The following is a 144,179-nucleotide window of genomic DNA, read 5'->3' on the forward strand; positions in this document are numbered from 1 at the left end:
GCTTTTGCAATTGCATTTGCTGCTTGCCATTCCCAATGCTTAATGGCACTTATTGTTCACTCCCTTTGAAAAATGAAATGCAAAAAATAAACAGTACCAACATTTTAGATGGCATAAGAGTTTGCTAGACTAATTCAAAATGCAGAGCTCAGTGTTTGAGAAATGTGTCTCTTTTATTAGAAAGGAAGAAAATAAACAGCAGAAGGATGAGTTAAGAAAAAGTCTGCCAGACATCAAAATAGAGATTAGGATGAATAGTGCTGTGAAATGACCAGCACAAACAGAGAAATTTGACAGCTGCTTGGCTGAAGCCAACATAACTAGTAGCATTACCACCTGCATTGAAAAGTACACATCATAAAAGGTGCACATCATTCTAAATCACTTAGGGAATTCTATGAAAGACAAAGTATCCTAAGAGGTATCTTCAGATGCTTCATTCAGTGAGTCTATCGCATTTACCCTTCCACCAATCCTATCGCAAAGTGAAGGTTTTTTCCAAATACCTCTCAACACACTGCACTAAATGAAATAAAAATATGGGTCTTTTTAGAGCTCTCTATAGGCTAAATCCTGCACTGGCAAGAACTCGGGGGAGTTGGGCATGCATTGAAGACAAGGAATGACCACCTCTACACACCCCTCTCATGCTACCATTAATGAAAAGCAGGATTACAGTAACAATTTTGTCCAACAGAGCTGCTGTGTTTTGGATCTTGGAGGCATCATTTGGACACAAGAAGGATGTCAATAGCCAACCCCCATTCCTACGCACACCACATCCCTTTTAGGCAATATAGGTTATAGCAGTGGTCCCCAACGTGGTGCCTGTGGGTGCCATGGCGCCCGCCAGGGCATTTATGTGCACCTGCCTAGTGCCCAGCAGGGGAGAGAAGCCTCGGCCTTGCGCCTGCCGGGGACTGAGAACTCCATGGCTCGCAGGCTGCGGGCGCCGGTGTTCTCTGTCTCTGGCAGGCGCGGGGCTGCGGCTTCTCTCCAGCTTCTCCGAGGCTGCAGGCTGCGGGTGCCGGTGTTCTCGGTCCCCGGCAGGCACGGGGCCATGGCTTAAGCCGGAGAGAAGCTGCAGCCCTGCGCCTGCTGGGGACAGAGAACTCCAGGGCTGCAGGCTTCATTCTATGTTAAAGTAAGAATAATAAATATATTTGGCCCAGTAGTTCAACTGTGTTTTACTTTTTAAAAATAAATAAGATGAAAAATTTATGATATTTTTTTTGTAAAAACTCCTTAATTTTTCTTACAGGTAGATAAAAAAGAGCAAATTCACTTGGTAAGGTGAAAGAGTAATTGCTGAATAATTTAATTAATACCTTTTACATGTAAAATTACCCTTTTTATCTTATGGATCCATATATTATATAATTAATATAATTTTTTTGGTATTATTTCACGTACAAATACAATATAAGCCTTGAAAAATTATTGGCGTCCACCACACTCTTCTGAAAACATGAATGTGCTACTGGCCGCAAAAAGGTTGGGGACCACCGGGTTATAGCATAAACCTACAAATTGGAAGAATTATGCTGTGAAGACTTATGCAGGATTTGGACTGGCACATTTACACTTTTAGTGTTTTTGCTCAGTTACTGTGATGTGCAAAACTCTTCTGCTCCTTCAAAGGCTGTTACTGGATTGGCACATGCGCACGCACGCACGCGCACACACACACACACACAATATAAATGTTTTATCAGCATGACTTTGGAATTGTCACATTATCTATGAAAGATGGAGATGCATGAGGTCCACCCCAGCAAGTTCTGATCAGGGCTGCCCAGAAGGGGGGGGGGGCAAGTGGGGCAATTTGCCCCAGGCCCCAGGCTCCCCAGCCCTGGCCTGACCCCGCCCCCACCCCTCTCCCGGAGCCTCAGCGCATCCAGGAGCGTCCCTGGACAGTGGCGCAGTGTGGCTCCGGCGGGGCCCCTGAGCTCCGCCCCACTCAGAGCCATGTGGTAAGGGGGAGGGGCTGCGACCTCCAGGCCGAGCAGAAGGAACTCAGGTCCCGCTGGAGCTCACAGCCCACGGCCCCCTACCACGCGGCTCTGAGCAGGGACGTCAGGAGCCCCGCTGGAGCCACGCTGAAGCTGTCGAGGGAAGCTACTGGATGCGCTGAATCTCTGGGTGAGGGGGGAGCTGGGGGTAAGGGGCTGGGGGGGTTAGATAAGGGGCAGGGAGTCCCAGGGACAGTCAGGGGACAGGGAGGGGGCAGAGGTTGTGGGGGAGTTGGCTTGTTGGCATTCCGGGGGTCTGTCAGGACTCAGCAGGGGGGTGGATAGGGGTCGGGGCAGTCAGGGGACAGGGAGCAGGGATGGGGTCCAGGGGTGGTGGTGGGGGTGTCTGGGGGACAGTGAGGGGGGAAGGAGCAGGATGGGTCGGGGATTCTGAGGGGGGGTGGGCAGTTGGGGGGCAGGAAGTGGAGAGGTCAGATAGGGGGCAGGGCCAGGCTGTTTGGGAGGCACAGCCTTCCCTACCCTAAAGCTCATTCAGCAGTTTGAGGCTTGCAGAAGAGCCAAGCTGTTAGCTTTTCCATTAGGGCTACCATTCCTTTCATGTCTCAAATGCCAAATTATAGTCTATATTTAATTTCAGTGCCATAGGGAGATTCATGTCAGGGGAGGGTAGCTTCATTTAAAATTAGCCACTGGGGGGGAGGGAATCACATGAGAAGAGCAATATCCTTCCCAATCCTACCAAGGGAGAGCCCCCGCCCCTGCATTCCCTAAGGCTTCAGAGGGGTTAATTCAGTGATTCTCAAACTTTTGTCCTGGTGACCCCTTTCACATAGCAAACCTCTGAGTGAACCCCTCCCCCCATATAAATTGAAAACACTTTTTTATATATTTAACACTATTATAAATGCTGGAGGCAAAGCGGGGTTTGAGGTGGAGGCTGACAGCTCATGACCCCCAGTAATAACCTTGTGACTCCCTGAGGGGTCCCAACCCCCAGTTTGAGAATCCCTGGGTTAATTTAATGTTAACACCCTGTGTCCATTCACATGCATGTGCTATTTTGAGCATGTCAGTTTTCACAACATAGGCTCATCCCAGATTCTGGAACAAGCTCAAATGCTCAGTTCATGGAGTATGTACATAGTCTATACTAAAGACAAGCCCACAGTAACTGTCTCCAGTTTGTGAGGGACCCCATGGAGCCAGTCTCTAGGAAACAGATAAATGCATGGAGGTTAAGTCCATTAATGGCTGTTAGCCAGGATGGGTAACGAATGGTGTCCCTAGCCTCTGTTTGTCAGATGGTGGAGATGGATGGTGGAGATGGGGAGAGATCACTTGATCATTACCTGTTAGACACTTGGCATTGGCCATTGTCGGAAGACAGGATACTGGGCTGGATGGACCTTTGGTTTGACCCAGTATGGCTTGTCTTATGTTCTAACCTAAATGAACCCTAAGTTATAGAGACAGATATGAGTCAAGGAAGCCAGCAGAGTATCAGAAACCTGGAAAAATCTCTGACTGGATGGGCTCAGGCGTTTGGTCACAAGCTGAGGTGGTTCAAAAGTTTTGGATTTTTTTTAAGCAGAATTTTTTTATTGTTTCTTTAAACAATCAAACACAGCAAGCAGTAAATATTTGGCCACACACTTCTGAAACCCCAAACCATATTCAGGTTTTGGCAGACTAATTTCAGCTTTTCAATTAAAAAAACCACAACAAATTTTGAAGGAAAGCAGACGTTGTCCGTGATTTTTTTCTGCTTTTTAAAAACCCCTAGTTTTCGATCAAAAAAAAGTTTTGACGGAAAATATTTGTCCAACCCTTTTAATGAGCTTTAGTGCCTTTTAGCACTAGCTGATTCTGAGAACCTTGTAAAGAAGTTTTCTCAAAACTGGGTTTGTGCCGAGATGCAGAAGGTTTATTTTTCCCAGGGCTGCCCGTGGGGGTGGGGAGCAAGTGGGGCAATTTGCCCGGGCCCCGGAGGGACCCCCACGAGAATATAGTATTACTTTTTTTTTATGGAAGGGGCCCCCAAAATTGCTTTGCCCCAGGCCCCCTGAATCCTCTGGGCAGCCCTGGTTCTGATAAAATCTTTATACCAGCACACATACCAAATTATAGAGAAGCAAAACAAAACCGTAGTTGTGTTTGAGAGCAGATTTCAATTGTTTTATTGCACTTATTTCCAGGCCCCTCCATTGGTAGGTTCAAGCTTCCTTAGAACCACGTATCCTGCTATCCACGTGTCAAGAGAAGGTAAAGTTCTAACCAATATTTTAAAAGTCTGACCCAAAATGGCTAACCACTGAAAGTCACATACACTGGGACTTTCCATGGCTAAAAAACTGTATATTGAGGGGCTAGAAAGCCTCCCCTTCCAATGAAAAAATGGTTTTCTTTCTAGCATTGTTAATAAGTGTGATACTGGACCTTAAGCTTGTCCTGAATATTGCCCATTCTACATCAGACAATAGAAATTCCAAACATTTGCTGCGCTTCTTTTTCAATTTTTAATTTGTAGGCATTTGATAGCAAGCTGCTGAGAGCATTGGAATCCTAAAAGTTGTTCTGATAGACATCAACAGAGACCAGGTGAGGTAGACATAACCAAACAATATAACCCTGCGTGTATTATTTAATATATTGCATCTGGCATAGTTGTAGCTATGGGAGTGGAAGAGATTTAGCTGACTGAGTATCCACATTCAGTCTTCTTGGTTTATTTTCCGCCTACTTAATTTTTTTAATCAGTTTTGCCAGCACTGATGATAGGAGCTAGGCAACATAAAACATATTTGTTCTCATTAAGATATTTATTTCATATACACATTTCACACAAAAATATATATCAATTTTGAATTATAGCATACACACTTACAATTTTAAATTAACACAAATGCAGTGAAGTTAACTTTGCATTTTGTCTGCTTTCTGATTGTAACCTGTTGTACTGTTGTTAATTTCTAATCAATTTTTAGAAAAGCAGTTCTTCACTATTTTTGCTTTATATTGTTTAACCAGTGAATTTAGGACAGGACTGGAAACCGGGAATTTGCCAATGCCATTCCTGGCTCCAAGACTTACTTTCTCTGTTGCCTTAGGCAACTCCTCTTTTCTTCCCTCTTTTCACCACTGTTAGAATGCAACCTGAAAGGACTGTTGTGAGGATTAATATTTTTACAGTGTCTTGAGAATACATGCTAAATAACAGCAGTGCATTATTAATAAAACAGACAAGGGAGGAATGCTTGTTCCTCATGAAAACTCATAATTCATACATTTATATCAGGTAATTTCAGTCTGATGCATCTAAAAGCACCAAAACAGAAACAAAGATATTGACCACTCTTAACTTGAGGATAATTTTAAAGCTGAGACTAGCAGGCTTTATGTACTCTAAGCTACCATTCTTCATATTAAATGCTGAGTTCTTTTTGACTTAGACCATTCTTAGGTAAACTGGAACTGAAATCTATGGGATAACACTTAGCATTTATATGAATTTAATACAAAACAAAGTTAAGTGAAGACCTCAAGATTTGGTCCTTACTCTTTATGGGCCAAATTTTTGGAGGGCCTTCAGAACATGTGTCCCTATTTCCTAGTGAAAACGCAGCACACAGAGTACATCTACATGACCTGCATAAGCAACATTTAGAGGACTTCCTGAAAATTTTGCACTATGGCTAAAAGTTTCTAGAAACTCTAAAGGAATCAGGCACTCAACTCCAGCTCAATTTCCATGGTGTTTGGGCATCTAACTTAGGCTGTTCTGAAAATTCCATTAACTGTTTAATTTAATTTTTGTGAATATTCATTTGCTTTGTTGAGTCTCCTTTTTTTTTTTTTTTTTTAGGATTTACATTACCTGTGGAATGGGGGTGGTGCGTGTGTGTGTCTTACCTACTAGCAACAGGATCACTTAGCTACATCAATGTCAGTATTATAGCCGGATGAGATTTCATGTAAAGTCCTCCTTCACTACTTTCATATATCTGCCTTCATTTAGAATAAAAACAGAGATGGTGTTCCTAAAAATCTCTTATAGATTAATATAAATAGAAGTTAAATTTGCAGATGGAGAGAGTAATTGACTCATTTAAATCCTCCTTTCAGTACACTTATCTCCAAATTCAGGTTTTTCTATGCATCTGATTTTGAGTCCAGTTACAACAGCAATTTAAGCTGTCTCTTGATATTCCACTTATTTCACCCATCTGCAGTCCCCCACTATTATCCAAAAGGATGAACTTGTATTACAGAAAAAAATGTGCCTGTCTGTTATTTCCCTCTCAGACCATTTATTCTCTCATCAATTTACTTTACCACAGGATGAACATATTGTTTAGAGCTATTTGTGATGCTGTGCCATTGCAGTATCTGCTTCTGAAAGTATAAGAAAATTGTCTGTCCTGTCCCCTCAGTGTCAAGGCATGCCTTTCAAGAAGGATTTTCTGAGATTCGGGGCAGTTACATTTGACTTCTTTGAGATTGCAGAACAGAAGATGGTCATGCGAACTCTTGCTCCTAATTAACCGGAGGTGGTGGGCTATTTCAAATGCAACACATATGGTCAAGTCCATTTATTTGTAGTGTCGCACTCCACTTTTTAAAAAGAATTCCAGTGGCTGTTCTTGCTCTGGGCCTATAAAATATTCCATCATTTAACCTAAGGGGAAAAAATTGCATTCTCAGCAGACAATCTGTATACTGCAGTGTTCAAATTGAGACACTATGTCGTCGTTTGGTTTGTGTTGTAATTTTGCTCTGAATAATTGTACAGCAACTGCCATATTACCAGCGATCCTAGGCAGGACCTTTGAGAATATAATGCACATAGTTCTATTCACAACACAGTTCAGTCGCACGGATTTACCACCAGCACTAACTTATCTCAGATGAAAATTTGACTAGCAGTCTACAGACAGACACAGAGCCCTTGCTGTAATTATTTCTACTTTTGTGAACATTCTCCCCTCAAACATAGGCATCTGAAATGCTAGAGTGGGTGTCCAAAGCTTCTCTACTTCTGTCTGTCTGTCTTTATGTCTAGTCATATTTGGACACTTGCCCTAAAAGAACTGCCCTTTTGTTCCAGGTTTCCACAGTACCTAGCATAATAAGGTCCTGATCTATGAGGAGGTCTCCTAGGTGCTGCAGCAATACAATAATAATACATAGTAATAATACACTAGGGAGTGGACATCTGCTGTGATAGGCAGATACATCACCTGTTAGCAAATGCCACCTTTTCTTAGAGTGCCTTCTGTTAACAAAGGCTGGAGAACACAAAACTGCTCTGCAGTTTTACCATATTTCCTGCCTAAGATAAGAGAGATACACGAACAATAAAGGGAAAAAGTAGCAATAAATAAGCTGAAATAAAAGCCTAATTCTATTGAAGAGGGTACCTAATAAGGTTGTGGAGACCCTTTAGTGTTTAAGGATGTGGGTAATGGGAAGAACACTTGTCAGCACTCTGAACACAGTTACATGACCGAAACTGGTGAAATAAAGGGAGGGTGGGGGGAGGTGAAATAGAGGAACAGTGACAGTCAACTTCAATGAAGTTTAACTTTCACAGGTTGAAAGTAACAGGGAAATGGCGTAACCTCTTCTAGTCGTGCACAAGGTGCACAACCAGTCATAACTTACAGCTGTTATCCACAGAGAGCAAAGGAAAGAGAGGGGAACAATAGCTCATACATTTTGGTTCTCTTAGTAACACACCCTGACTGATGCAGCTGTTTGACACAGTAAGAAGTCAAGTTGCCAGATCCTCAGTTGATGTTTATCAATATACTTCTAATGACTTCAGCCTGTTTACCTGAGTGGAGGATCTGGCTTACAGTATGAAAATACCTACCAATGGAGCCGAGGCAGGCATAAAGAAGGAAACAAATCTTTGCAAGGAGAATTGGAAGAGGCTATCATTGCCAGACAATCTTTGTTCAGGAGTTGCTCACCGTGTTTTCTGCCGGTACACTCAATAAAATGCCTGGGGGAGACGTAGCTTCTTATTCAATGCTCGTGAAGGAGCATCTAAGGAGCAGTGTGGAAAGACGTTTTGGCTTCAGAATCTGATTAAGATTCATAGCTGTCATGGACATTCTTTCTTAACAGGATTTGTCTCTATCGAGGCCTGTTACTAAGAGGGTGATTATTAAAAGATTATGCTGCCACCATCATCTCATTGAGTTTGTATTAATTATTCAATACAGAAAGGATACTCGTTGGTCTCTGTTCTATCATTGGAAAAACATATGATGATATCAAGGGCAGATCATATTAGGCTCATCAGTCTCTATTTACATTTACTCATAAGAAAATGATACTGTAGCAAGCTCAAGATCATGGTGACAAAGTACACATTAACAATAACCACCAAGCTAAGGGAAAAAGCTAACATGTTCTCCCTATAGAACTTGACCCTCGTTACATGCTTTGGAATCCTTCAAGATACATTAATACTACACCTCTTGCACGGGGAAGGGTCTGCATGTGTAGCAGCGTCTCTTTCCAGTTGACATATTAAATATCAAATAAGGAGTGGGGGGAGAGAAAACCTTTATTATCCATGTTATCACCTGAAAGCTAATACAAGGGGTAGTTGTTTTTTTATATTGTTGTACACACACAGAAATTTGTCCCTGTGGATACTGGCCTCATTTTTAATCTTTACTCAAATGTACTTATCTGATCTCTGAAGCACTTGAAGCCAAGATAAACAAGTAAAAAAAAATAAGGAGAAAGCTGAAGAATGAAAGTGTGGGTATAAGGCTGGAAGGGATAGAGAAATTCCAAAACGGTGGGGAGGGACACAGCTTTTTAATGGTACCATTTACCCAGTACTGTAAAATACCCTCTGATTTTAAAAGTAGATAGAAAGGGAGGAAAGACCGTCTTTTGAGTAAGGCACCAGACTGGAGCTCAGCAACCTGCGAGTGCTCAGCATCTCTGAAAAAAAATCTATTCTATACCACCCTCGGCACCACAGCATATGAGCTACTTCCAGTAGTGCATTAAGAATTTAAACAACCTCTCTCTGTCACATGTATTTCATGCTTTCTCTCTCATTCTCTCCCCATTGGGAGAACCATGTGTGTATTGTTTTGGGATTTTGTTTGTTTGTTTTCAGGTGTACATGCAGCTATGTGTTGTAGAGAAAGCGAGGTTAGTTCAAGAAGTGTACATTGAATTAAGTGTGGAAGGTGCTGAAGTTTGTGATGATGCTTAGTTCCCATGGAAATTTATTCCACAGTCTAGGACAAGCCACCAATAATAATAAAATTATTGTTAATAATCAGAATACCCCCATAGCTCTGAAAGTGTTTTACAAATGAGATAGACTTTGTTATCATCATTTTACAGGTGGCAAAAATGAGGCACAAAGAGGTGGAATGACTTGCCCCTGGTCACACCCCTTGTCTCCTACACCCCCGTTTAGTGCTCTGTCTCAACAGTGCACTACCCAAGTTCCATTTTACCCCATGAGTGGAGTTCTCAACCACAGGCTTCATCCCAGGGAATCTTTTAAATGTGCCGGTTCAAGCCATTAAGCAATTAAAGAAAGGGCAGACAATGAGCTTGTCTGGTCCCTTGATTCTTGAGACTTTCCACAACTCGATTGCCCATCTGTAGAGTCAGGATAATAACACTTCCTTGCCTCAGAGGCTTATTGTGAGGATAGATTCATTATTGTCTGTGATGCCCTTGGGTATTACAGTGATAAGATCATATAAGTATCTAAAAAGACAGAAAATAATTTTGAAACCAAATATAAAAGCCTTTAGAGCTTTGAGTCTCACAATAGTGAAAATTCACGTAGGCTTGTAGCTCTGCTCCTCTCTGAAATTTAAGTACATTTAATTTGCAAGATGGCCCCTAAATGAACTGTTATCATAAATCAAATGCTACTCCATTAGAATAGCATTTCATTTCTTGCCAAAAGGAATCTTATCTGTGATGTCCTACCACTTTTTTATAATAGCCTTTGTTCTGTCTCTGCTTCTTATTTAAAATCTGAAAAAGTAAAACTTACCTGAGATTGTGTTGAGGCGATCCAGGGAGATATATATATTGCCATATATATATATATATGTATGTGTGTGTGTATGTGTGTGTGTTGGAATTGTGGCAAAGTGTACAACAGAGGCGGCTATAGGTTAAAAGATTTAAAAGAAATTAATCTTTGATGCAGAAAATACTCAAATTGATTTATATATCTGAATACTTAAAATGTACAGATTCTATTCATGTCCTTTGTGAACATACACAGGGGCGGCTCCAGGCCCCAGCACACCAAGCACGTGTTTGGGGCGGTAAGCAGCAGGGGGCGCTCTGCCAACGCCGCGAGGGTGGCAGGCTGGCTGCCTTCGGCCTGCAGAGGGTCCACTGGTCCCGTGGCTTCGGTGGACCTCCCGCAGGCGCCGCCGAAGCCGCGGGACCAGCAGATCCTCTTCAGGCAAACCGCTGGAGGCAGCCTGTCCGCCGTGCTTGGGGCGGCAAAATCCCTAGAGCCACTCCTGAACATACAAAACACAGATTTGGCAGGTGGAGGGTACTGTGTTGAGAAATTCAGGATAATTTGGGAATATTACTACTAACACAGAACAGTTACATTATCTTCACCATTTTCATAGAGGGAGAGGACTACATTGGAATCAGCAGCAAAGGAGGAGACACACTGGCTCTGACTCCTCATTATTCCTGTAAGTCTTCAGCTGATAAGTTAAAGATAAGCCTGGTAGCAATATATTGTTTTTGTCTCCTGACTGGATGAGCTTAACTTGACAATACTGAGATCTGTATCACTGAAGTGTTCAGAAATCCTGTGTAAGGCCCCCAGAATCTTGAGCGTGACTTAAAAATCATGATATTTTTTAAAAATAGATTTGGGGTTCTTTTCCTTTATGTTCTAGTTTGCTTTAATGGTCATGTTTTCCATCTTTTCTCTGCAACCCCGAGGGCTAGAAACTTGTTAAAAATAAATAAAGGTAGAGATTCTTTAAGGAAAAAAACCCACAAAATTTCATGATACTTGTGATAAAATCTTGAAACTGAATAACACTGAAGCCTCTTTCTGATTATAAGCCTCTATTGGGGCTTTTGGCTCTGAAAGGAAGCAGCTAAGGTAGAGGGAGAAAACACATGATATTAAATAATTTTAAGTAATCTGAGACCCTTTTCTTTCCTGGCCACACAGGTACTTTCTAGTCAGAGTAAGACCAAGTCATTGTGTGAGCCCATAGACTTTGTTCCTTGCCTGGTCTAATCGTCTCCGTGCCAAAGCTCTGTAGAGGGACTCCCGTTCCATTTCTGAACTGAAGCATTCTGTTTGAGATCTTAACATTTTCCACTGACAAGTAGTTATGCAAGTAAATCTCAACCGCTCAACCATCTGTGGGAAATGAGCACAAAAGGGCCATGAGCATGGCCAAAGCAAATTCTAATAAATATCTCATGGAATAATTTTGCTGTGGTTTTCACCCATCTCTCTCTAGGAATGTCACAGCAGCTGTAAAAAAAACCAAAACAACTGAACTATGTCATTCACACAGAATAGTAGTCCGTACAACATACTACAGCACACCTGTATGTGAAGACATCTTGAAGGTCCCAAATATCTTGACTAACTTTGGTATCAAGTGTCACTTCATCCTCCACTGGGGTAGAGACAGACATTGTGGAGTATTCGGTAGAACTTTATGAAGAGCTAAGATTATCATTATTTTTAAGTGATTGTGGACTTTAGCTACTTCTGTCTTCTTAGTCTGGGAAGAAGACATAGCTGATTTGGGTCTGTTAATTGACACTGCTGCTCAGAATTGTTGACAGTGTTAGAAAATACATTTTCTCTGGTGAACCAATTGAACAGCAGAGATAGTCAAGCAGCATGACTATGAGAGGCAAATGTAAGTTCTTTAATACAGGGTCTCAGGAGAATCATCCTTAAAAAGAAATTTACGGTAGGATCTTTCCAAACTTACCAAACTTGGTAGATACAAGAAACCCATGGATCATCTACCTTCAAAGATCCAATAATTACCCCAAACACAGCAAGAAATCTGTTATTCATAGCCAGGCACTCAGATACCACAGAATATGCTCTGAAGAGAAAGTCCAGGATATATACCTTAACACACACAAAACTGTCTTCACAAACAAGAACACTCCACCAACAGAGAAGTAGATTGCATCAAAAGTTTCCCAATGGAACAGTTTTCTTTTGCAAAACACTGATTAAACAAAACTATACGTTACATAGGAACTTATAGATGTCAATATTTCTGTTGAAAGCTATCGAAATATTGTTTCTACTTTATCGTTTTGACTTATGGTACATTGTTATACATATTATATCATAGCAAAAGTCAAAACAAAACAAGAAAGAAACAAAACATGTTCAGAATAATTCATCTGGGGAAAAATTCTGGTATTTTGACTTTTTGTCCCAATTTGGAACAAACCCAACATTTTAAAATCTCAAAATTTCCTACAGGACAGAAATTACCCAATTTCAACTGGCTCTAGTTATACAGCTGTAATAATGCCGGTACACTTCCATGTAAACAAGCTCTTAGTGTTGCTTGAGGAACTATTTTAGGAGTTCAGTTCCACTCTGAGTTACACAGTACACAGGTGTACATCTGGAATACTGTTACTGGCTTCAACTAAGTGAGAATATTTGACACATATCAAGTGACTTGGGTTCTATTTCCAGCACTGCTATTGCCTCAATGTTATCTTAGACAAATTGCTAAATATTTGTCTCAGTTTCCCATCTGTAAGATGGGGGAAAACAATGCTTAACCTTTGGTGAAAAGCATTTCAAGGTCAATAGAAGGAAAGTGCTGTTTAAGTGCAAGATATATTAGTGCTCTGAATTTAGAGAAATGTAAATAAAAGCAAGATTTTGGCACGAAAGCTTTTTGGACTTAGATTTACTTTTTCTTTAAAAGCAAAGATAACACAGGAAATAAACACACTCTGGAGTCTGATCCTGCAGACCCTACACAGGCCACTTATAACTTCAAAGGCAGCTGGCTTTTCCTGTATGACTCAAGAATTTGGCCTTATGTTGTCCATATTATTCATTTTTTTCAACGTCTAGCTCCTAAAACAATGGTATCAAGTGCTTCCCAAACGTTTTCATGTACAAAATCTGTGTCTTCAGATGGACCAAAAAACCCCCAACCAACACCAGTATCCTGCAGTGATGGAGAATTCACCCGCTCTTAATGTTTGTGAAACCCTCACATCACACTTGACATTTTTTTTCCTCAAATGCCCATTCGGCCAAAAAATACTTCCCAAGTGATTTGAGGCTTTACAAACTAACTCTGACTGGCCATCAGGAAACATGTTCTAAAGTTGGAAAAATCAGTTGCTGACATGTTATTGCTGGTCATGGAAATGCAAATTCCAGGCATCAATAGCATATGTGCCCTCCTGAACAAAGCTCAGCTGTCATGAATGGGCATAAAAGAGATCATGAAGTGCTTTGAAGAGTCTCATCAGTACCCTGACCAGCATGTAAAATCTGATGTTGGAGGGTGCATAGCTCAGATGTTGGATGCTCTCAGCAACTCATCCCACAAATAAAACTGCCATGTTCTGGAGTTGGACTTTCCAGTGGCCCATCCAGAGCAACACCACGCAATCACATTACAAGAGTCCAGCCCGGAAAGGATATAAGCAAGGAGGAATGTGACATTGTGTGCATCTGAAGGGGTCAGCATCTTATGCTCAGATGTGAATGGGAAGAGCTATTTCAATATCTAGATATAGCAAAGGGCCCAGTAGGACTTCCAAGGCTCCCTAGATAGCTATAGAAATTCCAAATTTAGAAAAAGAAGCCAGCATGGAAGGTCCCAAAGCTACTTCTGTAGAGGTAATTTAAATATCATTAGTCCTTCAACTTAAGTATTAGGCTGAAATCAATTTATGGGAAATAACAATGTAACAGAAAAAGAAATACTTATTATAATCGTCTCAAAAACTGAACTAAAATCATTTCCAAGGAGGAATTAAAGACTAAAATAGCTCAGCTCAGGAGGAGCCAAAAGGTCCAAACCTTCTTCAAGCTGCTCATGCCTCCTGCGAGAAGTAGAGCGCCCTCCGCTCCCATTGACTTCACCTACTGTTGAGAGTAGACCCAAGGCCAGCTACGTGCTCACTCCTGAAGCCACAAGTGAAGTCAATCAGCATTCAGGAAGTGGAAACAGCAGAAAGGAACCAAGTCAAGTGGACTGTAGGATGAAGAAACAGCAGGGACTAAAAGCAAATCAGCATTGGGAAAAAAAAACTAACTCTGAGCTGGATTTTGTCAGCCCCAGACCGGTGTATAAGGGGCTCACACATAGGGGGCTTTTCCCCGTGTGACTCATTTTCAGAGGCCAGTGACAACTCCAGTCCTTGAGAAATGAGTGCCAGGACTGCTTCCTGCTAGCACTCTCTGAGGAGCCAGGCACACAAAGTGGAGCAAGAAGAGGGAAAAACCATTGCTTCCAGCCCCCCTGCCCCCATGTCTAATGGGAGAGGAGCATACCTCACCTTCAAAGGAGATGACAACGCATCAGCCATACCGTGCAAGAATCCAGTAGGTATTGTGCCTCTATGGGGTACAAATTCCCCATCCTCACCCCCCAACTCTCCAAAGGGCAGTACAACTCCACTCCACCTTAAGGCACAAGCTGGCACTTTTCCTTGAGTTTTTTAATTAGTTTTCAGCTTTTCAGAGCCATGTGTGTTTTTATTCTTAAACACAAAAATTGCAGAAGTGAGGAAATAAAATTTCAGAAATAAGACACAGTTCTTTGGAAAAGCAGCCTTGTAATTAAATGCACCAGTGCATGGTGCCTTCTGTTACAGTATCACATTTGCTTACAAAAAATGCAGCCCACAGAAAGTGTGTGTTACAACAACAAGATTATACTTTTATTTCTCGATAAAAGAGTACTTTCATGTTGTTCAGTAGCATTTCTGTGCTCAGCTTGTTTCTTTTTTCCCTCTTCTACTTAAATGAAGGAAGAATGAGGCTTTTCCAGTTTTATTGCGATGATTACTGCTGAAATGAGTATTAAATTAGAGATTTGCCAATGCCAGACTTTTTGACAATAACTCAAACAGCTGTGGTACTACCATAGACACTGAAGTCTCTTCTCTCTACATAACATTTGCTTCAATAAATCTGAATCAGACACAGTCTACCCAAATCACCAGTGAACATCTGAGCTTAAAGCAAGTACCTTTTTGAAACCCTCTTCTTATAGAGGACATAGATACTCAAAACAAGAACACACTTTCCAAATTAAATAGTAGCCTCTACAGAGCTCTATTTACCTATGGTATCGTGCATTTTCTGTGTACCAGGTTTTTTCAGTCTACTGAAAAATGTTGATGACTAAAGACATCAAATAAGTGAGATATGTATGTAGAAGTAACATGGCTAAGTGCTAGCCATGTGTATTCTTTACATTTCAATTTTTATTTGTAGGACCTGCATATTTTCCCCCTCACATATCCACCTTAGAACAGAAAGTTACTAATCTTCCTAGAAGTACGGGGAAGAGAAAAAAAGTTACTCAAAAATGTCAAGAGATGCTTAAATTTAGTTTAATGTTTGCAATTGAATTGTAGATACATACTTTGCACATTACTCATCAGTTGAAGACCTGTCAGCTGTTGTTTCTGTCTATCTGACTCAAACCATAATGGAGAGAAAGGGCCTGAGGCTACACATGTAGGCAGGGGCGGCTCTAGGAATTGCGCCGTCCCAAGCAGGGCGGCACGCCGCGGGGGGCGCTCTGGCGGTCGCCGGTCCCGCGGCTCCGGTGGACCTCCTGCAGATGTGCCTGCGGAGGGTCCGCTGGTCCCGCGGCTTTGGTGGACCTCCCGCAGGCATGCCTGTGGATGCTCCACCGGAGCAGCGGAACCAGTGGATCCTCCACAGGCATGCCTGCGGGAGGTCCACCGGAGCCGCCTGCCGCCCTCCCGCGGCACGCCGCCCGGCGCATTGGGGTCTGGAGCCAGCCCTGCATGTAGGAGAAATCCATGCAGAAAGTCTGCCAAAGGATGGTGAGAAGTGTGACAACTTCCCCTTCCCCCCCTCACCTTCGGGGTGCCACCTGCAACTGGTGTCCACTGAGTCCACCTGACCAACCCATCTGGATTCCCTTTACACTGCATTGCTGTGCATACCTGCCAAGCCCTCCCTCAGGCTTCAGGCTGCACTTTACCAGCACACATACAGGTAGGAACACACCCAGCTGCAGAAACACACAGATACTGACATCAGCTATGCATGGAAGGCTCAGCTAAGGAATTGCCCAATACTAAAGTGCACCCCCCCCCACAAGGATAAACCCAAAATTGTACCATCTCGCACTGCACAGAGAACTGTATAGCATAAGCCCATGAAATGTGCCCCCACTGAATGCAGAGAGGGATATATACAGCTTTCTGCCCCAAGTTATGATTTACACAGACACTGGTTTTAGACAAAACAAAACAAGTTTATTAACTATAAAAGATTTTAAGTGATTATAAGGGATAGCAAACCGATCAAAGCAGATTACCTAGCAAATAAAACAAACACACAATCTAAGCTTAATATACTAATGAAATTGGATATGAGCAGCATATTCTCACCCTAAATGTTCTAGGCAGTTTGCAGAGAGTCTTGAAAGCAAGCTACACTTGCTTGCAGCTTAAAACTCCAAACTTTCACAGGCAAGACAACACTCTTGCCTGTATTCAGCCTTCCCCCAGTCAGTCTTTTTTTTTCCTCAGGTGTTTCCAGCAGTCTTCTTTCTTGGGCAGGGAGACGGTGAAGAACCAACCACAATGATGATGTCACTTCCCTGCCTTAAATAGTCTTTGCATCTGGTGGGAATCCTTTGTCTCCAAATTTGATTCCCACCCTTGGTCAGTGAAAAAACACTAGTATTATCATGGAGTCCAGTACAAGGTGACTTGATCACATGTCCCTGCAGCCATAATTCAGAGGCTGTTTGCATTGTCCCCAGGAAGGCTTTCCGGTGGGTGATTAGCATCTTCTAAGACCTATTGTTCTCCTTACCAGCCATCCAGACTGATTGCATTCTGTCTAGTGGGCATTCCCCAACTGTAAACACATTTGTAATAAATCCATAGACAATATTCCTAACTTCAGATACAAACATGATACACGCATGCAAGTAGCATAATCATAGTCAGTGAATCATAACCTTTCCAATCATATCTCACATGACCTATCTTGTATAAAATACATCATAGTTAGGTTATAATCATATCATAACACTTCTATGAAGAATATGGGGCATAATGCCAAAACAAGAACAAGTTAAGACCTATCCAAAAGGTCAACCATGCACCAGAGAGTGGACTGGTTAGGGTTAACAATGAGCCACACACAGAGGCACCGCCGTACATGTCAACATACTAGTGAGTCAGCAACATTATGTTTCTTCCCCAGCATAGACTCTGTCATAAAGGACCAGCCTGCTACAGCTGGGGAGATGACATTCCCCAGTGTTATGGGAGAATAAGAGCAGAAACTTAGTATTCTGCACCTGGATATAGTGAGTGTTACATGTTGCTGAACCCAAATATGTTTGTGGCCAATACATTGTTTATGGAACTATCTTCCTGATCATCCCCAAAATGTTCCTATGGAAAGGATATATATTGAACATCACTGTTCAATTGTCTGCTTTTTGTTGTTTGACATTCCTGTCTATCTATACATGATCTAATTAGGACAAAATCCAAATGTCTTAAGTACATTTTGTTTCAGTCTTTGCTCAGGAAAACCCATTTGTTTCAAGGCAAGTTTACTAAGAATTTAGCCCTGAGACAAATCCTTTGGAGTGGGGACCTTGTACATTTAACAGTTTAAATGACTAACATTTTTGGTGGTGTATCAGTACAAAACAAAGTATTTGGGGTCTGATTCTCCACCTGCCCCTGGTCCAGTCATTTATAATGCTGCAAGGTAGATTTAAAAAGCTACCATTTTAATTGATATTTTAAACCTTCTTTGTATGCTCATTGCACCAGTGTGAACAACTACACAAGGTGCTGGGCATGGAGACCAGGTGGTACAACTCCCGTGTACAAGAGCCTCTCCCTCATTTTCCTCCACACAAAATACCTCAATAAATCCTATGCAGGTTTTGATGGAGATGGGTTAAAAAACCCAATTGTTACCTCAGTTTCCCTAGAAACCAACCCAGGGTTACGCTTGTATTGGTTTTATTAAATGCCGCTATTGGATCAAACAGAAAAGGGATGGAGCTTATATTCATGCACCCCCACATTCATCACATTCATACCCTCATGCATCCACACACTCACACAGGCGGAGAGTTACCAGAGACAGAAGAGGAAGCTGAGAAGCTGAAGCATAGTAGATCTGGTGTGTCCGTCTGCAGTCATGGATCAGGGCCGGCGAGCAGGTCAAGAAGCAGCAGCCTTGTGTGAATGCCTTCTTCCTTTTTGGCACTGCGTGGCTCCTGTCATGTACACTGTGTTTCCCTTCTGTGTGCGTCACCGAGAAGCATTTCCAGCCCTCATTCCTTTCATGCATACCAAGTTCTTCTTTTCTTTACAGCACCTCATGACTGCCATCTCAGGGCAGATTACAGCAGACACACCTGGCTCCAGGCTCTTTTCTCCTTGCAGTTCCGCTCTGTCCAGTCCCACACACTCCGTTATCTCCCCCCCCACACACACACTCCCCTGTTCACACTCTCTCTGATTGCGTGATGGAATATTGGAGGTTTATACAAGTGGTAACTGAAAAGGTTACAAAGCTTGCAAAAGTTACAAAACTGAAAAGGCTACGCTAACAATAACTAAAGATACAAAGTTTGCAAAAGGTTACAGAACTTAATGATCATACTAGCAATGACTGAAAAGTTACAAATCTTACAATCACATTCTACTGGATTGAGCAAAGGCTTTACATAACACCAATGACTCCACAACTGCCCTTCATTCAGTCACAAATTTCCACAAAAGTGACCCAAAGTTTACAACCTCTGAAAGATGGGAGATCAAACCACTTTAGTTCCCCTTCAAAATGTTTATACAGTAATCAATTGCACATATATTTTGTCCTTTAACTTGACTTCAAAGGGAGGTGTGAATGCTCATCATCTCTGAAAGTCAGGACACTTCTTTAGTTGCCTAAATATAGATATACATGCTTAATTTTACTTGGAAAGTTTTGATCCAACTAAATGGGAAACAAGTCCTAATCCAGGGCGAGAAACAGTAGGCATGCATGATAGCCAGGTCTGAGCTGTTCTCCTGATCAGTGCTGGGATATGTTAGATAAAACTAACTAGTCTCACACTAGCACTCAGAAGGCTTCAGAGCCAGCTGGAAGGGCCCAATTTACCAAAATAATCTACAGCCATTCATGAATTCAGGGGGTAAAGACCATAACAACGGAACTTCCTTTGACAGATGACACAAAGGGGAAGTTACTTAGTAGGCAGAGCTCATGTTATTTGGTTCAGTGTTCTTACAGGAAGTTAGTACTGAAGGCCAAAATCAAACCTCTGTGGATTAAATAAAGCTTCTCTTTATGGTAGTTGCTTAAATGAAGGAGAGACTCCTTGCCTCAATGTGGTGGCCAGACAGCATAGCCATACACCAGTTAGCAGTGTCCATATCTGGAGGCTTGACTTGCATTGCGAGTACCACCATCAGCAGTCAATGATGGGACCCTTATGAGCTGTTAGCAGTATCCCAGAAAAGCAAGTCAAAATGCACCCCCCCCCCTCGCTCCATCTGAGCTGGCAGGAGCTCTGCTTAGCTTGTCTCAGCTGGCAACTGCAGAGGCTAATTATGGCTAAATTATGCCAATAAATAATAACTACCTCATAAGAAACAAGGATTTTACTAGACTGAGAATCTTAAAAAATCCACAGTAATTTGAATTTAGACATTTTCCCCTCCCTGGATAATTCACTATGCACACACATTTCTAATTAAAGTGTCACATATTAATGCGCACATTGACAAACTGACCATAATACTTTGCAAGTGTCAGCAACTGATTTATCCCCATTTTATGTGTTTTATGCATGAAACCCTTTTAACGGCTGATGGCAAATTGCTGTAGTTAGAAAAATATGCTGCTATAAATTTTTACAACAGTTAGTGGCAATTCTGTGGTGCTGTAAACATCTAGTTTTACCTGCTTTGAATATTACAGAAGAGCAGAGCAAGTCATCCCCATCCAGGGAAAGATTTATGCTAACTTGGATCTCTCATGCTTCAGCATGTTGTTTCACAGGTCTGCCTAGGATGATTGTCTAATGCTCAGGCCTTAGTGTTCTCAGTAACAACTTCATCAGCTATTTTGTTGGCTGTTCTTAAAGAAACAGTTTTACCTCCCCGCCCCCTTTTCTTTTCTTTTTCCTTTGGTTGGTTAACTCTCCTGAGGACCAAATTCAGCCACAAACAGAAACCAAATGCCTCTGAACCATGTGATAGATTAGCAATGTGACAGAGCAAGCTGCCACAGAGTGTGTGAACATCTCTGGAAGGCCTAATAAAACACTGTATATTGAATTGCACAAAATCCCCTTACTGAGTGATATTTAAAGTCTCAAGAAAAGAGAATGAAGGATAACTCCAGTGCAACAGACAGAGCAGGCTTCTTCCTTTCTTCTTCCAGTTGCCCTTATCTGAAGAAACAGGGACTTGGACATTCATATCCCAGGCAAGTCTTTTTATCAAAGTTCTATCTGGAATCAAGGAAGACTACAGCATTTTATTTTAGGTCATGCAGGGTGGTGGTATAGTAAGTGTCATTATTTATATCCTTCCATAGCACCATGCGGTGTTGGGAATATGGTATTGCAATGAGGGCAGCACAGGAGGTATAGGACACTGCTAAATATTAGTTGTTGGCTGTGTGGTTGTAGCTGTGTCGGACCCATGATATGAAAGAGACAAGGTAGGTGAGGTAATATATTTTACTGGACCAACTTCTGCTGGTTGAATAGGTACACTTTTGAGCTTACACAGAGATCTAGCTCAGTTGCTATTTGGTTCCTTTGTTTTCATTTGTGTGATCCCCAACTGCAAAATGGGGATATTCATTGTTACCTACTCCCATAAGACCTAGCACTGTTTTGAGGACTAGTCATGGAATTGTTGAGAAACTTTAAGTAATATGATTATTATAACATTACAGCATATGTATCTTCAAAAGAGACAGATATGAGCTCCAAACACAAATGAAGTGAAGAGCTGCGGGGATTTCTTTCAAACAAATAACAGTCATCATGCACTGTACTTAATCATCAGGACATTTTGAATCGGTTCTTCTGGGTGGAACCAAGACACAGGAAGCTTGTGCTATGTCAAGATTCCTTATTTGTTATGGAACTCTTTTCAGCTGCCTCTCAACACAGCCTGCAGTTGCACTGTTAGAAGGAAACCTAATTCTCTCTCCGCCTCTCTGCTGTAAGAGAATAACTGAAAATTTCAACCATTCTTCCCAGAACATCATTTTCAATGTTCAAATGAACACCTCTGAAAACCGTAAAATAAAATATCCTCCCCTCCCAATTTCAGACTGAGGAAGAGTGTGCAGTTTTAAGAATTTTTGGGAGGTTAGAGGAATTTTTCTCTAAATGACAACAACATGGCTTCCACAAGAATACGATTATGAGAACAAATATCCAGTGGACTTTGGCTGCATGGATATTTGGATGGCTTCAATTTTCCACCTGATATACTAAGTAAAAAAATGCTACTTGATATTCTTCCATTTGCACCACTTAATTGCACGGCCTTTAAGACATCTTAGAGCACAAGGGATCACATTTAAGTTGGACCTGATCAATTGACATATGCCCTCTGATCCCATCTCGGTCATTAAACAGTTCCTGTCACTGCGTTGTGCTATCTAATTTCCAGTTAAGTAGGTATAATGTTATATTGTCAAGTATATAGTTGACTTTCCACTGCCAGGACACAATAAGGACTTGATCCTGCTCTCATTCATGGAAATGGAAAAATACGCACTGACTTGAAGGCTGCAGGATCAAGCACGAAGAGCTCACGTTCAGCTACTCGTCTCAGCTTCTTGAATGAGTTCAATCTGTATATAACTAAACTAGTGGTCTCTCTACTACAGGCAGTCTTTAAATATTTTTTACTAAAAAGAGACGGCTCAGCACAACCACAGGTTACTGGGATTAATGCAGGAATTAATGGGACAAATTCTATGAGTTTTGAGGCAGAAGATGAGTCTAAAATAGTCATAACGGCTTTAAAATCTATCAGATATGAACTCCAGTAGATAGACTCCAGTGGTTGGAGTTGAGCCTAATATCTGCCTTTTTAATGTTGTACTGGCTAGTTCAAATAAGCAGTTGTTATTTTGGAGGTTTCTTGAGGGGGAAAAAAATATTTCTCAGTGAGTGATAACTGGCTATTTGAGCTGGAATTTGGACAAGCTCCTGTGAAATGGGTTAAACGTACAGTTGATACAAAATTGTAGCATCAAAATATTATTTGAGCAAGAATCAGAGTTCATTGAAACTTAATAGAGTGCTCCCAACTTGGGTGGGTGATTGCCTAATTCAGTTTACGCTACTATGCTTGAGTCTATGAAATGCCAGCTACGCTGTACATGGGAAGTACCTAACTTTACAGTATCCTCCACTAGGAGCTGAGCCAGATTAGCTAGCTTTGATTAAATGGGCAACATCTCTGTAGTTATCCTATGTCAACACTAAAGTATTTTGACCTAGTGTGCACAGTTTACTGTGTATAAAGCCATCTTTTTTATTGCATGGACCATGTTTGAATCCTGACTATGGGGCATCCTACAGTGATGCAGGAGTCTGAAGGATAAGCTACTCTAAAATGATGCTGTGATCTTGCAATTGTCAGACAGCAAGGTTATTTTCTTATTCCATGAGTACAGCATGCTGGCTGATGATATGTATAAAACATTTGGGAAAGGCAGGGCTGCCAGACTGCAGTATTTTGTTACTGTGCCATGACTGATAAGCATTGCAATCAGTCATTTGGCCATTGGCACAAATAACTCTGGTATTGTGAACATGACTCTTCTGCCCCTCTTTCCTAGCTTTCTTTAGCTAGTGAATTATATGGCTTCATGAAACTGCAGAATAGCCTTCTCCCCCCCCACACAAGATCTGAGAATCCACACAGTAGCGTGAGACAGCTGAAGTTATAAATTATATGAACTGTTGATTGGAAATTACTTTAATATGCCATTAAAAGTACACAGATGAGTGCTCCACTGTGATTCCAACCCTACACAACTGGAGGATAGTGTGTGAAGCAAAGTTCACGCATCCGCCTCTTACCCCAACCTAACAACCATACTTGCATTCACGCCCAGTCTGCCCTAGGGGCCGGGGTCACTGTTTGATGGTGATCATTTATCCATTCAGATGGTGGAATTGAGAAAAGAAAAAAGTAATCCATGACTTAAAACAGTACCAGTTGTGACCTCTGCTATTAAATGCCCAGATCGCTGTTCCCATGGCTTTCTGCCTGAATAATTGTTTCCACTCTAAATAAAAGACCAATTACCCAGGTGGCCCACCTCCTTTCACTCAGCTAAAACTTGTGCTGCACATGGTGCCAACTGATACAGATAGCTAGAAAAAAGCTGCCAAACACAACAGATAATTCAGGCTTCAGGTACACTGGCAGAGTTCTGTGCAGTAGCTTGCCGCTCTGTGCTAAGCCTAGCTTTAGACAGTGCTATTAGCCCCTCATTTTCATGGACACTGAATGTACCCGTCTCTTGATTTCATTACCTAAGCAACCTTTAGAATCAATGCTAGGCACATAGTGTGAAAAACAGATTACACCTCTCCAGGTGGAGATTTGGGAATGCAGTCTGAAGCAGGTTTTAATTTTAAGTATCAGAGCCACTGTTCCTGAATAAAGGTATATTCAGACACAATCATCGAATGAACATGCCAACCACCATCTCATTTCCACTAGTCAGGAAGTCATTCCCTCAATCATTTTCTGTCCTTTGCTTGAGCGATTGTTAAAATTCTCCAAGGCAGGGAATCTTAGTACTAGGATAAGTGTAAGTGGGTGTAATACATAGTGCATATCCATGAAGCACACCTGTCAAGTTCCTTACTTCTGGTTATCTTTAGAAAAAGGCATGCACTAAACTGTATTTTTAAGATTGAACCCACAGCTGATGGCACTGCAAAGGCGCACTGTACTCTAATGGAAGCTCTTAGAGCAATTGCCCTTCTGACAGTCACGCAGCTTCCTGGAACACCCTCTTCAGGGTGCACTCACAGAACCTGTGTGAGATCATCTCTTCTGGCTGATACAAAGAGGGATGGGGTTGTATCACCTGTTCTTCCTCCTTCCCAACTATCTGCAGTGAAAACCTGACTTCAGTGGAGCCAGGATTTCACTATTAAAGTCTAACGCTCAAGAGGCTAACCCGAAGCGGTCATTGCTCACAATGGTTTACAATTCCTGAGACTGCAGGGAAGGGAATTAAATAAAAAAGAGGAAGGTTTCTTGGTACCTCTCTACTTCCTGCTGCATGCACAGAGGTGGCTCCTTGATCTTGTCTGTCTTCAGTAAACTGAAAGTAGAACATAACATGAAGTTGGGCGCTGGATAACAGAAGGGACAGATTAGGGCAGGATCCTGGACATTACAACACAAAAAATGGAGGGAACCGAAGAAAGCAATTAGGCAGTAAACCACAAATCCCTTCAGAGAAGAGATATAATGGGTATGGAAAAACGCTAAGTGTCTACCTGTGGGGAAGGGAACTAAGCGAGATGTGTGGGAGAAGACAAAATGAACAGAAAGGAGACTGAAACGATGTAGCTGTTGTGCTGGCAGTTTGCATTGCCCTATTGTACTGGGAGGTAGTCAGGATAAATTGACGCTCCAGGTTTCTGGGTTGAACTCAAAACCCAAGTATTTTACCCGTCACTTTGGGGTAAAGCTGTCATAGGATTTTGTGACATCACAATGAATAACTGTCAGTGCATCCCTGAATCTACTGAACTACACCTATTACTGAGGGAGGCTGTGTCTTGTGCTAAAAGCAAAAAAAATGAGTAAGAATACTTTGTTCTATTCCCCTCTGCTACTTACACACTATGAAGCTTTGGGCAAGTCATTTAAACTCTATTTTCCAGCATCCTTATCTGTACAACTGAGATATTATTTATGAAGTGTTTCATAAAGATGCAAGATGCTGCAATGAAAAGATAGCATAAGGGTGAAATTCACCCCACTGCAAAGAGGCTAATAAAAAGCCTAAGAACTACATAAGACTCCCTTCAAGTCCTATTTTGAGGACGAAAGTGACACAAAGGCTGTTTGCTAGTCCTCCCCACAGGGGTGAATTTCTCACTGTGTGAGAATATGCACTGTGCACAAAAACTATTCTCTGCCTCTGAGCCTTTGAGGCGCAACATTTCCACTTCAAAATCCCCATCTTGTAATCCCTTCCGTGGTTTCATTTAACGCACAAATGTTTTTAGCACAATTCAGATAAGAACACGGTATCATTAAGATGCTTACATGGATTTCTGTACATCTGCCAAATTAACATCTATATTTAATGAAATCCTGTGGGCTGAATGTTGGTTTCATTTCAACAAAGTCTGATCAGTTTGTTTTTATTATTGAAGCAAAAGTAGTCTTATGAGCAGTCCAATTTGAGCAGCGAGACAGCTGTGGAACAGCCTCCGTATGGGCAACAATACTGTGCATGCTAAATTCATTACATTTATAGTATTTAAGTATGAGCAATATGTTGAGTAACAACAAACAGATTCAATTTTAACTGATAAAACAGAGATAAAGCCACTCTGTCAAATTAAGCTTTTAAAAATGACACTATTGGTCCTTTAAAATGCATCTGGAGAAGGTGAAAGTCCATGTTCCAGATGACCCAGAAACAATCTATCAGTACAACTGTGATTTAACACCACAAGTCAGTTCAGACATGGCTACAAACAAGCTACTGGGATTATTTATTGTTATTATTGTAGCACCAAGGAGCCCCAATCATGGACCAAGCCCCCATTGTGCTAGGTGCTAGTTTCTTCCCTCCAAAATTTGACACTCTCTGTGAGAGAGCCAGATTTGAGATGAAGGCAGCCTTTTGGGAAACAGTGGACATTATGAATTCAAATAATTGTTAACTAAACTCGTTAACAGTCACCTTCAGTGTGAGTATTAATAGTGGGAATTTTGGGGGCAGTTAGGCCAAAATATTCAAAAAAGTCATCGGTGATTTTAGGTACATCAAGTTCTTGGCCCTCAATTTAAGACACTTTAAAGAGGCCCACTTCTCTGCAAAGCACTGAGGACCTATCATATGAAAAATAATATTCCTGAAGATGACTCAAGTTGAGCATCCAAAAACTGAGGCACTCAGAAACAGTCATTTTTGAAAATCTTGACCTGGAAATCTTATAAGATGTGATACCAAAATCTTTTTCTGAAGAGAACTGAAAAGCAAGGAGGAGATCTTCTATTAAAGGCATCTTGTGAGCAGGGCAAATAACTAATCAGAGAGTAGGATAAGCAAACCTATTGAGGCTAAGACTGGCCCCAAATTACAAAACCGCCCCTCTCTGTGACCACATACACTTCCCTTCCTGGTGTTCCTTACTAAGGGAAGCACTAATCGCTCTCTTTTTCTCTCAAAGAAAGGTTAGTCTTAGTTTTTCTGACCATATCAAAACCTTGAATTGGAATTTCTTTTATTATTTATGTCTATTACAGTAACAAACAGAGGTCCCACCACAGAGGAAGAAATAGTTCATGCCTGAGTTTTCCATTCAGGCATAATAAAATTGAGCAGCCCAGGCAATATCAAATCTAGTTGCCAGTGGACTGAGGTCCACATTACAAAAGCCACCAAATTCAGCTAAGGTCAGGTCCACCTGTTTTTTATTTCATCTAAAGCAGTTTAACGAGGGTTGGTATTTGCTTACTTCATTTGTATGTGCCCCGTGTGGACATGATGACAAGAAACATAATTAGTAAATAGGAATAGACAGAAATACAGGCCATTAGATTTCATGTTTCAAAGTGGAAGCTGATCACTTCCAATGAGGACAAAGGAAATGTTTCCTGCTCAACGTAAATGAGTGACTAGGTGTATTATTTGAATTTTATCCAATCCTATCCAAATCCAATTATGAGGATTTTTCTCTGAACTATCAGGTGCTGGGCACCATCAGAGGCACAGTGGTGGAATAGATGTTTCTGTATTTCATAGACAGTCCTTGGAAAGGTTTAGCTGCTAAAAATATAAAGGCAGCTGGGCTGGAGAGTGCATTCTTATCAATCCACAATACCCAAACCAGCTGTTTCATGTAGAGGACTGGATGTAGAGGATGGAGATCAGAAAATGAATATTAAAAAAAAATTAAGATAACTCCCTTCCCCAAATATATGGCTTTTGAATAGCAGTTATCAGTACACTGAAAAATAATGTTGTAATATTTTGAGAAATGCTCATGTAAAGGCCTGTCAGGAAAGTAAAAGAAATAAAACACTTTTTTGGGGGGGAGGGAAGAGATGAAAGCAGCACTCCTAAGGGAAAGTGGGGCAGAAAGTGAAACAGTCTGGAAAAAGAATCCTCTAAAATACACGTCAAAAAGAGGAGAGCAGAAGACATTAAATATCTTCAAGCAAGGAACTGCATGTTGACAAAGATTCATCTCTCTAAAGGCAGACCTTAGGGAGCCATTTGAGAAATTCAAGCACAGTAAATCACCAGATTGGATAGTATTCATGCATGCAATGGTTCTGAACAAAGCAAGGTGTTAAATAGCAGAGATACAGACAAAGGCTGACACAGACCACAACTATTTCTGTATATTTTAAAGTCTCTAAATGTAATGTTTGTTTTTTAATCAAGGAGCCAAAGACAGATCAATAATTAAACAGGTGAGAGAGTCTTACCACAGATGCTAATGGGAGGTCTAAGAACAGGCTAGAAAAGCACAGAGATAAATATAACTTGATCAGATCAAACCAACCTGGTTTCTGTTTGGGATCACAGTAAAGGAAAAGGAAATCAAACCTCATAAAATGCTGGATTTAAGGGGAAAAAAGTAAGTGACTCATTAGTCATAATTTACTTAGATATTATAAAAGCTTGTTGGGGTAAGAGATTATAAATGGCAGTCAACAGCGACAGAGTAAAAGGCCAAAAAGTCTTCCTGTGGATTAAAAATGGATTAACTAGGAAACAAAATGATAGTGAACAGATGAGTCAGTACTCAGAAAGGTTAATAGGAAGAGCCCAAGGGGTCTGTACTTCATCCAGGGTATTTAATATACTAATGACTTAGAAGAGGATGGGACAAGCAATTTGGGGAAATTTGTTGACTCTAAATTGTTAGTTAGCAAAAACCACAGAGAACTGTGAACACTTCAGATCATTTTCAATGTACTGAAAGAGACAGGCAGCATAATGGCAAATGAAATTCAAACTAGCTAAGAAACACAGATCTGGCAGGTGAGGGCCACATTTTGACTGCTGTTAATGGGGAAAGGTGGAGTGAAGAGGATCCTCAAGCCAGGGCTCCAGCACAAGCTCTAACATTACACCACAATTAAACAGCCCCTTAGCTCAAGCTCCACAAGTCCCTGTCAGCTAGCACGGGCCAGCTGTGGGTTTTTAATTGCAGTGTAGACATATCCCAGAAGGCTACTGTGTACTGCAGAAGGTAAAATAGAATCCTGAGGCTTTCTTTCCTTAAGTGCAAGGGAATCATGACACCAATGCAGCTGGATGTCCCAGAGAATCATAGAATCACAGACTTTAAGGTCAGAAGGGACCATTATGATCATCTAGTCTGACCTCCTGCACAATGCAGGCCACAGAATCTCACCCACCCACTCCTGTATCAAACCTGTGTCTGAGCCACTGAAGTCTTCAAATCATGGTTTAAAGACTTCAAGCTGCAGAGAATCTTCCAGCAAGTGACCTGTGCCCCACGCTGCAGAGGAAGGCAAAAAAACCCTAGGGCTTCTGCCAATCTGCCCTGGAGGAAAATTCCTTCCCGACCCCAAATATGGCGATCAGCTAAACTCTGAGCCTGTGGGCAAGACTCATCAGCCAAACACCCAGGAAAGAATTCTCTGTAGTAACTCAGATCCCACCCCATATAACATCCCATCACAAGCCATTGGGCATATTTACTGCTAGTAGTCAAAGACAAATTAATTGCCAAAATGTGTCTGGTTAGAGTGGTATGTATCATGATAAATGCCTGAGATACATAACATGGTTACATTTATGGATGGATAGAAAATAGCCAAACTTATTATATTTTAAGTATTTTGAATAATAGTATTTTATGCTGTCATTAGGATTGCCATGATAGATTTTGGAAAGACAGCTCATAAAAGGACAAAAGATAGTTAAGTGTAGATAAACAGGGCTAGCAATGTGATAAGAAATGTTAAAAAACCTAGAATTATTTCTCCTGGAAAGAAGAGGAGTCAGAGGGGACTTATGTGAGGTAAGAGAATTTACCCTTCAGAATCTCAGTCCCCCCTATTTTACCCATAATATGAAAACAAGGGTCATGCAATGAAATTAATGGTGGGTGAATTTAAAACCAAGAAAAGAAAAAAAAATCTACTTCATGTCATATATAGTGGCAGCCCATGAAATTCAATGACAGAAGGGTCAGAGAGTTAAAATTAGCAAGCCCCTTTTTAAATCCAGCTGCAGCATTTATGACCAATACAAATGACTTTCATTCCTCACGTTACAGCAGTGGTAATCAAATCTTGTGCATAAAAGTGTTAATGATCCATTAACAATGCACGACTGGCTCATATTTTTTAGCTTTCTTCTGGAATTACAGGAGGTTGGCCATTGAAAGGAGCAGGGCTGATGGAACAACTGTCTCATTTTTCCTGGCAAATCTTCCCATACATTTTTCTTTCCTTTTTTGGATAATTGCATAACATTTAATCTCATATATTACCACTCCCGGGGTGGTACGAGCAGGTGGTGGTGTTTATATATTAGACTATTTTCAAAATAATGGCTGGACATATGGTCAAAAAACAGGTACATTTCTCAGCAGAACTTTTGCCCCTTTTTTGGTCAAAATGCAAATTTTGAAGTGTTTTGATTGGCTCTGAACATAAATAAAATACCGCTCAAAAGACTCCAAAGCACTCGCCAAACTCATCTAGTGAGGTCACTTCACATGCCACTGAATGGTGGCACTTTTTGTGTGGAAGGGAGCTGCTTTTGAACAATACCCATTCAACTGTTCATAACAAAAACAGAATAATATATCCTACTGCAGTGGCAGAGAGGAATTTTAGGCAGGCATAACCCGATTACTACAGTTGGTTGGAAAAATTGTGATGCAACATTTTTGGGTTGGAGTTTGCTGATTCCTCAAATCTAAACATTTCTCAGACATTGTTCAATTTTGACAAAGTTCTGACTGAACCCAGTCTGCCAATCAAAGTTCTATTAAAAAGCTGCCTGGTTTTCCAACCACTTGCCCGCTTGGTTCTTTGGCAGCCCACCTGGTGGGCTGATGGGGAGCCAAGAGCCTGGAAGTCCTGGCTTCTAGGCTCCTCAGCTGCCAGAGCTTCCAAAGTCCATAGCTCTGAGACAACCTACTACTGCTCTGGCGCTGGTGCTCCATGCCCTTTCATGAAAAAGTTTTGGTATCATTCTGAACTGAACCAAATTTTGAAAGACTAAAATCCTCCACAAAATGGAATGACCTTTCCCCTCCCTGTTCTCCTGATTACAACAGGATTTGGCCAAGTTCAAAACAGCCTTGCTCCTCATTGGACACCCTTCAAGTGGTCATACATGTTTTCTGGATGGCTACAGGAATTTACTAGCACTTATACATTTACAGGATGGGGCACATATGCATTCAATACTCTTGTCTTCCCTCTCCCACGTAATACAGTTTCTGCCCTGAGAGCAGGGAAACAATGTCCGTGCTGTGTTCCCTGTGTGTCTGAACCACTGACACTATACACTTTATAGTGATTTCTCAAATACAATTTATATTAATCTAATTAACTGTGAAAGAGTTAGCTACCACACAAGAGTAGTATTCTAAAAAGGAAGCTTTATTATTGACTGTGAAATTGTGGTTCAGATATTAGAAATTTTGTTTTAGTATTAAGATATTTAACCATTCAAATAACAGATTTGATTGATTTTGATTGTAAATCCCAAATAAAATATTTTACCAAACTGACAGCCACCTTTTCAGACTCCTTAGAATTTATAAGAATAAATTATTTTAGCATTAATTTGATTATTTAATTCCATTCCCATACTGAGATTACACTTGATGATTTGATTTGAATTTGATTGTTGCAATGATGATTTTTTTTAGTTTAGGTTTGTATTAGTAGAAGCTTAGGGGATATGTTTTGTTATTTTTTAAATGTTTTAATACAATTTATAAAATATCCAGGCACATTTCTTTTGCTACACAATGCTGATCAAGAACCTTCAAGATCTGGGTGGATATCAGACTGTCAACCTAAAAGCATGACCAGATCCCCCTACTTAGGGTATGTCTACACTACAAGATTAGTTCGATTCAACTTAAGTCGAATTTGTGTATCCACACTAAGGACACTAATTCGACTTTGTGAGTCCACACTAATGGGGCAAGCGTCGACATTGGAAGCGGTGCACTGTGGGCAGCTATCCCACAGTTCCCGCAGTCCCCGCTGACCATTGGAATGCTAATGTGTTGAGGGTGCTTTTGGGTAACTGTCATCATTGAACCGTCACTCCCGCCCTCCCTCCCTGAAAGCGCCTGCGGGCAATCTGTTCGCGCACTTTTCTGGTCAGTGACAGCGCGGACACCACAGCACTGTGAGCATGGAGCCTGCTGCAGTTATGGCCATTGTCAACTCCTCGCACCTTATCATCCACCTCTTCCACAGTCAGCTGCTGAGAAATCGGGCTACTTTTCAATGGTGCTGCAAGCACTGGTGGACCATAGGGGACGTTTTACCAACATCAACGTCGGGTGGCCAGGCAAGGTTCATGACGCGCGTGTGTTCAGGAACTCTGGTCTGTTTAGACGCCTGCAGGAAGGTACTTTCTTCCCGGACCATAAAATAACTGTTGGGGATGTGCAGATGCCTATAGTGATCCTCGGGGACCCAGCCTACCCGCTAATGCCCTGGCTCATGAAGCCCTATACATGCGCCTTGGACAGTGACAAGGAACTCTTCAACTACCGGCTGAGCAAGTGCAGAATGGTGGTGGAGTGTGCTTTCGGACATCTCAAGGGGAGATGGCGAAGCTTACTGACTCGCTCGGATCTCAGCGAAACCAATATCCCCATTGTTATTGCAGCTTGCTGTGTGTTCCACAATCTCTGTGAGAGCAAGGGGGTGACCTTTATGGCGGGATGGGAGGGTGAGGCAAATCGCCTGGCTGCTGATTACGCTCAGCCTGACAGCCGTGCGATTACAAGAGCCCAGCAGGAAGCGCTGTGCATCCGGGAGGCTTTGAAACCTAGGTTCCTCAGCGAGCAGCGGGACCTGTCACTGTTCAGTTTCTTTACAGAGAAGCTGAACCTGCCCCTGTTTCTTTACCCAGTTACTGTTGACTATCCTCTGCAGTTATATACCCCGTTCACCCCGTTTCCCCCCTTCCATCACACGTGTAAAAATAAAATCCATGTTTCATTGTTACTTAACAAAGGTTTCTTTATTAATGACTTTGCGTTAAAGGGTTGAAACTGGGACGCAGACTGTGCTGGGTAGGGTGTGCGGTGATGTAAAGACCGCCTCTAAACTCGAGGAATGACAGGCTCCTGCTCCTAGAGCGGTCCGCAGTGCCGGACTGGTTGTTTTAACGGAGCCTGCCATCCCTCCTTTTTGGGACTCTGTGTGCAGGGGCTATGTGACCTTGTTGCAGAGGAGGACGGATACAGATTCCCCTGCTGCGTGGCTCTGTGGTCCAGGACAAGGACCGCTGCATAAGATCTGTAACTGCCCTCCCCCACTACAAAGTCATGTACCCCCCCACCCACACAGAACATGGAAACCACCTCTCATACCGACCAGGGTGCCTACTGACTGCACTGTGTGTGTGACCTGCTGCTGATCCTGCCCCCGTGTCTGTACCCTGGTAAAGGTGACCGTCCTATGCAATTACCAACCCCCTCCCCCCCCCCTTCAAACACAGTCTTCTGTACAAAAACATGACGGAAACAGTAATTAACAGCAAAGTATTTTTAATAATCAACTAGACAGTTGGGGGATGAAACTGGGATTGGGGCTTGGGTGAGTCTGGAAGGGAAGGACTTCTCAAAATTTAGGGAATGGGAGCTTTTGGGTAATTGAGCACTCTGCTGGGGTGCGGTGACAGTTTTCACGGCCCCTGGCACCCCTCCTTCTGGTTATTTTGGGTGAGGGGGGTATGGGACTTTGTGGCGGGGGAGGGCGGTTGCAGATACACTGCAGGGGGGCTCTGTCCTCCTGGCTGCGGTCCTGCAGAACATCCACAAGGCGCCAGAGCGTGTCCGTTTGCTCCCTCATTAGTCCAAGCAGCGTTTGAGTCACCTGCTTGTCTTCCTCACGCCACCTCGCCTCCCGTTCGCTGTGTGAGCGCTGGTACTGAGAGAGGTTCTCCCTCCACTGGCTCTGCTGGGCCGCCTCGGCTCGGGAGCAGCCCATAAGTTCAGCGAACATCTCGTCCCGTGTCTTTTTCTTTCTCCACCTAATCTTTGCCAGCCTCTGTGAGGGGGATGCTGGGGCAGGTCTGGAGACAGTCGAAGCTGTGTGATGGGAAAAAGGGAGTGAATTCCTTGCAAAGATACATTTCTGTGAACAATGAACACCGTCTAGTCTGTGTCTGTGAACAAGACCATGCACAGCACCTATCTCGTGCGCACTCCTGCTGCAGGCAATCCGGAAAGCATAAGCTCTGTCCCTGTTCCACCCCATCGCAGTGTCCCCCGACCCTTGGAAATCTGGGTTGAGATCCCAGTGCCTGATGGGGCAAAAATCATTGTCGCGGGTGGTTCTGGGTAAATGTCGTCAGTCATTCCTTCCTCTGGGAAAGCAACGGCAGACAATCATTTTGAGCCCTTTTTCCCTGGATTACCCTGGCAGATGCCATAGCGTGGCAACCATGGAGCCTTTTTTGCCTTTTGTCACTGTCACCATATGTGTACTAGATGCCGCGGACAGAGGCGATTCAGCAGCGCTACACAGCAGCATTCATTTGCTTTTGCATGACAGCAGAGATGGTTAGCAGCCGTTCTGTACCGTCTACCATGCCATTGTAAATTAGCAATGTGATGACGGTTACCAGTCCTACTGCACTATACCTTCTGCTGCTGTCATAGGTGCCCCTGGCCGAGATCAGCCGGGGGTGCAAAAGACAAAACTGGGAATGACTCCCCGAGTCAATCCCTCCTTTATGGTATCTAAAAATAGAATCAGTCCTGCCTAGAGTATGGGGCAAGTGTACTAGGGTTCCAGTGTATCAGAGAACTAGAGAGCACAGCTGCTCCGTGTCAGATCATGCAGGAATGATGAGCCGCATGCCATTCACAGGGGGTGCCCCTGCAACAACCCCACCTGTTGCTTCCCTCCTCCCCCAGCCTTCCTGGGCTACCGTTGCAGTGTCCCCCCATTTGTGTGCTGAAGTAATAAAGAATGCAGGAATAAGAAACAGTGACTTGTTAGTGAAATGAAATGAGGGGAAGGCAGCCTCCAGCTGCTATGATAGTCCAGACAGGACATTAAGCAGTGTGGGGGAGAGGAGACCAGCATCCTGCTGCTATGATAGTCCAGGCAGTACAGAATCTTTTCTTTACACATGAAGGGCGGGGGCTGATGGAGCTCAGCCCCCTGTTGCTATGATGAAGACGGTTACCAGCCATTCTGTACCGTCTACTGGGAATGACCAGGAGGCCAGTCAGGAGCACTCATGGGCTGATGACGAGGATGGATAGCAGTCGTTTTGCACTACACCATCTGCCACAAGGCTGATGATGACGACAGATATCAGCCATATTGCACCATCAGCCACCAAGGAAGGGGGGCGAGGATGCTACAGTACAGTGCCGCAGCATCGCGTCTACCAGCAGCATTCAGTACACATAGGGTGACATTTAAAAGAGTCAAGAGACGATTTTTTTCCCTTTTCCTTCTGGAGGTGGGGGTACACTGACGAGCTATGCCCTGAACCACCGCGGACAATGTGTTTGACCGTACAGGTATTGGGAGCTCAGCCAAGAATGCAAATGCTTTTCGGAGACTGCAGGAACTGTGGGATAGCTTGCATCCTCAGTCCCCCCCTCCCTCCCTCCATGAGCGTTCATTTGATTCTTTGGCTTTCCGTTACGCTTGTCACGCAGCAGCGTGCTGAGTCTCTGCTATGCCGTCTGTCTGGAGATTTTTTTAAAATACTTTGGACCAGGCGTGACATTACAGTAATTCCCCTAATTAGGTGCAGGAGTCACCGAGCGAGATCACCCTGAGGAGGTCACTGAAGGAGGTAGAGAGCGCATGCTGCGTGAAAGCCAGCACAAACCAGGGGCCTATGCTGCCATGCTCGTGGAGGCAATGCTCCCAGAATACCTCATAAGAGCCTGGCGCGGAAAAGTGTGCTACCACGGAGCACCCAATAAGGCAGCTCTCCCCAGGAACCTCCTGCGGAGGCTTTTCGATTACCTCCAGGAGAGCTTCGTGTAGATCTCCCAGGAGGATTTCTGTTCTATCCCCATATATATAGACCTCCTTTTCACATAGTTCAGATTCCTGTTACATTAATAATAAAAGTTTACATGTCTAAAGCACTTACCGACTGATCCTTCCCCTGATTCAGGGTCCGGGTTAATGGCCGGGGAGGGTTGGTAGGGGATTTCCGTGAGGGTGATGAAGAGATCCTGGCTGTCGGGGAAACCAGCGTTGTAAGCGCTGTTGACTGCCTCCTCCTCCTCATCTCCTTCCTCATCTTCCCCGTCCGCGAACATCGCCGAGGAACTGGCCATCGACACTATCCCATCGTCAGAGTCCACGGTCACTGGTGGGGCAGTTGTGGCAGACCCACCGAGAATGGCATGCAGTGCCTCGTAGAAGCGGCATGTCTGGGGCTGGGCTCCGGAGCGTCCGTTTGCCGCTTTGGTCTTCTGGTAGCCTTGTCTCGGGTCCTTGATTTTCACGCGGCACTGCGTTGCATCCCGGCTGTATCCTCTGTATCTCATGGCTTTGGAGACCTTCTCGTAGGTCTTTGCATTCTGTTTTTTGGAGCGCAGCTCCAAAAGCACAGACTCCTCGCCCCACACACCGATCAGATCCAAGACTTCCTGGTCAGTCCATGCTGGGGCCCTCTTTCTATTCAGAGATTGCCTGGACTCCTCTGCTGGAGAGCTCTGCATCATTGCCGGTGCTGCTGAGCTCGCCCCGATGTCCAACCAGGAAATGAGATTCAAACTGGCCAGACAGGAAAAGGAATTCAAATTTTACCGGGGCTTTTCCTGTGTGGCTCGTCAGAACATCCAAGCTCGGACTGCTGTCCAGAGCGTCAACAGAGTGGTGCACTGTGGGATAGCTCCCGGAGCTACTAAGGTCGATTTCCGTCCACACCTAGCCTAATTCGACATAGCCATGTCGAATTTGGCGCTACTCCCCTCGTCGGGGAGGAGTACAGAATTCGAACTAAAGAGCCCTCTATGTCGAACTAATTAGCTTCCTGGTGTGGACGGGTGCACGGTTAAGTTGAATTAACGCTGCTAAATTCGACAAACTCCTAGTGTAGACCAGGCCTTAGTCTTGGTTCTCACAGTGTAAAACACAAAGGGCCAAATTTATCAGACCTATAATTGTCCTGAAATTAATGACGTTCCATCATGAATAAATCTGACCTAATTCTCATGAATGAAGAAGATTAGTATAAGAGATATATAGTTTTGATTCAAGGCTTCGAAAGTTTAACTGCATTTACCAGCTGTTTCAAGGTTATTCTGTCCTATTGAGTAACACTTGGCAAAATCGCCTGGTTTAAGAAATTGCACAATTAGGAAAAATATTTTAAAATGGTGCCAATTGTTGTTTTTTAACCAATGTCTAGAGTACTGTCAGCAATGACTTCTTCAATTAGTAAAGAGAGAAATTCAAGGCAGAGATGGCTCTTGTTAGAGTGGTCTTCCATTCTCTACTTTTTTTTTTTTCCTACAGGTGGGCTACTCTAACACTGTCAGCACTGCCAGTGATTTAGTAACTGATAGTAAGGGCTCCTTATCAGTTATGATAATGCATCCAGCTCACTGTTTTAATCCTTTGACAGGTTCCACTCATCCTAGGAAAGGTTCAGAAGGCCATGGTAGGTGAATATTGAAGTACGTGAAGATTATTACATGGAAAGAAAAAAATATTTCCTTCTCTTAGAATGACTGATTAGATGGTCAGTATGGATCTTTATCTATTAATAAAGTAAGATGTAGGAACTATTATCGGGCAGCAATCACACAAAGCAATATTGAAGGGAAGTGGCATGTGTAACCTTTCTGTCATTTCAGACTTCTACAGTGTTAAAAAAGCTCCCACAGAAAGCAGCAGAAGTGGGAATATTTGATGAAAAATAACCCCTCTCAGTCCTTTTGATTTTAAATATCATCCGATGAAGTGGGTATTCACCCACGAAAGCTCATGCTCCAAAACGTCTGTTAGTCTATAAGGTGCCACAGAACTCTTTGCTGCTTTTGATTTTAAGGGAATTCTACCACTAACTTTAATTGCAGCATGATTGGGCCCATATATAATGTGAGACAAGGGGCATAAAAAACATTAACCAAGTGAAATGATTTGTCAAACTCTTGAGTACCGCTGGAAGAATAATTTAGAACTAGTTGATTTGTTCACCTCCTGTACGCCTGCAAGAGTATTATAATTTTCTCCATCTTATTCATTACTGGAAGTTGTTTGCCAAATAATTTCTGTGAATTTCCAAGCCTAGTCTAGCTTGATTGAAAGCATTCAAAATACAAGCAGCTTGACACCTATGTCAGATGGAACATTTCTGCTTCAGGATATACTTTAGCCTATGAACTGGAATAGCAGACCCATTACTCCTTTACAACTCCATGTAGAGATTTTAGTCCAGGCAATGCAACTACATGCAAACCTCCTACCCGGTCTTTCACTGTTAGGTATCTTAGATTTTCCAGCCTGTATCAGAAATTTGTCAGTCACTATCCTCCTTACAGTTCTTAACCACCATCTTCCTCATCCTCACCAGCCTAAAACAAAGGCGAATATAATCTGCTAAAAAACTAGCACCATTTGGGCAAAGGGATTCCATTGGCAATTGTGACCGTGTATGTAGATGTGGAGCATGATGGGAAGTAAGGAGCAGAGGGAAGGCAGGAGTCACAAAAAACTGAGACACAACTGGAAGGAGCATCTAAAAGCACAGTGTCTGACCCTGGAAGAAACCTGGGAAGCAGTTTTTGAGTCAGGCATGCAGGTGGAAAAATGTTTTTTTGCTGTGAGCATAAGAAACTATTTCCTGCTGTTTGATTCCTTCTGCATTCAGAGACAAGGGACTTTGTACATTCTTTGTAAATAAACACCACTGCATAAAAGAAATACCTTACTATCATCAATCTCTACTCCCAGCTGGCACATCCCCAGGGCCTCAAACTTTGATTAGCTGCTCAGCTCAAAAGGAGGTTGTTGTTTGTGGGATTTTTGTTTTAAAAACAACAAAACAAAACAAAAGCCTAACAATGGAATCTCTCATGATATGAACAAACTAGGGGATCCTAGCAATTTCTGCTGTCATAGTCACAATGACTACTCGGATCTCCTAACATTGGAAAATCCCATTTCCTATTGAAGTTCTCCATTTCCAATAATCTTGCCATTTTTTACTAACTAGTAACCTTGGCATATTTATACACATCTCCACATGCACAAATATCTTACACAGGCAAAAGAATAACTGTCTACCACATGTAAAAACCTGCAACTGCACTCTTGTTGAGAGTCATCTGTGGATATTTGAGATTCTATTGTTTGTTGTGACACTTTGCAGCTTCTTTGTGAAACTCATAAGCAGCCTGGAAGAGTTTCTTTGCTGACTGCTTCTGTATTCTGGATATAACTCTTGTCCTTGTGAGGGTTCTCTTTTACAGATAATTATAACAATTTTAATGTAAAAGAGACCGTTGACTGGATTCCATGTTATAGAAAGAGAATAGTAGGGAAATACAAACAGACTCCTTTAAAATACTTCAGGATTCATTGGTAGTTTATAATGCTGTAGAGTTCAATCCGGGGTCTATGAGTAAGAGGAGTCTGGCAGGGAGCAGCATCACAAGAATGGAGATTTGCTACAGCTCTAATTTGAAGTGGTTGTTGACAAAGGAACCTTCATGAATTGTAATTGTGCTGCTCAGAAGGAACTAAGGAATGTGGAACTCAGAAGGAAACTGCAACAGTTTTGTTCCTTAATGGCCAGTGGCTATAAATTCTACTGCTTAACACATTCAGGAGGGATTTACCTCAGAAGCTTGGGGCTTGATACTGAAAGGTGCTGAGCACCACCTGAGGTGTACTAAGCACCTGCAAACTCCCATGGTGATTATTTGCTTTGCACGGCACAAGGTGTAATAACTAAGGAGTGACCAGAGTAAATTCAGAAGAATATTAAGACTAAATATCAGAATCTAAATTAATGACAGTGCAATTTAGTTTCACAATCTAATATCTCCCAGGGGAAGAGATGGAAACAGGGATATTTACTACTCAACTGAACAAGAGACCGGGGAGCTGTAGAGATTTATAGTGAACTGCTTTCAGGATGGACTACATGACGTAACTGGTAATCAAAAATATCTGTTCCTATGATTTACTGCTTCAAGTTTCTTCATAATAGAGTTTTCCAGATGCTCAAACTATTGCAATCCAGTGTAGGTGGAATAGGTAACTTTATAGACCACTACACAAAAAGAGCCAGGGTATTATCCTGTAAGAAGTGCTTTCAAGTATGTGGACTTCAGAAAACAAAAAGCAACGTTTTTGCTAGAGGAACAGTATAGGTGCCTATCATTGGGATAATCTCCAAATATAAACCGAGTTCTTTGCAACCCTAGTTTAAAGACACTTTCTTCCTTAATAAAGCTGAGTCAGTTGGCAAGTCGACTGATTTTTTTTATAGTCCTGGAAGTGGCCTGCAAGGCACTGGCTCTTTTGCAGGCAGATTTTATGGTTTTAATTTAAAGCATTTTTGTAAGTTCCTCAGCAGGGCAAAAAAATCTTCAGAACATAAATCTATCCTGAGTATGCTTGCTTACAAATTGTTGCATTATTTATTGCTATGGAATTGAAGAACAGATATAAGAAAAGAAATGTATGGTTGCAATTCTGCCTTTCACTATTCATTACTCGTATAGTATATTCAACTTGCATGATATCTCAAGTGACCTAATGCATATGATTTCAAACCACAGGACACTGAAAGAAATCCAAATACCAATCAGCAATATTGAGAAAGAACTACATTGTTTCAGCACTGTTGCATATGGCCAAGATTTATAAAGTAAGGATCTAAAGTTTAGGTCCTAGATCAGGGGTGGGCAAACTGTTTGGCCTGAGGGCCACATCTGGGTATGGAAATTGTATGGAGGGTCATGAATACTCACACAATTGGGGGTTGAGGTGTGGGAGGGGGTGAGGGTTCCAGCTGGGCATGTGGGCTCTGGGGTGGGGCTGGGCATGAGGGGTTAGGGATGCAGGAGGGTGCTCGGGGCTGGGACCGAGGGGTTCAGAGGGCGGGAGGGAGATCAGGGGGGTTGGGGCATGGGGGGGGGTCAAGGGTGCAGGCTCCGGACGGCGCTTACCTTAAGCAGCTCCCGGAAGCAGCGGCATGTCCCCTCTCCAGCTCCTACACAGAGGCATGGCCAGGTGGCTCTGTGCGCTGCCCCATCTGCAGGCACTGCCCCTGCAGCTCCCATTGACCGCTGTTCCTGGCCAATGGGAGCTGTGGGGCGTCGTTTGGGGTAGGGGCAGCATGCGAAGCCCCCTGGTTGCCCCTACACATAGGAGCTGGAGGAAGAACATGCCGCTGCTTCCGGCAGCCACGCGGAGCGGGGCAAGCCCTCAACACTGCTCCTTGGGTGGAGTGGGGCAAGCCCTGGACCCCGCTCCCCAGCGGTAGCTTGAGGGCCAGATTAAAACATCTGAAGGGACGGCTGTAGTCCATGGGATGTAGTTTGCCCACCCCTGTCCTAGATCCATAGTTAAGTACCTGAGTAAGTTCCTGGTCTTTACAAGTCATGAGCACCTTTTATCCTCCCTCCTTTTAGACAGCTTGTATCTGAGACATTAAACCTTAGAAGTCCCCCATCACAGCATGCTCCAATAGGTGTCATGACTTCAGCTGCCTCTGAACAGCAATCTGTTTTCTTAGTATGAGCTGGGCTGGTTTTGAGGTAGAAACCAAGAAGTGAAAGCTTTATAACCCATTATAACTTCCTTAAGACATCCATCTTCTTTGCCTCTTAAGTTGTTTACTAAGATAAATTAGCTTAATCAGACAGTGTACTGACAGTTGTTGGCAGACACACTGCTCATGTGGCTTAGCCCTACCAAACTTTAAAACAAAATAAATCTATCTGCAGAGATTTTCAGAAATAACAAGTGATTTGGGGAACAAAACTCAACATTTAAGGGACCTAATTTCCCAAAGGTGGCTGCTCAGTGCTTTCAGAAGAAATTCAGACCCTCCAACGATGTCTCAAGTTGGACACCCAAAAATTGAGGCATCCAAAAGCACTCATCATTTTTTAAAATCTTGGCCAAAGTCCGTACTGGATAAGGGGCAATAAAAGTTGAGACAAGTTGTTTGGGTTTAAAAGTTCACAGCTAGAATAATGGGAACTGGCATCTAAGGGACACAGTTCACCAACATCACTCTGCCTAATCCCACTGCCATCCCCTATGAAGTAACGGTATAGTGTCAACAATTTGTTGACATTTTTGAGGTATTTTCCATTCATGTTTGATGGCATGTAGTTATCTTTCCTATTAGTAGATGCAGGATAAGATTTTTCAAAAGTGCCTAAGCATTCAACTACCCAGCCTACCTGGGCTCATGCTACTGTGCTAAGAAATAGCTGTGTAGACATTACAGCTCAGGCTCTGAAACCCACTCCTCTCTCTTGGCTTCAGAGCCTGAGATGCAACATCTACACAGCTATTATGAGCAGAGTAGCCTGATTCCCACAACCCCAAATCTGCAGACCTGGGCTTTGAGGCTCGCTACTGCGGACTGTGTAACATGGCCTAAGTAATATAGGGTATGTCTACACTTACCGGTAGATTGGCACTGTTGCAATTGATGCACCAGGTGTCGATTGAGTGGGTCTGGTGAAGACATGCTAAATTGATGGAAGAGTGCTCTCTCATCAATTTATGTACTCCATCTCCCGGAGAGTAAGGGAAGTCAGCAGGAGAGTGTCTCCTGTCAACAGGGTGTGGTGTAGACACCGCGGTAAGTCAACCTAAGCTACGTCAACTTCAGGTACATGATTCATGTAACAAGGCGTAACTTGGGTCAACTCACTGCGGTAGCATAGACCATCCCTTAGAAGTTCAGGTCCTATTTTTCCATAATTAGTGTTTTAAGTCACTCAGGCATTTTTGAAAGTTTTATTTAGTGTATTTTTTGGTGTGCATTTAGTAGGAAATGAAACCTCTCCATGGCAATAAGGCATTAGTCTTGAACTTGCAGACTGAATTCTGCTGCACGACTGAGAGAAGGGAAATTACTCAGTATCTGGCAGGGCTAAATCCTCAATCCTGTGGTGTATCAGCTGTTTAACATAAGAAACTCCAGTTACTCCTTCCATTGGATAGAAGAAAAGGGTATTTCCTGGTTCACTACTACACATGATTGTGGGGGCCAAGATTGGGCATAAGTCAGCCCACTGCAAGCCAGCCACCTCCACTCAGCCCACAGCTTGACATGTTGCATGTTAGAATACAAGATTGGAGTGCACCAGAGCAGAAATCAAATGTTACACTGAGATTTCTGCAGGAAACTGTCCACACATAATAAGAGACCTCATGGACATCCTGCATTCCTTCTGTGACATGCAAGGGGATGAAAGATTGGGTTTTCACTACATATTTTAGCCTCCTTTCAGTCTGTTTTTAGATTTCCAAGAAGAAAGCATTAAGTTCCATCAGTCACCGTACTTTAAGAGAACATCTGGTGCTAATGAAAATAAATAAAGACTAAGACGTAGGGGGACAGGCCAATTAAAAATGTGCAAGACATTAATAACTAACTGTCATCCTTTTTAGTGAAGGAAAATTACTAGTGTTCTTACAGTCAATGGGTTAAATTACTCTGTTACAGTTATGCCATTGCAATGTTCATTGCAGTTGCATACATAAATCAGAATTTGACCCAAAGTCTTTTTAAAAGAGCACAGATATTCTAGATAAAAACAGAAAGACCACTGAAAAACTGTAATCAAAAGAGTAGCTATCAATGGTTTACTGTCAAACAAGGAGGATGTATCTAGTAGGGTCCCTCAAGGGTCTGTCCTCTGCCTCGTACTAGTTAATATTTTCATTAATGACATAGTAAATGGTGTGAAGAGCATACTTTCAAAAATTTGCAAGTGATGCCAAACTGGGAGGGGTCATTAGCACTTTGGAGGGCAAGATCAGAATTCAAAATTGGAGAACTGGTCTGAATTTAACATGATGGAATTCAATTAAGACAAGTGCAAAAAACAAATGCACCAGCTATAAAATGGGGAATGGTGAGGCAATGGTACATCTGAAGAGGCTCTGGGGGTTACAGTGGACCACAAATTAAACATGAACCAACAACATCATGCAGTTGCAAAAAAAATTAACGTCATTCTAGGAAAAAAACAAACAAAACAAAACAGGAGTACTTGTGGCACCTTAAAGACTAACAAATTTATTTTAGCATGAGCTTTCGTGAGCTAAAGCTCACTTCTTCGGATGCATAGAATGGAACACACAGACAGGAGATATTTATACATACAGAGAACATGAAAAGGTGGAAGTATGCATACCAACAGGCAGAGTCTAATCAATTGAGATGGGCTATCGTTAGCAGGAGGAAAAAAATAAATTAAAATAAATTTGTTAGTCTTTAAGGTGCCACAAGTACTCCTGTTTTTTTTTTGTTTTTTTTTTGCGGATACAGACTAACACGGCTGCTACTCTGAAACCCGTCATTCTAGGGTATATTAATAGTAGTGTCCAATGTAAGACATGGGAGGTAATTGTCCTGCTCTATTTGGCACTGGTGTGGCTTCAGCTGCAGTATTTTGTCCATTTAGGGGTTCCATATTTTAGGAAAGAGATGGACAAATTGTAGAGAATCCCAAGGAGAGCAACAAAATGATAAAAGGTTTAGAAAATCTGACCTATAAGGAGAGGTTAAAAAAAACTGGGTACATTTAGTCTTGAGAAAATACGACTGAGTGGAGACCTGATACTGGTTTTTAAATATGTTAAGGGCTGTTCTGAAGAGGACAGCAATCAATTGTTCTCCATGAGCACTGAAGGTAAGACAAAAACTAATCACTTTAATCTGTAGCAAGGGAGATTTAGGTTAGATATTAAGGAAAACTTTCTAGTTATAAGGGCAGTTAAGATTTAGAACTGTCTTCCAAGAGAGGCTGCAGACTCCCCACCAATGCAGACTTTTTAAAAACAGGTTCGGCAAACACCCATCAGGGACAGTCTAAATCTACTTGGCCCTGCCTCAGCTCAGGGAACTGGACTAGACAATCTCTGGAGGTCCCTTCCAGCCATACATTTTTAGGATTCCACGAAAATCAATATAAAGAAAAAAGTGCACAATATGCTCTACTTATAGTTGTAAAAGAAAGTCAGCCTCAAGTGCAGGTAAGTTATTTTAAAATGCTCTCATCCCATATACCCAGCTGCCCTTTTAGCAACATATTGTGACTCTCTTGACTTCAAATCTGATGTACTGTCAACTTGCCCAAATTCCACACACTCCCATCTAAGTTCCACACTCCCCTCACCAGTGGGGCCAATTCAGATTGGTGTTGGGGGGGTGGGGTATGGAGAGCAAATTCCAGGCTCCCCTGTACACCTTACAGCACCATTCTGGTCCCCATTCCTTTCCCGCTCCCACTGACAAGGACCCTTGGCAGGGGGAGTCTCACCTTTCTCTTACTCACACACTGCATGAGCCAGTGCTGCCAGGTGTCATGTTCTCGGCGGACACCCCTGCACTCTGCAATACAGGAAGAGACTCCTTAGCTCCAGGACACACCACCATTGCTAAGCCAAATTTGAGTGGTGTTGCAATCCTGTGCTCTAGGTCCCAATGCTACTCACTGAAATCTGGCCTGGCTGCCCTGCCATCTGTACAATAGGGCAACTAAGTCAAATTTCAGTGTCATTGCAACCACACAGCTGGAGTGATGCTCTGGACTGCTACGGCAGCAGTTGCACTGAGTGACTATAGTACTGCTTCTTAGAAGTGGTTAGGCCCTGGCCCCGCTGACTCTGTAGCCTATAAAACTTTGAGCAAGTGCAAAAACCTTGGAGGGACCATGCACCTCCACCCCTCAGCTAATTGGCACCATCACCCCTCCACCCCCCACTCCCTACTCCCGAGTACGGTAATCCCACTCTCAATCTCATTGTGTTCATGGATATTCTTCAGGGTTGCTAACTGAGTCATGAGATGCTCTCCACATATTGTTAGCTGGCACAATATCAAAGGGTCTATCAATCTAACCATGTAGTTATTTATATGATGTCACTGCGGTATCCAATGCTTGGTCTTGCACCAGGAACTGCTCACTGTGGAGAAGACCAAACTCCCAAACATTGTAAATCAAGTCACAATCTAATAAAGCTCTAGTAATTGTTAAAACATTGGAGTGGGTAGGTAAGGAGAGTTTTGTTCTATCCTTAGTTTTCCCACTAACTTACTACAGTACCCTGAGCCATTCATGTAGCCTCTCTGCATCTCATTCCTCCTCCTCTGTTGAAGTGGGATAGTACCTACTTCACAGGGGTGTAGTAGAAAGGTGTGTAAAAAAAGCTTGAGATGCTTCTGTGGAAGCAACTATACAAGTTCAAAGTTATATTTGCTTGCTTACTCTTCTAAATTAGAAACAGTTTCTGGATTCAGTGACAGATTGCCCATTTTTTAAAAAAAATATTGAAGTGTATCCTGTTACTTGGCATTCATATACAGTCATAACTATTGGCATTTGCAGTGATTGTGACATATTAGACAACATTTGAAGCATATAATTTGGTACAGATTGGTGGCAAAGGGTCCTCTCAGGATGCTCCTGTTAAATGAGATATTTCATCTGCCTGATTTATTGCCAGTAATAATGTTAAAGGAAATATATTTTCCTGGAATTCTAGATGCTGTGGGTCCTCCCCTCCACCAAGAGACCAGTCCTACAGTCCGGATGCCCTTAATGCTCCCACTGTTGTCAATGGAAAATTTGCCTGCAGAAGTTGTGCAAGATCAGGCTCCAAATTGTCAAGTATATTCGTTGCAGGAAAGACAAAAAAAACAGTGGAGTCCTCTACAAGCTTAATCTTGCACCGAGTTGAGGAGAGATGGTTGGAACATTTGATTAAATTAAATGTCACCAAAATACGATGTTTCACCAAATGTTTCAGTAAGACATGTTGGTTTCAACAAAGTTTTCATTGGGAAGGAAAGGGGTGGGGGGGGGGAGGAGGGAGAGAGAGACTCATACTCTACAACCTGGTGCTTAGTGCCCTGGCCTGGGATGTGAGAAACACAAGCTCAAATCCCTTCTCTGCCTCAGAGTGATCTGAGATTAAAAAACAAAACCAACTCTGCTTTAGTAATGCAATAAGTCAGTGGGAAAGGTAGGGGTAGATGAGAGCTCTCTATACCCTACTTAAGCTATTACTTAAATCCCAAGTGAGTACCCTAACCAGCTGGGGCACCTCCCGCCCTTTCTGAAATGAGCTCAACATTCCAACAATTCCATTTTTGTGAAAACATTCAAGAGATTTTGTTGTTACTGTTGTTCCAATGCTGAATGAAAATAAATTTAAAAATCCTGAAATTGCCTCAAAATAGAATTGCCATCTTGCCATCAACTCTAGTGTTGAGAGCACTCATTTCCCACTGAAGTCTGTGAGGTTTGATAGGCTCCATAGGTTACAGGTTCTGCACCCAAATAAAGTCTTGAATGTTAATTTTTTTATTACTGATTAATAAATCAGTAAGGAAGAAGCATTATACTTTCCAGTGAGATCAACACCAAGTAAACTGCTACAAGGTTTTCAGATATTGTATGCAGGGCTGGAACACTTTATTCTGAAGAACCTACATTGGTAGTTTTTGCTCATTTGAAATTTATATTACGATATTACAACAATGTAAACTCTACAGATTTTCTTAAGTAAGATCATGAAATATTTCAGATGTTTTTATTAAAAACCTAAACCTGCTTTAATTTGCCAACCAGTTGAGTAGTTTGCTTCATAAAAATATAAAAATGACATGTACAGGTAGATTGTCACTGAATATTGTTTATGGGTGATCATCATATGGGGCCAGCCATCCATGTGCACCCTAATTCAGCATCTTATTGATTCTCCCATAAATTTTGAGCCAATCCCAGGAACTGATAGCTGTAAACATTTCCTGTACTAGGAACTCCAGCCAGGGATCCAAATTTCAGGGAAAGGCAAATTCCCTGTGTTGGTCCTTAGCCCACTCCACTCATAGATGTGTGTCACCATAGATTTGAAAAGCTCTCCCCATAGGTTTGAAAAGCTCTCCCCTTTGCCATTCTGGAACCTCTAGGAGTGTAATGTCCTCAAGAATGTAGAAAGCCTAACAATATAGAGAAGGCTTATGTAGTAAGCCATGGTTCTGCCCTTGACCCCGCCCCTTACTTCCAAAAAAAAAAAAAACATAGACCAAGGAGTCTGCAATTTGTAAACAAAAACAAACAAACAAACAAACAAACAAAAAGGAGCTTACCATTATCTGTGCAGGTTTTCACTATGATTAGCTGAATTTTGTCCCAGGAGCTTCTGAGAGCTTTGCTTTGTCCCAGACTACACTGAAGCTCAGTTTACGAAGTATCATTTTTTGCCCTTGAGATCCACAAGGTACTTTTGCCTGGGGATGCACAGATGCTGTTGTGAAACTGTGAAACAATAATGCACTTTCTTATGACTGCTGTTAGGCCTTTCGATTCTGCTAGTCTTTTCACCTTGTCAGTGTGGTCCCACTCCAGCAGGTCCCTGGGAATCAGAACTGCCAGGGACTGGTCCAAGGAGGAGTGTTGCTGTGATGAACTTATGGTGGATATTGTAGACAGGGCCAGTCTGTACCAGAAAGAGAAGGATACAAGGCAAGACGATACCCAAGTGGCAAGGCACAGACAGGCTGCAGAGCAAAAGGACAAAGTTTCAGTGCACAAGAAGAGACTTTCAGCGCAAGGAGGGGCTTGCATTCTGGAGCAGGAACATCAGCTGGGGGAAGACAGACTAGCAGAAAGACCTGTTTGAAAGGCTGCTTATGCCTATGGCCCCTAGAGTACAGAGTCCTACTGCACCCACACCACATCCCCTCCAAGGCTCCATGTGTTGCAGGCCAGGAACATTTTGGATAATTCTGTTGTTGGGTGGCCCAGGCAATTGGGACTTGACTTAACAACTGGACTGAGCAAATCTTCCCCATGCAGTCCTCCAACTCTGTACAGGCCCCCTCCTCCCTGCAGACCTCCACTCTCATGAAGCACTCTGTCCCGTGAAAAGCTCCACCTCCCTACAGTGGCACCAAGTGTGCAACAAACATGGAGGTAAGAGAAAGGAGAACAGAGGGGCAGGGGACACACAACAGTACGGGGGTTATTGTTTCAAACTGGATTCATTGTTTGCAGTGTTCATGCACTTTTTGTTAGTGGTTTTGCTGTTGGCTTTTCTGGCATTTTGGTGTGCTAATAGCAGCTGGCCTGCCTGGCTATGGTTTAATATTGTGTTTTTCTAATATATGTTCAGAAATAAAGGTTTTTATTTTATTAAGAAATGTTATTGCCATCACCGCATCTCATCATATAATGTGCATTTCAAACAATAAGGGTAAATACATGATAAGAGACAACTGGGAGGTTGTAGTCACACACTATTTCTCAATACATTTCTCTACATCAAGCCATACTGTAAATCCACAGTTCTTGTCACTAAACCCCTATACCTACTTCATAAATGGTCATGTCATTCATAACTACACTGTCTCTCCCCTCATTTCACTGCATAATGCGACAGTACCTCACTTACTGTAAAGATGGTACAAGTCCATTCATAAACAAATTATTCTTCCTCTTTCATTGGGCCATGCAAGTCCATAACATGGGAACACAGAGCATCTGATATGTGTTGTGCGGCTGCATCCTGCCCCACTTGTGATACATGTGATCTCTGGTTGAGTGCACAAGTTTGGCAATCCATAACTGTCACAAGGTCCATTCAGGGGCAAATGGCTCACCTTTAGCTTCACAAGGAGTATGAAGAGAACAGCAAGCCACAACAATGCAGACAATACTGATGACACAGGCATCCAAACATGTCTGTAAGCAGGGTCAGCAGGATAGCAGTCAGCCATACGCATGTTCAGCCACCATTGTGCATCAGGCTCTCTGAGATCAGGATACGGTTTCATAAGCCAAGGCAGAAAGGAGTATACGGGGTCCCCAGGAAAACAGTGGGGACAGAAACTCCATTTATGACAATGTCATTTGGTGGGATTAGTGTCCCAGTCAGTCCATGAAAGTAGACCTTTGATCAGTGGAAAACATGAACTTTTCTAGTGCAGCCCACGTTGGTATCCATAAATTGGTCTCTGGGGTCCGCAAGGGCTTGCGTAGTAATGGAGTAGTAGCCTTTGTGATTTGTATGCTCATGTGCTCCTTGAGGTGGGCATACTGTGGACACGCGTCCCATCAAGGGCCTGATGCAGTTTGGAAATCTCATTCTCTCAAAATCAGCAATTACTTCCAAGGATATTGTTTATGCCCCCCTCCCCCAGCTTTGGGTAACACACACACCTGATTGGCTCAGAAACCTTCACCACCACTTTACCTGCAACTGACTTTCCAACACCTAACTGGTTAGCGACAGACCTGTAGCAGTCTGGAATAGCCAGCTTCCAGACGGTTAGCAACCCACTTCTGGACCAGTACTGCTGCCCTCATGAATGTGTCATGGTGCTGGAGAGTGGGGGCACCTTGCTCACAAGGCTCCATAAAGGTAGCTTTCTTCACGCTCCACTGCTAGTTATCCCAGGGCCGCATGACAATGTGATACCACCAGTCTGTCCTTGCGGCCCTGCTCCAAAAGTGCCAGTCTACGTACAGGGCATCAGCAGCTACCCCAAGGGCCATGAGCAATATCAGCCAGATTGATTCTTCCATGTCTGCATGGTCCTCCTCCTCCATCAGGCACTTGTGGTAAGTCAGAAACCACCACTGTCCACCAGTGGATGCTCTGCCCATTTGCTGTACCGAAATGGGCAAATAAGAGAAGCTCCTTCAAATGGTGAATCCTCCATGTTTCTGGTTCCCATTACTGGAAGCCTGGAGACACAAAATATGGCTTGGTAGAATCTACTGGGAATTTTACAGGAAGTTGTCGCTGCCTGCCAAGTAGGGGGTGGACAGTCACGTTTCCCACACTGCACCACAAACCAGGGGCTACAGGAGCCACAGCTGGGAAGGGTGCTAAGAAACCTGGGATATAGTGGTTTGACTCAGGTCTACGTACTGCATGGTGGCCCCTGGAGGCCCGAGTTTAGGGCCCGGGTCCAGAAATTCTAAACCTAGGGTCAGTATGCAGCATGGATGCTCAGGCCCAAGGCTAGTAAACCCAGGGTCTGTGGACTCAAATCCCACTTATCCTGGGCTTACATTGCAGTGTAGACATACTCACTATTGCATTAGCCCATTCCCTGGACCTAATCCTGCATTATTTGCAACCACTGGGGATTTGGATACCCAGAGAAGGCAATGCTGTCTCATTCACATCAAGATTAAGTTACAAATTGGGGACAGTGAGCTTGTCTTTGTGTTTGTAATGTACAACGCATTACATAAACAATATCTTACATATTTCCTCCAATTTTATCCAGAATTCCAATCAATTCATCCTTCTGATAGATTTTTTTAGTTAAAAAGATTATCCAATTTTTAAATGAACAAATCACAAACAGCAGGTGCAGTGTGTGAAATGACTGCTGCAACTTCCATTATGGAAATGGTATAAAAAAATCTGACATTTTCTGTGCTCTTATGCTTCCAATTTGGCAAGGTGGCATCTTCAAAAGATACGTTTTGCCTTTGGGAAGTAAGCTCACCATTGACATGTGAACCATATTAGTGAAAGACAGTTACTCGTTATAGTGTCATTCATTTTAAAGTATTATTTTCTGCCTTTCATCTTTTTCTCTCCCAGTAGTAATCCTCTTAGAATTTCATTTTTAAAGACCTTGACATCACACATCCCGCAGCCTAGAGATTCACGATCTTATATAGTTCCATTGATCTCCCTCTCCAATTCCCTCTGAACAAGGCCATGTCTCTTGCCTTGGAAGGCCATCCATTACCAAGGTGACAATTATTGATTTTAATTAAAGCAGCAGAATGAAGCTGAAATTATAAAGCTGTAAACTTTCCCATTCCAAGTATTAAAATAAATGGTGCTAAGAATTTACACTGACGTGATCACATATTTATGTTTGCATATTAGGCTACAGCCAGTCCATGGAACTGATGCCGGCAGAGCTCTCCAGCAACATAATTAGTCTAGAAAAGCTGAATGGATGGTGGGGACAGCAGATAATAGTCTAACAAATTACCCGGGTAAGGGAGTCCCCATTACAGCAAGAAGCATGATAGGCAGTGATAACCACTTAATTTTTTTTTAATAACAAAGCAAGCTATTTTTCCCTTTTTGTTTTTTCCCGCATTGCCTATTTCATGTGTACAGAGAGAGAAAATCATTTGGGTTAACATTCAGCTATTCACTATTCAGCCATTTTAGCTAGGGTTTGAAATGCCCGCTGAAAGCACAGGAAAACACCACTAACTAAGAAACACTCCACTTAGAACAAGAAGCCCAGCCATAAAAAAGTCTGAAGATGGACAGTCTGTTCATTTTATCCAGCATTCTTAATATGCTTCACAAACAATAATTAAGCCTCAGTACCCCTGTCATGAAGGCAAGGGTGATATTAAGTTTCCTGAGGAGCCAACTGCTTCAGAGAGGTCATATGACTCGCCCAAATTCACTATGACTATGGCAAAGCTAGAAGAAAAGAAAACTTGGAGTCCAACTTCACAATCCAGTTATAATCAATAACTGAGCCACATTCTTAAAGATATCACACATCTGACAGATTTCAAATATAGACTGCCATTATTATAACAAAAAGATAGCGTGGTTTCAGGTATGTGGCCCAGATGCTTTTATTTTAGCTATTAGGTCTTATTGTAAAACATAATGTGATTTTTAGAACTGAGTAGATTCAAGGGAGACACTTAAGAAAAAGTATTTGGGCCATATTCTCCACTTCTGTGCTAGCAGAGAGAGGAGGTGGTTGAAGATGCCAGCATCAGCAGAAAGTGGTCCTCCTTACTGCATTATCTTTCTAGATTCTCTATATTGATATAGAGCAATGATATTTTCCTGATGAATGTGATTTATTACCTTAGATATCAATTAGCGGTTTGTCTATTAGGGCAATTTTTCTACTGCCATCAAATAGAAGGAAGCCAATATCCACATAATTATGTATGATACTACAGGTTTGGTCCATCTGTAAATCAATCTTTTTTAATATGCGCACTTTAAATACCGATGAGTTTGGGAAAAAATTACAAATAAAAAAAGCTTGCTTTAAATATACTGTAAATCAGCTATGGATGTTTAGAATGAGCCACAGACAGAGCACTGACATACAGTGTAAATGACGCAGACCCACTGTATGTGAATGGTACATCCTCTAAAGAGATTCCTCAGTTCACCTTGTACAATGCAAAGCACATTGTGTGATGTAGCAAACCATAAAAATTCCATTGAATTTCCTGCAACAGACATTCCTGTCCTGCAGGACATATGGACTTTTATACTCCAAGTGCCCATGGGCCTTGTGTTTTGATGCTCTTTAAACAGTTGCCTCAACGAGAGGAAAACATGGTCCATCTAGCCCCATTATCCTGTCTCTTGACAGTGGCCTGTACCAGAGCTTCAGGGACAGTGTATAGAACAGGGCAATTATGGAGTGATCCACCCATTCCACTCCCAGCTTCTGATAATCAGAGATTTAGGGTCACGTCCCTGACAACCTTGGCTAATAGCCATTGATATACCTATCCTCCGTGACCTTATGTACATGTTTTTTTAACCTCGTTATACTTTTGACCATCGCAACATCTCATGACAATGAATTCCACAGGTTAGTTATGTGTTGAGTGAGAAAATATTTCCTCTTGTTTGTATTACACCTGCTGCCTATTAATTTCATTGGGTGACCCCTGGTTTTTGTATTGTGAAAAAAGGGTAAACAACACTTCCCTATTCATGTTTTCCACAGCATTCATGATTTTATAGACTTTTAGCATATCCCCCACTTGGTCATCTCTTTTCTAAAATGAGCAGCCCTAATCTTTTTAGCCTCTCCTCATATGGAAGCCAGTCCATGCTCTTCCTCATCTTTGTTGCCCTTCTCTGAACCTTTTCCAGTTGCACTACATCCTTTTTGACATGGGACAACTAGAACAGGACACAGTGTTCAAGAAAGTCTTCCCTAGAATCCAGAGAAAAGAGAAAATGGTAGTGAACTAATAAAATGGGTGACCCACTTCTGCATTAAGTAGGGAGCCCATGGGGCGTTACCCCTTTGTGAACATGGACAGGATGAGATTTTGGCTTGAGTAAGAAATTTAGAGCTTAGCCTAATGTTAACTGGTTCATCTGTATGGCTGGATAATCCTATTACATCATGTTAAGGAGGCCTTATAAGAAGAATAGGTAGTGACCCGAGACTTGCTATCCCAGCCTTGGTATTAAGAAGTAGAACTAGGTTTTCCTGTGTATAGCAATCTTTCCTGTCAAGATACTGCTCCATGTCTCACTCTAGGCTGGTAGAATTAAATCACCTTGTGGTAATATTGAACAGAAGCAGATATTGATTAGAAAAGTGTTTGCAGTTTAGGAGACCCACAAAAGAGTGACTCAGCAATCTCTTAATTGGATATGTTCAGCACTTGAAGACTGATATCTATCTCCATTTAGGAGTGCCAATATTGTGGAGGCAGCTACATAAAATGTTTGGCACAGTGTGATCCCAAACGCTTCCCCCTGCTGTTTCATATGGCTATTGAAAAGCAAAGCCTGTTCCTGTTTTGGGTCAGATCATGAGTCCAGTGGTCATTTAGCAAGTAATATAATGGTTTCATTTTCCAAGATACTGATCATCCATGGCTCTCGCTGAAGTTTTTATCAGTTGCAGGGGCTCAACACCTCCGGGGGGAAAAAATAGGCTCTCAAGTGTTACAAGTGTCCCATCTTGAATAATACAAGAGATGATGCCTCTAGCTTGTTTCTTTTCCAGAGAGTTAGCCCTGGACTATGTCTGATCAAGATGGTGATTGTTTAAAGTACTGTTGGCAGCCATACATCTCAGCTCTGGAGAAAGAAGGACTGAATATGCTGTAAGGCAGCAGTGCTCAACACTGTTGTTCAAGTTTGAAGTTTTAAACATTTTCTTGACTAATGGGGGTGAATAAGGATGAGGCCTGGCAAACTGGATGAGATGGTTGTAGTGATGACAAAAGGCTTGCAACTTTCCAGATAATTCATTTAAAGTCTCAATAACTGCTACAAATGTGAGTGTAAGCCACTATGTCCCTCCCCACAAAAGCTGATATACAGAAGAGGCAAAATAGGAAATGCAAGGCCCATGCTTTCAGAAAAAAACAACATGATTTTGATAAAGGAAAGCAATTATCCCTCTCCTTCTGTTGTGCAAATCAGAGCATTTGTACTTCCAAAACAAAAAAAAGGCTTAAGAAAGAAAGCCTTAAGTCTGGAGTCTAGTAAATCACTACTTTAAAAATAGAGGTGAGATATTTATATTAAGCAATTTCCAAAATGTATGCACTTACCCCTGTTTGTTTTATTCCTAAACATGGCCCTGAACCAAAACCCAGATTTCAGCTGAGTCCCTCAGTCCGATCTAGTCAATGTTTGAAAGAGCACTACATTAAAGCACACTAGGAACTGTTCATTCTCATCAGCAGGATCTGTACGGACCAATTAATATGCAACACCTTAGTGAGCTTTGGAAATCCCACTCCTAGAGTGCACATTGTCTATGGTGTAGACAAGCCTTAAATCCATTTGCACCAGGGTGGATTTGTCCCATAATGTTTACTGGACATAAGCAGAATTAGATTAAAGGTGTGTCATTAGTGCCATAGCAATCATTTGTTCCTCTGTATGATTTTTTGTAGAATATTAATAACCAAGCTTTACCTTTTAGCTTTCATGTTAAGGAAGCATAACAATGTTTGTCCTTTACTCAGTTTATGATAAAAAGCCACTTTAAGGTTGTATTAGCTGTTCCTTTTCCTGAGCTGTTAGTCTAAAAGTATAGGATCCTTAAAAAAAAAGGGTATGAAACACACTGGCTCAATGCAGCTATTCTTGGGCAAAGCATTCATAATTAGATATTACTTTGGAGAAAGGGCAATGCTTCATCATAAGATGAAGTGTTATCTTTGATATCTTTGTGTGCACTCAGTGGAACATTCCCACTGATTGTGCTTCTAATCTAAGAGAATTTGGCAGGTTTGCCCTTTTTCTAGTGAAATATATTCTCTTCTGGGAGACCTCTACCAACACATATAGAGAATTTTTATGTCTTATTAAGGTTGTTCGCTGATATTTGTGGTTTCTTAAATAAACACTAGATTATTATTATAGGTGAATTCTACATTTACTTAGAGGTAGACTATGCTGAAAAAGAACTCGGTAGGAAACCTAGAGGATCTAGGCATTATCTGAACAGCAGACTCACCATTGTGTGAGAATTACTGATGAACAAAATGCAGTCACTTCAAGAGCAGTGCAACCACTTGGGATTAAGTACAGGGCATTTCAAGGGCCCAGGAGAGCCTTGAAATTCCAGTTGCCATTTCAGGGTTGCTTCTCAAAAAGAACATGGAGCTCCCACAGCCATTTTAAAGTTTAGATTGCAAAGGCAGATTTGAGAATGAACAAAACTCAAAAGCAATACTTAACATTGCCCTTGTTATTTTTCCCTTCCCTCAAATGGCTACAGGAAATTGCTCCTTCTGTGGAACAAAATAAGGGAAGGGTTGGCCGTGAGTGGTATCAAGATTTCATGTCTTCTATGATTAAAGTAGATGCAAGTCTGCCTCACTTAATGGAAAGACAAATTCTCTTGACTTCAATTACATACATTTATCTTCTGTTCAGGACAAATAACTCATTGGTCTCCGGGGTGGTAGTTGTGTTCTTCTTAATGCTAAAATTTATGAAACCATCACCTCTGGAGAACAACAAAACTCAGGTCTCTTTTAGTCAGCCCTCTCGCTTGAAGTGCCCAATTTCCAACATTTTAACCTCAAGCTTTGCATTTGTAATTAAAACTTAATTTTGTGCTTTAATATCATGAGAAAATAATGCAATATTTGAAAAAATGACTTGTCCAGATAATTGATTGAACACACAAGTTAAAGTTAATTGAAAACTAAACCCAACTAATGGAACTTTGCAGATCATTCTAAAACAAGTGAAAACATAGCATGTAGCGAATGCCATTGGACCAAACAGAGAAACAATTGCCTAGCTAGAAGGAAACTAACTTATGATAACTTAGTCTTTTTTTCAGCTCTCCCCAAAATATACACCACACCTGCTCCCTTAGGCTTACACATACTTACCAATATGGGAATTACTTACTAATTTGGTCCAGAGAATTTAAGGGTAGCTATGTTGGTGTAGCTCACACACTTAAAAGCTGGAGGAGAAGTGTAGTAGGTAAAGCAACTAAAAGGAAAAAAGTTTAAATTAAACTTCTTGAAGTACCCTACTGCCTAATTTAACCAACATTTTATTTCTGGGCTCCTCAAAATGCCAGTTAGATTCTTATATTCATTCATTGGTCATTAGTAATGCTGGACAAAAACTTATCAAAATTGTTTTGACTAAACAAAAATTATCACAAAAAGTATCTGCTTTCTGTGGAAAATACTGACTTCTGATTTAAAAAAAGTATTGAAAACCAAACAGTTTCAGATTGAAACTGCACATATTGATTCAGATATGCCATTGTGGTGCCTCATGGGAGTTATACTATGGGTACTTCTTCCCCACTCACCCACATTCTTCTATGGGCCAGACTCCCCAGCCAGACTAATCTCCCATAATGCACTGCAATACAGACTACATCTCCCATGATGCAGTGCAGGGTGGGGGAGTGTGATATGCCATGGGAGATATAATCCATTTGGGGAGCCTGGGCCACACAAGAGAATGGGGAAACCCAAACTACAATTCCCATGGCAGGATTTCAAAGGTTGGTTTTCACTAGAAGTTTTCCAGTTTTGGATTTTTCATTGACAAAGTTGAAATTTTTCACAAGGTTGGGAGGGGGAGAACATTTTCCAGTAGGTTGTAGTTATTAGGTCTAAGAGTCTAATTGTGTCTCAGTGAATCTGAAGAGCTATTTTTTAACCACTTCACACATAACCTCTGAGTTTGTCCCAATAGGTTTTAATTAGCAATATATTAAATTTTAAAACAATATTAAACAAGTGTTTTATATGTATTTGCATGCATTCCAAAAGCAACCTAGCCTATCCAGTTTAAGATGACATATGGTCTAATATAATCTGCTTGTTCGTAATTTATTTTTCCTAATTGGAAATAACCAGATCATAAAGCACTGTTTTCATTCCCAATATTTGTGCCAAAAGATACAATTTTTTATTATGATTAGTGTCCCAGCTATACCTTATGGATACAAGCCAGAGTGTTAATCCTTGGTTTAAGTATTAAACATATGTATCAAGTACAGCCAAACCTCAAACAAGAATTAGAATTTGTGACCTTCAAGTACAAATTTATAATCGTGACATTTATAAATGAATCTTTAAGGTTAATTAAATGACATGCTGTTGGATACATGGTTACCCTCAGCTGAATAAGTTTTTCCTTTATATGCTGCAAGTCCTTATTTAACCTCCCCATCTCTTTAAAAGTCTCTTGCACTGCCAATTTGCATATGCCAAATGAACACCACAAGCAGAATAAATATGCACAAGTATGTGCAAACACAGGCAGTTAAACTTCACATGTCATTTCAATGTCAGACATCCTGGTGACTGAAAACTAAATTTTGTAGATGTTTCTAGTAATGCTTCTGTACCTACTGTAAAGATGCAAAGCCTAATACATATTTTTAAAACGGGAGGGGGGGGGAACGACTACATTAATGTGCCCTAGAGAACTGTTAGGGTTCACTTAGGCCAGTTAGTATGTGACACACTGGTGCAGACTAAAATTTACATCCCACTGGTGTGGACTAAAGCGTCATGTAAACAAGCCCTGATAGAAAACTATACACAGGAATCATTTGTCCCTTCGCTGCAGTGCAGCCAATTTCAGAAGTGTGGTGCTCCATTGGCTCAGCAACCAAAAGCAACATTGCCAGAGAGACTAAGGCAAGTAATTTCATACTCAAGTGAAACTGAAGCTGAAATTTTTCAGCTTATTTAAATAGGCAGAATTTAATTAGAGAAAAAAAATGGCCTGGATAACAAGATTAACAAATCTACACTTCCAAGAGTAACATTGTACAAGAACTACACAGGGAGAAGCCAAAACAGTAACAAAAAAACATGTCCCTTTCAGAAGGCCTCCAAGCCAAGCCTGGCTGACAGAGTTCCAGTTTCTTTTATTCTAGGAGGCAGGCAGACTTTCTCCCTTTGCCTTAGGTGTCAGGTCAGGGCAGGAGCCACTTAACCCAGTTCATAAAGCCCTTACCTCAGAGCTACCAAACTTATAGAGAGAAAAATAAAGTCTAGTGATCTGAAGCATGAGGGGCTTGCAACCTGTAGCAGCCAACGTGGATTCTAGTCCCATCTCTTGCTTGGCTTCCTTTTCCTGTCTACATAGCCCAACCCCAAAGGTGGGCAAAGTGCACCTTGATTGGACCCAGGCTGTCTTGGCTGTAAGCTCCAGACTGTCACATAAAGAGGTACTATGCCTCACCACAGCTATGAAACCTTTAATGACAACAAGTAATACAAATTCTTCACTTTTATATGCTATTAGCAAAAATGGAACCTTCAACAGCACTATGATCTCTGCCACCACCAGAGGGCACTGGTTCAATGGTGATTCAAAGAGAAGCAGGATACCTATATGATCACAGGCACCACTTTCTGTATCTTTACACTTTCCTCAGAGCAACTACTGAGGCTGGGTCTGGAAGCAGATTACATGTGAAGGCATGGTGGAAGACTCACACTGGCTGAGAAAGCAGTTAAATCCCCTCAGTTAGTAGAATCCAACAGGAGCAAGGCTGGATTAAGATATAAATACTACCGGCCCATATCTAGAACCTTAGTTTCTGGTGTCAGGTGAACACATCATAAATCTCAGATATTTCATTTTTAAAAGAAGTTTCTGTCCCTCGTTGCAAAGAACAGTTCGCAAATGTGAGCTGAGTTTAACTGATGCAGTGATGTCTGCTTTGGTCTGCAGAGAACCTGAAACAACCGGATGTGAGAGGTGTGACTCACCCAGTGCGTCTAAACGCATTTTTAACTCCAAGACCATGTCAGCACTGCCCCAGGTGACTCTGTGCATGACAGGAGGAGATGAGTACAGCAGGCCCAGCCCATGCAGCCAAGCTTCACAGCTAGAGATTCAGCATTTATGGAGCCATTGAGCCAGATTTACAGCTCCCTGAATCATAGAATCAGAGGGGTAGAAGGGACCACAAGAGTCAAGTGAAGAGGCAGTATGTGATGAGCACACAGGGAGAGTAGGAATCACCTGCAGCCCACATGTGACTACATCTCCCTCCCGCCCCCCACAAAAAAGACCCCAAACAAAGTCCCCCTACAAAAACCTGCCACACACACACCAGTAGCCGCCTCACCAGCACAAATCCTCCCATCATTCTCCCCATGTTCAGAGTCCCACAATCCTTTGTGGATCACGGTATATAGTAGGTTGTGAGATGATTCTTCTGCCTTTACGTACATAGCAGACCAAAATATTTGAGAAACGCTGCCTTGGAATTCTCTGGGCAAAATACTGACATGGCTGTACTACCAAGATGATAGCAGAGACTGATGGCATAATTTCTTGCATGGCCTCTTCATAGTTGAAATATTTTGTCCCACCAGAAACAAGTTTAACAAAATACTTCGTTTTCCTTTTTAAACTAGAAAAACAAGCCATCTGATTGGCTAGCTGACTTAGAAAAACGTCTTAAAATAAGAGTGAGGATATTCAGTTTACCTAACCTGCAAGAGACAGGTAGTTTATTATATAATAAATATTTGTGCCAAAAGATAAATATACACACACCCTTCAATGAGTGATCAAACGCTTGAAGTGAAGATATGTAATTATTCAAAAACCATTATAACAAAGAAAGATTTAACACAGACCTAAAATTAATGGGATATGAAGCTTGTCACTACTAGCTTATTCTGAAACAAACCCAGATCATTAATGAGCAGCTACTCAGTGACCTATGGGAAGAACTGGTGGCTTCAGTCCACTTCTTTGAGTATCTAATTGTCAGCTCTAGTAAAAAGACCAAATATTAAATAGAGTCTAGAGATTAAAATCTTCAATACAGTCAAGATGATTGCTAGTGGTCTGGTTTGAAATGCATTAGAAGAGGAAATGGACAGAGCTAGCATTGCTGCTCACTCTGATATTCTTCTTGAGTGAGTATCAGGCTTCAGTTTCAACTGATGCCTTTTTGGCATGTTCCATGAATACTGAAATTTACCAGGCAAAGAAGAAAACATTTAGCTTAACTGGTACCTCTTAAGATCAATACCTAAATAATTAACATATTTATTAATACTACAGCTGTGTATAACACCAAACACTTCCAATCCAGGTCTATAGATAGGTTATGTGGGGAGTTAAAAGATAAAGGCATTACACTTGGTGCAGTTCTCGGATGTGAAAGGGAGAGAAATGAACTGAAAACCATTGACACAATAAAACAATATAACAGAGAGTTTTATGAAAATTTACAGGCAATTGATCTACATTATAGTACATTTTTCAGCTATTTCACCAAACGAAAAGGTAATTTGAACAGAAAAAGTGTCATTTGGCCAGTGGCCTAAGCAAGAATACTGTGGTAACCCACATTTCTCTTTGTAGTTAATGACAGTTGTGAGTATTCAATACTTAAAGATCTACTTTAAAAGAATGGCTAGCACATACATGGGATTAAGTAGTGAAGTTTGCAATAGGATCTGAACAGCAAAGCATAAATAGATTTGGACTCATTGTTCCTACAAACCAATTCATAGAAAAAACTGACAGAAGCATTTCCTCATGCTATGAGCCTTTTTGGTGAGAGAGAGTTTGGTTCTCTTTCCCCCCTTCAACCATTTTCACTTCTTGTTTTACACAAACTAGAAGTACTGTAATACTATGCAACTAATAGTTTCTGGAATTTCTGATTGAAAAATTGGAAATCTCAGTCAATGAATCTGATGTCAAACCCACAGATAAATAGCTGAACTTTTGACTTCAATGGGAATGACAACATCCAGTGAATATTATATGTAGAGCTGAGCAAGTAAGTGGTTTCTCAATTTGGTATATCACCCGGAAAAGAAAAGAAAAAAAAATCAGAAAAAAATTGTTTGCTTAGAATTGAAATTGTTTGGATAGAAATGTTTTGAATGTGTCAATTCCAATCAACATCTTTCAAAACAAAACGTTAGCAATGTTCATTCAGAAAATGTTGAAATAAGCTATTTTATGACTATTACTGCTTCTCCTGCTCCAAAACTTTTGATCACTGGACATTCACTGATGCCTACAACATGTTAGCTAGCAGGCATTATCTGGGCATGTTCACCTTTGTGTGCATTCTGTTGACCAAATAAAGTAGCCCTATGAGGAATAGATGGGGCATTGCATGCAAAGCCATGCTACGTAAATCCATACATGACTATAGGATCATCTTTCTTTACACATCAATTTCGGGGCCAATTTAGCAATGTAGATGGATTACATTCTGATATAACACAATTTCCTGTAACAATCGTGTGCTTCTACCAGTATATAGAAAAATAAAAACATTGTTTCTACAGTTTACTGTGGCTATAAGAGAAATGTATACTCTCTTGTGATCCACCCAGAAGTATTACAGTTTAAGTAGCAACACAAGTGATCTGGAAAATCAGCACAGAAATTGGACAAACATTAACCAAGGGCTTTCAGGTCCCATTTCACACTGTTAAATTAAATAAATATTGAGTAAAAGAAGATAGCGTATCCAGAATATCTCTATAGAGAGAGTTCAGACTGGCCTGACTCTGAAAACAGGGGCTGCCAAAGACTGGTGTGAGATAGAGAGAGTAGTCTATAAGGTCAGCAGATGGATTTTGAACCACAGTTACAGTGTAAACAAAATGCTTACATAGCCTTTGCTGCTTCCTCCATCAGCAGAAAGCTGAGAACTACAGCACAGTTAATTAAAGTAAATTGGAAACTCAGGCTGATAACTATAAATATTTCATTTGTTTCAAAGCCCATTTAGCCAAATTGCACAATATTAATTGAGAGAGTCCATACACACACAAAGACAATTATCAATACAACTAGAAATCTGGTGTTCAGAAGAAAAACTTGAAAAGTTCACTACAGGGCAACAAGTCTTAATAGGGGTAAAAGTGGCTGCTCAGCTAGTCATTTTGCATATCTCAGTGTCTGGGTGCCCAAGCACACACCTGAAGGGAATCTGGTTTCTTGATGAGGTGCTCAGCAAATTCTGAAAATCAGAACCTTTTAATATCTTAACATTGAGGCACCCAAAATCATAAGCCATTTTTGAAAATCTTAACCACGGTGTTTTAAAGAGATAGTCGGGGCAAACATTTGCATAAATAGGTTCACCAAGACTACATGAGAGAGCATGTGGTCTGTTTAGGAAGAGGGGGACATGCTACACATCACAAATTGGGGCAAAGTTGGCCAAAAAGTTTTATGCTGTCTTTTTCCTTTATTTTCTTCATCTAAATAAATAAATCCACTATTTTGCTCTTGAAGACCCTTACCTTAAATATTTCATAGAACTGCGTTCCTACATCATAAAAAACAAGCAATTCCTTATGTATACATTTATGATACTTAACAGTTTTAGCTGAGTTGAGTCATTGAAATCTTTGAGTTTTTAAAAAATAAATTTTGCAATTTCACTGGCTTTCTGATTCTGGAGTCTTCAATGTTCACATTTTCAGCTTCTGCCTGAAACCATGAAAACTAGAAAAAACTTATTTTTAAATGAAAGCTCATATTTTTCCCATAATCACAAGAGTCCAGAAGTGGAGTCTTTATGCAAACACCTCCAACATTCAAACTCTCAAGATAAAATTTTAAGAGTTGACAACACTGATGAACTCAAAATCAAAGTCAAGATATTGTGAAATAAGACAAAAAGAAGGGGGACACAAACTTCCTTGAACTCAAACAGCTGAATTATGCACAGATGTCATCCTGGCATTGCATTCAACTTCAGACACATTGTACAGAGTATCTTAAAACATATCTCTCTCCTTAATATAGGTTTCTTTGTGTGCAAGAGTATTATTTATATTTCCCACAGAACACAGATCCAAGGTTAACAAACACACAGAAAGAATGTACAATATCATGCAAATACATTCTCTGAAAAGAGACCCCATTAAGATTACAAGCATCTGTAGGAAGGTTAAGCTAAAGCTGACATTCATATGCATTTAGAGAGAAAAAAAGGAATTAGTGAAAATGTTAAAAAGGCAAGGTTGTTTTTCCCAATTTATCTTGAAAAGGATGATTAGCTACTATGTCCTGAATTCTAAAGTAGCATGAGAAACATTATACCTCTACAGCATTGAATAATCATCAAAAAGGTTTCATTTGGAACTCATATGCAGTCCTCTCCCTTTTTACATTCTTTATGATACTTCATAGAAGAGCATTAAAAGGAAATAAAAGTTATCTATACATAATACACTTTTTGTAGTTAAGATTATTAACCTTTGCTACGTTCCTGTCTAGCTATGAAAAAATTTTGGTATGAACACACACACACTTTGGTTTCTTAAAGAAGTATTTGATTCCAATGCAATTTCTATGAAGAGTTGAGACTCATTTTATTCTGTTATCCTTGAGCTCTAGTTAAGGGAGAATGATATATAGAGAAGATCTAACAGGGAACTGCAGGAGTTCTATGAAGAACCCGGTATAATAAATGTAGTGAAACCCCAAAAATTCCAGTGAGCAGGGCATGCAGTTAGGATGATCAACCAGACAAGCTAAGCATCTCTTGGAAGGATATCCTTACCATTTTCTTAAATAGAGAACATAGAGAGATAATACTGAACAAGTCCTAAGATCTCTTAACGTGGATTATCAATGGGGGAAATATGCCCTTGACAGAAAAAGGTGGAGGTAAATTTTGAGAGTAGCCAAGGATCTCCATGGTCTACAGACCCACAGAGTAGCAGAGTAGTTGTACTCTAATGTGTCATTGGGCTTAACTTAATGGGGCACGACACTTAGGCCTGGTCTACTCTACAGGGTTAGGTCGAATTTAGCTGCATTAGGTCGATTTAAAAATGACTGCATCCACACAACCAACCCCGTTCCGTCAACCTAAAGGGCTCTTAAAATTGACTTCTGTACTCCTCCCCGGCGAGGGGAGAAGCACTAAAATAAACCTTGCTGGGTCGAATTTGGGGTAGTGCGGACGCAAATTGATGGTATTGGCCTCTGGGAGCTATCCCAGAGTGCTCCATTGTGACCGCTCTGGACAGCACTTTGAACTCCAATGCACCAGTCAGGTACACAGGAAAAGCCCCAGAAACTTTTGAATTTCATTTTCTGTTTGGTCAGTGTGGTGGCAGCACTGGTGACCATGCAGTCTCCCCAGAATTGCAAACAAGCTCCAGCATAGACCGAAAGGGAGACACTGGATCTGATTGCTGTGCAGGCCGAACTCTAATAAAAAAGAAATGCAAATATATTTGCCAAAATCTCACAGGGCATGTTGGACAGAGGTACCATAGGGACACACAGCAGTGCCTTGTGAAAGTTAAAGAGCTCAGGCAGGCCTACCAAAAGACAAAGGAGGCAAATGGTAAGGTAAGGAACCCCATACATGCTGCTTCTATGATCAGCTCATGCCATTCTAGGTGGGGACCCTACCACTATCCGTGGACACCTACAATGGGGGAGTCTCATGCAACAGGGAGGGAGGATTTTGCGAATGAGGAGGAGAATGCACAGCAGGCAAGCGGTGAATACGTTCTCCCTGGCAGCAAGGACCTTTTCATCACCCTGGAGCCAATACTCTCCCAAGGTGGGATCCCCGACCCTAAAGCCGGAGAAGGCACCTCTGGTGAGTGCACATTTGTAACTATAGTACAGGGTTTAAAAGCAATACTGTTTAATGTTTGATTTGCCCTGAAGAACTGGGATGCATTCGCGGCCAGTACAGCTACTGGAAACATCTGTTCACATGTCTGGGGATGGTGCAGGAATCCTCCAGGGACATCTCCATGACGATGTTCTGGAGATACTCTGAAAGCCTTTGCAGAAGGTTTCTGGGAAGGGCTGCCTTATTTCGTCTTCCACGGTAGGACACTTTACCACGCCAAGGGAGTAGCAAGTATTCTGGAACCACACAAAAGCATGGCAGCGAATGGTCCTGGGTTTTGGTCACATTCAAGCAACATTCGGTCTATATCTTTCTGTGTTAGCCTCAGCAGAGTGATATCATTCATGGTCCCCTGATTGAAATAGGGGAATTTTTGTAAGGGAACAGTAAAAGGACCCCGTTCATGCTGGGCTGTTTGACCTTGGCTAAAAGGGAATCATCCCAGAGAATAGCCATATGGCAGGGGAAGGGGTGAAGGGATCATCCCGGAGAATAGCCATGTGGTGGGGTGGGGATAGGTGTGTGCTGCGCATCCACCGGAAAACCGCAGCCCCGCCTTTTAAATGTGAAACCCAACCCGTTGCTTGCTCTGGGAAAGGAGGGTGCTGCAGTTTGAAAACATTCCCACATGTTATGAAGGTGTAAGAAGCCAATCCCACGTACCAAAAGGCTTAGCATGGCTGCCTGGAAACCGAATTCTGTTGCCCAGCCAGGTGTGATGTGTCACCATACTGGCAGGTGCTCAATATAAAAGGCAAAATGCAACCTTGTACCTAAAGCACATGTGCTGTCTGCTATGAATTGATTGATTCACTGTGAAAGAGTTTCCCTTTTGTTCTCAGAAATGTATCATCTTAAATTTTACTCTCCCTTTTTATCTCCCCCCAGGTGTAAATGTTTCTCTGATCCCCCTATCATCTCCATCCCCGAGGTTATCGCAGATTATAAGGTGAAAAAAACTGCATTCATGATGACATGTTTTCCGAGCTCATGCAGTCCTCCAGCACTGATAGGGCACAGCTTAATGCATGGAGGCATTCAGTGGCAGAGTCCAGGAAAGAATTAAGTGAGCGTGAGGAGCGGAGGCAGGACGTGATGCTGAGGCTAATGGGGGAGCAAACAGGCATGATGAAGCGTCTGTTGGAGCTGCAGGAAAGCCAACAAGAGCACAGACCCCTACTGCATTCACTGTACAACCGCCTCCCCTCCTCCCCATGTTCCATAGCCTTCTCACCCAGATGCCCAAGAACGCGGTGGGGGAGGCTCCGGGCACCCAGCCACTCCACTCCAGAGAATGGCCCAAGCAACAGAAGGCTGTCATTCAAACAGTTTGATTTGTAGTGTGGCTACAATAAACAATGTGGCCTTGTCCTTCCCTCCTCCGCCATCCCACCCAGGCTACCTTGTCTGTTATCTCATTTTTTTTAATTAAAAAAGAAAGCAATAGTTACTTTATTTCAAAGGGGGGAGGATGGTTGGCTTACAGGGAATTAAAATCAACAAAGGGGGTGGGTTTGCATCAAGAAGAAACACACACAACTGTCACACCGAAGCCTGCCAGTCATGAAACTGGTTTTCAAAGCCTCTCTGATGCACAGTGTGCCTAGCTGTGCTCTTATAATTGCCCTGGTGTTTGGCTGCTCAAAATTGGATGCCAGGTGATTTGCCTCAACCTCCCACCCCGCCATAAACGTCTCCCCCTTATTCTCACAGATATTATGGAGCACACAGCAAGCAGCAATAACAACGGGAATGTAGGTTGCGCTGAAGTCTGACCTACTCAGCAAATAGTGCCAGCGAGCTTTTAAATGTCCAAAGGCACATTCTACCACTATTCTGCACTTGCTCAGCCTATAGTTGAACTGCTCTTTACTACTGTCCAGGTTGCCTGTGTACGGCTTCATGAGCCACGGGAGCAAGGGGTAGGCTGGGTCCCCAAGGATAACTTTTGGCATTTTAACATCCCCAACAATAATTTTCTGGTCTGGGAAGTAAGTCCCTTCTTGCAGCTGCTCAAACAGCCCAGAGGTCCTAAATATGTGAGCATCATGCACCTTTTCCAGCCATCCCACGTTGATGTTAGTGAAATGTCCCTTGTGATCCACCAGTGCTTGCAGCACCATTGAGAAGTACTCCTTGTGGTTTATGTATTCGTTGGCACGGTGGTCCGGTGCCAAGATGGGGATATGCGTTCCATCTATCACCCCACCACCATGACCTGCACATTTCCCTTGATAACAGAATGTCAATGATTGAATTGGCTACTTGGATCACAGCAACTCCCACAGTAGACTTGCCCGCTCCACATTGATTCCCAACTGACAGGTAGCAGTCAGGCATTGCAAGTTTCCACAGGGCTATCGCCACTCACTTCTCAACTGTCAGGGCAGCTCTCATCTTGGTATTCCTGCGCTTCAGGGTGGGGGAAAGCTACTCACAGAGTTCCAGGAAAGTGGCCTTACTCATGCGAAAGTTTCACAGCCACTGTGAATCATCCCATACCTGCAACACTACTGCATAGTCATAATCCCACCAGTCTGTGCTTGTTTGCCTGGCCCAGAATCAGCGTTCCACTGTATCAGCCAGCCCCAGTGCCACCAGTGGGACTAATGATGTCCCAATTGCCACAGCCCATGCTTTCAGGAACTTGTGTGTCCATGTCCTCATCAAAATCCTCCTCGTGCTGGCGTCTCTTAGCCCAGTTTTGCATATACTCCAGGATAATGCGCGAGGTGTTTACAATGCTCACAACAGCAGCGGTGACGGTGAGCTGAGCAGGCTTCATGCTTGCTGTGCTATGGTGTCTGCACGGGTAACCTAGGGTAAAAGGCGCGAAACGATTCTCTGCAGTTGCTTTCATGGAGGGGCGACTGACGTCATGTACCCGAAACCACCCACAACCCATCCGTCATTGGGAACTTAACCCAGAATTCCAATGGGCAGCGGAGACTGTGGGAACTGTGGGATGGCTACCCACTGTGCACCATTCTGTAAGTCAATGCTAGCCACAGTAGCAAGGACGCACTCTGCCGACTTAATGTGCTTAGTGTGGACATACGCAATCGACTGTATAAAATCAATTTCTAAAAATCGTCTTCTATAAAATCTACCTAATTTCGTAGTGTAGACATACCCTTAATTACTTCCCTCTGGTGTAGTAAGTTAGTTGTGTTAATTAACACAATATAAAGAAAGGGCACCTTTCCTTCTTATTTGCGCTTATTAGATTTTCAGTCAATTGAGCTCTGGTTACTGTCATGTAAATTTAAAGTTATATGGGACTAAATTACTCTTTCCCCTTTTGACCTGAGTGGCTAGTCAAAGTTGAGGACCTCAGGGATGTTCCACTGTCTGTAAATAAGATTGCATCAAACAAAATTCAAGTGGCTGTAAAAAGTCCCACTTCTCTGAACACAGGAGGAACAAACAACAGGTGATGGCTTCTTGGTTTACAGCCTCAAGACACTTTAGCCAGCATCAGATCCAGAACCTTCCTCTAGGCTTCTTGACGGTCACATCATGCTTAGTGGCTGCTCTTTGGCTCTCTTTCTGCATCTAAGTCTCTGTTAGTTTGTCTGTTCCACCTTCTTTCCCTCTCATGCACATCTCCTCCTAGCAAAACCCCTATTGCCTTCAGTGTGTGGGGGGGAAGGGGGGCTTAACTTATCCCAACACGTATATTAATAGTATTGTAGAAGCAGAGAAAAGGATAAAGGGAATTTGAACACAGATATCTTAACTTTTAGAAATAAAGTAGGAGTTAGGCTAACACTAGCTCTAATAACACAAGATTTCAGGCAGGGCCTGGGCAAGTGGAAAGCAAGTGGAACAAAAAACTGTAAGAGATACTGTTTTTTGACCTTGTGTTAGATAAGAATGGAATACAGACTGTGGCAGGAACTGCTGAGAAAAGTAAGATATCAGAAGGAATATGTATAAACAAGATGTGGCAGTTGATCATTATTGTCTGTAACAAAAGGTATAAATGCTTGTCCTAATTCTTTATCTAATGGAGATCTGCCTGGGACAGGGGTGTACTCTCCCCTTGCAAGTGTCAGGGAAATAAACTGTCTCTGACTTGTTGCAACCAACCTGAGAGGTTTGTGATCCAGGCTGTCACCAGCTCCTCTCAGCATAACCTTACCTTCCAAGGATTGCACAGTATATGCTCCTGAAATATTAAGTGTGGCACAATAAATACATATTTCATAACCAGATACTCACCTAAGAAGCATTACCCCTATACACTGGCCATAAATTCCTTCAGAAATGAATACTCAAGCATGCAAATGTAAATGATTGTGTGGTTTAGGCAAGAGTGAATGACGTGAACCACATCTTTCCCCCTTCTCCTCCTGTTACGGTTATTTGTTGTTACTACTTCTGCCAGTGTGTGTAAAGATGCCACTGGTTTGTATAGGGGAGGGGAAATCTAATTTCACATCCGATTCAGTTTCCAAGAAATAAGTTGCCTGCTAGGGTTGCATTTATTCAAACTGTTTGTAATGCATTCCAAACAAACTAAATGACAAAATGTCACTCTTATCTTTGAGACAACCTTTTGCAGGTGACAAGGTGATTTCCAAATAGAAATCGATAAACTTGAATGCATACTTACCCTGTATATAGGAACAAGCCAGCTAGCCATGGAGTGGCCACCATTTTGATTAGAACATGACCCATCACCTCATCTCCAACTGAATCCTGGTAAGTATATAGCTGCATTCCTTTAGCTAATAATTATAGCAAAGGGAAAGGATCAGTTGTACTTTGTTACCTCAGCTGATGGCCTTTTCTGTCCTACTGCTATACATGACAGCATTTGCTAAATAGGGTTGGGATGTCTCACACACGTATGGTGGCCCTGTGCACCCTGAAAAGGCCTGCAGCATGTTACAGTCCACTTGATATAGTGGGAATTAATTCCATCATTCTGGCTATATGTGAGCCCTCACAGAAAGTTACAGGTATCATTTTAGCACATATTTTATTTTCCTCTCATCTTTATTTGAAACGTTACATTAAACATTAATATAATGAAGATAAAACCTAATCATGACTGGTTGGCCAGCAAACACACAAAAGCCCATCTACATGCCAAGTATTTCCAGCTGTACAGAGCTCATCCATCCGTAGTGCATGCCACACCACAAGTCAGCTGCTTTACTTAGAGACCCTTCACCCAAGCCACAATAAATCCAAAACAAATGTTCTTGCTACTTTTGCATTCTTTTTTCTAATGTTTCCATCCTCCGTAATAAAACTGAAAGCTGCCTTTCCGGTAAGTCAGAAATTTGGTACTGAGCTATTGTTCGACTTATTATTGCCCAAGATTCACAGTCACAAAAACCCACACAAGTAGCAGGATATTGAACTAAAAATTTATAGCTCTAAGAAATTATAGTGTATGTTGCCATTTGTCAACTTAATTGGATATTAATAGTAGAGTGTGCATTGCCAGCTTTCATATCAAATATACATGCTATATATTTATTAAATATAATTCATTCTCCTGAAGTCCTAATGAGGGCTGCTTAATTCCACCTTTAATCAAACTTCTAACAAATCAAAAGACTTGGCAATGAATTGAACAGGTTTTTCAGGTGACATTTTCTTGTGTGTATCAACCAGAGCTTTTTTAGTCTGATTTTACTCACATTTCTCTCTTTCCACATATATTTTCCTCCTCATTTACATTTATTGCTGTAGCAACTCAGGAATCTAAAGATAAATGGGATTCAATGTTCTGATGTTCTCATTGTTCAGTTCACCAATTTTTTGTGTGGATTCAATTTTACCTGGGGATATTAGTTTTTCTCTGACTGGTGAGCAAATAAGTCATTTTAAACAGGGATCTCACAAACTTGTTTTTAAAAAAAGCCCACTGATCACCTTAATTATTTTTAAAAGCTAAATTTAGGTTTCCTTTTTTGTGAGGAAATTCAGACATGGGTATCAGGTTCCAAATTAAGAAGAACAATTAGTAGCACTTAACATGTACCAGTTCCCTGGTTAGCAACCCTTAACAGCATACATAGCTATATGAATATCTACTAGAGCATAAGCCTTTTCTCAGACAAAAATTAACTAATGGCTGAATTAGCATGTTCATTCTTCAATAGCATTTATTCTGGAGAAAATAGACACTTGGAAATGTAGTACATGCTAATTTTCAAAGAAATTGTCAGTCTCTTGCATCTTCTTAAAGCCAGAAAGTCTTTTATAACCACAGTTAAAAATAACACTCAAGCATTCACCAGTTTACCATGAAATATTTAAAAATTTGGAGCTTAAACTACAGTTGTCAAAGTAAGTTGAACTACATTTTGGGATGCAGTAACATTGATGTTTTCTAATCTTATTTGCTCACTTAGTTTATAAAAATAAGTCATTTAGTTTACATGATTATGCTCAGATTAAGATAGAGAATCAACTGTGCCATCAAGCATTTATCAGTGTCCACTGATATACACGTAAAAATAGTTCTACATGTAAGCAGTTATGACTGTGCCATAGGTATACATGGTGTTGACAGATATGCAAGACTGCAAGATCTGCCTTTAAGAGCCTGCAATGTAATACTGACAGAACATACACAATGGTTGACAGAAAGAGATGACATAAGAGTAAAACAATGTCAGTTTTTCCAATATAGGCCATGTCTGGTTAGTTCCAAGGTTTTAGGCAATCATATTGGCTATACTGTATACAAAAACCTATGCTAAAAGAATGTTAAGGTTGCAAAATCAAGTCCACAAAAAAGTTAAGAAATTCCAGAGTCATGGCAACCTATGCATAGTTTCCTCACAATTCCTGGTCTAGTACAGCTGTGACAGCTGCTGCTGTGTCCCATCTAGAACTCAAGCTCTGTAGGGCCACAGAGTATGCACCATACAGATGACATGTTGCAGAGCTTAACAGCAAGCCTCCAGGAAGCTCAGTACTGTATGTGAAAATGGGGAGTGTCACGGCTTGTAATTTAGACAAATCTGCATGGATTTTTAAGGAGGCAGCGACATACACCCTAAAGCTATATTCGTAAACAAGTCTTTTAAGGGAAATTGTTAGATAACTAACTGTAGGCATTGCTACCAGATCTCTGTGAATACTTGTATAGCCCTCTTCATCCATAAATCTCAAACATTTTACAAAGTGGATAATATTGCTGTTAGAGATAGGAAACTAAGCCACACAATTTAAATGACCACCCAAGACCATACCACAGCATGTCCATAGCAGAGTCAGGAATAAAGCCCAGGTATCCTGAGTCCCGGACCCACATTCTAGTTATGATGCTAGCTATTCAGTTAATTTTTTCCTATAACGGACAATGGCAATTAATTTAGCCAACAGTGGGGTGAGGAATAACAGCAGGAGTGAAGGACTAATGGTGGAATATTACCTCACAGAAACCTGCTGATTTCAGCTGTCTTTAAGGCAGCAATGTTATAAATAAAAACAAAAACAGATGGACAGAAGAAATGCACTAAATCATAGCAGTCAGTGGGAAACAGATTTCCCATCCCCAGAGAGTTTGAGATGTCCAAAATGTTTTCCAGCCTCATTCAGGATGGAAAGTCAAAATCTAAAATTTTCATAAACTGATAATCTAGAAAAAAAATGCAGTCAGGTCAATTGAAAGGATTTGTTTGGATTTTGACCTTAAACTTTTTTTCTGTGTAAATTAAAATTTCCAACCCAAAACAAGGAAACAAAAAAACCTTTTCATTTCAAAATGGGACCTCAAAATTATAAAACTTTTTTTTAAACCAAACATTTTTCATATCAGGAGATTCATCAAAATAGACCCTTTCCAGTTCTTGTTTCAATTAATCAGCATTTTATGTTAAAAAAACCCAGCTCTACTAAACTTTTCAGTTCAAATTACATATTTCCAAGTGGGTAACCCTCAGTTAAGGGATTATCGCTCCTCTTTACAAAAGAAAGCAGTGGCCAAATACTATTTCAATACATTATATGGTGAATACATGCTTTCTAGCACTAAATTACATATTTTACAGATGTTAGGTGGTATTCAATCAACAGTACTGCACATTTGGTTGACTAATTCTTTGATGAAAAATGGCTACCAAGGCTAACATTGAAACAATCATTTGATGCAAATTTTTCTCAGATTCAATCAATTCAAAAGAAATTCCACACCTTTTCATCATCTCCCATCCCTGACAAGTCTCTCTGAACACTACAGGGTGACCAGATAGCAAGTATGGAAAAATTGGGCAGGTGCAGAGGGGAGGATTGGCACCTATATAAAACAAAGCCCTGAATATCAGGACTGTCCTTATTTTATAGGGACATCTGGTCATCCTATTCCTACACTATAATGCAATGGGTATAATCCATGTTAAAGATTTTTTTTCCACCTGGTACCCTGCAGTTTTCAGATCGACAAAGCCCCACTACTGCTCAGTGTTCTTTTATTAGATTTTATATTTAGTTCAACAACCAACATTTATGTTCTTTCCAGCATTTCCTAGCTTTCACATTTAAACACAGCACCTCCTGTGACCTCTCAATTTTTCATGAAAAATCAGAAAGGCTTTCAGAGTCTGTTCAGCACAGGGAGTCCCAGCAAAGTGTACATCAGTTTACATATTAGCAGTAAACAAAGCCATAAAGCTAAACCAGAGGGTAGGGTTCTCCTGTTCCTGAACTCAAACAACAGAGCATTAACATGGCTCCTGCACCCTAGAGAGAGACAGGAAACTGAATCCCCAAGAGTCCTTCCTGACTTGTAAGATAAAAGATATCCCTTTGAGTATATAAAGGACAGAAGGAAACACCATCTATTTCTTTCACTTTAGGAGACAAAGAAACCAAGTGATTTGATCTCTGTGATGGGTCCTGGCTAGCAGGGCCGGCTCTACAGTTTTCGCCGCCCCAAGCAGCGCACTGAATTGCCGCTTGATGGCACAGTTGATTCTCTATCTTAATCTGAACATAATCATGTAAACTAAATGACTTATTTTTATAAACTAAGTGAGCAAATAAGATTAGAAAACATCAATGTTACTGCATCCCAAAATGTAGTTCAACTTACTTTGACAACTGTAGTTTAAGCTCCAAATTTTTAAATATTTCATGGTAAACTGGTGAATGCTTGAGTGTTATTTTTAACTGTGGTTATAAAAGACTTTCTGGCTTTAAGAAGATGCAAGAGACTGACAATTTCTTTGAAGGGCAGTCCGTGTGCCCTTAGGGCGGCAGATGCGTTTCTGTGGCAGCGGCAATTCGGCGGCAGCTTCTATGTTTAGCTGAAGCCGCCACGGAAATGCGCGTGCCGCCCTAAGGGCACACTGACTGCCCCCACCATCCACAGCGGCAATTCGGCGCGCTCCTTGGGGGCAAAACAACAGGGACTGCCACCCCTTGCAGATTGCCACCCCAAGCACCAGCTTGGAATGCTGTTGCCTGGAGCCAGCCCTGCTGGCTAGTAAAAAGTTTGAAAGGTGATTGTGGGTAAACAAAGACTATCTTGCTAGATTAAGTTTTAGACTTTTAGATGCGTTTTCACTTTCGTTTACTTGTATAACCATCTCTACCTTTATATCTTTTACTTGGTATTATTTAATCTAGCTATTTTATTAATAAACGTGTTTAATTTTACTATAAACCATTTCAGTGCTGTGTTTGAAGGTAAGGGTGTATTTACCCAGTTAAATTAATAAACTGTGATGGACTTTTTAATAGAGCAGTGGTAGAGGCTGTGCATTGCAGAGAAACATCTCTGGGGAGCTCAGGGGCTGGAGTTCACTGATTGTTACCTACTAGCAATGTTTGGGCCAGGAAAGCCTTGAGGTTTGCTGGTGAGGAAGACAGACTGGAGGGGCAGGGAGCTGATGCACAATCTAATCACCAGCAAAACTCACTCTTATTGAGGCAGAGGTAACAGTGGTTTACAGCTCTGGAGATTCCCTAGCAGCTTACAGCTCTGAGGATCCCCAACTTATCACTGATAGTCACTTGCTGAGTGCTGTCCATGAAATGCTGGATGCCCTTTATGCTGGAAAACTGTTCAGAGGCTATAGCTAACTTTTATTAGAAAAGGGAATTTATCTAATTTGAAAGTGCAAAGCCTGAGGTTTGGTCGTTATGTTTATTTTCTGTGTAACTTGTATATGTTTGCTATTCCTTGCTATTTTAACTTGGAAACTGTGATTTTTCTATTAAATAGGCTTTTTCTCCCCCCCCCCCCACTTTTACCCAAAGCAGGTCAGAGGGGCTGGTTTTACAACTTTAGGGGTGATGAACCAGAAGGGGAAAGTCTGAGTGTCTGATAGTTAAGACCTTGGGGAGGACATATTTGGGGAGATGCAGGACTAGAAACGTTGTTGATGTCACCTTACAAGGAGTAACCAGGCTGGTGCAAGCCACGGTGAGAACTTGTGCTTGTGAGCAGACTACTGCTGTCAAGGCACTGAACCAAAGCTGCATAGCAAAAAGATACCCGAGATTATGTGGCAGAAGCCCTTAGTGGTCTAGCTGATTCTCCAAATGTCACGCTTTTTTAGAAGGCAAACAATTTTACCAGTTGACAATAGCATGCCTGTTTTTTCTTAAAAACCAGGAGATTGTGAACAAATTATTAAATTGCAATGATTTCTTTATGAATCACTTACTTTATATCAATAGTTTTGTTCCCAGAAGCAGGGTCTTGGGAACACAATAATTCACCAGTCCAGACAACAAAATCAGGTTTTATAAATTAATAATAAAGAGAAACAATCACTCATTTGATTTACCTAACCTTGTCTATTTCTTGCACAGTAGCCAAGTTTCTGACTGAGTCCTTTGATACAACTCAATGACTTTTTTAAAATGTTACACATGAAGAAAGTGGATGAGTCTTTGTGTTCTTATATTTTTTGATTGGTTTGCCCAGATCTTGTGAAAACTATTAGAAAAAGAGATTAAAAACCTACCTACAGTGAAGGGCAAAAATGTTAACTACATAGATTTCTGAAAGGAGCTTATTCAAGAGAAAGCTGAGCTATGAAAAGTTGTTTACCAAGTTTTTACTAAAAAAAATCTCTTTTCAAAATTATATTTGAAGTAGTTCATCAAGAAGTTTAAATAGAGAAGTAAGGAGAGCACTAAAGGGGGAAGTTGTCCATATCTGTATTCCTTTGTTTCCTGGTGGCATCAGAATGGTAATTCTGGAAGTAGCAGATGATTCAGGGGATGGATAATGGAATACAGAGCAATTCATTCCCTAGGTTGCTGGTTTTAATCCAGAAATAGTACACATGGTTGAAATGACTCCGCTCCTGCATGTTCAGTGGCCTATGTGTGGACGGCGATTTTCTAGTCTGGTTCCAAGAGACTAGAGATCCACACCACAAGAGCTTGAGAGGCCAAGCACTGATTAGGCATAGAAAGCATCATGTTAGTAAGTAAGCAGGACTCCAGTGTGACTGAAAGGAAGCATGGCACCTAAGTGCACAAACATACAGCACTCAGTTGATGGAAGCATCTTGTTCACCCTGAACACGTTCAGAGGCTTAACACATGCATTTCCCCTTCTCAGGGCTCCTCAGTGAATTTCACCATCCACAGCATTTAAAACAAACATTTTGGGTGGGGTCCAATTTATTTAATCTTTCACACTGTTTCCAGTGGCCCTCTAGATCTAAATGTTTCCCTCTTAACTTAGGGAACTCTACAGTGCTCATTCCGGGGCTGGGACACTGTTCTTCTCCCTTCTGGCTCAATTGCCACTGAATGGCAGCAAAATCCACCCAGAATGGCAGCAAAATCTTTTAGGAACAGAACTCAGTTGTCTCTCTCCTTGATAGTGCAAAACATACATAAAACTAAGAGTTTTCACCCCAACCACAGGTAAGGCTGGGCCAATCTTCCCTTAAAAGTGCCAGCCACTCACTCAGCAGCACTCCCAGTTTCACACTGGACCACCATCTCATTTGCACAGTCATTCTCCTCCCAGTAACACATTACCTAGTCCTAGAGACCAAACTCTCTCAGTGCCAGCAGCAATTCCTCAGCACAAAACCTGGTAAAAGCATCTTGTATATAGAGCATATGAAAGCATCGATATCTACTACTAGCATTTGATCAGTTGCTAAAACACAGGTATTCACTAAGACCTGCTGACCAGTTGACATCCTTCACCGGGACTCAATACACAAACACAAAAGAACCATTACTATGATATTTCTTAACTGAACATTTTATTCTGAAGTCTATAAGAAACCAGACACTACTTTGGATAAGGAATTCTGCATTGGGAATAAGGAATAGTAAAATACCCAAGGAATCTAAACTTTGTTGAAGCCAGGCCTTAACAGCATTTAGAGAATTTTTCCAGATAATACTTGTTTGGAGCAAGATCAAACAAACAATATTGCAAAGAAATGAGACAGTAACTTAACAGAACAAAATGTAACTTGTGTGGAAGTTTGGAACATGTTTAAGGCAAATATAACGCACACAAACAATACAAGGGGATGGATGGCTGAGAGCCTTGGTAAATTGATACAGAGTCTCATCCTTTTAAATCACTGTTTCAAATGCAGTTTAGAGTAGTAGTGCCTGAAAGTTGCTACCATCAAGGATATTCAGGGGCCTGTGAAATGAGTGGGTGAGCTTAGTCAAATTTCTAGAGGACAGGGGTCAGAGAATCATATGTGGCATTAATTGGCACTCCTGCTGCCAGTCTTAGAAAGGCTAAAAGGATATACAGAGTGTGCAGAGTGAACTCACATCTCAGAGGTGGACCCTGCACAACAAAGTAGAGGTGCAACGCAAGGGAAATGTGCTGGAGGCTTGGACTCATTCTGTGGAGGCACAGTACACAAATCACCGGTGGAGATTTTTGTTTTCCATGGCTATTAGTGTAACAGCTTTCAACAACACGTCACCTTTAAAACAAAACAAACAAAAACTAGGGTGGGATTTGTGGGAAATAGTGCCCTGCACAAGGAAGAAATCTTGTAGTAGGACACATTATTGGTGGTGATTATTTTGACCTGCCCAAAAATGGTCTGGCAGCAAAGATATGCTCGCTGATGAATTTGCATAAGCAAAATGAATTTATTAGGGGCTGGATTAAACACCCATTGAAGTCAGTGGACATTGAATCAGGTCCCAGGAAAGCAAAAGAGGTGTTTTAAGAAGTTAAAAGTGAGCAAAGCAAATAATGAGATGACTTTTGTTCTAAGGAGAACCTTTAGCTTTTTCTTCTTAAACAGTTTTTGACTGAAAAAGTCCCTTAAAAAAATAGCCGCTGAACTGCCAGTTCCCTGGACCAGCACGGACTATGCTAGAGACAAGGTTTGTACAGTTCAGACCTCAAAATGAACAGTGCTCAAGTGACAGTAATTAAACAGTGTGTTTTCTATAGATGCCAGGGGTTCACAGAGCGATATTTCCGATACAGTAAAGAGAAGCAATTAGTGTAATCATTGATCACAGAGTACACATGCAATCAAAGTACTGACATTATGCTTTCACTAAAGATAAAAATGAAGAGAGATGCATATGGCTAACATTTGGCAGTTTCTGATGGAAGAAACAAGGATCATCCATCTTGTTTACTTCGGCCAGTGGGAAAAATATCATTTCCATATTGTTCATCTGTCTCCACTCCTGACTCAAATGTTTTGAAACATGAGCACACTACACAAGATTAAACTGGAAGTGTGTGTGTGTGTGTGTGTGTGTGTGTGTGTGTGTGTGTGTGTGTGTGTGTTGCGGGGTGGGGAGGGGGAGAGAGTGGTGTTATCTTAAGTTTAAAGAAGTTTTTTGAAAAAAAATCATCAACGTTAGAAAGGATTTGGAAAAATGCATTCTTCATATTAGTTTATAAATATGGTTCTGAAATGGTGATGCATGGAATGGAATATTTTGAGAAACAAGCGGTGATTGGGGGACTAGGGGGGTTAGGAAGGCAGCTGGGTGTATAAGAGTTCCTCTTCCGCCCCAATTCAGGAAAACATCTCTGTTCAGAAAGGGCACTTGAGGACATGCTGAAGTCCGATTGTATAATTGCTTCCAGAATTGGGGGCCTTAAAAAATCATTTTATAAAATACAATTAAGAAACCAATATGTTATGAATAAGGATTTCTTCCCCAGAGATAGTATTGCTGCTGAAACAATGCTTAATAATTTTGTAGCAATTTCCATCCTCAGAGCAACGTACCAACATTAATTAGTTAATCACACCACCTGTGAGACATTATCCCCAATCTGCACAAGAAATAGATGATGAAGAGTGAGTGAGAAAGCTGTAACTCAGTTGCTCACTTCCAGGCTGCTGCTCAATCTACTAACTCACATTGGCATTTGGGATGGGTGAAACTCAGAATTCAGAAATTTGGTTCAGTTGTTGAAGACACACGAACAGAGATCAAGCGGAAACCTTTTTGTCTGGAAAACAGCTAGAAATCTCACATTATCAGATACTCGTTTTTGACAGGGCCATAAAATTTGTACTACAAGCAGAGCTGCTTTTATATACATACATAATCTCCATAATCTGCGGGGAGCGGAGGATGAAAGAAGATCCTATGACTCCTAGGAATTCATCCAAAATGTCAAGACTCTTGATCATGCCACCATCATGACTGACCTTTTGGCCTTCCAGGATCTGCTATAGCTCAGCAGAGATGTGTAACAGTGAAGATGCACTTGCATTTCCTTAACCTAAGTGTTTTCTCCATCTCTTTATTGCAGTACACAAAAGTAACACAGAGTGACAGAAATCAAATCACCCAGTCTAACCAACATAGTACCTCGTATTCTACTTGAGACAACCTGGTCACAGCAGTTCCATCGTCCTGCTCATTAAATGAGCTGGACCATAGATGCAACCATGTAATAGAGTGACATGTTTCAAGGACCTTACAGACAGCCCAACTCCAATTTATCCCATACCTACCTGTTAGAATGCACTCCAGCCTCTTAACTGTAGCAAAGCACTTTTCAAACAGAAGCCAACATGGAAAATAGTCAAGTGTCGATGAGAGTCGGAATTTCAAAACAACTTAGTCAATTAATATTTGAAATGTGATAACTTTTGGAACCAAAAGATAGGTTTTGCTGACACCAGTGGCTGGATTGATGAGTAAAAGGTGCCTCTCACTATCTAAGTCCCAACTAGACTTGAATGATGGCTTATGCCATGGAAACTGCAATGTGCTACAGCTAAAGCTCATAGCAGCTGCAAACTTCATTAAGTTTCAGCTCCTTCGCAGAACATGAGAGCTAGGTACTTTTCATTTCTGAAACTAGTGTATACCTTGTGTTATCATGGGCAATCTAGTTATATTACACAGGCTGTATGATACGAGGTGCAGCTGATGAATAGGGAAGCTGATTTTGAGTGGCAAGCCTGTGGCTGCAAATCCTTTTCATAGTCAAAACAAAAATTGATTGTATAACCAAACTCTCTGTGCTGCAATCCTATTTCCAGACATATTGAACAGTAGTCTGGGTATTTTTTTAAAAAATTGCCTTGCTTTCTATTATGTACATCAGTCTGCATTTTCCTGAATCCCTGTGGACCAGTTTAACACACTATAGCCCTCAGTGAAGATGGTTTCGTTATAAATAACACTAGGAGAAAGTGATTTAAGGCTTGCAATGAACAGGTGCTAAAACTACATGCATCTGGGAAAATCTGCACTCTGTAAAACCCTTTGATAAGGCTAGTATACATATTAAACACTTGCCACAGCCACTTTAGCTCATTAGGGCTAAATTAAATTACACATCCTAAGGAGGCCTAAAGAAAGGCCAAAGACTTCCATAAACTCATGAGCAGCTTGCACTAGCCTCTTGAGATGCAAATATTGCCAGTTTTCCATAAGAACTGTGATCTTTGATAAATCCATCCTCTTATTCTAATACAAAAAGCTATTAGTATTCAGCAGTGCAAATGCTGGAGAGCCATTTCTAACAGGGTAAAAATAGAATGAGAAAAAAATGCTCCCTTACAGAGTACAGAGGGAAATTGCACAGTCAGGAGAGATTGTTGCTTACAATTAGGCACAAGCTCATACTTAAAGAAGGGGAAATTAGGTGTTCACTTTTTGTGCAACACTCTGGCAGGAGCTTAAGCCGATTTCGCGGGTGCTTAAAGTTAAGCATGCGTGCAAATCTTTTCAAGCTTAACGTCTAATATACTCAGTGTGAGTGGCAGTTCAGACACAGAATTGATGGCGCAAAGAGTTATGCAGAGTGTGAACAGTATAATTAGAAACATCTAGGCAAAAACCACCCCCTCCCACTGAGGCACACAAGGGTGGGGACAGAAGGGCCAGGAAACACAGCAAGGTTTACCACTCAGAGGGGGAAATTGTTCCCTCAGGAGGGGAATATGATTGAAGTAGGCAGATCGTACAGAGCCTCCAGATGCAGGGAGGAAGGCCCATAAAAATCTGGGTTCTCTGCACTCAAGTGGCTCCTTTCCCCTGGGTAGCAGGGGTCTAACAGGAGCTATGGTACTACTCGCAGAACAGCGTACAGCTCTGCAGCAGCAGCCGCCACAAAAGAAGTTAATGCTGTTGCTTAAAGCAGCAGCAAATTCCAGTGGTGGATGTGATCAGATAGGCAAGCTAGATGCTGCAGAATGGCTTGCCCTGGTCTACACTTGCACCCATTCCAAAAACCTAGTGTGGCTTGAGCGCTATGAGATGCCCACACAGGAGCTTCCTTAGAGTCCCATGAAGTGGGAAAATGGAGGGGGGGTTATATAAGATAATGTGCTGGGTACCAGCCCCTCTCTTCCATACCTCCTTGTGGTGGTATTGGGGTTACTAGACAGTAAGTGTGAAAAATCGAGACAGGGTGGGAGGTAATAGGAGCCTACATAAGAAAAAGACCCAAAAATCAGGACTGTCCCTATAAAATCAGGACATCTGGTCACCCTAGGTGGTATCCAAGTTGAGTTCCTTCTGCTCAAGAAAGTGGTGGGGTCAATCTGGATCTGAAGTCAGTCTGAACCAGATAAAGGGTCTTTGACCAAAAAAAAAAAAAGAGGAATTTATCTATATAGTACATAGTTTAGAAAACAATATTTTCTTCATTTTTCTGAAGCAGAAAATTTTTTATATATTGTAATTAAGGACATTTGACATCTTTAAGAGTTTGAGATGTACAGAGATGAAGATGCAATTAGATACCATCCACTGAGAAATCACAAAGCAGGAAAGTTTAGAGAAACACTTAATCTGAACAAGTTTAGGATTTCACTATTTTTTTAAAATAAGACTTCAAATAACATTTTAATAACATAATAAAAAGCTTTCACATGGGCACTTAAGATCTACAGTAGCTTTTTCCAGTAAAGGGGGGTTTGTTTCTTTTTAGCAGAAGTAGAAGGTAATTTCTATACTGAGGATAATAGTTGTTGAATACAGGTTAGGTTTTTTCCTTATTTGATTACAGTTAATTAATGAACACTGATCTCAGAGTCAAGCATGCAGTGTATCAGACAGGAAGCCTGCTGATCATTCTGACACTTCAAACAGCCTGTTTAATTTTAGGAGAGTCTGTTGGAAGTTTGGATTCAGGGTAAATCTTCAATGGAGTTGTTACACAGCTCTGTATAAACATCACACAGCATGGGATGCTAAACTGTTTGGTTAATTAGTTCAAGGTCCTGTCAACAGCAGTTTACCTCAAGATTTACAGGAAAAGCAGTGAAATTTGCAATTAGAGTGGTTTTTTTTCCTATTTGGTCTAATAGTTCTCTTGTACAGATGAGTCTCATAGATGTCTCCCCTGAGCTCTCAGTACCATAACTATTGAGCATTCACCCATTCAGTTTAGTCTCCACAGGATATCTAAAGTTACAGCAAAGTGGTAGACTAATCCCAGTGAGTCTTCACATGAAAGAATGGTTCCCTGAGGCCTTTAGCCACCTCTCTGAGCCTCTAATGAGGTCAGAAAATCTTTGATCATAATGGACTTGTTTTGTCTTGTGTAATGAAGATGTCAGAAAGAGTGGACCCTTCAATATGATGTGATCAAATAGAAGTTACTACAGCCTTTATTAACATTATTTACAAATCTGTGGTCACAGAACAGTTAATATTACATAAAAGCAAAGTGTATGGAAATGTATTTTACTACATGTTAGTTAATGATTTGTTTATGCTGCCAGAAATTTTCATTGTATCTACATTAGAAAAAAAATATCACAGCCTACAAGGAGCCACTCTTAATGATTTTGGCCTGATTTATCTGCTAGCTCTGCATCTTTCTCTCTGAATCCAAAAGTACCACCAAAAAAAAAAGGAGATCTTCCTCCCTGCCTTCTACAAACAAAATGGTGCCTGAGCCTGATGCAGTACAGCCATCAGCTGGGTTCCAACAGGTGGCTGTAGATACTATTGGAATTAAATCTACAGTTTCCATCCTACAAACCACCATGACTGAGATTCAGACTGCCCTGCAAGCTGTATCCAGATGGATGAGTGAAGCAGAAAACAATTTCTGAAGTGGAAGTTGATTTCAAGGAGAACAAATTACAGGTTACGAAGAACTGGAATAATATCAAGGCTATTAAGACGAAGCTAATTGATCTAGAAAGCTGCTCACGATGATGCAACAGCAGGCTTGTGGGTGTCCCTGAGGGAACAGAGAAAGGTAAACCCTCTGAATTTGTCCCTGAACTGATAACTGATCTTCCGGTAGATTTTTGTTTTAAGTTGAACGGGCACATCAGGCTCTTGTTGCCAAGCCAGCTTCAGGAGGTTGGACTAGAGCATTGATTGTGAAGATCTTGAAATTTATCTCTAAGGAGCTTATAATGCAGAAATCCAGAGGAAATAAAGGAGCTGTTATAGGGAGAACCAGCATTTAAAATACTGCTTTTTCAAGATTAAGCCCATGATGTGGTTCCAATGCAGGCAATTTTTACCCAAGTAAAACAACTGGCCAGGAAGATGGACTTGAAGTATTTTATTAAATACCCAGCAACACTTCATATTAAGAATGGTGAGCCAATCATATCATTCAGTTCCCCTCAAAAGGCAGAAAAATACCTAAAGTCTGCAAACGCCTCGCTCACAAGAAGAGATATCAGAGGAATGATCCAACTTATGATCCAATTTATGTATTGCTCTCTGACATTTGATATTGCTTTGTGATGCTGGCAAACCAGGTGCCAGCTTCTGCCAACGTTCTCATGTCTCAATGGAACACTGACAAATACATAGCTGGAATCAGTCTGGATCACCTGTGTGTTAGTATTGTTAAAATCGATATGATGATAAGAATGTGTTTAGACTTTATTAAATGTTTTTGAGTTGTTGCATGCATTAATGTCACTCATAACCTCTGTATTCCATATTGTAAGGCAATATTTGAGCAGTTGTATTGTGTGCCTCTGAGATGATGTAAATCAGACATGAGATAGACCTTAATTAGCATGAAGTTCTGATCTCCAAAACAAGATGTTACTTCCTGCCCACTGGGAAAGGTCCATGGACACCAGATAGACGATTGTGAGACATTAAAGAGGACAAAAGACATTGCAGAGTTTGCTTATTATAGAAGCTTCTACCACTTTTTTAAACTTAAGATTGTAACTTTTGTGAATATATATTTACCTGTTTTAACTTTGTAATTAACTTTCATTTCCTTTTCCGACTTAATAAATCTTTATACGCATTTTCTTTGGTGTGAAATCTAAGATGCAACTGACCTGGGGTAAGTGATGAGTCCTTTGAATATTGCTGCGATTCTTGGTGAAAGAGACCATCTATCACAAAGGTATGCTCAGATGGCTGGCAAGATAGATTGGAGTACCCAAAGGGACTGTCTGTGACTCCATGTTTAGGCTATTCTAGTGCCTCTGGCTTTTACATTTGACAACTGGTTGGTGAAGGCTACAATCAGGAGGGGGTTTGGGCCCTGTTGCTGCTCAATGCAAGTTTATGGGAGCTAGATGATATCAATAAGTTAGTTCCTTCTCTCTCTCTCATTGCCTTTAAAGAGTTATCATTAATTTACTGCCTGTTGTTGGGAAAGACGCATCAATGTGATGCAATGTGATAAAATTTGATTAGTTATCACTGCTTTGTGAGATGGTGCTTCATTATAGACTAACATAGCAAAGTTTTACTGGTAATAGAGGACTACTATAGTTGTAACATTTGCCACTCCAGGGTCAGTGAGGATCTCCAAGTTTCACTTCATTTAGTCAGCCCCTGTGCCTGTCAACTGTGAATATTTGGACTGTTTAAATAGAGTCTTCTTTGTGATTATATGGTACTAATGTGATTTCTCTCCCCCACATCTTTTCCATTTTGTTCCCCCTCCCTCCCCCCACTTAATTCCTCGATCTGCCTTCTCCCAGGCTGGCAATTTCCTTCCCATTCCTGTAGAACATGTACTGGGGAGTGATACCCAAACCCCAGGTTTATATAACTTTTGCTGTTTAGATATGCAAGAACAGTATGCTGTATGCTGCTCAGGAAAATTTACAATTTCTCATTTATTCACAGATGAGACTTTATATTTTATCTGGTATATTTTAACAACGATGGCTCCAATAATTAGCTGTCTCCTGGAATATGAGAGTTAATAACCCCCTTACAAGAAAAAAAAATACCCGCTGCTTTAAAGAAAAAGAAAAAAGAGAGAGAGAGACATTGTGATGCTCCAAGAGACACATCTGATGGGACTTGAAGCTTGTAAACTGAACAGAGATTAGGTAAACCTCAAGTTCAAGTTGCTTTAATTCTAAAGCAAAGGACATTGCTATACTAATATGTAAAATGTTGAATGTTAATTTTCTGAGCACAAGGTCTGAAGGCAAGGCGGATTTACTGAAATTGGCAATTCTATAATCATTTCTTCCACCCTCTACAGGTCAAGGCAGGATGATTCCACATTTTTTCCATAAGTAAAATGACATGGGTAACCATCCTATTATTGTAGCTGGAGACTTTAATGAAAGTGTAGACCCAGTCCTTGATAAATCTTCTCAATCTCAGTATAAAAACACTAATACTCATCAGGTACTGCATACATAAATGGCTGATTTAGGCTTACAAAGATGTGTGGAGATTGGGTAATCCTACAGCTAAAGACTATGGTTTGTGTTTTTCCTGTGGCTCATTCAGCTTGGATTATTTCTTAGCATCGCTAGACTTCGACTCGGACTTAAAGGCCAGAAAAGACGATCATGATTATCTACTCTGACCTCCTGCACATTCCAGGCCACAGACTCTCATCCACACGCTCCTGTAATAGACCCATAACTTTTGCATGAGTTACTGAAGTCCTCAAAGCAGGATTTAAAGACTTCAAGTTACAGAGAATTCACCATTTACACTAGTTTAAATCTACAAGTACCATGCCCCATGTTGCAGAGGAGGGGGTGAAATACCCAGAAGCTCTCTGTCAATCTGACCTGGGCAAAAATTCCTTCTAGTTCCCATCAATGATAATCAGTTAGACCCTGAGCACATGGGCAAGACCCACCTGCCGGACACCTGGGAAATCATTCTCTGTAGTAACTCAGAGCCCTCCCTCCTCTAGTGTCCCATTGGAGATATTTACTGCTAGAAGTCGCAGATCAGCTACATGCCATTGTAGGCAGTCTCATCATACCATCCCCTCCGTAAGCTTATCAAGCTCAGTCTGGAAGCCAGTTAGGTTTTTTGCCCCCACTGCTCCCCTTGGAAGGCTGTCCCAGAACTTCACACCTCTGATGGTTAGAAACCTTCATCTAATTCCAAGCCTAAACTTGTTGATGACCAGTTTATATCCATTTGTTCTTAAGTTAACATAAATACCCAGGGAAGGAGAGGAGTTATTTATCCCTCTGATGTATTTATAGGGAGCAATCATATCTCCCCTCAGCCTTCTTTTGCTTAGGCTAAACAAGCCAAGCTCTTTGAGTCTCCTCTCATAAGGTAGGTTTTCCATTCCTCGGATCATCCTAGTAGCCCTTCTCTGCAGATGTTCTGGATTGAGTTCATCTTTCTTAAACATGGGAGATCAGAATTGCACACAGTATTCTAATTTGGTTACTGATTGTGGTATGGGAGCTATTGTTAGATCTGACCATGCTCCGATGCAAGTGTCTTTAAAGGGCTCCGTAGCATGCATCCCCACTAAAATGTAGCTATTAAGCACTTCTCTGCTGTTTCATACATCATTTGTAAACTCTACAAAGCAGTAATTAGAATTTAAAAAAAAAGCCCCAACTGCTTCATCAGCTGTCATGCTTTGGGAAGTCTTTTAATCCTTCACCAGAGATCATATCACTTATGCTAACTCTAAAAAAAAAGAAAAAAAAAAGAAAAGGAGAGTATATAGAATCGATACCTTTGTGAAGGAAATAAAGGCCTTGGATGTAGACCAGTGGTTCCCAAACTTTAACAACCTCTGAACTCCTTTCACTAAAATGTCAAGTCTCACAAACCCCCTCCAAAAAATAAATATTTCCAGGGATTTTTTTCTTTTACATGAGTATAAATTATAAAAGCAGTGATCTTGGAAATATAAAATTTGTTTTTATGATATGCTATTACACACTATTATTATCTATCATTACAGTATTTTTATTACATTATGAAAATGGTAACACTCTTCCAAGATCTCACTTTCGTAGCTTGTATCACTTTGAATAAGCCTGTTATAAGACAAGGCCCCTACGTTTCATCAAGGAGCATCAAACGTGAAACAGCATGAAGGTATTTAATAAGCCAACTCAGAGTTCCTCCTACACAAGCATTCAGGTCTTGAGCAGTCCAGGCAAATGATGCACGTTACAACAAAGCTTAAAACTTGTTCTTCATAATTATTTTAAAAAACAGAGCTGCCTATTTAATTTTAATAACAGCAAAATATATCCACCTCCCTCTCCATTTCTTATAAGGAGCTTTGAAGTTTAAGTCTCCTCAGTGTGATAGATATGCTTGCTTTGATCTGATTAGCTCTTGGAAGTCCAGGGGCTCTGGGCTGCTGGCCCTGTGCTGCCTGGGGTCCCTAGGGACAGCTCTGTCTGCCATTAGGGGATTTCCCCCTATAACATTTCACAAACCCCCAGGGGTTCACAATCCCCAGTTTGGGAACCACTGATGTAGACTATGCTTCTGTTTCCTCTGCAGAGATATTCAGAATCCTCAGTCTAAGGTATGAAATCAACAAGCTTCTGTCCCAAAAGGCTGAGTTTGCTTTATTCTGTCTGAAGCAAAACTGGGATTCTGGCGAGAGAGCTGGCAAGCTTTTGGCATGCAGACTCAAGCAAAAGGCTAACAGGAATAAGGTTGCTACTATTTGAAAATGGCAACAACAACTTGTAAACATCAGTAAGATATTAATAAACAATTTCAACATTTTTATGAAAGACTATATTTAGCTGAAGATGTGATCAGCAAAGAAGCCTTTGATAACTTTTAGTTGATTGTCTCTGCCATAGATCTGATTCTCGGAAGTAACTTTTAGATGCACCTCTAGAAATAATGCAGCTGTCTCAGCCTATACAAGAAATGAAAGTTGAAAGACTCCTAGGATAGATGGGTTCCTAACTGAGTTTTAAAAAAAAATCTTGAAACAACTAGATTCTTAAATATGTTTAATGAGGCCAGAAGTGAGTAAACTCTCCTGCCTATTCTAAGAGAAGCTGTAATTTCAGTTATTCCTAAACCTGGAAAAGATCATGGACTATGTAGTAATCACTTACAGACCAACTTCTTTAATCAACTGTGACACTAAGATTTTAGCTAAAGCTCTTGCTATGTGATTGGATAAAATTCTCTCCCATTGTACACAGAAATCAAGTAGGCTTCCTTCGTCATAGACGGGGCTCAGATAATTTGTTTCAACCTGATGGATATTATTGACTCTTCAAAAGATTCTAAGGAACCCTTAGTTGCCATTTCTTTAGGCGCCAAAAAGGCCTTTGAGTGCATAGCCTAGGACTATCTTTGTCATGGGTGTCACGGAGTGTGGGGGAGACCAGGCCCTGCACCCCCGGCTTCCTGCGACTTACCATGACTCGCAGCCAGCCAGTAAAACAGAGGGTTTATTTAGACGACAGGAACACAGTCCAAGACAGAGTCTTGCAGGTACAGACAGCAGGACCGCCTTAGTTAGGTCTATCTGGGGCCCCAGGGAGGCCACAGCCCCGTTAGGAAGCCCAAGCCCCGTCGGGGCTCCCCTCCATTTCCCAGCCAGCTCCAAATTGAAACTCCCTCCAGCCTCTCACTCAGCCTCCCCCCCAGCCTTTGTGTCCGTTGTCCAGTTTCCCGGGGAAGAGGTGTTACCTGGCCTCCAACCCCCCTCCTGGGTTCTCATGTTACATGCTCAGGTATCCTCCCTCAAGGAGAGTCTCCCATCACCAATGCAGACAGTCCCAGCAAAACTTCCCTGCAACCTTCCCAGGTCAACACTCCCCACTCAGCATTCAAAGAACACATTAAGAACATCCCCACTTCGTCACATCTCTCCCCTCTTTGAGATCGAACTGAGCAGGGTCACTTTAGCCAGTGACCTGGGGAAGTTCGAACCTACCCACGTTCCCATGGATACTCCAGCATCCCTCCCCTTCCTTGGTGAGAAATTACACCAGGCCCTTCCAGTTTCATGCCCCCCCCTTTAGGTTTGTGGAAGTAGAGAAAGAACTGACAGGGATTTGTAGGGGATCTTAATGTATGACAGTCTCCGGTCTACATTTTGTATTAAGTGAGAAAAACAAGATATCAGGATGACCTATGTATAAACAAAATGCAGCTGTTGCTTATTATTGTCTGTAACAAAAGTATAAATGCTTGCTGTAATTGTTTACCTGTTGAGAGACCTGTCTAGGAAGGGGAGACCCTATGTCCTAGTGCACACTCTCCCTGCTGTAGCTGCTAAGCAGAATAAAGTATCTGACTTTGCTGTAGCCAACCAAAAAGTGAGAACTCTGTTATTCTCCAACAGGTTGGGTGTGCTCGATGGTACTCACAGTCCACATGTGGGAAGGCTTATGTGGCCCGTGCCCTTGTTCCAACCCATTACCCCTTGGGTTCAAACTGGGATGGGGTCTTCTCCCAGTGTTCCAGTCTGGAGGGCTGTGATTCAGGCTGTCATGGTTAAGAGCCCCCCTTTTGACCTTGGCCACCTTCTGGAAAGGCTCTTCTATGATGGGCAAAGGTCCTAAAGTCAATTTCCCCTTGTCCCAGGCCTTCCTCACCCTCTAACAGGGGTCACAGAATCGGCAATACTGTCGGACAGTAATAAAGACCCCAGGCCAGTAAAAGTTCTGTAGCAGCCTCTGCCAGGTATGCCGGATTCCCTGGTGCCCTGAGAGGGGGATGTCATGGGCTGGTAGTGGTACTTCTGGGGTACTGACAGTGGCTGGTAGTGGTACTTCTGGGGTACTACCAGCTGCCTCCTGATCCCCCATGACTCCATTATCCCTGGGGCAGCCCATTCTCAGTACAGGAATCCCTTCTCCTTCAGGAACTTTTTCTAGCAACCTCTCCCCATGGTCTGTACTGCACTGCGGTCGGCCCAGTCCCTTATATTTTGCAAGGAGGGATCTTTTTGCAACTCAGCCTGGAACTCAGTAGCTGGGACAGGGAAGGGGCAGCCCCCCTGCCAAAATCTTCCCTCCCCCCAGCGCCTCCTGCTCACTGGTGGGACCTGCCAAAAAGCACTTCTCCCTCCCTCCCAGCACCGACCGTTTGCCCCAGATCAGCTGCTTTGCAGCATCAGGAGGGGGTGGGAAGGAGAAGTGAGAGTGCAGTGAGCTCAGGGGAGGATGCGGAACTGGGTGGGGAAGAGGCAGGGTGGGGGCAGGTGTGGGAAGAAGCATGGCAGGGGTGAAGCCTGGGGGGTGGGGGTGGAATTGGGGCAGGGCCAGGGCAGAGCCCGGGGAAGCACCTCCCATCAGATTAGAAACTCTGTGCCTATGGTGGCAAAACCTTGCTGTGAAGAAATTGGATGGACAGAAATTATGACAGCTAACTGACAGTGATAAGTTTAAACCATGGTAGATCTTCAGCAACAATTTGACTTGCCCTGCTCTTGAGTATCTATATATCTCCAGTTAAACCATTCACTTATAAATGTATTTGGATTTGATGTATTGGGAGTTCCAGAAGTTTTGTTATTTTAGAGAAAACTTGGATTTACTTAGCCAGCAGTGTCCTTTTACAATTTTCTGGCCCAAAAAACTTGGCTAAAGATTGATAATTGGAGAGCTGATTGAAATAGAAATTTGGATAACAACTCTCTCTGACACAATGGAATACAACTGCATTTAATGTGACCCCCCCAAAAAAACTATAGACTTGAGACTACAGCTTATTCACCAAAAGAAATTTTAAAAATATACTGGTACCCACATAGGCTAATAGTAACAGACATCCTGACCACCATTGGAAATATAACTCTTTTGGTTCTATGTTAGCTCATATGTTTTGGAAGTTCCACATTATCAAGAATTTCTGGCATGGGGTGGGTCAAAGCACCAATTTGATATTGGATGCTAAATTGGAGCCCTCCTGCTTAAGTTTCATTCTTAGGCCTGGTCTACACTAGGACTTTAAATCGAATTTAGCAGCGTTAATTCGAACTAACCGCTCAACCGTCCACACCAGGAAGCCATTTAATTTGAACTAGAGGGCTCTTTAGTTCGAATTCGGTACTCCACCCCGACAGGTGGAGTAACGCTAAATTCGACATGGCTAGCTCGAATTAGGCTAGGTGTGGATGCAAATCGAACTTAGTAGCTCCGGGAGCTATCCCACAGTGCACCACTCTGTTGACGCTCTGGACAGCAGTCCAAGCTTGGATTCTCTGACCAGCCACACAGGAAATGACCCGGGAAAATTTGAATTCCTTTTCCTGTCTGGGCACTTTGAATCTGACGTCCTGGCTGGACATCGGGGCGAGCTCCGCAGCACCTGCAACGATGCAGAGCTCTCCAGCAGAGGAGTCCGGCCAATCCAAGAATAGAAAGAGGTCCCCAGCATGGACAGACCGGGAAGTCCTGGATCTGATCGGTGTGTGGGGCGAGGAGTCTTTGCTGTCGGAGCTGCGCTCCAACAAGCGGAATGCAAAGACCTTCGAGAAGGTCTCCAAAGCAATGATAGAGAAAGGATACAGCCGGGATGCAATGCAGTGCCGCGTGAAAATCAAGGACCTGAGACAAGGCTACCAAAAAGTCAGAGCGGCAAATGGACGCTCCGGAGCCCAGCCCAGACATGCCGCTTCTACGAGGCACTGCATGCCATTCTAGATGGGTCTGCCACCACTGCCCCACCAGTGACTGTGGACTCAGTGGATGGCATAGTGAACCTGGACAGTTCCTCCTCGATGTTCGCCGATGGGGAAGATGAGGAAGGGTCTGTGGAGGACGGCGCAGGCGACAGCGAACACAATACCGCTTTCCCTGACAGCCAGGATCTCTTCATCACCCTCACAGAGATCCCCTACCAACCCTCCCCGGCCGTTAACCCGGACTCTGAATCAGGGGAAGGATCAGGCGGTAAGTGCTATAAACATGTAAACATTTATTTTTTATAAAACAGGTATAAAAAAATAGAAATACTATATATAAAATTTTCAATGAAAAACTATATGAAAAGTAGGTCCACACATATAGGGATTGAACAATAATCCTCCAGGGACAATTCAAGAAAGGTCTCATTTAGGTCCTCGAAAAGCCTCCGCAGGAGGTTCCTGGGGAGAGGTGCCTTGTTGGGTGCTCCGTGGAAGCACACTCTTCCGCGCCAGGACATCCTTATGTACATGGGAATCATCGCCTCCACAAGCATGGCCGCATATGGTCCTGGTCTCTGCAGGGCTTCCCTTAGCATCCGCTCTTTGTGACTCCGCGGGACCCGCCTCAGGGTGATCTCGTTCATGAAATGCTGCATCTAATTAGGGCAATTAGTGTATTGTTACTGTTGTGAATGGTTGACTTTTACTTTGCATAACAATGACCCTCGCTTAACAGCCACGTGTTGTAGGCCACATAGGAAAAGCATACATTGATCTTTCCCGTGCACTGGTGGGAGTGGCTGGAAAAGGGTCAGAGTATATGATTTCCAGATTGCCTTTAGCGGGAGGGCACAGCTATCCATTAACTGATAAGCAGAATGTACTGTAAGGCTTACCAGGACTGTCTGCTAGACGGATTCAGCTGTCTCTCCCCACTTGTCCACTCTCCTGTGCAATGCCGCAGCCAATGAGAGCGTATTCCGAAATCTCGAACTTGTCCTGAGATCTCGTGAGACTTGTTGCCCTGTATGGTCTTGTTCAGAGAAACTGACTAGACTGTGTTCACTGTTCGCAAACATGCATCTGTTCAAGGAAATCAGTTACTTTTCCCATCACACAGCTTCGGCTCTTTCCCGGACTGCCCCGGCATCCCCCTCGCAGAGGCTGGCGCAGATTAGGCGGCGAAAGAAAAAGACTAGGGACGAGATGTTCGCGGAACTGATGGCCTGCTCCAGAGCCGAGGCGGCAGAGCAGAGACAGTGGAGGGAGACCCTATGTCAACAGCATCGCACACACATCGAACGGGAGGATAGGTGGCGGCAGGAAGACCAGCAGGCGACTCAAACGCTGCTTGGGCTAATGAGGGAGCAAACGGACACGCTCCGGCGCCTTGTTGATGTTCTGCAGGACCGCAGGCAGGAGGACAGAGCCCCCCTGCAGTGTATCTGCAACCGCCCTCCCCCGCCAAGAAGTCCTGCCCCCCCCTCACCCAAAAGTACAAGACGGAGGGGCGGTAGGGGCCGTGAGAACTGTCACTGCACCACTGCATAGCGCTAATGTACCACACACCTCTCACGCTATACATTTGTAGAAGTGCTTCCCTTACAGGCTTACCCAGTCCCAAATCCAAGTTTCATCCCCCCACTGTGTATTAGATTATTAAAAGCTGTTTGCTGTTATTCACTGTTTCGGTCACGTCTTTCGTGTCAGAGGATTTTTGTGTGTATAGGGGGCGGGGAGGGGATTTATAATTGCACGGTATAGCCTACATTACCAGGGTACAGACTTGGGGGCATGATCAACTGCAGGGCACACACACACTGCAGTCAGTAGGCACCAGGGTCACTCTGTGTGGTGTATGCTGCCCCGGGTCATTCTGTGATGTGTATGCTTGTCCAGGGTCCTAGCACCTGCCACCCCCTTAATGTTAAGGCACGCTGCCCCTACCATGCACTTCCACCGTAGCAACGAGCCTCTCCGCTGCCCTGAGCCCCAACAAGAGCCCTCATCCACAGACAGATACTCACCCTTCCCCCACACCCCTCACCCCTTCCTACGCCCAAACCCGCAGCCCACTGCCTTCATCCAAACCCCTATCCAAAGAAGGCACCACTCGCCCCTTCCTGCAAACCCACCCCTTCCTGCAATCCCTCCCCTTGATGCACAACCACTTGCAACCGTCCCCCACCCCAGAGACCTATGTAGGAGCAGGAGGATGTCATTCCTCTATGGAACAAGCGGTCTGTACATCAGTGCACACCGTGCCCAGCACAGTATGCGTCCATGTTTCAACACCTGAACAGAAATGCAAAGTAAAACAAAGATTTATTAATAATGAGTGTAACAATTAATTTGATTTAAAACATGCTTTGGAAGTGGGGGAAACTTGGAGAACGGGATATGTAACCGCAGATCGAAATCGACACATACAGACACAGGCCCAGGGTCAGTTTCTCTTGAAAGCAAGTGGAGAGTCATAGGTTACCCTGCTCTCCGAGGAAACTTGCTTTCAAAGCCTCCCGGATACACAGCGCTTCCCGCTGGGATATTCTCTCGGCACGGGTGTCTGGCTGAGCGTAAACTGCAGCCAGGCGATTTGCCTCAACCTCCCATCCGGACAAAAAAAGGTCTCGCCCTTGCTCTCACAGAGATTGTGTAGCACACAGCAAGCAGCAATAACTACGGGGCTATTCTTTTCGCTGATGTCCGAGCGAGTCAGTAAGCTCCGCCATCTCCCCTTGAGACGTCCGAAAGCACACTCCACCACCATTCTGCACTTGCTCAGCCGGTAGTTGAAGAGTTCCTTCTCTCTGTCCAAGGCGCCTGTATAGGGCTTCATGAGCAAGGGCATTAGCGGGTAGGCTGGGTCCCCGAGGATCACTGTAGGCATCTGCACATCCCCAACCATTATTTTGTGGTCCGGGAAGAAAGTACCTGCCTGGAGGCGTCTAAACAGACCAGAGTTCCTGAACACACGCGCGTCATGAACCTTGCCCGCCCACCCAACGAAGATGTTGGTAAAACATCCCCTATGGTCTACCAGTGCTTGCAGCACCATTGAAAAGTAGCCCTTTAGGTTAATGTACTCGCTGGCCTGGTGCCAGGATAGGGATGTGAGTCCCATCTATAGCCCCACCGCAGTTTGGGAATCCCATCGCGGCGAAGCCATCTATGATGTCCTGGACGTTTCCGAGAGTCACTACCTTTGAGAGAAGTTGCTCAACGATTGCGTGGGCTACTTCAATCACAGCAACCCCCACGGTAGATTTGCCCACGCCAAAGTGGTTCGCTACTGACCGGTAGCTGTCTGGCGTTGCAAGTTTCCAGAGGGCTATGGCCACTCGCTTCTGCACACTCAGGGCTGCTTGCATCCGGGTGTCCTGGCGCTTCAGGGCAGGGGACAGCAAGTCACAGAGTTCAAGGAAAGTGCCCTTATGCATCCTGAAGTTTCGCAGCCACTGTGATTCATCCCAGACCTGCAGCACTATGCGGTCCCACCAGTCCGTGCTTGTTTCCCGGGCCCAGAATCGCCGTTCCACACCATGAACTTGACCCATTGCCACCATGATCTCCACGGCGCGGCGTACCCTGCTTTGTGAGAGGTCTGCGCCACTCTGTGAATTCCTGTCCTCACCGCGCTGCCGGAGCCTCCTCGCCCGATTTCTCAGCAGCTGACTGTGGAAGAGGTGGACGATAAGGTGCGAGGAGTTGACAACGGCCATAAGTGCAGCGATGATCGCAGCGGGCTCCATGCTCGCAGTGCTGTGGCGTACGCGCTGTAACTGACAAGAGAAGGGCGCGAACAGATACCCGCCGGAGCTTTCAGGGAGGGAGGGCGTGATTGACGGTTCAATGACAACAGTTACCCAAAAGCACCCTCGACACATTTTTCCCCCAGGAGGCATTGGGAGCTCTACCCAGCATTCCAATGGGCAGCGGGGACTGCGGGAACTGTGGGATAGCTTCCCACAGTGCACCGCTTCCAAAGTCGACGCCAGCCCCGTTACTGTGGACTCAGAAATTCGAATTAGTGTATTTACTGTGGATACACAAATTCGACTTCATAAGGTCGAATCCACAAATTCGACTTAAGTAGATTCGAAATAGTCTTGTAGTGTAGACAAGGCCTTAGATATATTCCCAATACTTGGAATCACTCTGCCTTGTTGGGAGGTAATCTCCAATGTGCAGTTTTGGTTGCTAAAAATTAATCCTGCAAAAAAATGGAAAAGTCAATCCCCACCAAATACTGATGCCTGGTTCAGTGAGATGGCTGACCTCACAGCTAACAAATGACTGAAATTCCACAGAAAAGGAATGCCTGAAAATTTCAAGGCAGTTTGGGCTGAATTTTTAGATGTCTATGATTAACATAGACCTTGAAGATAGATATGTCGCTTCCCCTCTGCCCACTTTGTCCTAACCCTCTATTTATTTTGTGTATTATGATGAATCTGGTATTTCAGTGTATTTGTTGTATTTGGGAAAATAAAAATATAAACAAACAGATTATGAATATATTCATAACCTCCTTCCAAAAAATGATTCAGGCATATCAATATTAACAAGTCCCCCAGATAAGACAACTGCCAACCTTGTGATCAGTGACACATTTTAAAATCTGGAGCTTGAGTCTCTCTTTAGTAAGTATCTCTATTTTAGATACAATCCGCCAGAGTGGTTCAGTGACTGGCCCAAGGCCACACAGTACATCAGTGGCAGAGCCAGGATTTTAACTCAAGTTTGAAGTACCTTTATCAAATGAAGTTATGTAACAGGTTAGTGTGAAGAAAAACCACCACCACATCCCAACACCAAGAGTAGTTACAGTATGTGGTCTGGAAAGGGAAATTATTTATATCAAGGAGGTTTCTCAGCTATTGCTTTACTGGATGCATTAATCTCCACTTCTCCTTCCAGCTAGCTGGAAGGTTTAGGGGCATCATACATGGGCCCATCTGTTTACACAAATGCTAGGGTTGAGCAATTAAGACAACAGACTCTTCCACCTACCTAGCTCAAAGCCATTGAGTGGAATTAATTATACTTATTAACCCCAATTTTAAATCAAGTATCTTGTATAAGTGAGAGATATTCCCCTCAGGAGTAGTTAAGTAAAGATTCATCCCTTCATATCCAATATTGATGGTATGTACAAAACTTACAGTTGTTAAAAAATAGGAGGAAGAGTAAAATAGCGTTACAGTATTTATGAAAAATGTAGATTTCTTTACATCGATGTTGCTCTTGTACACCAAAAATGGAATCCCAGTTAGAAACTTGTAGGTAGTTTTGATGATATTTCTACTTGCCATATAAAGAACAACAATCATTTACATTAATCACACCAAAGATCATTAAGGCATTCTATCCATCCACAACCACATCTCTGTGTGTCTTCTTTCTTCCACTATGATAATATGAGGGTGAACAGGTTTTGTCTGTGCCAGTAAGTTTTTATGGTAATTTTTCAAGGTTTTGTCCACAGTAGTGAAAAGAATTGTCTCAATCCTACCAGCAGCTTCATATGAGTTTATGAGCATGACTTTTTTTAGAAAAGAATTTGATCTTATTTAGAAGCTTCAGGTGATGGAAAAATTACTACATCCCGTTGTAATACATTCCAATGATTACTGGCCTTCACTTTAAAACTAGACAATTTCTACCACCACTTGATTTTGTTTAACTGTAGTATGCTAGATTAAAGAGCCCTCTAGTATCAGATCCTCTCCTCTCCTCACACCCCCAGCTCTAATATAGGCAAGTCATATTTTAACTCTCTCTTCAATAAGCTAAATAGATTTAATTCCTTTCATAACATGTATTTTCTAGACCACATATACTGGCAGCTCTTCTCAGAACCCTGTCCAGTTTCTCAGTATTCTCTTTAAAGTGTTGACACCAACGCTGGACATGGTATTCCAGTTGCAGTCTCACCAATGCACCATACACAGTGGTAATATCACTTCCCTATTTCTGCTTCATAGGCCTGTTACAATATTTGGGTGCTTTTAACAGTAGTCTTAGCCAGTGGGACACACATCACATCTCATCTACTATGACCCTTATGTCCTTAATGATATTGCGTGCTTGCCTCTTGCCAAGGGGCAAAGAAATCCACACTTGAGATCTGTAACTGCCAGCAGTTACTCCCACATCAGAGTATCCAAGAGGCGGCCAGCCAAGGGCTACTGCATCCATTCATATAAATGCATTTGTATGGGTGGAAGAAGCCAGTAGGGAACAGAAGAAAAAAAATCTTTCTGGTCCCTGCTGCATACTCAAAAACGTCAGCATAAAAAAACAAAAACAAAAAAGTCCACAAACATAATCTTCAGTGAGGTAGTTCAAACACTCAGAGCTCTTGCACAAAACCAGACTTAAGAAGGGATTGATTCCCTTTTTAGCAAAATAAAACTCACTAAATAAGTAATAAGGTTCCTGAGGTTCTCCCCACCCACTCTTTAACTTACTTCAATGACTATAGGCATCCTGAATAGCGTCTTCGGAAACAATTACAGCTTTAAAGTGTTATTAATGGGCATTAAAAAAATACAGTGATTGATAAGATGTGTGTTTTTTAATGAAACTACAGCCGAGTATGATATTAAGTATAAAGTTAGCATGCAATAAAAAGCTCCTAGAGAGCAGGATAGAATTAGGGAGACTGCAAGAAACAAGGATCACTCAACGGGTAAGAGATTGCTTCTCTGTATTATTTATGGATATTAAATTGATTTTTCACCACTATTAATATTTAGTTAATAATTAGGTACACAATGTCCCTGTTTGACTAGATAGTCTTAGTATAGAACTCACTGATAATTCTTGTATGGTATATGTGTTTTTATTGTCTGAGCCTGGTATTGTAGTTGTTTACTGTATTAACAAATAAAATGTTGGAAACTGAGTGTACTTCAGTGAACTTCTTTAAAAGGTAGTCAAAGACATTTGACTATGTTCCTCTGCAATGTGAAACACACAGATTGTTAGCATATGGTATTTTTACAAGTGATCATGGATTTTTTTACTCCTACCTTAACATAAAAGTTATAGAATAATGTAGCTAGTAGATACATATAATACCAAGGTAATATAAACGTTAAGATAAAATTGAGGTTATGGAGCTTGCACATTTTTAACTGACAGACATTTGGTACAAGTGTAGGTCCTAGTGTTGTAATCTGATCCTACTGATTTCAATGGGGGTGCCGTAGTCATGCAAGGGTCCATGCATCTGGACTGGAGTCCAGGATAGGGGCTGACCAGACTTCACATGACTAAATGACTGCTGCTATGTTGATTTTGGATTAAGTATTCAAGTAAGTAGAAGGAACAGATAGTATATTGATCCTATTGACAATACATGATCTGATTATAGAAAGGAGTCTGCCCTTGCAATTCCCACTACAGTCACTAAAGAGTATCAGACCCACATTTAATAACCACTATGGAACTAAATTTGCTTTATTAAAATTTCACTGTGTGAAACAAGCTACATAACAGATTAGAAAGCATAAATACAGCAATATTCAATTATCTGTAACTTTTAAATTAGGCAAGTATTGGTGTAACAAACAAATAATAAATCACCAGTGCCTGAAAAAAAGATCAAATTAAATTGGATGAATAATTCCAGTTGTCATAAATACAAAATTAGATCATTAAAAAACCCTCCAGAAAGGCAGGGTCTTAAAGTGCTTTGTTAATAGTGTTGTGCCATGTGTTCAAATGTGATTAAGTCTAAAATGCTGCTTGTGTGAGTGGAGCGAACAAGACAACAGGGCAGATATTTTCACACATTGCTTGCTCAGAGTTATAAACTGACTGGTCAACCACACACCTCATTTAGAACCAGAAGTATGCCATCAGGTAGCAGCAGAGACCAAAAAAAAAAACAGATACAGTACAGTACTGTGTTAAACATAAGCTACTAAAATAAAGGGAAAGCATCATTTTTCTTCTGCATAGTAAAGACTCAAGCTGTATTAAGTCAATGTTCAGTTGTAAGTTTCTGAAAGAACCACCATAATGTTTTATTCAAAATTACGAACATTTCAGAGTTCCAAACAACTTCCATTCCCAAGGTATTCATAACTCTGAGGTTCTACTGTACTGCTGAAGCTTTCACTGCCATTGAACTGAAGCTCATATGAATACGACCTGCCACACTTTTTCTTTAGTGTTTCCTGAAAGACAGGGTGGCTCACTGATGATTCATGGATCATCAGGCTCTCAATTCAGTGTCAGAGTCTCAGCTCTCCCACTGAGTGGCCTGACAAGATACTTCGGGATAGAAGGAGCCCCTCTTGTACTAGAGCAATCAGAGGAATGGAAGGACATACATGGCTGCTGACTAGCTTTCCACTTGCTTCCTTGCTCCTTAACTGAAGTGCCCTGCAGTGCAAGTTAGAGCAGCCTCATATCCACTCTAACTAGCACCAGTAAATAACTCCCAAGGAACTTCTCTGACAATCAATATCATAACATATTTATGCACCATCTTCCTTCCTTCCTGCCTCTCATGTACTCTGTCCATCCGTCCAGTTTAATTCAAAATCCTTCTCATAGTGGAATGAACCAAGTGTGGCTAGCATAGGGGCACACTAGCTCTCCACCAACCGATGCTCCCTTAAAGTCCTGTTCCTGGACTTGAGACGCCAAGGCTCTAGCCCTTATCCTCCTTATGCTCGTTTCCCCTTCTGTCAATGGGGATAAAGGTATTTATCTTTCTGTGCAAAGGACTGAGACCTCAGATTAAAATCCCAAACATTACTATGGGAAGAGGTAAACTCAGTTGCCAGGAACAGATTTGACTGATACATGTGAAAATATGAAGGTTGAGAACCACAATACTTTCTCTGGAAAATGCAATCTAAAATTGACTTGCTGTAAACATGGTTTAAAAAAAAAGTGGGGGGCTTTGATTGCAGTGTATGTATATGGGAAGGCAGAGCTGAAGGAGGTGTTGACAGTAGTCGCTGGATGGAACTAGAACTGTGCAAAAGACCAGTTCTCCAAAAGTTACAGCTGCATGAATCCTCATCTTCAATGGCAGTATACTTGTGAGTAACTATGTGAGATCAGACTCCAGCATGGAAAAGTTGTTTACCTTGCTTCTCAGAACGTCCTCTTTCAACAGTCAGACCTCACTGGCACAGAAGGAGTGTTTGGGTCCATCTCCAAGGCTAGGATAAAGTAGAACAGCCCAGCAGTTCCAAGCCTGACAATATTCAGAGAAAACCAAGATTACAGGTAAGGAAACCAGCGTTACCATACTTGGAGATATCCAAGGGGTGATGTCTACACTAGAGTAATTAATGAGTTAGCCAACACATATGAACATGCTAGCCTAGACTCTCCACAAATGCTTGTTTAAAGAGATGTATGGTAGCTGGTATTAACTGGCAGCTAGCTCACTCAGGTTAAGAAGCTCAAGTTTAGAAACCCACTCAGACAGGACAGAATGGAGCATCTCCGAAACACACCTGAGTTTTTAGGCACATCAAGAATATTCTTTAGTGAACATTACCAAAACCTGTAAAAGAAATCCAAGAGGTCAGATACCCGTGTCCATTTAGCAAAGGAGATCACAGATTAAATCCGACAGTGTGAACTTTGCTATACACAGGTCTAAAAACCAGACTGATTAGGATGTTTGGAAGCAGGTTATTTCCTTACACACAAAAAAACTGCTAGGAGTATTATATATTCAGTGGCAACAGGATCAAACCCTGTGAAGAACAAATCCAGTCGTCTTTACCAAGGCCAAAAACCTCCAGAGGTTGTCGCAGCTCTGCTGCAGTTTATTTACTCCCCCATCCCACTTTTATCTGCACCCTAATGCCAATTTAACATTTTCTGAAGTTTTACGGTAATCTCTAGGAAGCACACAGATAAGACAGTCTAATACTAAGTGTCAGTTACCAATGATCAAAGCGATTTCCTCAAATAACTCAGACATGTGAAATTGGCAGAATCTTCCCCAGGGTACGGACGTGAACTGAGCAGGGTAGGTAGTATTCCCACATTATAGGGTTTTAGAGACCTTGGCTGTATCTTATGTCTTGTTAAGCTTCCCAGAAGCCTGATTGTTTCATAAAACAGCAAGGCACTGTGAGGCTTTTTTCAGTAAGGCATTTAATATCTTGTTTTAGTAATTCTGTTGACATTTTTTATTAGATGATATCATATCCACATAGATTTTTACTAAAACATTTGAGGATTTCAACAGTTAGGCCATTAAGCAAACGTTCAGGATAAATTGTGTTTAGTTTTGTATATTAGAAGGAAGGTCCATTTCTCCTTAATACAATAAATCTATTTCCTTAACTGAGCTTCACTGTTCTGCACTGTTTTTAACTCTACCATATGTGTGTCTCAAAGATTTTATAGGCAGTGCATACTATAGTTAAGATTGTACGATATTTTCCATATCAGATCCCAATTTAAGTTGTTTCTAACTTTGCAATTCCCTTGGTCAGGCATCCATCTCAGGCTGAAGGGTTTTTGGCAAGTTTCAGCAAGAACACTTTAGCCATTTCCAAGAACAAGATTAGAGGAGAATGTATCATTTTCCCCATGTTTAAAAAAAAAAAGCGCCACTGGGTCACTGCAGCAGAGTGGTGTAGTAAGGGGAGTGGGGCTCTCCCTGGTGTGCATTTTGCTGTTCCTGTGGGGAGGAAAAACACACCCAAATTCAGCCAAGTTATAGGCCGGGGGCGGGGGGGAGGGAGAGAAACTGTTCACACATGCTCAGTTGGGACTAGCTAGAGAGTTAGGCATCTTCATTCTCTAAAGATGCCATTTGCACTGAGCATGTTCCAGCCCAGGGTTTTCCAGGGTTTTCCTTGCAATTGCTGATGCAAGAGTCCACTGTAGCATTAGGCACCAAAACTGAAATCAGGGAGACTCTCTCTCTCCTGTGTTCTCTATGCTCCCTTTTGGTATCCACACATGCAAAAGAGAAGCAGCCTACTCTAGTGGCAAAACATCTGTGCCAAAGGGTATTCCCACCCGAAGTGTCCTTCTATGACAGGGCAAGGCATGACTGCTTCAGTTGCCCCTCTCAGGTAACCCAAGGACTCATGCAAGTTGTCTGTAACAAAAGTCCCCAAACATAGTCCATATTACCCCCCAGTGCATGTAATCCTTAACACTCCCATTGTTTCCATCAGGAATGGACCCCGCTGTCCCACCGCCTTTTTGATAGGAGATCATTCTTCTGCCACATCCAGACTCCCCTTCTGTCCCTCTCCCAAGACAGCCACCCCAGCCCTTCCAGATGGAGGACAACCCTGCTCTTCCCAGCAGGAACCCCCCACTGCCTTTCTGCTGAGAGATCATCCTCTCCAGACAAACATCCCTTACTCCCCCATGCCCTCTCAGCTGTTCCCAGGTCCAGTCCTCCATTATGGAGATATCAGTGAGCAAGCCCAGCACAGCTGGTCCCCTGCCTTCAGCCTTCTCTGGTTCTTGGCTTTAACTTTCCAGCTGAGAATCAGCAATGCTGCTGCTGCCTTCAATCCTCTCCAACCCTCACTCTCTGGCTTAGGAACCGCAACCAGCAAACTCCTGCTGCTCCTCTCCTGCCTTCAGCCTTCCCCTAGCAACCACTTTCAGAATCTAGTAGCCCTTAGCACCTGCCAATCTCATTTTCCAAGCACGTTGCCTCACCAGATCTTGGTCTTATCTTTTCTCTCAAGTTCTCCCTGATTCTTTTTAGCTCCAGGTGCTGCCCTGCCAAACTGGGAACACCTGTTCTGGCACAGGGGAGCTGGACCTGCTTAGTTTACAGGGGCCAGCAACACTGTAAGGGGCAGGTGGTGATTATAACAGGATAAGCAAAAAGACTGGGAGTAACAAGAGGATTGTATGAAGAACTCAATACTGGAGGGGGTTAAGATTAATTGGATAGGGAGGCTAGATGGACAGTTAGCTAAGAATAGGAAGTTTCAGGGAATGGAGAGTAGGAGAGGTGGGTTTGTGACAATTAGGCCACATTCTACTCCAAAATCTAACATGGAACCCAAGATTGTTCTAGTTTCAACAAGTACCAGTGAAACCCACAGGTAAAGTCTCCCCCTTGAGTGCTGGCCCATAGAAAAGTAACAGGCTGGGTAAAGTTTCTCCATTACTCCTTTGCTCAAATGGTAGACTCTGCTGTAGATCTAAAGATCTGAATCTTGCTGCTGATTCAAGCTGAGAGTCAAAGTTTCTTTCATTTACATTAAGAAATTAGCCAGAAAACTGTTAAAATATTCAAATTGCAAAATCAAGCACTAAAAAGGTAGGAAATGCCAGAATTAAGGCTGCCCATTAATCCATAATGTGTTCCTTGTGCATAGGGTATTACGACAGTTAATTAATTATCACTTTTTTTTCCATAGGACCCCTACCTCATTCAGTGCACATAAAGGACCCTATCTGGTGACAAGTCAGTTGTGTAGTAGATAAGACTTTTGTATCATTTGTTGCAGAACCTGGAAGTTGTGCAGTGAATGAGCTAGGGGACTGCAGGAAGAGAACAGATGTTGTCATGGTTAATGCAGCCCTGGAGAATTGGATTCTATCCCTGCCTGTGCCATGAATTTCTGTGTGGTGCTGTGCAAATCATTTACTGGGCACCTGTGCAAAGTTGGTGTAATGGTGTTCCTCACATTCTGGGTGCCCACTTTCATACTCTGGGGTCTGATTTGCAGAAATGCTGGGTGGGAATTTTTCAACAAGACTGTTTTTCATAGGAAAATGCCAAGTTGTCAAAAACCAAAATTATTCATAAGAGCCACCAGCTGTCGAGAGAGGTTGCTGAGATCCAGGATGGAAATTTCTGTTACCAGGGGAGAAGGGGGTAGAGAAGAAAAGCAGAGAGCCCATACCCCAGAAGAACCAATAGCTTCATGGTTAGGGCACTCCCCTAGACTAGGGGAGACCTGAGTTCAGGGCCCTGCTTTACTTAGAGCAAGGATTTGAACCTGACTCTTCTACATGCATCCATGTGAGTGCACTAGCTACCAGCTATAGTTTTGGGGTTTAGGCTGGCACTCTCTCACTGGTTTGGGGTATGGGCTGGTGCTCTCTCACTGGTTTTTCAATGAAAAAAATCTTTGAAAGGTCTTAGCTTTGTTTTGCTCTGAAAATAACCATGGGACGTGAAAGTAGTTTCCTACTCAGTACTGGTGCTAAGCACTCACAACTGCAGCTGAAATCAATGGAAGCAGTGCTCTGAATTTACTAAGGCCTTGTCTACACTACAAGACTATTTCGAATCAACTTAGTTCGAATTTGTGGATTCGACCTTATGAAGTCGAATTTATGTATCCATACTAAATACACTAATTCGAATTTCTGAGTCCACATTCACGGGGCCAGCGTCGACTTTGGAAGCGGTGCACTGTGGGAAGCTATCCCACAGTTCCCGCAGTCCCCGCTGCCATTGGAATGCTGGGTAGAGCCCCCAATGCCTGCTGGGGGAAAAAATGTGTCGAGGGTGGTTTTGGGTAACTGTCATCATGGAACCGTCAATCACGCCTTCTCTCCTTGAAAGCGCCTGCGGGCAATCTGTTCGTGCACTTTTCTGGTCAGTGACAGCGCGGACGCCACAGCACTGCAAGCACGGAGCCCGCTGCGATCATCGCCGTTTTCTCCTCCTCGCACTTTATCGTCCACGTCTTCCACAGTCAGCTGCTGAGAAATTGGGCTACTTTTCAATGGTGCTGCAAGCACTGGGGGACCATAGGGGACGTTTTACAAACATCAACGTCGGGTGGCCGGGCAAGGTCCATGATGCGGGTGTTTTCAGGAACTGTGGGCTGCTCAGACGCCTGCAGGAAGGTAGTTTCTTCCCGGACCACGAAATAACTGTTGTGGATGTGCAGATGCCTATAGTCATCCTCGGGGACCCAGCCTGCCCGCTAATGCACTTGCTCATGAAGCCCTATACAGGCGTCTGGGACAGCGACAAGGAACTCTTCAAATACCAGCGAGCAGCGAGCAGCGTGACCTGTGACTGTTCAGTTTCTTTACAGAGAAGCTGAACCTGCCCCTGTTTCTTTACCCAGTTACTGTTGACTCTCCTCTTCGGTTACATACCCCGTTCACCCCGTTACCCCCACTTCCAGCACACGTGTAAAAATAAAATACATGTCCCATTATTACTTAAAGGTTTCTTTATTCATGACTTTTCGTGAAAGGGTTGAAACTGGGACGCAGGCTGTGCTGGGTAGGGTGTGCGGTGATGTAAAGACCGCCTCTAAACTCAAGGAATGACAGGCTCCTGCTCCTAGAGCGGTCCGCAGTGCCGGAATGCTTCTTTCAACGGAGCCTGCCATCCCTTTTTATGGAATTCTGTGTGCGGGCGGATATGTGACCTTGTGGTGGAGGAGGACGGATACAGATTCCTCAGCTGCGTGACTCAGAGGTCCAGGACAAGGACCGCTGTATAAGATCTGTAACCGCCCTCCCCCGATGCAAAGTCACATCTCCCCCGCCCACACAGATCCTGGAAACCACCTCCAAAAACCGACCAGGTTGCCTACTGACTGCACCGTGTGTGTGACCCGCTGCTGATCCTGCCCCCATGTCTGTACCCTGGGAAAGGTGACTGTCCTATGCAATTAACCACCCCCTTCCCCACGCCCCCCATTCAAACACAGTCTTCTTTGAAAAAACATAACGGAAACAGTAATTAACAGCAAAGCATTTTTATTAATTAAGTAGACAGTTAGGGGATGGGACTGGGATTGGGACTACTGTGAGTCTGGAAGTGAAGGACTTCGGCAAATGTAGGGTATGAGAGCTTTTGGGTACTTGAGCACTGTGCTGTGGTGCATTGACAGTATTCACGTCCCCGGCCGCCCCTCCTCCTGATTATTTTCGGTGAGGGGGGGATGGGACTTTGTGGCGGGGGAGTGCGGTTGCAGATACACTGCAGGGTGTCTCTGTCCTCCTGCGGTCCTGCAGAACATCCACAAGGTGCCTGAGCGTGTCCGTTTGCTCCCTCACTAGTCCAAGCATTGTTTCAGTCGCCTGCTTGTCTTCCTCACGCCACCTCTCCTCCCGTTCGCTGTGTGAGCGCTGGCACAGAGAGACGGTCTCCCTCCACTGGCTCTGCTGGTCCGCCTCTGCTAGGTAGCAGCCCATACGTTCCTCGAACATCTTGTCCCTTGTCTTTTTCTTTCGCCGCCTAATCTTTGCCAGCCTCTGCGAGGGGGATGCTGTGGCAGGTCTGGAGACAGTGGAAGCTGTGAGATGGGAAATAGGGAGTGAATTCCTTGCAAAGATACATTTTTGTGAACAATTAACTGAGTCTAGGCTGTCTCTGTGAATTCTGGGTTGAGACCCCTGTGCCTGCTGGGGCACAAATCATTTTCGCGGTGGATTCTGGGTAAATGTCGCCAGTCATTCCTTCCTCCGGGAAAGCAACGGCAGACAATCATTTCAAGCCCGTTTTCCCAGAATTGCCCTGGCATACGCCATAGCGTGGCAACCATGGACACTGTTTTGCCTTTTGTGTATGTCACCGTATGTGTACTAGATGCCGCTGACAGAGGCGGGCCAGCAGCGCTACACAGCAGCATGCTTTTGCTTTTGCATGACAGCAGAGATGGTTACCAGCCATATTGTACCATCAACCATACCATAAATTGGTAATAAGATGGTAATAAGATGGGCATGGTTACCTGTCCTTTTGCACTGCCCCATTTGGTGCTGTCATAAGTGCCCCTGGCCGAGCAGCCAGGGGCGCAAAAGCCAAAATTGGGAATGACTCCCTGAGTCAATCCCTCCTTTTTGGTATCTAAAAATAGAATCAGTCCTGCCTAGAATATAGGCAAGTGTACTAGATAACCACTGTATCATAGAACCAGAGAGCACAGCTGCTCTGTGTCCGATCCTGCATAAATTATGAGCTGTATGCTATTCACAGGGGGTGCTCCTGCAACAACACCACCTGTTCATTCCGTTCTTACCCCAGCCTTCCTGGGCTACCATACCATTGTCCCAACACTTGTGTGATGAAGTAATAAAGACTGCAGGAATAAGACACAGTGACTTGTTTGTGAGAAATGAGTGGAAGGAAGCCTCCAGCTGCAATGATAGTCCAGGCAGGACATTAAGGAGTGTGGATGAAGGAGCCAATCATCCCTCTGCTAGTCCAGGGGCAATTGAATCTTTTATTTACAATGAAGGGTGGGGGCTGATGGAGCTCAGCCCCCTGTTGCAATGATGAGGACGGTTACCAGCCATATTGTACCATAAGCCATCAAAAATTAGGGACAGGCGCCCTTGATTGACCTTACTGATACTAGTCGGCATGGTTACCAGCCCTTTTGCACTGCCCCATGTGCCAATAGGCTGATGGTACAAAAAGATGGAAATGCATCCTCATCATCAGCCATCCATAGCGTGGGGGGAGCAAGGATGTTGGTGTTGAGTGCTGCACCATCGCCTCTATCTGCAGCATTCAGTAAAGATAGGGTGACATGTAAAAGAGTCAACAGAGGATTGTTTTCACTTCTGGTGGTGGGTGGGGTGTGTGCGCAAATTGCTGAACTATGCCCTGACCCACCGCAGACACTGTGTTTGACCCTAGAAGCATTTGGAGCTCATCCAAGAATGCAAATACTTTTCGGAGACAGCAGGAACTGTGGGATACCTTGCGTCCTCATTCCCCCCTCCCTCCATGAGCGTCCATTATATTCGTTGGCTTTCCGTTACGCTCGTCACGCAGCTGCGTGCTGAGTCTGTGCTATGCCGTCTGTCCGTAGATTTTTTAAAAATACTTTGGACCAGGCGTAAAATTACAGTAATTACCCTAATTAGATGCAGGAGTCTCCGAGCGAGATCACCCTGAGGAGGGTCACTGAAGGAGATAGAGAGCGTATGCTGCGTGGAAGCTAGCATGAACCAGGGCCCGATACAGCCGTGCTCGGGGAGGCAGTGCTCCCTGAGTACCTCATGAAAGCCTTGCGCGGAAAACTGTGCTACCACGGAGCACCCAATAAGGCAGCTCTCCTCAGGAACCTCCTGCTGATGCTTTTCGATTAACGCAAGGAGAGCTTCGTGGAGATCTCCAAGGATGATTTCTGTTCTATCCCCATATCTAGAGAGACCTCCTTTTCACACAGTTAAGATTCCTGTTATATTAAGAATAAAAGTTAACATGGTTAAAGCACTTACCGACTGCTCCTTCCCCTGATTCAGGGTCCGGGTTAATGGCCGGGGAGGGTTGTTGGGGGGATCTCCGTGACGGTGATGAATAGATCCTGGCTGTCGGGGAAACCAGCGTTGTAAGCGCTCTCTCCTGCCTCGTCCTCCACAAACCCTTCCTCATCTTCCCCGTCCGCGAACATCGCCGAGGAACTGGCCGTCGACACTGTCCCATCGTCAGAGTCCACGGTCACTGGTGGGGCAGTGGTGGCAGGCTCCGTAGCGTCCGTTTGCCGCTTTGATTTTTTGGTAGCCTTGTCTGGGGTCCTTGATTTTCACGCGGTGCTGCGTTGCATCCTGCCTGTATCCTCTGTCTCTCATGGCTTTGGAGACCTTCTCGTAGGTCTTCGCATTCCCTGTTTTGGAGCGCAGCTCCGAAAGCACAGACTCCTCGCCCCACACACCGATCAGATCGAAGAGTTCCCAGTCAGTCTATGCTGGGTCCCTCTTTCTATTCACAGATAACATGAACTCCTCTGCTGGAGAGCTCTGCATCGTTGCAGGTGCTGCGGAGCTCGCTCCGATGTCCAGCCAGGACGTCAGATTCAAAGTGCCCAGACAGGAAAATGAATTCAAATTTTCCTGGGTCATTTCCTGTATGGCTGGTCAGAGAATCCAAGCTCTGACTGCTGTCCAGAGCATCAACAGAGTGGTGCACTGTGGGATAGCTCCCGGAGCTACTAAGTTCGATTTGCATCCACACCTAGCCTAATTCGAGCTAGCCATGTCGAATTTAGCGTTACTCCACCTGTCGGGGTGGAGTACCAAATTCGAACTAACGAGCCCTCTAGTTCGAATTAAATGGCTTCCTGGTGTGGACGGTTGAGCGGTTAGTTCGAATTAACGCTGCTAAATTCGAATTAAAGTCCTAGTGTAGACCAGGCCTAAGTGTGTATATATAAATAGTAAGAAAAAACCAGGCCCTAAGCACCTCAAATTGAGCACCCTAAATTAGTGGATACTTTTGATCTTAACCATCTTAACTGTGTGCCTCAGTTCCCTATGTGTAAAATGAGAGTAAACTCCCCTTTCCCACAACACAGATGAAGATGAATCAATTAATATTTGTGAAGCAGACACTATATTGATAAGCACTGCAGAAAATCTAATGAAGTTACTTCTGTTTTTAGATCAGGATTCAAATAGAGTGCAGTAAACAGGGCATAGGCCACACTTTGAATGATGTAGATAAAATATTGCATAGCTGCTCATTGAGAGCATCATCCATCTTGTGCCCTGAACAAGGCAGGCATCTTGTGGGACAAAATAGAATGTGATCATGTATTTAAAGATTGTATCATAAAGCATATGCAGAAGGGGTACAATTTATGGTTACACAGGCAATCATAGTTCTGGCATCTCCTAGTTTTTGAGGGCTTGACCTTGCAACCTTAATAGTGTTTTCAATGTAGCTTTTAATGTTCTCCCTTTTCTACATTTTTAAAAAAAAAGCAAACTGAAAAAACAACTTCCATCATAGCATCATATCAACACCCACACGGATCAGAACAGAGCGGGAACATTTATATCCATTGCACTTACCTGTGCTACTTGAGCTAACCAAGTAATTCATAGCAGTAACAGACTGTGATCCTCTCTGTGTGGACCAGCACTAGAGGGGGAATTGACAGATACTTGCAGACAGCAGAGGTAGGGTGAGACTCTTGGGCTCTACTTCAGGCTCTAGAAGAGTGTTCTCTAGTGGGCACACACATTCTGCCCATTCCTTCTTCTCCCTCCAGTATAACTCTTCCTGCCCAGTCTCCTCTAAACCATGCCTTTCCAGGGCTCCTTAGCCCAGTTCCATTGTCCTCAGCTAGCCAGCCTGAGTCTCCACTGTAGCTTATCTCATTCATTTCCCAGCTATGCTCCAGCCCTCTCCCCAGCTCCTGATTCCTCATCTTGTCTCTCTTTCAGCCATCTTGGCCTCTGGTGGCATAAACCATCCACCAACAGTCCCCTATTAGCGCCTACTTGCAATCTTCCTCTGCAGGAAACTCCTCCTACCTTAATGCCCAGCTCACCCACTTCCCCTTATTTCCAGTTCACCCCTGCCCCCACATCAGACCTGTCTCCCTTCCCAAGCCCACCCCTTAGCTCCCTATCTTCTTCTCCACCCCCATACACACCAGTCTTCAGTTCCTTATTCTCCCCACCATCAGCTCTTTCTCCTAAAATACTCCCACAGGTCAGGCTCTTCTCCACTCTTGCATTTGACTCTGACAGCTTCCTCCCCCCCCATGCTGGCTAAACCCCAAAGGCTTCCTGTGCTGATATCAGGTGTCTGGATGCTGCACCCACCTGACCCAGAGCAGCAATTACAAGGGAAATCCTACACAGTCTTGGGCTGGAGGAAGGTCAGAATCTACAGGGGGTGGAATCTCTGGGGAACCTGAGGACTCTAAGCACGTGAAGACTGATTTTTTTTTCCCCAAGAGGATTAGAACTTGGCCAAATTGGGGCAGATTTTCCACAGGGACAGCAAGAGGCACATGCCTGAAACAGAGGCAACAAACATGATAAATGTCAAGTCCTTGTTCCAAAGCATGGGCACGGTGGAGCGTTTCAAAGAAAAGGCTGCTAACATGTTTTTAAATGGGAAAAACAAGGGTATTTTTCTCTACCTTTGTTCTCAGAAATGACTACGCTTTTTGGAAAACTTCATCCAAAACATATTCAGCCCCAAGCATGTGCAATTTTAGCCCAAAGAGTTAAAGTTTGGCAAAGCTATAAGCATAGCTGTGCAAATAAACAAAAAAAAGTTTTCTGGCTGTTCTTGAGGGGGGAAATGTTTGCTTCAGGTGGAGTTTAGGAAACAGCGGTCTAGATTAAATGATAAAGGTAAGTGAATAAGTTGTTGAAATGGGTTGCTGTCAAACTGGGAAGACATAACTCTTGGGTTCCCAGAGGGATCTGTCCTGGGGCCAGTACTATGTAAGGTTCTCATTAATGACTGGGATAGTGGACTGGAGAGAATGCTTATAAAATTTCTGGATGATACCAATCTGGGAAGAGGGAGGGGGGAGAAGGAAGAGGCTCCACCAATTCCCCTCCAGACACTACTTCTAGCTGTTTATGTCATTTTCTCATTCCCAGCTCCCCATTCATAGCATATGAGGGGTTCTCTAGGCAAAAAGAACAAAGAGTAAGGTCTCCTCCCCATCCCCCTTATGAGAAGAGGAGAATCCCAGTGAAAGAAAAGCAAAGATAGCCTGGCTCTTAGGTAGTCTGTCAGGATTCAGCTCTTTGAGCTTTGCCTATTAACGAATCTAGTGTCACTTATTAGGCTCTACCTCAAGCCCTTCCTCTTGGGGCAGCCTGCTTTGCAGTTGGTCCATGCAGTTTTGGGAGCAATGAGGCCAGCAGTTCTCCCTCTTCGCTGACCTCTCTCTGTTCAGAAGTATCTAAGAGGTAGAAAGTCTCCTCCTATGTACTACCCCTTCCTGTGACAGCTTGTCTCTCTTTAAGCACCTCACCTCCAGGCAGAGCAAGCCTTACAGGTGCACCTCGTTACTGCTAAACAGGCCCACCAGAACTCGTTGGTCTCCTCTCTCCTATAGCGAGAGTGTGCCCTTTCCCAGAGGGGCAGCACTTTGGAGGATAGGATTAGAACTGAAAATAACCTTAACAAGTTGGAGAATTGGTCTGAAATCAATACAATGAAATTCAGAGATGAGTGCAAAGTACTATACTCTACCTATGGCTACACTTACTGCAGTGTGTAGGGTGTGCTGTGTGTAGCTACATGCCCCAGTGAAAGGCTCCAGATGGGGGAGGTAGCGGGGAAAGACTCCAACAGGGATGAAGCTGCTGGAGCCTTTCCATGAGGCAGGAGAATTTCCCAGCTGCCTCCCCACAGCCAAAGCCTTTCATTTTGGTGGGGAAAGTCACTAGACAGCTAAAAACTAGCAATGTAGATGTGGGAGGCCCTGCCTGGAGATGCAGAGAGCCTGTGTGCGGTACATAGCCTGGGGTTCAGGCATATAGGGCACTCCACTCTACTCCCCTTAGCCATGCCTCTCTGTCTACACACTGTCTCTTGATACCCATGCTATCTGGGCATGCAGTGTCTGTACACTACATGCCCCCATAAACATAGACACACCTTTTGGAAGGGAAAAAAAAATCAGATGCACAACTACAAAACAGGGAATAACTGGCTAGGTGGTAGTACTGCCGAAAAGGATCTGGGGCTTACAGTGGGTCACAAATTGAATATGAGTCAGTGTGATGCAATTGTGAAGAAGGGGCTAATGTCATTTTAGTGAGTATTAATAGGAGTGTCATATGTAAGACACAAAGTAATTGTGCCACACTACTCAGCCCTGGTGGAGTCTGTGTCCAATTCTGGGGGCCACACTTTAGGAAAGAGACAGACAAATTGGAGAAAGTTCAGAGAAGAGCAACAACAATGATAAAAGGTTTACAAAACCTGACCCATAAGGAAAGGTTAAAAAAAACTGGGTATGTTTAGTCTTGATAAAGACAACTGAGGGGGAACCTGACAACAGTCTTCAAATATGGGAAAGGCTGTTATAAAGAGGATGGTGATAGACTGTTCTTCATGTTTACTGAAGGTAGGACAAGAAAGAATGGGCTTAATCTGCAGCAAGGGAGATTTAGGTTAGCTATTGGGAAAATCTTTCTGACTATAAGGCCAGTTAAGCTCTGGAATCGGCAGGGCCGGCTCCAGACCCCAGCGCGCCAAGCGCGCGCTTGGGGCGGCGTCCCAGCGGGAGGGCGGCAGGCGGCTCCGGCGGACCTCCCGCAGACGTGCCTGCGGTGGGGCCGCTGGTCCCGCGGCTCCGGTAGACCTCCCGCAGACGTGCCTGCGGAGGGGCCGCTGGTCCCGTGGCTCCGGTAGAGCATCCGCAGGCATGCCTGCGGGAGGTCCACCGGAGCTGCGGGGCCAGCGGACCCTCCACAGGCACGTCTGTGGGAAGTCCACCAGAGCCACGGGACCGGCGACCGCTAGAGCGCCCTCCGTGGCATGCCGCCCTGCTTGGGGCGGCGGAAATCCTAGAGCCGCCCCTGGGAATCGGAGTCCAAGGGAGGTTGTGAAAGTCCCATCTTTGGAGGTTTTTAAAAACAGGTGGGACAAAACACCTGGAAGGGATGCTCTAGGGTTACTTGGCCCTGCCTCAGGGCAGGGGTCCATTCCAGCCCTACATTTCTAGGATTCTGTAAAGTATTTCATTTTATTCTTTCTAATGAATTTAAAGCAAAATTGGAACTAAAAGTCATTTTGACTAAAAAATAAATCAATGTTTCATTTTGAAAGCATCAAATGAGAATATTTAGAATATTTTAAAAAAGAATTCCCAGACCAAAACATCTCTATTAACTTAATTTCACAAAATAGTTTGGTTGACCTAAATGTGCATTTTTCAACAGAAAAAAATTGATTGAAAAATTTTACCCAATTCTAGTTATGAGAAATTGAAAACAGATTTGATAAAGGGAACATCAGGAAAGCTTTATCAGAAAGACTGGTTCTTTGATTTCTTAAACCTTTGATTTAAGAAATGTGCCCAATCTTACACATCAAGTCAGTGACAGAGTTGGGAACAGAACTCAAGACTCCTGTTTGCCAGTCCCCTGCTCTCCTCCTCCTCCTCTCCAGGAAAGAAACATTTATAACTGCCATCCTCATGAGTCCATGTAGCCAGTAGTCATAATAAATCATCATCAACAAAAACATTTTCCAAAATCTCTGAAGCGTGTAACTCAGTGCTCATTAAGAGACAAAAAAAAATTCCTCTTAAACCACCAGAAGCCTGAATTTTCATGCCAGAAATTTCCCTTACTGGCTAGAGCCCAAACTTTTATGGATAGTGTAAGTTTGCCTCAGAAGCTCAGTAGTTACTGTGGTTTAGTGATTACAATTCATCATTGTCTGTCTTTAAAGGAGGTTTATATGGAAGGGATATGTGGATAACAACAAGTAATTACAGAGGAAAATATTTTATATTGAGCTTTAGTTCTTGCTTGCAAATGAAGAAAATCATTGTGTAAAGTTAAGCAAACAATTATATTACATGATACAAGTCAAAATGCACACTAGTTACAAAACAATTCAAACAAACAACTCCCTCCCACCCACACGTGAAAGAAAACAAACCAGCTGGCTTAATCTGCTAGTTGGGGATAAAACAAATCCATTACCTTTAACGCATTTAACACTGTGATCTCTTCCACCATCCTATAACATGTTATATACCCGTTACAGTTTATTCCTAAATTGGTGTGTACACACAAATGTAAGCAATTACATTGTCAGTATTCCAATAGACCATAATTAGCAGCTCACATTAGTAACACCCTGAGTTCTCTCTCATTCTGGGTCTGTAATTAGTATAATTAAGATAATATTTCAGTTACAAGGGTTGAATCTCTTATCCAACATAATAGGAGACTGAGTACGTTTTAGAGTGGTTGTCCTTTTAAAAGCAATCAGATTAATCCATTTAGTCAGGATTCCTCCCCCTGGGGTTCACCAATGGCCTGACATGTCATGGAAGGTCTGGCTGCTATGAAAGGCTATGGGTTTTAGCCTTGCAAGAAGCCCATCTCTTCTAAATATCAGTTAGTCTGGAACAAAAGGCTATTAGATAGGAAATGTTCATAGTTACCAATGTAATGGAAGGATTTATGGTCTGATCCTGCCAGCTGCAAAATATCCTCAATATTAATCAACTAAAGGGAGCTGAGGGCACTCAGCACTGTGCAGCTGCAATTCTCCCCTCCTGAGTTTCTATTCTGGCGTGCCTTTTCATTTTCAGAGAGCAGCTGTTAACAATGTACAGGTTTGGCACCTCTCTTCCATTTTTGCTTTGTTTCCTATCCCCCCCATTTTTGCTAAGCAATACAGCATGACTGTGGATTTGTTTTTTTCCTTCTCTAATCAGCAAGAGTGTTATTTCTGCTCTCTCTTACTTCCCATCTTATAAGGATAAAAGTCTTTTCATTTCAAGTGTGTCGCAAATAAGTAGCCCCTCCAAAAAAGGGAGCAGGGCTAGTGCACCTGGGACTGATTATGTGCTGCCCTGTAGGCCTTAAGGGAAGGCATCTGGGCTTTATAAAAGAGGAGACAGCTGCAGGCAGGTTTTTTGGTTGATGCTTGCAGTTGCTATAGGAAGTAAAAAGGTTATGGGAGGGCTGTCAGTCAGGGCAACAAGGCCCGTAGAGAAGGCCAGACATCAGGCAAGAAGTGATAGGGAAGCAGGAAGACAGGCCCTTAGGGAGGTGATGTTAGGCCAACTGGGAGTATGTAGATGACATGTAGACTTGAGTTATATCTTGAAAGAGTTTGTGCAGATATTAATAAATTGGGTCCCTGGAGAGGGAATGTTTAATATCTAGAATGTGGGGACTTAAGGGGCCCTGAATGAAGGGGAAACTAAGGCAGGCCTCAGCAGAGGCACTCTGGTTATCAGGGTACAGTACAAGGTAGGTATGATTTCTGACATAGAGTTTCATTTTTAGGAAGGAGAAAGAATTTCTATGAAGCACACCAAAGCTGGCCAAAACCATACTGAAAAAATTATGCACAAGAAATGTTACTAGTAAAATAGTGAACAAACAGCAGTTAGCAGTGGAAGTACTGAGCCACCAAGGTAAAATATACACCATGTAAAGAAGTGAACTTTAACTGTAGGCCAGCTTGCAGTGAAAACCTCTAATGAATAAATTTGAATTACTACTTTCAGTATATACACTTAAAAAAAATTATTTCAAGTATTGCCTTTTGAGGTGCGTTGTGCTTATTTCTAAAAAACAGTTCTTCTATCTGCTTTATAATGAAAGGTAGTGTTGTCAAGAGATTGTAAGCTTCAAATATCAGAGATTACTCATCATGCTGAACTTTAGAATATAGTCTCATCTCTATGCATGGGGTGTTCATGTGCATGAATCCCTAGGCAGCAAATAAGAATTCATTCTCAAATCTAAGTTTCAAATATAACTCAGAATTCAGCTCAGATATTCTTTGCAATTTCATTACCACTCAGCCCAGCCACTGGGCTTAAGCCGAGTTTTAGGGAATCTTTTGTTTTTATTAACATCTTTAGCACAAAAATAAATAAATACAGTTCAAATATACCTCTCAAGAAGCAAAGCAGCACTGGTGCTGATGGACTAGGGGGTGCTCAAATGCAAGTATCTGAAGTCACCATAGTTTTGGAAAGCCTACCTCCTCCTCATGACAGGCCTAACCATTTTGTATAACCTCACTGTAGTATCTGTGAACAAATAAGCCAAGCAGCAAAATATAGATATGGAACTTCTGAGGAAAAGTACCATTCCTTAAGCCAATTAAATCTGTTTCTAGCACAGGCTTGATACTTTTTCTAGCAAGGGTAATACAGCCACCTAGAGAATGACCATCCTACAGTCCATACCTTTGATAATTCAGCAGTGATGGGCTACTGTGTACCACTGACAAGCAGTTAGCTTAGTTGTCTTTCTGGCAACAAGTATGCAATACTGGAGCCTTAAAACCTGATCTCAGATTTTGAGGTTAGGGAAGAATGTGACTAGCTATTTGATGATGATTATATAATTAAGGGCTTATTAAATGGGAGAAGTGGGGTTAATCTCAAACTTCTGTTTCATTTTCTGAAAGTATCTCTGAGATGTGAGCTAATGGCACTTACCTCCTATTTAGGCCTTTGAACACCTCCCCCAAAGGAGAAACTGAGTTTCAAAGATTTTGTTTTTAATTCCATCCCCTCTGTCTATATATTCTATGAATATTTTTTGTATATTATACTGTTTATATTTACATACACACAATTTTAATCCTGTTCCACTGATTTTTAGATGCAAGAATAGGTAGCACCTAGGGTGACCAGATGTCCCAATTTTATAGGGACAGTCCCGATTTTTGGGTCTTTTTCTTATTTAGGCTCCTATTACCCCCACCCCTGGTCCTCATTTTTCATACTTGCTGTCTGGTCACTCTAGTAACACCCCACTATACCTAAATAATAGGTGTATGTAGTGCTCTGCAAGTACAATAGGGCTTCCATTATTTTAAAATACCATATAGACACAACGTAAAATTCTCTCAAGCAAGATCATTACAAAGAAGGCAATATATGAAGTGTGACAATGATGTGCTACAAACAGATCAGAATGAAAGCCATCTCCTTGTAACTATTTGTAGTTTACATTGGTCCTCTATTTGCTAACTGGCAGCAATGGCAGAAATGTGAATGAGTTAATTGTCAGTATTTATATTAGAGTTACATTAGAGGTCCCAACTCAGGTGGCCAGCCTGAGTCTGAGAAGGAGCCAGAATTTACCAGAATACATTGCCAAAGAGCCACAGTAATACATCAGAAGCCCCTCATCATCTCCCCCGCTCCCAGCCATCCACTAGCAGCTTTGAAAATCAGCACCTCCCCCTCCCTCCCCAGACCTCCTGATCAGCTGTTTTGTGGTGTGCAGGAGGCTCGGAGGGGGAGGGAGAGGAGTGAGGTCACTGCAGGCTCAGGGGAGGGTGTGGGAAGTGGGAGTGGGGGCAGGGCCTGTGGCAGAGCCAGGGGTTGAGCAGTGAGCACCCTCTGGCACATTGGAAAGTTGGCACCTGTAGCTCCAGCCCCGGAGTCGGTGCCTATACAAGGAGCCACATGTTGACTTCTGAAGAGCCGCATGCAGCTCCGGAACCACAGGCTGGCCACCCCGATCTAAATAGACAAAAACAGAGAAGGGTGGGAGAAAGGAAGTATTATTGCCATTATTTAGATAAGTGATTAAATAAGTTGCACAAAGTAATATGGGAAGGCTGTGACAGAGCATGACACTGAAACCAGTCTAGTGCTGTGACCACAAGACCTTTGTTCTTTTCAGTTAAAAATCCCCAAGTGGTATATATATATAGTTCTATTGGGATGCTATGCTATCACTGTTCATTTGGATTCATTAATCAAATATTTTCATTAAATGTCGTCCTACCAGAAAGCATCAAGTTTTGCAGTGATATCAGGTTTCAGAGGCTGATTTTTGGACAGGACAGCTCATAGTGACTGGAATGAATTCCAATGTACCCTTGTTGGGAAACAATCAGATAATACCCAGAACTTTTATCATTTGAACTCAAGGTATGTTTTAAAGGTGGCTAAGCTTTGTTATGCCCATTTCACAGATAGGGAAACTCAGGCAGAAAAGTTAAGTGATTTGCTTTAAGTTAGTAATAGAGCTGGGAACAGAACCACGGTCTCCTAACTACTGATCTGAGCATTATCTAATGGATCATACTATCTGCTACTGACTTAGTTTGAATCCCAAATCCTTTTTTTAAAAAACAGGCTCAATGCTTTAAAAAAAAATCAAGGAGTTTTTAAAACAAACAAGAGTATCAAAGACATTGTTCCCAATGGCAAATTCTGTGCTCTTTGTTCCAGGGCCTGATCCTGTAGAGTGCTGAGAACGTTCAATTCTAACTGAAGTCTAACTATTTGTTCACAGATACTGCAGTGACTGGCACCCTACAAAGATGAAAGAGTAGCTAGGAGGCAGCACAAGTGTGCATAAAAGCATCAGGAACTACTACAAAGAGAGACATGGTTTTTAGTACTGATGCATGCTATTTGTTAAAATACAGATTGATCAGAAACTTAGTGAAAATACAAACCAAATGGTCAAACCATTTTTTTCTCCCTAATACAACATAACACACTATGAGAAAAGCTGTTTCTAGTATTCCAACTCCCCACAAAAGCACTATCAGAAAACTCACAAGGCAGCCTGTTCAGTCTAATTAACAACTGGATTAGTTCTGCTGATCTCCAAAGGAGCATCTAAATGTTCACCCTTCACCAGACATTTTAATTCTGCTCCAGTGAAGAAACTCAACCAATTGATACCAGATCATACAAAGAAATTTCCCCTCAGTGTTACCATGTAAATCAAGTTTTATTCCAGGAGGATTCCTTTTCTCCCCTATCGTGGAACTGTGTTAATGGAAATCTTAACACTGCCTAACTAAAGCATTGCAAATACAGTCAGGATGGATGGCAGTAAAGTCTTTCATTACTGAATTAGAGTATTGAGCTGTCTAAATTGATATAAAATGACTAACTTTCTGTTTTACTTTCCAAACCATTTGAAAACTGAAATGAATCCTTTCCCAGTGAGCATTTATCATCCTATTATGTCCACCTGGGGATGTTAATGCTTTCTGACTACTGCCTCTAGCCCTCTCCTCACCTCTAAGTGGGTATTATGTGATGGCAGTGCACATTTCATAAAGATGTATTGCCGATTATATTTCCATTAAAGACTATAGCCAAGTCGGACTTCTCCCAGCAACAGCTTTTTTGCCCTTATGAGATCATTGTGGAGGAACGGTTTTCTCCCTCCCAGCAATTTGCATAGATGCAAGTCCAGACAGGGTGAAAATTAATTAAGTTTTCCCACAACAATTACAGTGTTGAGATGACCTCTTCAATTTAACCAAATCCTTGTTTATTTCAATTATGCTTTTTTTTTTTTCTTTGCAGGGGTAGGACCTCAATTTAGCAAAACACCTAAATATACTCACAGGGCCGGTGCTACCATTAAGGCGAACTAGGCGGTTGCCTAGGGCGCCAAGATTTGGGGGCGCCAAAAAGTGGTGCCCCCAATTTTTTTTTACAGCGGTTCCTCCCCGAGCGCGTGGTTGCTGCTCCACTTCTCCCGCCTCCCAGACTTGCAGTGCCAATCAGCTGTTTGGTGCCGCAAGTCTGGGAGGAGAGGAGAATTAGAGCGGGGGCGGTGTGCTTGGGGAGGACGCGGAGCAGAGGTGAGCTGGGGTGGGGAGGTGCTGCACGGTTCCCGGGGGGGGAGGGGAAGCTGCCGCGGGGGGGGAGCTGCCGCGGGGGGACACCTCAGGGCAGGGGGGGAGCGGGGGGCTGCCGCAGGGTGGGGGGGGTGCAAGGTGGAAGTTTCGCCTAGGGCACAAAACTTCCTTGCACCGGCCCTGTATACTCACCTGTTTTAAGCATGTGCTTAAGACTATCCCTTTAAATGAAACACTTATATATGCTTAGATCTAAGCACATGCCTTGCTGAATATGAATAGACTTAAACCCATGCTGAAGTACTGTGCTGAGCTGTATCAAGGCCTAGATCCCTTTTTCTTGGGAGTCTGTATCTGACCAATGTCCCAGCATTGTGCTAGGGGTTGCTATGATCTTGGAGGTTCCATCTTTTGGATCAGAGAGAAAAATCAAGGACCCTATTCTGTTTGTTCAAGGAACAAGTTCCCTGTCCAGATTGTATTTTAGAGAAGAGGATATTAATCATCTTGTGATTCTGCTTCTCTGAAGTTATGAGAGTCTCATTTGCCTACTACCCGAACCCTTTACAGTTTGGGCAGTGGCGCTGGAACATTTTTAGTATTTGGGGTGATGAAAGCCAGACCCCTTTACCCCTGTCTGTGCCCCCCACATCCCAAGCTGAGGCTGGAAGCAGGGCTGTGTCTCGGGAGCAGGGAGACCCGAACACAGGGTAAGGGGCAGGTGTGGGGCCAAGAGCAGAGCCCTGGGCAGGGACCAGCAGCTGGGACCCCACGTGCAGGGCCAGGAGCAGAGCCCAGGGCTGGGCATGGGCCCCTGCAGCACCCCCTGCACCACTACTTCCCGTGCCTATGAGTTTGGAGCTGAAGGATACAACTATGTTCTGGGCCCTGTTTATAGAAACTCAATTTCTTGTTCTCAAATCATAGGCATTTTCTTGGCCTGGTGGGCTATTGCCAGAGGTTTATCACCAGATTTGCCTCAGTTGCGCTTCTTCTTATGGACGTCCTAAAAGGAAACAATCCTAAGAAGATCCATTAGGCTGGGAAGTACGAGGAATGTGTAGGACTGGAAGGGACTGCAACAGGCCATCTAGTCCAGACCCCTGTACTGAAGGCAGGAGTATGTAATAAATGAACCATTCCTGACAGTTGTTTGTCTAACCTGTTCTTGAAAACCTCCAGTGATGGTGTGATGTTGTATGATTAAAATATGACTACCACCTATATCATTGTTGCTACCACTGTTATGTAATTGCAACAAATCTTATATGAAGTATGTCATATAAGGTGTCAATGTAAAGTTATGATTTGTTTAATATGATTATCTTATTTATATGTGTATATCATTTTTGTATCTGAAGTTAAGACTATTGACTAGGTACTAGTAGTATTTCAAAGGTGTTTGCTCCTGGGGAAATACCCACCAGATAGTTTACATCCAGTCTAGCCAGCACATTGTGAATGGACCATTCAGGTTGATGGCCCATTAATGAACACAATGGGCCATAGAAGAAGTGTATCTCCTCCCAGCTTCCTGTGGACGTTTGAGCCAGAATATGGGTAATGACCGCTCCTATGATTGAAAGCATGCAAGGGCATGTGACTTGCTCATGTGACCCTGGACTCCATCTTGTGCCTGTAATTTTCCACAAACTAAAACTGAGAGCATCCCCTAAACATTGGAGAAGGTATAAAAAAAAACCCTGGAAGCATCTCCATTTTGCCTCGTTCCTGTTCTGATCTCTGGACTATGGACTTAAACTAAAAGGAGTATTCCAACCAGTGGACTGAGGACCTGCCAATCTTTTGGAAGTTACCAGAGACGTTACAAGCCAGCAGTTTATTCCATCGGTGCTACAGACCTGACCCAAGATCTTTGCAATGAGTGTATGTATTTGTTTTCATTGACCATTATATAACTCTCTCCTCTTTCTTTTCTCTTATAAATAAATCTTTAGATATTAGATACTACAGGACTGGCAACAGCCTGACTATTGGGTAATATCTGAGTTATATATTGACCTGGCTAGGTGGCTGATTTCTTGGGATTAAAAGAACCCTTTGTTTGATGTAATTGTTTTCAATAACCTCTCATCATAAAGTCAAGGTCTGGGTGGTGAAATAAGGAGACTGCATTTCTGACTTCTTGTTAACCAGTGTGCTGAAACAGAAGTTTAGTTTTGTTACTGGCTTGGTACATCTCATGAAGAACACCACCAGTCTACCCTGTTTCTCGGCAGTTTGTCCTGATCCTGGCATCCTCAGCTGTGACCCACTGAGGCACGGTGACAGATGGAAATTCCACACCCATCTTAAGTAATTTGTTCCAGTGCTTAACTATCCTGCCAGTTAGGAAGCTTTTCCTAATGTCCAACCTAAACCTCCCTTGCTGCAATTTAAGCCCATTGTTGCCTTGTCCTATCCTCAGAGGCTAAGGAGAACGATTTTTCCACAGTATTCCTTTATATCCATGTTTATGAAGAACTAACTTTGTGTTTCCTATGTTAGAGTTTTAGGGTGTGCTTGCTTCCTGATCTGGACAAGAACTGGCTGAAATATTTGGGAGTACATGAGGCTGAAGCATGCTTAGGAGGGGAGAGACGTTTTAACAAGCCATATTTGGGGTCGGGAAGGAATTTTCCTCCAGGGCAGTTTGGCAGAGGCCCTGAGGGTTTTTCGCCTTCCTCTGCAGCATGGGGCACGGGTCACTTTCTGGAGGATTCTCTGCAGCTTGAAGTCTTCAAACCACAATTTGGGGACTTCGATAACTCAGACATAGGCTAGGGGTTTGTTATAGAAGTGGATGGGTGGGATTCTGTGGCCTGCATTGTGCAGGAGGTCAGACTAGATGATCATAATGGTCCCTTCTGACCTTAAAGTCTATGAGTCTATAAGCCTCAGAGGGTCAAAAATCATACAAGTTAAGGGTGTTTTTTGCATGACTTACACTGAATACATACAATGTAACTTCCCCAGTTATTTCCTCACATTTGTTCTTGAATATTAATATCTTTCACTTATAAATCCGTATAACATGTCTCATAAAAACAGATTTCCTCTCAGAGCTGCTTTACATACTCTTTGCACTTGAAACGTAAACGTTAAGATGAAATATGTGTTTGACCTGCTTTTATAGTTCCCTAAAAGAAAAAGGTTATAATCTCCTTCACAGTATACTAATATGCTGAGTCATGGAAAGAATAAAGCTGTATTTCATGAAACACAGAGTAAAAGGAGAGTTTACAATCCATTAAACTAGAACATGGGGAATTCACTCAGATGGGGGCTGCAGGGAAATAGTCTGCAGTCACTCCATGGGAGATGTGTTGGGGCGATTGAGACAACTAGCCTATAGTTCCTCCGTGGGAAGAGGGAGTTTGGGCTAGCAAATCCAAAGTAGGGGAAGCCAGAAAGGTAGGAGAGAGTTCAGGGAAAGTCAGTAAGGTCCAGGAATGATCAGAGTTTGGCTGCCAATTAAAGGGTCTCTGAGCTTGAACCTGGAGTAGAAGGTGGGCCTCAGTTTCCCCTGATAGTCACTGAGGGAATGGCATCACAGGGGAAGACTACCTGAGACTGCCATTCAGGAAAGGCTTTGATACCCTGGAAAGGGGAAACACACATAGTGACTTGGCCAGAGGACCAAGAGGCAGCAGTGATGCCTGGAGCGAGAGTGGGACTGCAGAGAGAGAGAGAGAGAGAGGCAGGAGGAGGTGATGTCCAGCTGTGAGTAGAGCACCCCATTACTGGGGTAATGATTCTGATCTTTGTAAAGTCCTTTGAAATCTATAAAAGAGGTAGGTACATTTTACACACACATTTTTGCACATAAAGCCTCCAAAACACAGCACTCTCTGCAAATCAAGTGAGTGAGACACTTTGAAGTGTGACTGTACATTTCACAAGAGGCAATGTAAAAATGTGTCCTCTTACTCTACAAATGTGCTTTCTATGTACTGAGTTATGCATTGGAGCTTAAGCGACAAAGTAAGATTTTAATTTGTATTCCTCTTAGTCTTGGAATGCTAACTTAGTTCAAAGATAGGGAAATGATTGATTGTTCTTTTCACATGAACCCTCAAGAAAGGACTGGAAGTTTAAATACGTAAAGAAAATGCATATCCATCACTGTTCCACACTTTCTAGTAACTGAAGATAACAACTCAAGTACCAGCTCGGCTGGCAGCAGATGTAAGAGGTCTGTAGAAGAGTGGGATCCCGGTTATTTGTAGAGGTTGGAAAGAAAGAAGCAGCTAAAAGCAGGGGAAACGGGCAGGAGCAATGGTATATCAATCCCATTTAAAAACACTCCACTTTGTAAATAATTAACAACTATGACTTTAGGGACTACCTTGCATTTCAGTCTTCCTGGAACCTTCGCATAAACAATGAACTCCACAGTTATGTTGAGCAATGAAAGTCTTCTTCATCGCTAAATGAATTGTTTTTAATGAGGAAGACTAAGATACTGCATAGTGAAGGGGCTTCTCTGTACTTTGGGGACCAAAGAACTCCTGTGATGGAAAGGGAAAAAACCCCCAAAAACCTAGACTGTTTTTAACCAAAATACAGCATGTACTGTGCAGTACACAGTAAACAAGATTTGTATTCTAAAGCCATTTTTCAATACTTATTTACATCATCCTGACCATTAAAAATATTTAAAATTCTACAAAACCAATCAAAACTGAATAAACATGGCCTTGCATTTTCCCCCTCATCAAGTAATGCAGCATCCTAGCATCAAAACTTAGTGCTACTGACGTTCTTTGCCAAGACCAGGCATGAAATAAAATTTAGCATTCAGAGGATCAATTCACAGACCTAGAAAAGAAAAAGGAAGAATAAGTTAAAGATATATTTTTGTAATCACTTTTGAATGAGGTAAACTATTCAGCTATAACTTTTTTTTTCATTCTAACCCTTTATCTTGCATTCTACTCTTCTCTTGAATCCTTCCTTAAGATCTGTTTAGTATTCTCAAGTACAGTAACTCCTTGCTTAACGTTGTAGTTATGTTCCTGAAAAATGCTATTTTAAGCAAAACGATGTTAAGCAACTCCAATTTCCCCATAAGAATTAATGTAAATGGAAGGGGTTAGGTTGCAGGGAAATTTTTTTTGCTAGACAAAAGACATTATATACATATACAGTGCAAGTTTTAAATAATTTTAAACAAACTAATACTGTACTCACCGGTGATGATTGTGAAGCTTGGTTGAGGTGGGGCATAGCGGGGCATCAGAGCCCGGATGTTTGCCCCACTCTGCCCATCCGGCGCTTCTGCCAGGGAGCGGGGGTGGGAGCTTACCCACTCCCCAGCTGGAACGCCAGGTGGGTGAAATGGGGCAAGCCCCTGACCCCGCTCCCAGGCAGAAGCACCGGGCACGTGGAACGGGGCGAGCCAAACAACCTTATAACGGAACGTTGCATGACTTTAAACAAGTAGGTTCTCCAATAGATCAGCAACCTAATAACAAAACAGTGTTAACCGGGATGACTTTAAGTGAGGAGTTACTGTGCTACTTCAGTGTGTTAAGGCCAGGATTCAGCAAAGTGCAGAACCAAGTGCTTAGGGCCGGATTTTTAAAGCACCTAACTCCCAGTGAAATCAAATATTTTGTTATGTAGCTATAGACTTAAGTATGTGTTTAAGAGTTCTGCTGACATACGACTTAACTCATTCCTTGTGTTCAGATTGCAATAGCTAAAAAAATTTTTGTTCAGCCAGTGAGCAGCTTCTAGTGAGGTTGGCCCATTTTCTTGAAACATATCTGCTCAACTTAGATGTTCATGTGAACTTCTATTCATTTGACTGTCTGACTTCAGCAGGTCATTAGTACAGTATCCCACCAACAGCACTAATTAATACCTAGAGTTTGCTAAAAATAGCAAGAGTCAGCCTAATGTACCTGGCTAACTATGTAATGCTTTATTATTAAGGGGGTGAATTATCTTTCCAGTCCTCATACTATTCAGATCTGATAACTAGATAGTTCTCAGACTCTCATATGTATTTTCACCAGTCTTAAAGATGCGTGTGTATTTAAAGTTGTACAAAGAATTGTTAGGGAGTTGCTGCTCATAACTCCTTAATTAAGTCATTTTCAATTTAACAAGAGCTTTAAATCTTTATTTTCTCAACGTAACATTGAAATGACATGACAATGGTCCATTGGTGGTTCACTACTCTGTCAGTAACTCTTCTCAGGCCTGACATACTCATCACATCTAACACACAGTTGTTATGACAGATACCCAGAAGGTAGCATATAGCATATCACTGGAAAACTGATAACCCACTGATCATTAATATTCTTGCATGATGTATGTACAAAGGAATGTGTATTTGTCATCAGGCAGACAATGAAAGAACATTTATATAAAAGGTAAAGCTGTTAACCTAGAGGATGGGGGAAGGTATCATTCGAGGTTCAGACCCCATAAGAGGCAGTCATTGAATTGACTGATTTTATACATTATTATTGTACTAGAAGAGTATCAAGGAAGGTCTCTTCTCAAAGCTAATACCACACTGGTGATTGATGTCATTGTGAAATGTATGTATCAAAACTAAGGGAATAGGGACACTTAATGATACGATGCTTTAAAATCTGGGACCAAACATAGCGAGAAACACGTTCTCTCCCAGACAGGAGGGAAAGAAGCTCTCTACCTGTTCCCAGTGAAATTAAGCAAAGTGCGACCAAAACCAATGGGAGCCCCATTTACGTACAAATCAGCAGAGGGATGGGAAGTCCACAGGAAGCAGAGCAGAGCATCCTGAGTCTGGGGCATAAAACAGTGAGTTTGGAAGCTAGGGAGAGAGAAAAAAGCCTTCTTGGCATCCATCACTGGACATAGACAAGAAGCCAGAACTCTTGCAAGCTGAGGAAGATCAGCTCCCTTGGTTGAAGGGCCTAAGTGTCTGGGAACTGAATAGAGGTGAGAAACCTGCTTAGGGAGAGATCTTTCACGGAAGAAGACGAGGGAAACCAACACCTTATACTTACGAGGAAGGTCCTGACTGAAGGAAAGTCAGCCATGGCTGGAAGGAAGACTGGTGAAAAATCTACCTTGAACTAAGCCTGTAGCTTGTTAAGTCTTAGCCACTAGAAAACACTTTGCTTTTTATTTGCTTGTACCAATTTTGTCTTTACCCCTTGTGCTTGAACTGATTTAAAACCTCTTTGTTAATCAGCTTGTTTTACTTTTAATCTAAACCCATCCACTGCTGTAACTGAAGTGATTAACTCCGGTTAAGGTAATAAGTTGTGGTTTTGTTTCTTTAAAGGAGCAACAACCTCACTAATTCGGAGTGTTCTAGGAGCGGGCCAGACACTTCAGGGCAGATGGTTTGGGGGAGGTTCAGGACTGGGGTTATATTGGGAGCCACCCTGCAAGTAATCCCCAAGACTGGAAGAGACCAGGGAATTGCATGCTTGTCTGCTGGCTGTTGGTGTCCAGGCTGTGATCCATAGCAGAAAAGCATTTAAAGAACCCATAGTTACAGGGCAGGTGGTGACAGTACCCCCCACTAGTCTGAACTGCACCTCCAAAAGTTACAAACAGCAAAAACTGAAACAGATTAAAACGATTCAAATTATGCTCCAGCTGGTTTGCTGGAGATGGAAGTGACAACCTTATGCAATGTGGTAAGGCATTACTATGAGTGTTATAGCCACAGACTTAATTGTTGTTAAACCAGTTTTTCTAAAACTGGAGGTCCCAACCCAGAAGGGGGTCACTAGGCTATTGTAGTGGGGTTGTGGTATTGCCACCGTTATTTCTGTGCTCCCTTCAGAGCTGGGAGAGCAGTGGCTGCTGACCAGGCGTCCAGCTCAGAAGGCAGCGCTGCCACCAAGAACAGCACAGAAGTAAGGGTGGCATGGTATGCGGGAGGGGGTTCATCTCTTTTGGGGAGGGGTCATCACAGCCTGAAATATTTTCAAAGGGGGGCCCAGGAAAAAAAAGTTTGAGAACCCCTGTGCTAAACATATAATTTTGTTTGCTAGTCTGTATCATAATAGATAATATAGGTGGAAGGTGGCAGAGTTGGCCTCCTCATATCTGAGCCTAAGTGCCTAGATGAATTATGTTAATGTTGCAATAACATATAGAAAAAAATGGACTCAAATTTAAAAATTGCTTTATGCAAGTATTTAAGGAAACAGGGGTTTTGGATCACAAGGCAGTATTGTTTTAATAATAAAGCCACAATAAGTTCACAAATCTTTATTAGGAACAGAGATGCTTATTTTTCCCTGGCAGAACTCATAGTTCATTTCAGCCAGTATGCACAGCCCAAGGGAAAATGTGAACCTCCTATCTTTCATTGTCTTTTCTGTGACAGGCATCTTTTCAACTCAATAGAATTCACACATGAAGAGAAAATAAAACCTTATAGTTATCAGAAATAAAGACGAAATAATTTGTCATACTAAACCTCTTATAAATAGTGCATTGACGAAAACAGATTTATGTCTATATATTAAACAACAGAATAAAAGCATGGTACATTAGGCAAACATTATACAACTACTCTGGACAAAACATGCTAAGTTCTCAGGATATTAACCTTTGGTGCCAAACATTACGGAATACTATTAATTAGAGTGCTCATGCATTAATTCAGGTTGCGCAATCTGGAAAATAGCATGAAATTTGGTTTTTACTATTCCAACATAAAAGGTCAGATACAATGTATCTGAATACTAGACCAAAATATTAATGAACATATTAACATTTGCCAATAATGCGGGTTATTGTCCATTACAAAAAGGCAAGTATACATGGCCAGGCCACCAATTGCTTTAGCAAGCTATTACTCTGACCACATATGTCTAGACTTCTACTTTGACCAGTGAAAATGAAATAGATTAAGAAAAAAAATGTTTCCGTCATTTTCCTCAGGTGGATTTGTTCCAAGGGTTGTACGGAAGATTAGTTTGAATAGTGTGTAGAATGTGATGAGCCTTTAGGATTTTATCTTTTATTACTCAAGTAAGAAAATGTGTTTTCTGTTTTGGATTCTTTCTATAAAAAGAGAAGCTATTATAGCAAGCGTTTGCTAATTTGCAACAACATTTTGGTAAAATACCTTCCCGTTAGATTCTGAAGATCTATAAATCAAGATTAATCTCATTCCTCTCCCCCGCTATAAAGATAATCTTGGGAATATAACCTGGCCCGTAGGTTTGAAAGTTTGTCAGTGACTTCTCACTCAATATTGCCTGTACACAGATGCCCAAGACTCATGAATATATTTTACTACTTGTATTCCAATTTGCTTGTCAGGATTCAAGCTTAAGTATTGAAAATATAGACCTTTGGAAATGTTACCTGATGTACACATTGAGTGTACGTGCTCCAAACTAGAAACACGCAAAAGTAACCTTGTAAATATAAGGCCATGAAGAAATGAGTCTATATTTTCAGTGTTTACTGCTGTCCTTCTGACATTCAACCAATCAGGGTCTTTACATGAAATAGCTGGAAACTTTAAGCTAAGTAGAAATATCAAAGATTGTGCAGATCTAATTTGAAAAATTGTTAGTATTTACAAAGATTCTTCTCTTTCCTATAGCTAGGATTCTGTAATGCCTAACAAATGGGGGTAACAGGAAGATATGTGAATTAAGCACTCTTTACCTTCACTGTTCATGTCATTCATAGGTAGAAGTGCATCTTCTAGCAAAATAGCATCCACTGGACAATTTTCAGTCTTTGTAATATTGTGAAAACTATACAAGTCCCTTGTATTTTTCTGAGTACCTAACCATTTACATCATTAATGGAAATATCAAGTTCTACAGTATTTCTGTGGAGATCAAGTATCACCAGAATTGTTAATGGCACTAATAATGCAGAATAAACAAGGATTATTGCAATTCCCGCCATTCATCATTACACAATTTTGTCCCAAATGGCAGCTCAAAACAACATCAACGGCAGTGAGGCGGTTCCCAAGGTGAAAATTTGCATGAACAGTGGGGTGATGCCAGAGACAGTTCATGGCAAGTCTTCCACTGACATGTATGTAATGTTGGTGCTATCTAACTGCACTTTTCCTTAAAGGTGTCTGAATGTTTGTGCAGGGCTCATGCAGCATTTCTCCCTGCCCCCACCATTGTTAAACATCAGCCACTCCATTTCACAATATACCTAAGTGAGGTGTGTGTGTCTGGAATGCTTGAAAGCTTTATGGAAACAGCTAAGAATGTGCTAATATGAAACAATTTTATCAATTGTTTCTTTTGATCTTCATGTATACAACCATGAAACAACAAACTTCCTTCAATCAGCACAATTTCCACCTGGTAGTAAAGATCAAGTTTCACCAGTCATTTTAAGGCCAGCATAAATCAAGTTTCAACTGACTAATTAGTACTTCCAAAAGCTGTTACAAACCTGTCCCTGAAGCAAAGTGGAACTCAAATAAGTGCCAAATATTCTTTACACCTGTTGAGATCACAGGAGATTAGCTTCCAATTTTCCTTTCCTCAGTGAAACTTTCCATTGTTCAGGAAAGATCAAATACAGCAGCCTCAATGGGAAATTACTTTTGGAAACTAAGATATCATCCCCACAAATGAATCATTGCTATCAGCTTTTAATAAAGCCAAATTTCCTCAGATCAGCAAGAAATTAAGACAATTTAGAATGTGTAAGCAAAGTAATGTTTCTTTCATAAATGCAAAAAAGCAAATTTACTTTTCAGAGACGTTATAGAATCAAGTTTATGGATGGAAGGGACCTTGAACTCAAGTCCAGTCCCCTGTGCTGAGGCAGGACTAAATATACCTAGACCATCCCTAGTTGGTGTTTGTCTAACCTGTTCTTAAAAACCTCCAATGACAAGGATTCCACAACCTCCCTTGGAAGCCTATCCCAGTCAGGGCCGCCCAGAGGAGGGGGGGGCAAGTGGGGCAATTTACCCCAGGCCCCGGGCCCAGCGGGGGCCCCCATGAGAGTTTTTTGGGCCCCTGGAGCGGGGTCCTTCACTCGCTCCGGGGGCCCCGGAAAACTTTCATGGGGCCGGGGCCCCCAGAGCTTCTTCGCTCCCGGTCTTCGCTGGCGGGAGGTCCTTCCTCTCCGGGATAGAAGGATCCCCCCTGCCGCTGAATTACCGCCAAAGCGGGACCCGCCGCCAGAGTGCAGCCGGGTCTTCGGCGGTAATTCGGCAGCAGGGGGGGGGTCCTTCCGTTCCGGGACCCACCATCGAAGTTCCCCGAAGACCCGCGGTGGGGGCTGCACTTCGGCAGCGGGTCCCGCTTTGGCGGTAATTCGGCGGCGGGGGGTCCCTGCCGTGGGTCCTTGGGGCACTTTGGCGGCGGGTCCTGGAACGGAAGGACCCCCCGCCACCGACTTACCGCCGAAGCGGGGCCCCCCGCTGCTGAAGACCCCGGGCCCCCGGAATCCTCTGGGCGGCCCTGATCCCAGTGCTTAATTATTCTGATAGGTAGAAAGTTTCCCCCATCCCCAATATCTAACCCAACTCTCCCTCACTGCAGATTAAACCCCTTACTTCTTATCCTACCTTCAGTGGCCATAGACAACAAGTGATCACAGTTCTCCTTATAACAGCCCATAATAAATTTGAAGAGTTGTCCCAGGTCTCACCTCAGAGACTGAACATGCCTAGTTTCTTTCCTCCTAGGAAAGGTTTACTAAACCTTTTATGATTTTTTCTTGCTGTCCTGTGGACTCGCCACCAATTTTCTCCACATCTTTGCTAAAGCATGGAATCCAGAACTGGATACACTAGTCCAGCTGAGACCTCATCTGTGCCAAGTACAGCAGGACAATTACCTCCCGTGTCTTATGTACAAGACTGCTGTTAATACATTCCAGAATTAGCCTTTTTCACAATTGTATCACATTGTTGACTGACTCTTATTCAATTTGTGACCCATCATAGTATGGATCCTTTTCAGCAGTATGGCCCCGTCCTAGATATTCCCTAGTTGTGCATTTGATTTTTCCTTTGGAAGTGTACCACGTTGCACGTGTCTTTACAAATTTCATCCAGGGCCAGTGCAAGGATGTTTCACGCCCTAGGCGAAACTTCCACCTTGTGCCCCCCCCGCACCTCCACTCTGAGGTGTCCCCCCTGGCAGCTCCCCCCCAGCTCACCCCTGCTCCACGCATGAGCACGAGCACCCCGAGTACGCCATCGCTACTTCACTTCTCCCGCCTCCCAGGCTTGCAGCACCAATCAGCTTAGGTGCTGCAAGCCTGGGAGGCGGGAGAAGTGAAGCAGCCACGGCGTGCTCAGGGAGGAGGCAGGGCAGGGGTGAGCTGGGGTGGGGAGTTGTAAGCATTTGGGAAGACAGGATTAGAATTCAATAGGACCCTGACAATTAGGTAATTGGTCTGAAATCAATAAGATGAAATCAGGGCCAGTGCAACCACTGTGTGCCGCTCCCCCCACTTACTTGCTGCAGGCGGCCCTCCCCACGCTCCCTTGCCCCAGCTCCCTCCGCCTAAATGCCAGCAGCGACTGGGGCAGCCGAAGATCCGGCCGCTGCCGAAGAAAATGGCGCCCCCCCAAATCCCAGTGCCCTAGGTGACCGCCTAGGTTGCCTAAGTGGTTGCACTGGCCCTGATTTCATCTTATTGATTTCAGACCAATTACCTAATTGTCAGAGTCCTGTTGAATTCTAATCCTGTCTTCCCAAATGCTTACAACCCCTCCCAGCTTGATGTCAAATGCAAATTTTATAAGCATGCTCCCCAGTCCATTATTTAAGTCATTAATGAAAATATTGACTAGTACTAGACACAAGACTGACCCCTGTGGGACTTCAGTAGTTACACCCACCCAGTTTGACAGCAAATCACTGATAACTACTCTGAGTATGGTCTTTCAACCAGTTGTGCACCCACCTTATAGTAATTTCACCTAGACCTCATTTCCCTGGTTTGCTTATGAGAATATCATGTGATGCAGTCAAAAGCTTTATTGAAAATCAAGATATCATGGCTACCGCCTCACCACTAAGAGGCAATAATCCTGTCAAAGATGGAAGTTAAGTTGCTTTATCATGCTTTGTCCTTGACAAATCCATGCTGGCTATTCCTTAGAACCCTATTAACCTCTAGGTTGCTTATAAATAGATTTTTTGAAAATAATTTGTTCCAGTATCTTTCTTGGTGTGGAAGTTAGGCTGGCTGGTCTATAATTCTATGGGTCCTCTGTCTTTCCTATTTTAAAGATAGGTACTATTTTTGCTCTTCTCCAGCCCTCTGGGACTTATTGGCAGATTTGCTCATCTCACAGATTCACTCTGTGGGTCAGGAAACAGCCCAGAGACCTTCCCCTCTGGTAGAACCCACAGTCCAGGTCAATTCCTCCTGTGTTTGATCAGGAGTTGGGAGGTTTTGGGGGAACCCGGGCCCGCCCTCTACTCCGGGTTCCAGCCCAGGGCCCTGTGGACTGCAGCTGTCTAGAGTGCCTCCTGGTACAGTTGTGCAACAGCTACAACTCCCTGGGCTACTTCCCCATGGCCTCCTCCCAACACCTTCTTTGTCCTCACCACTGGACCTTCCTCCTGATGTCTGATAACACTTGTACTTCTCAGTCCTCCAGCACTACACCTACTCAGTCTCAGCTTCTTGCACACCTCTTGCTCCCAGTTCCTCACACACACTTCCTCTCTTCTGGCTCCCTTTGGCCTGACTGGAGTGAGCCCTTTTATAGCATCAGAGGGGCCTTAATTAGAGTCAGGTGCTTAACAGCCTCACCTGACTCTTAGCAGGTTAATTGGAGTCAGGTGTTATTAGCCTGGAGCAGCCCGTGCTCTGGTCACTCAGGGAACAGAAAACTGCTTATCCGGTGGCTCTTCTACTACTCTGCTGTTCCCAACTGGCCTGGGTCTATCACAAAAGATATATAGCATTCCAGATAAAGCAAATCCATGCTTTGCATCTAGGGCAGAGGTGGGCAAACTACAGCCTGTGGGACTGTCCTGCCCAGCCCTTGAGCTCCTGGCTGGGGAGGCTAGCCCCCGACCCCTCCCCTGCTGTCCCTCCTTCCCCACAGTTACGCCGCCGCGTGGGGAGCGCGGCTGGCTCCATCGGGGCGGCGGGGCTGAGAGCTCCTGCTGCTCTGAGCGGCATGGTAAGGGAACAGTGGCAGCGGTGGGGTGGGGGTGGATAAGGGATAGGGGTTCCCGGGAGACAGTCAGGGGACAGGGAGCAGGAGGTAATTGGGTGGAGTGGAGATTCTGGGTGGTGGTGGTCAGGGGACAGGGAACAGGGGGGTTGGATAGGGCATGGGAGTCCTGGGGGCCTGTCAGGGAGCAAGGGTGTGGAGCAGGGTCGAGGCAGTCTGGGGATAGGGAGCGAGGGGGGTGGTGGATAGGGGGTGGGTTCCCAGGAGGCCTGTCGGGGTGTGTGGGTGTGGATAGGGGTCAGGGGAGCAGTCAGGGGACAAGGAGCAGGGGGGCGGTTGGATGGATGGAGGTTCAGGGGGGGCAGTCAGGGGATGGGGAATGGGGGGGGGTTGATAGGGTGTGGGAGTCCCAGGGCACCTGTCAGGGGTGCGGGTGTGGATAGGGGTTCAGTACAGTCTGGGGACAGGGAGTGGGTTGGATAAGGCATGGGGTCCCGGGGTGATTTGGTGTGGGGGATCCTGGGAGGGGGTGGTCAGGGGACAAGGAGCAGGGGGGGGTTGGATGGGTCTGGGACTCTGAGGGGGGCAATCAGGGGGCAGGAAGTGGTTGGGGGCCAGGCTGTTTGGGAGGCACAACCTTCCCTACCGGCCCTCCATACAGTTTCGCACCCTGATGTGGCCCTCGGGCAAAAAGTTTGCCCACCCCTGCATCTGAGAATGTTTTACTTTAACTTCTAATTTGCTCAATTGAAGCCTGGGGAAAAGAAGAATCCTGGATGAATTTATATACATTCAGTTTATATCTCTAGTTTTGCCTAGTATAATTTATCCCTTTGTTTAGCTGGGATAGTGTGAATTTAGTCAGTTAGTCTGGGTTTTCCCATTGGATTTCTATGCATGATCTGAATAATCTCTGCCCAAAAGTCAATCATGTCTGTGTTCTCTCAGTTGTAGGGATATCAGAAGGATCTGAGATTAGATCTTCTGTGACAATTTAAGATCTGTTTCGTCCAGGAGGGATTTTTTGTTGTTGTCATCTGTATTGTCTAGCAAAAAGCTGCTTAGATTGTCCTTGGCTTTATTAATTCTTTCCTCTATTGCAGTTCCTGCTGCTATATCAGACAAGGTCAGACATATTGTTTGTATATCCTGTTTAACTGAAGACAGAACACATATTCATGGGAAGCATTACCTGTTTTCTTTTCAGCTAAGATCACTTGAAGGTCCATGTTCTCAGTGAGGTCTTTCTTCCAATTCATTTGTGGCTTAAATTGCTGTGTGCGTTGAGATGGCCATTGATGCAGACACTATACTGTCTGTAAGAAAACACTTGCTTCACTGTATAGAGAATCATAGGTGTGGAAGGAACTTCAAGAGGCCAGCTACTTTCGTCTCTTAAGTATTATCTAGCCGATCCCTGACAGGGGGCTGTTTAATCTGCTCTTAAAAGACTCCACTGATGGAGATTCCACAACCCCTCTAGGCAATTTATTCCAGTGCTTAACCACACTGATAGTTTGGAAGGTTTTCCTAATGTCCAACCTAAACCGCCTGTGCTGCAATTTAAACCCATTGCTTCTAGTCCTATCCTCAGAGGTTAAAGGAGAACAATTTTTCTGCCTCCTCCTTGTAACAACCTTTTTATGTACTTGAAAACTGTTATCATGGCCATTCTCAGTCTTCTCTTCTCCAGGCTAAACAAACCCAATTTTTTCAATCTTCCCTCATAGGTCATGTTTTCTAGACCTTTAAAAAATATATATCTTTGACCTGACGGTGATTTTCAGTATTGCAGACGTCACTCACATGCCTGCTTGCTACCCCTGTTATAGACAAAAAATAAATGTGCTATTTTTTCCCCATTTCACAATTATATAATATGTCAGGCTTGAGCACACAGGAGAGATGTACATAGTGTGGTAAACACTTAATACACATGCATTTTGTCAGGAAAAGTGAAAACTAACTGTTTAAGCTCAGTTTGACCCAAATCAAAATATTTCAGTTTGTTGAATTGACTCAAATAGACATGTTTTGGGTCAGGCCAACATTAAACTACCTTTCCATGGTATTGTGGCACATTGCCTCTGAATATTGTAGTTAAGATTTCTAATGTCCCCATCTCTGCTCTGGGCTGGGCTCCATCACCCATGATGGAATGCAGTCTACCTGCTGTCCAATTGGGATGGTGCATCTTGGCATTCACATGGATATGTCTTAGGAGACACCAGGGAACATGGCCTAAAAAGAAGATTGGGGACATCTAGGGTGACCAGATGTCCTGATTTTATAGAGAGAGTCCCAATTTTTGGGTCTTTTTCTTATATTGGCTCCTATTACCCTCCACTCCGTCCCGATTTTTCACATTTGCTGTCTGGTCACCCTAGGGACATCAGACCAAATTTACAACTTCCCATAATGCAATGCACCACTGTAAGAAAATACATTTAATGTTGGACTGACTCAATGAAATGTTTCACCACTTCCAAATTGAATTTTTTCCAATTATTTTTTCTACAGCACAACTTCAACTTTTCATTCTCATTTCAGAATGAAATTGGAAAATAGTGTAAATTTTCCACAGGACAGAAGTTCCAATTTTTGGTCAGCTGTAATACATTCTTAGAGCTTGTCTACACAGGGACACACCTTCCAAAGCAAATTAAGTGACATCAAATTAAGGCCACTTTAATTCTGCATGAGAGTGTACACACTGGTTTAATGCAGTTTGAAATTTATACATTTAGTTAATTTGGATAAACTCTCCTGAGTATTCCCATGTGTACATGCCATTAGATACATGAAGTAGCACATGCAGAATTGTTTTCAGGTACACCACGAGGACCTGTTGCAGTTTAGTAAATCTGGATTTGCATATTCAGTTCTTTGAACTCTTAGGTTTTAACATAAACCTAAGGCATTGATGCTGCCATGCCACTTATGGGATGTGTCTTTAAACAAGGGTGTACTGTTTCCTATCTAAAATGTAATAATGTTCAATACATCTCTCAATCCAGTGAGTTTATGATTAGTTATGGGTTTTCCCTGGCATCACCATATGTTACAAACAACCTATAATGTCTTCTAAAGGTCTTTGTCTGTCCAGGATAAAAACGGAGCATCCTTCCCAACTAGGGTGTGAAGATGTACTTATCCTGAATGAGAGCAAGATCTTGGAAAGAAAACAGAGAGGGAAATACATTGAGATTAGTGGAAAGTCGAGACCACCATAGTCAGAAAGCTGTTGTATGACAACTTTGTCCTTGTGGACCACAGTGTAAGCGTTTCCTTTCTTTTGCCCCAATGGGCTAAGATGACAAGAGAAAAATCAGCACTTATGGACACATCTGTTATAGGCATGGGAGATGTGCAGAGCGAAACAGTGCCAGACAACAGTTCGTGTCCAGCCTGTAGGACCAAAGCTTTATACAGTAGCAGCTGAATTATTTTTTGGAACCACTTTAGACATGAACGGTGCTGACCATGCCAGCAAGGTCCTTGACCCCAGTATAGGGTCCATGAGAGACCAGTCTCAAACCTATGGTAGAAGGCTGTGCAGAGGCTGAAACAAAAAGGCATGTCTTGCACCTTGAGTCAGTGGACCTCAGCATAGAGGTTTCTCTCCGGACCATTGATGAGCTTTGAATTTCAGGCGGTACTCTATTAAGAAGCTAAATGAGGCTGGACACTCAAATATCTGTCTTCTGTTGTGGAGAACCAAGGCATGGCACATTACATACTGGGTTAATGAGTGGGTCTCCAAACACAGATGGCACTGGACATAGATGTCAGTCATTGGTATGACTGCTAGGCAAGAGGTACACCTCTTGAAGCCCTCATAGACCTTTAGGACTCAACATAGTGATGGTAAGGAGCCAAGGACAATGGAAGGGCTATTTTCTCTGATTTTGAAACGAGTTAGATTAGGATACAGTAACATCTTAAGTTAAGGGAAGGTCTAGTCCTGTTAATAAGACAGAGTTCAGTCTGAACTCCCTTATACAAAGGAGGACTGAGACTTCCCTTTTGTACAAGAATGCTCATACCCCTTTAATGGACAGTGTTTTTCAAGAGACACAAGGTGTGTGAGGTAATATCTTTTGCACCAACTTCCTTGAAAGCTTGTCCCTCCCACTAGCAGAAGTCTAATAGAAGATATTACCTCACCTGCCTTGTGTCTCATAGCATGGCGTCAACACAGCAACCTGTTTTTCAAAGCAGTTCTATAGCTCAGTGCCAGGAGTGCAAAATCACACAAATGGAACTGCAGAAAGGCCCTCAAAGAAGAATATTGTTTTGCCCATGATAAAATGTATTGCAACAGTTTCATTTAGAAGCTCTAGCATCCCAGGCTGAACATCAAGCATTGAATTTTTTAGGTTCTGAGGCCTTGACTTTGCAATCTTAACATTCCCTTCATGTGTTTTTTTTAATGTAATTTTATACACGTTGTCTAAAAGTGAGCTAGGTGCATTACAGAAAAATAAAGACAAGATCTGTCTTCAAATATGTTTACAAACTCTTTCAGACATATAGGTGAGAGAAATCAAGTCCTATGGAAAGATAGTGTCAAGACTTGCAGTTCTCCTCAATGAGCTTGAAACTGTAATTCTTATGAAACCAGATTTTCACCTTCCATTACAAATGGAGTGAAGCAGAGAAGCACTGAAATTGAAACCTATAAAAGACCCCCAGATGAACTGCTTGTCCAGAATTTCAAGGAAGTGTGCTTAGGTAGACCTGCTGCTCCATGCAGAATATTGGAGATACACTAGGGAGAAAAGCAAACAAATCTATGCAGGAATTGACAGTGCAGCCACTATATTAAAAAATGGATGTCCTTTTTTCAGAGTGGAGCAGAACAGGGAGTTCAGTTGCTTAGAGGACAGAGATCTTTACTTTTTATGGTTGAAAAACAGTTAAAATTGGTGGTGTATAATTATCTTTACCACAAAATTTATCTTTGGAATAAGAAAGGTGAAAAACTTCAACCTAAAGGGTATGTATGCTCTAGAACAAGTGTCATGCACCCCCCCTAAATAGACAAATGCAAGAGTTTCCTCAGCCTTCACACCGGCAGAGTATTTTTGACATTATAATGCCACATTATACTGCTCATTGCTATTCTCACAACTGTCACCACTATTTGCATCTTCTTTATGCAGGGAGGCAGGCAGGCTTGCATTTTTCAAATTCAGTGATTTAGACATTTTTAAGCAGAAGAGGAAAAGCACTACAAAGTAAATGGGCTTACCAAAAAAACACACTTCAGAAAAGATTAAATACCTAGCAGCATGCAGATCTCATGAAAGTGCATTTCCCCTGCAAAAATAGCCTGTTTACCATACTTCCACAGTAAATGGAGGTGTTTGTGTTGTTTCAGCATTCTCTTTTCATTTTTACAGCTACTTAAGAGTGAGTGCTTCAGAGCAGTCTAATGGGGACTACATAAGGGAGGATGAATGGCAATTGGAAGACCTGGTAGCTATGGAAATTCTCTCCAACTACAGGCACTCACTAGAATGTTATTATCCAAAGGCCTGATGTAGTATACGTAGCTCTATTCTACTTTCCATGTACTACAACTCTAAATAACTTATAAGGCTGTGTACAGAGACAGCAGGCATTTTGTTCTCCAAATTGCTGCCAACTGTTACAGAAGATGTGTGCGCTAATGTAGACTTTACTTTTGTAGATTTTATTTTAATCTAAAAATGAAGTCATGTAACTGAAAGTACATGGTTGCTCTGTGTTGGTAAACATAACACATCCCTGCACTAGTTGCATTACCAGGCAAGTTGGGTTACAAAACAGGGTTTGACTACTTTTTCTGGACCTCATGAGCCTGAAGAAAATGTGCTGGAGTAATCATGAGCACCACGCTTTGCGGTTTAACAGCACTTCCCTCCCCCCCCCCTTCAGTTCCAGCCCACAGTCATAAAAACCTCACACACATAGAATAAAACTAATATTAAAACCAAAAAATCAGGTTTGATTTTTTTGGCCTAAACGTGGGAAGTCTATTATTTTGTTAACATTTATTTATTATAGTACCATGGCCACACTTAACAAGCTTTTCCCCCCCAGTTTTGAAACATGGCCATTATCAACAGTATTCCCCAGTTTAAGAACAGGCAGACAAGCTGGCAGAATCTTTCAAAACAGCGGAAACCAAGTGTTAACACTGTGAATTATTTAGTCTCCTGGGCATCTTAAACTATGAACTTTTACACACGGGGCAATGTACTCCAATGTCTAAGGGGGGGAAGACTCAAAGACTTTAAGTCATGTCATACCTGTACAGGCCCCAAATCTTGTCTCCATCAATATCTGGGACCAGCTGATTCACAGAAGTGTGTAAAATCCACTATAATGGACAGTTAGGAGGACTTGCCTACGGGGAAGTTTCTTCTCAAACCCTGGTAGTTAGTGGTCGACTTATGGCCTGAAGTATGTGTGTTCATATGCCATACATTCTACCCAAGCAATTCTGGCTGTGGGTATTAATATACATATTTAATCACAGCAAACTTGGTACCTCACTAACATCCTGTAGCAGTGAGGTGTACAGCTTAAGTGTGCCCTGGTTAAACAAATTTGTTTTGCATTTAATTTCATTTTATTTACATTCATAAAACAAGAAAGTGGGTGATCAAAGATAAACAGCAGCTCCTGTCTGACCTTCTCTGTACTATTATTGTAAAAGCAGCAGAGTCCTGTGGCACCTTATAGACTAACAGAAGTTTTGGAGCATGAGCTTTCTGTTAGTCTATAAGGTGCCACAGGACTCTTTGCTGCTTTTACAGATCCAGACTAACACGGCTACCTCTCTGATACTTGTACTATTATTGGGTTTTTTGTGAAGATGGCATGGGTCAGTGTAGAACGTATCAAGTGCTACATTTGCATTCTATTGGCATTTATTATTCAATCTGATGTGGTCTGAACATGGACATGGACTTTTTCTGTGGGCTTGGCCAGGTCATTAACCTCTGTCCCAGTGCCACCATCCATTAAATGGAAACAATATGTACCTCTCCAGAATGTTGTGAAGATTAGTGTTTGTAAGACATGTAATGCATAAAACGCTACATAGCAAATAATTACAATTCTACTATTTAGCATTTCCTCATTCTATTATTCATTAGCTGTTTGCATGAGCCAATCCTCCATACTCCACTTGAGAAATGCACGGTAGTTCCCCCAAAAGAATGGCTAGCAGAGCTTCCGAAAAGATCCTTCACTACTTCACTTGTTCACCCCTCCCTTTCTCTTTTTTGAAAGATTCAGGGTTCAAATTCCAACCAAGCCTAACTGAAGCATTTATCATGTGTATGTGTGAAGCAATTAAAAATCTGAAGCGGCTGATATGCAACTTTTCTTATGTGTCACATTGGTCTTTCAGCTCACGTTTTCCTGGCTTAGCAGGAGCCAGATTTTCACAGGATCAGCCACATATATGTTTGCTGAGCATTCAGTGTCACTGACAGTATTAGGAGGGTCCCTTTCAATAACAATGCACACGTGAGCCAGACCTGCTGCTTTTTCAAATTCTCATCCTCACTCATGTTCTTAGATTCTGCGTCACATCGATTCTTGGCCTATTTCTCACTTGGGTGAGAGGGAGTTTGTGGAGGGGTGATAAGGCACCACCTGTTTTACATTCCCTTAAAACCTATGAGCCCAGATACTGCCTTTTGCAAGTGTCATCTGAATGGGCTAAAAGGAGGGGAGAGGCTGTGGGTTCTTGTTGCTCTTCACTTGTGATGGTTTTCTCTTTAAGACAATATAGGCAAGTAGCACCCAGATCAGGGATATGTGTCACCATGTCTATGAAGCAAAGCAATGCTGCTCGGAGGCATCTACCCGTCTATTGCATGGGGTCACACGGAGAAGTGGACTGGCTGTTACGTATATGCACTGACTACTGGTCTCCTGCAGAGCAAATTCACAAAAGCCACAGAATGGCGCCACCACAACTGCAATCAAGAGTGGGGAAGAATTCCTTCTTCTACTTCCCATGAAACCTACCAACACAATCAGGAATAATCTTC

General features: G+C 42.7%; 1 long non-coding RNA gene across 1 annotated transcript; it reads right to left on the reverse strand.

Moving 5' to 3' along the window:
* Positions 1 to 47,561: 47,561 nt before the first annotated feature.
* On the reverse strand, positions 47,562 to 113,656 carry LOC123370653. The gene is made up of 3 exons (XR_006579496.1): positions 113,524 to 113,656; positions 102,135 to 102,245; positions 47,562 to 50,665 (listed from the first exon to the last, which is right to left on the reverse strand). It is a non-coding gene; the product is annotated as an uncharacterized LOC123370653 (long non-coding RNA).
* Between the last annotated feature and the right edge of the window lie 30,523 nt (positions 113,657 to 144,179).

This window comes from Mauremys mutica, chromosome 1 (genome assembly GCF_020497125.1).
Source record: "Mauremys mutica isolate MM-2020 ecotype Southern chromosome 1, ASM2049712v1, whole genome shotgun sequence".
NCBI lineage: Eukaryota > Metazoa > Chordata > Testudines > Geoemydidae > Mauremys > Mauremys mutica.